General features: G+C 48.0%; 3 protein-coding genes across 9 annotated transcripts in view; all 3 read left to right on the top strand.

The window, feature by feature from the left end:
- Pik3r5 (phosphoinositide-3-kinase, regulatory subunit 5) overlaps window positions 1-26,423 on the top strand; it is a 66,176-nt gene extending 39,753 nt beyond the window's left edge. For 3 of the 5 annotated variants that reach the window (XM_005399388.2, XM_013522206.1, XM_013522207.1), the window contains 18 exons: window positions 874-989; window positions 3,700-3,800; window positions 4,837-4,905; window positions 5,756-5,894; window positions 15,907-15,976; window positions 18,795-18,969; window positions 19,494-19,647; window positions 20,330-20,413; window positions 20,637-21,369; window positions 21,498-21,660; window positions 21,982-22,107; window positions 22,594-22,722; window positions 22,888-22,981; window positions 23,138-23,214; window positions 23,442-23,535; window positions 23,615-23,697; window positions 24,299-24,411; window positions 24,548-26,423. In XM_005399388.2, the coding sequence (XP_005399445.1) occupies window positions 887-989; window positions 3,700-3,800; window positions 4,837-4,905; window positions 5,756-5,894; window positions 15,907-15,976; window positions 18,795-18,969; window positions 19,494-19,647; window positions 20,330-20,413; window positions 20,637-21,369; window positions 21,498-21,660; window positions 21,982-22,107; window positions 22,594-22,722; window positions 22,888-22,981; window positions 23,138-23,214; window positions 23,442-23,535; window positions 23,615-23,697; window positions 24,299-24,411; window positions 24,548-24,689 (2,649 nt within the window). In that variant the 5' untranslated portion in view covers window positions 874-886 and the 3' untranslated portion in view covers window positions 24,690-26,423. Of the gene's footprint in view, window positions 1-873; window positions 990-3,699; window positions 3,801-4,836; window positions 4,906-5,755; window positions 5,895-15,906; window positions 15,977-16,005; window positions 16,088-18,794; window positions 18,970-19,493; window positions 19,648-20,329; window positions 20,414-20,636; window positions 21,370-21,497; window positions 21,661-21,981; window positions 22,108-22,593; window positions 22,723-22,887; window positions 22,982-23,137; window positions 23,215-23,441; window positions 23,536-23,614; window positions 23,698-24,298; window positions 24,412-24,547 lie in introns of those variants that run through there. The other 2 variants (XM_013522208.1, XM_013522209.1) reach the window with 2 other exon arrangements.
- A 12,835-nt stretch (window positions 26,424-39,258) lies between these two features.
- Window positions 39,259-92,654, top strand: Pik3r6 (phosphoinositide-3-kinase, regulatory subunit 6). 3 transcript variants are annotated; one of them, XM_013522213.1, is made up of 21 exons: window positions 39,259-39,322; window positions 39,998-40,145; window positions 53,565-53,666; window positions 59,391-59,474; window positions 60,067-60,158; window positions 60,945-61,013; window positions 61,849-61,981; window positions 62,134-62,203; window positions 63,247-63,430; window positions 64,064-64,229; window positions 65,490-65,570; window positions 66,474-66,897; window positions 67,245-67,323; window positions 68,065-68,187; window positions 71,069-71,179; window positions 77,917-78,004; window positions 78,285-78,355; window positions 78,836-78,926; window positions 81,413-81,522; window positions 91,298-91,410; window positions 92,005-92,654. In XM_013522213.1, exons 3-21 carry the CDS (start codon window positions 53,654-53,656, stop codon window positions 92,159-92,161), a joined length of 2,259 nt encoding a protein of 752 aa, XP_013377667.1. In that variant the 5' UTR covers window positions 39,259-39,322; window positions 39,998-40,145; window positions 53,565-53,653; the 3' UTR covers window positions 92,162-92,654. The 3 variants fall into 3 exon arrangements, with proteins under 3 accessions (XP_013377667.1, XP_005399446.1, XP_005399448.1); XM_005399389.2 differs by lacking the exon at window positions 39,259-39,322 and having other exon boundaries at window positions 39,941-40,145; XM_005399391.1 differs by lacking the exons at window positions 39,259-39,322; window positions 39,998-40,145; window positions 53,565-53,666 and having other exon boundaries at window positions 60,949-61,013.
- Window positions 92,655-95,415: 2,761 nt separating this feature from the next.
- On the top strand, window positions 95,416-97,579 carry Mfsd6l (major facilitator superfamily domain containing 6-like). The gene has a single exon (XM_005399392.2). The coding sequence runs from the start codon at window positions 95,623-95,625 to the stop codon at window positions 97,375-97,377; it is 1,755 nt and encodes a 584-aa protein (XP_005399449.1). The 5' UTR covers window positions 95,416-95,622; the 3' UTR covers window positions 97,378-97,579.
- The last annotated feature ends 8,091 nt before the right edge of the window (window positions 97,580-105,670 follow it).

The following is a 105,670-nucleotide window of genomic DNA, read 5'->3' on the forward strand; positions in this document are numbered from 1 at the left end:
AAAAAAAAAAAAAAAACCTAACAATCATATGCTGTACTGTACAATAACTAGATGAAATGTATTTCTCCACAAATAATAAAGCACATACATTTTTATTTATTTATTTATTTTTTTGGTTTTTCTCCGGTACCGGGAACCGAACTCACGACCTTGCGCTTGCCAGGCAGGCGCTTTTGCCGCTGAGCTAAATCCCCAGCCCCTAAAGCCCTTTCTTAAGTCCTCCTCTTGATGGCCTCGTGGCTGAAGTAAGGATCCTCTGGAGACCGAGGAAGGGAGACCAGGCAAGGGCCTTGGATGACTGGTGCCATGAAGTTGCAGAGAAAGGAAAGAAAAAGTGGAAGAAGTTAAGGCAGAAGGGACACAGGTGCCTGAGACCTGGGTACCCGAGCAGAGGGCATGGTGGGATGGGAGTGGGGGATGTGTGGGCACAGTCCTGCCCTGCACCTCAGCGGTGGAGTGCCCAGCACACAGAGGCAGCTACTGCAGCTGTCCCTGGAGGACTTGGGGACATAAGCCTGGACATTCAAAAAAAATCCCCCAAGTCATTTCTGGGCATTCCTTGGCACTGGGTGGCACTCCCCACTTGGAACAGGCAGGCCTGTAGCCCCCCTCTGCTCCCATCTCTGGCCACTCACTTCTTCTTCTCATGGTCTGCCTCTGAGTGCTCGGTCCTGCGGCTGGGCTGTGACCTCTGGAAGCTGCCCCTGCCCTGGAGACAGCGGAGCCCCCTCTCGTGGTGCGCATGGCACCCAAGCAGTGGTGGGCTCCCTCCCCTGGGCTAAGAATTCCCACTTGTCTTTGCTGCTGCTCTTTTGGGCCCAGGGCTCCCAGAGGCAGAGAAGAGGGTGACATGGTGTCTGCCCCCCTCTGCAGGCAATGACTCACGATGCAGCCAGGGGCCACGACGTGCACGGAGGACCGCATCCAGCATGCCCTGGAGCGCTGCTTGCATGGACTCAGCCTGGGCCGCCGCTCCTCGTCCTGGTCAGGTCAGCCGGGGGATGCTGGGGAGGTGATCTGAGGGCCTGAGGCAGCCTCAGGGCCAGCATTGGGGCTGGAGGGTTCTAGCTTACACCCCATGTGTGAAGTCTCTAGGCTTCACCTGGACAGGCACCTGACATAACACCGGATGTAGAATAAGTACTTGGTGTGTGGCTGTCTCTGCTTTCTCCCAAGCAGCTTCCTCATCCTGCTCAGGGCAGTATTGTGCCTCCTTTACATGTATTAGAAGCATAGCTCCTTGGAGAGGCACCAACCCTGCTTAGAAACACCGCAGCTGTTGATTCCAAGAAACACTACAACTGCTAATTCCAAGGCAGCAGCCTGGCACTTGCAGGCAGCTCTCCACACAGTTCTCCTGTGTACCTGTTTCTAGTTTCTTTCACCTCTCTCCCCACCTCTTCCCTGTAGAACAAGAGAAAATCTCAGCGTCTCAGGGCATGGGAGCCCTCTGTGCTCCATCATCCTCAGGACTGAGAAGCAGGGTGTGTAGAGGCTGGCGCCACTGTATCTCTGAAGGCTGGTGCCTAGTTGTAGTAAGAATTCCTTATCCTGCTTAGAACTGGGTGTGGTAGTATATGCCTATACTAAGGAGGTTTAAGCAGGAGGTTGCAGTTCAAGGCCAGCCTAAATTACCTAGAGAGACCCTGTCTCAAAAAAAAAAAAAAGAAAAAGACATTTTTTAATGTCCTGTATCTCATTTTCCTCTCTAACTACTCTATTTTCTTTTTTTTGTTTTGTTTTCCGGTACCAGGAATTGAACTCATGACCTCATGCTTGCCAGGCAGGCGCTGTGCCACTGAGCTAATCCCCAACCCCTCCTCTCTAACTACTCTATGAGATAGATACTCACAGTGTTTTGAACATACCTAGTTCCTTCCTACACCAAGACCTTTGCACTTGTGCATAGCAGGTCTCAGCTCAACTGAATTAAATTTGCCTCTCTTTGGCTATACAACCTTGAACAAGCCACCTATTCTCTCAGGACCCCATTTACCTTCTCTGTAAAATGGGATAATAACAGGAACCACCTTTCTGAAGAAAGACCAGGAGACTTCCAGAAAATACACGCAAAGGCCCCACGCCACACTGGCACACAGTAGGTGCTTCTGGTCTCCTACCCAGGTTTTGATGAGCCCAAGCTTAGTGGGGCAGCATTAAGTAAAAAGAAATGAGAATATCGGACTTTTACAACTTTTACAAATACCTGTGACTACCTGAGCACACTACTGGGGGCTCCAGCACTTTGAAAGGAGCCCAGGGCTCTGAGCGGCTGGGGGCCGAGGTCCGTGAAATTCATGGTCAGTCCACCTCCACCCTCACTGCTGTCCCTCCACTTCCTGACACACAGCCTCCCCCATCCCTGTAACCACCCTTTAAATTTTTAGGGGTTTGCCCTTGCTGACTTCAGGGAAACAGATCAACCAATTTAAGAAAGTCTGGGGAAGTTACAGTGACAAAATGCTCATCATATCTTTCGAACTACAGATAAATTTAGCTTCCCCTTCCCCGGCTCCACGGCCAGGCAGTCCTGGGGAGTCCCAGCCCATCTCGGCCTTTCTCTTGGGCTTCCAGGTGGAGCTCAGCATGGCTCCTCTCCTTCTGCCTCTGATCTAACGTCCTTGCATCTCACAGGTGTCAGCCTCCTCTGCAGGCAGCCAGGCCTGTGGGGCTCCGATGCTCCCCCAGAGGTGCAGGGTTAGAGTTCAGCTGCTCCCTGGCCTCTGAGAGGACCCCAGCTTGGGCCCTCAGTCCTTGTGGCTTTTGAGCCGCCTGTACATAAAGGGATAGAAATGGGTCATTATATCCTGAGGGGGCGCAGTAGAGTGTTGGCCCGCATTTTCTCCAAGCCTCTCTCTCTCTTTTTTTGTAATTTTTTTTAGAAAGAGAAGAAGAAAAATAGAAATAAAACAGAGTTTCACATGAGGCTAATAGGAGAGTAACAATAATTAATATAGTGCATATTATTGTCTTTATAGTAGTTCCTCAGAGTACAAGATATAGGCATGAAATATTGTCCAAACAATATTAGTGCAATTCTTTCTTTCCCAAGAACTAAGAGCAACTAGCTATATAACTGTCTTAACTATCTTATGTATATATATATATATATATATATATATATATATATATATATATATATTCCCCCCTTTTCTTTTCCTCCCTTTGCCCTATGAGATTCTCTTTTCTTTTGAACAGTTTCTTCCCAATTCACAATATTTATTGTACATTTTGGATCTTATTTACTCATTCAGCTTCTCATGCTAGTGAGACAATATAGTGTTTACACATGTGGGTCTGATTTATTTCACTGAGTGTGGTCTCAAGTTATGTCCATTTACCTATAAGTCTCAAGTTTATCCTTCTTTATGGCTGAGTAGGACTCCATTTAAAAACCACATCTTTTTTATCTATTCTCCAGTTGATGGGCATTTGGTTGTTTCCAAAATTTAGCTATTACAAATGATGCTGCTATAAACATGGGTGTACCTATATTGCTGTGGTATGATGTTTTGAATTCTTCTGGGAAGGTACCCAGAGGGGGAACAAGCCTCTCTTACTTTGGAAAATGATGTTCCAGTGCAATCCGGCATGCACTAAGGCATGTTCCGCATAGATTCCCCCTTCTGTGCACCTCCTGCCCGAGAGCAGCTGGCCAACACCTGCACTGACCACTTGTCTCTTTCACTCCCTTCCCAGCCGGGCTCTGTCTGAACTGTTGGAGCCTACAGGAGCTAGTGAGCAGGGACCCGGGCCACTTCCTCATCCTCCTGGAGCAGATCCTGCAGAAAACCCGGGAGGTGAGGTTGAGCCCAGGATGGGAGGGTGGGGCTGGAGGGCCTCCTAGAGTTGAGAAATAGGTCAGTCCTGGGGACCCTGGACCAGGAGTGTTGGGGGGCGGTGCTTGGCCTATACTGACACTGGTACAGCTTTGAGGCACTGAAAACCCTACTGTCTCTTCTGTGCTTGACAGACTCCTGCAGGGTCAGATTAAGACCTTCCTCCTCTGCACCATGAGAAGACCCTGGGGTCCATGAGTTCTGTTATTTTAGCAGCGCTTGTGTGTTCTTCCTAGGGTGAACATGTAACAGGTGAACCAGGGGCAAGAGTGTAAGCTGCTTCTTAGGGAAGACATTGCTTGTAAGTGAAGGTATTGACTAGAAAGGGGAAAGGAAGATTTGCTGAATTCCTTTCCTCAAAAGGAAGACATAGCAACAAAGACACGGAAGAGAAACTGATTGGGAAGGTGAACTGAGGCCTCTTCTGACAGTTTAATACTGGGCTTTTATGACTAAGGAGTGTGTTTGATGCTGACCGGGGCTGTGGTTCCAGAATGGCTGTGAGTCCCCAAAGAGGGTTCTGGCTCTTTTATAAAGAAGACTCTTTAAGTTTTGTTTTGTTTTTAGAAGCACTAGTGATTTGGAAAACATGAGACTTTTATCTCTGAGCTAGCTATCCTTATGAGAAGGAAGTTTATCAAGGCCTCCAAAGTCACAGTTCTGGCAACGTCTTTTGGCTGATGATTTTATGTGCTGATCACAAGCAAACCAACTTGAGAGCTAACCCACCTCTGGAGAGCTTAACTTAGAAACCTAAATATAAAGGATGCACTGCTGCGTAGCAGTAGGGGAGGGTTTTGTGGAGAAGATCAGACAGCAGTTGTGGCAAACACATCCTCTATTCATGATACAGAGAAGGAAAGGTCTAAATCTGACCCTGAGGAAGTCTGTCAAGCACAGAAGAGATGGTAGGGTTTTCTCAGTGCCTCAAAGCCCTGCTAGCTTCAAAATAGGCCAAGAGTCTTATAGCATTTTGACCTCCCTGTCTTCTCTGCAGGTCCAAGAAAAGGGCACCTATGACCTCCTCACCCCGCTGGCTCTGCTCTTCTATTCCACTGTCCTTTGTGTAAGTCCTGGTGGCCCAGGACAGGAGAACAAAAGAGGGAAGAGAGGGGAGAGAGATCCCCAATGCAGGCACATCCCTCACACCTCTGGGGGTAAACAGAGAGAGCAACTTTCATGATGACACTGAGATGGGCTTCAGTCCCTGGTGTCTTCAGAGCTGCCATCTTATATTTATTTGCCTTTTGTATTTCTTCATCTGAGGAGTTCATATTCATCTCAGATGCCCATTTTTGGGTTATAAGCTGCCATCTTGAGAGGCATTTGCCCGCCATGATGCCTGCCATCTCTGGGCATTCATAGAGGAACTTCTGTCACAGCAAGTTCAGAAGTCACAGAAGAGATTCTGTGGAGAGATTTTGTGTCCACCTCATTTTTCATTCCAGTGGTCAGTTTTACTTAGTGATTGTCCCTGTGTTCACCACACTAGTGATACCAAGTGACACCATGTATGTCGGGACAATCCACTCGAGGAATAAACGTTTCGCTCTACCAAGTGTATTTAAATAAAGGTGATTTAAGCATTGAAATTCATACCCCAAAATGAATGGCAGCATTGGCACTGTTTAGAACGATCACTAAAGGGACAGCTTTTCAGAGAGGCTCGCTCAAGTGTTGACTAAAAACCATGGCCTGTTAGGTAAAAACAAGGCACTTATTGAAGAAATACCCTGCCCATTTGTAATTTATTCCCTGTGAGCCACTCTGGTTCTTCCCGACACTGTCCTGTGACACACCGTTCCCAGGAGATGCTCGTCCTTTCCAGAACATCCCAGAAAGGGAGCAGATGCTGGAATAGCAGTGAGCTCTTTCTCACACAGATCTTTCTGCTTGCTGCTCCTTCTCCATCCTAGACACCACATTTCCCACCAGACTCAGATCTCCTTCTGAAGGCAGCCAGAACCTACCACCGGTTCCTGACCTGGCCTGTTCCTTACTGTAGCATCTGCCAGGAACTGCTCACCTTCATCGATGCGGAACTCAAGGCCCCAGGTGAGTGTTGAGGAAGCTGGCACAAGGGGCAGGACTAAAGCAGTTGGGATACTTCTGTCTCCTCTGAAACTGTTCTTTGGTTAAGACCCTCCTCACCTTACAACCTTTGATTCATCTCTGCCCACACCCTGGGTCAAAACCTTCGAGTCTCCTCTTCATGGTGCATGCAGGATCACATGGCCAACTCTGTGTAAGCCAAGGGTCATAAACATAGGAAGGACCTCAAAGGAGTGTCTTTAGAACAAGCAAGCCCTACCACTTGTCTACCTCTGCTCTGGTCAGCCAAGGGGTCTCTAAGGTTGCCCAGGTCAGCTAGAGAATCCCTCAGAATATTGACAGGAGGCCTTTACTTGTTTTCCTTTCCTAGGAGCAGACAGGCATTTGCATATGTGTGTTGGCTCAGTTCTGGCCAAGGAAGGAGTGGACAAGTTCATGGCCACCATGACAAGTACGGGCAAGGACTTGGCACTGATCAAGTTTTAATGTAGAGGGTCTGGAAAGTAGGAATTCTTGAGAAATAGCAAATGAAAATGAAGTGTAAGAAAACTGTGATAGAGCAAGAAAAAACATAAATATGATTTTCTAAGAGGTCACCTCATATTAATTTATCACATTAATATTCCCAGGAAATTGAATCCAGGGAGTGCTAAGCTACACCTCCAGCCATTTTTAATTTTTAGATGTTGAGATGGGGTCTTCCTAAGAATTCCAGGATGGCGCTGAACTTGTGATCCTCCTGCCTCAGCCCTCCACCCACTAGTAGCTGGGATTACAGCTGTGCGTCACTATGCCTGGCTACAAAAAATATTTAAAATATGACAATAGCCTAATGTGAAATAACAATTTCCACTAAACTCAATTTTCTTCCTCTTTTTTGTGTATAAGACTTTTTGCCTATGCAAAAAAACATAAAGACTATTTCCTCATCTGAAGAAAGTAGTATTTACCATATTTAGCACTCAAACAATCGCTTATCTGTCAAATCTATGAGAATCACCTGAATGAATAACTTTCAGAACTGGAAAACAGAGAGTGGAAAGCCTTCCCATACATCCACTAACAAGAAAACATAGTTTGTTGGGTGGGGGAACCATGTTATGATATCAACTAAAAATATAAAGTGAGAAATACAAATAACAGAGAAAACCAAATTTACTGAAGGACAAGTAACTGAAGAGACATATTGTTCAACTGACTCAATATCACAATAGCAGTAGGTGTTACAGAAATAAATGTAACCACAATCAAAATATCAAGAAGACCTTTTTAAATTTTAGCAAAATAAACTAAAGTCTATTTGGAAGAATAAATGCTCTGAAGTAGTGTTTATTTATGCATTTATTTATATTTCTGTTGTTGTGTTTTGCTTTGTTTGAGACAGGGTCTCGCTATGTAGTCCAGGCTAGTCTCGAACTTGAGATCCTCTTGACTCAGCCTCCTGAGTGCTGGGCTTTATTTATATATTTTTGAACAAGAGTCAGAATGAGATATCTCCCTTACTAGATCTTTGAAAGTCATGTAGGACTATGGGTATTAAGATGACACATATTGGTATAAGAATAGATAGGTTATGTGAACAAAATACGTATCTAGAAACAGAATGAATTTATAAAGATTTATTGTATGACGAGGTGGCATTCTTAAACCCGTGCTGGAAAAACACAGCCAAAGGTGTTGGACTTGGAAAGGTGCTCAGGAACATTAGAAAATGTCTGCCAACCTAACACAAAAGGCAGCAGGCTGGCTTAAGGCCAGTCTCTGTTATTCTCTCCTCCCACTGACCCCAAACAAACTGATCGGTCCCTCTTTTAGCTTCTTGCTGGTGACTGGAGTTCCTTTACCAGGAGGCAAGGCTTTTCTTCCCTTCTATAATTCTGAGAGATAAAGAGTATTCAAAGTGCACAAGTCTTGGTACGGCCTTCAGTTTATGCCAAACACCTGACTGACTCCTTATTCTGAAATCAGTCAGGCAGGTCCTAGGTTGGAGAAGCGGTGTCACGTGCAGGGAGACCACTTTCCAACTTTAAATAGAGCAAACTGATTGCCTCAAATGAGTGCATCCTCTGCCTGGGGATATTTTTGTGGGGGATTGAGCAGGAGCCCCATTCTGGGCAGCCCACAAAGCAGATATGCAAAGAAGGGGCTGGTGGTGGGAAGGCCCAGACCCTACAGTGATACAGTGCTAAGCCTGAGGGACAAGAGCCAGGCAGAGGGGACAGCAGAGATGGAAATGCAGTGAGGGTCCTTCGCCCCAACCATCACTCACCACTACGAATCCTCTCCTCCACATTGCTCCTGGGACCACATGAGGCCTTAGACAGCCTGTTGGCCAGGGAGAAAGCAGGTGCCTGGACAGCAAAGCTCAAGCCGAGCTATCCATGCTAGAAACCCTTCCTTTTCAAGGGAAATCAGAACTGAAACGGGAAAGCACAAACACTTCTTCGTGTCGGAGGGTCATTTTCAGACAGTTGAAAAACTCATACAGTTATGCAGTGAGCCTGTGTGAGAGATGTGTCCCACTTCCTGCTGAGGGAATCAGCAAGATGGCGTAAAGAAAGACAGGAGAAACTAACGCAAGCTAGTTATGATCACAAAGGGGAATAATACCATAATACCATCACTTTGGGGGTTAGCTTTTCTTTATTTTTTCTTATGGTACTAGGGCTTGAACCAAGCTATAGCCACACCTTTTGTTAAAAAATTTTGAGGCAGGATCTCCCTAAATTGCCCAGGCTGGCCCTTAAACTTGTGAAGCTCCTGCTCAGCCTTCCGAGTAGCTGGGATCACAGGCATGCATCACTGTCCCTGGCTGGGGTAATCTTTTCCACCAAAGAAAAATCACTTGCAAATTAGCTCATTTCCACAAGTTAACCTCTAATTTCACAGAACCTGAGCTATAATTAGTGGTTAAAAAGTAGGTTAAATAAAAATTTCCTTCTCCTACATGACCTTGGGGTAGATTTGTTAGAAAATGCTTTAGTATGATTTTTGAAGATGCTTTTCCCTACATCACCCCCAAATCCAGTGATTCCTGCTGCCGCAGGCAATGGAAAGCAGTGGGAGAAAGCTAGAATGGAGACCAGGGAACTTGACCTTGGAGGAGAGGCCAGATAACTGAGTGGTCACTGTACTTGGTACCAGACCACTGTGGTTTCAAATCCTAGGTCTGGGTCTACTGGTCAGTAGCTGTGGAGCTTCAGCAAGACATTTGACTTTGATGAGCCTCAGTTTCTTCATCCAGAAAGTGGATGCCTCTCAGAGCAGTTTGTGAGGATGGATGCTGCCTACACTGGTTTCATGCTGCTGGGGGCAGTAAGGGTTGGGGCTATGTTAGCCTAAGACTTGGGTCCTGGCAAGGTTACAGGGAGAAAATGACAAGAGACCTGGGGAGCTAGGTCCCTTCACCCATGGAGCCTAAGGGACCTAGTTGCCATGGATACTGTGGCTAAGTGGCAAAGGAAGTGGGCTGGTTATCAAGGCTGAGGGCCTCCCCCTTCTTCCTGACTCCATCCGCAGTGGGGTTGCCTTCTGCCTGCACTCTGAGGGTGGCAGGAAACTTCGTATCAGTGTCTCTGTCCTGCCCACCACAGCCCTCTTGGGCTCAGCCCCCATGCTTTATTGAATATTTACTCTCTGCCACCATAGCAATGCATACCCTAATACTCGCCAGGGAAGAATTGATCTGTAACCCTGAGCAGCAACAGTAGGCGTCTTATGCAAAGTGCTCAACAATGTCAAAGCTTACAAACATCAAGGATCGCATCTCGGCCAGAGCACACCCCTGCAAGGTGAGAAGGAGACTTCACATTCCCACTTCATAATAAGAAAACTCAAGACTCAGAGAAGTAGGTTCAGTGTCCTTTGTGCAAGCTGCAAAGCCAAGTATAAGAGAAGTCATGTGAGCCTTGGTATGAGAGGCCTGTTCTTTGCCACTGTCTTAGGTACTTTCCTCATTGCTGGGACAAAATGCACAATGCCCAACATGAAAGGAGGAAAGGTTTGTTTTGGCTCACAGTTTTTTTGTTTGTTTGTTTGGGGTGTTTTTTTGGTCTTTTTGAGACAGGGTCTCACTATGCAGTTCAGGCTGGCCTTGAACTCACTTTGTAGCCCAGGCTGACCTCAATCTCAAAATGATCCTCCTGCCTCACCCTCCTGAGTGCTGGGATTACAGGTGTGCGCCATCACACCCAGCTTTGACTCACAGTTTGTAGAGGTTTTGGTCCACAATTGGCTGGCTCCAAACTAGAGTGGCATGGCAGAGGAAAAAGCAGACAGGAGGCAGCACAGCTGAAAACAGCAAGCAGCAGCCTGCCTCTCCCTTTTATCCCTTCCAGGCTACGGGCCTCTTGGGTGGTGCCACTCACACCCAGGGTGGGCCTTCCCATTATCCTCACCAAGAACTATGCTAAACCAACTATACTAAACTAACTTAGTAATCACACCCTTAATCCCAGCATCACACACCCTAGATGTAGCTACCTCCAAAAAACCACATCTATGACCACATGGAGGGTGGCGCACAGGACATCTAGACACAAACCATAACAGCCACTTACTAGCTGATGCCCGTAGATACTCACTCTCTGAGCCTCTCTGTTAAAGGCAAGACTTTGGTTGTTGATGACGGTGCTGGGAGTGATAATGAAGAGAACTAAGATGTGATGGTTGCATTTATTATGTGGTTATGGTGTATGAGACACTGCCACATGTCAGTGGGTCCCATGTATCCATCAGAGCATCTCTCTGGCTAGTCAATATTATGCCCATTTCTCAGAAGCTGAAGGGTAAGTGGGTTACCCACAGGCACACAGCTAACACACATCTACCACTGGAATATGTGTCTTTGATTATGAAAACCATAGCATATTCTCATGTTTGCATAAAACTTTATTTCTACCATGAAGCTCAGATAGGTGGCTAGAAATGACTGAAAGACCCTGGGCTGTCCTAGCAGTCTTTTTTTGTAAGCTTTTTGCTCACTCAGGGACTTCCTCCTGCTCTTCTCCCTTTGGGACACCACGGTGCCTGCTTGCCCTTCGACTTCCGAAGCAGGGACAAACCAGAGTAGATAGTTGAGCCTACCAACCTGTAGTGGGTGAATTCTCAGTGTTGTGCGGGTACTACTTTTCCCTTGGGCTATTACTCTCATCACGCACATTTGAATTTTATATTTTTGTCTATGGATGTGGAATGAAAAGTTTAGTGTCTTTGAAGGAATGAATATCGGCATCACTGACTAGGGGTTGGGGGAGCTTTAGGGAAAGGACTCGTGGACAGGTGCTCTAGAAATCACAGGACATGATTAGTTAGTCCTAAGCTGGCTGCCTATAACACAGAGCCCAAAATAACAGTGGCAAAAACTCATAGGGATGTATTTTTCTCTTACTCATGCACACACACATGGAATTAAACAGTCTAGTTTTGGCACAGTGACCCACAAGCGTCCTAGACTGGCCTTCTCTTATCTTCCTGCTCCCCCATCCCTAGCTGGAGGCATTGTCCTCAAGGGCACTTCATGGTCTAAAATGGCTGCTGGAGCTCTGACCATCATGACCATATTTCAGTTAATAAAAAGGAATTTGAGAAAAGTGACTTATCAACTGGAGACCTTGCCAAGTGTCCCATTAGTAAGGATACTGGGTCAATGCCTTGGAGTTTATGCCACATATGACTACAGGAAACTCACACTGGGCCTGTTAAGGTGGTTCTTGGTAGGTTGGTGAAAGGGGTCGTATGGGAGGTGTCACCTTACTCGCAGGCTCTGTGAAGCTGGAGACCTCATCCCACAGGCATTTCTGTGGGGTCACAGCTACATGTGTCTTTTGTTAGCATTGGCTCCATTTCATGAACTCAAACCCACTCTACACGCGCAGTGATCGCACGTTGGCTTCTTCCCCGTAGTATTTTCTTCTGGCCTTCCTGGCCGTGGCCCTTCCCACCTTCCATGTTTCCGCTCCGAGACTCCTGGCTGCCAGAGATTCAGGCTGCCCCAGTTGGATCACCCTCTGATTCCCATGGAGGCTTTGCTGTTCCTCCCTGCCCGGGCCCTGTCGAGGTCACATGGCCACAAGTCTCCAGCTCCTCAGAATCCAGGATCCCAAGGATGGGGAGCAGAATGTTGCTGCTCACAGAACCCTAAGTGGGAGAAAAGAATACTGGGAGTGTCTTGCCTGGGTCTGCCATAGATTGGGCTTGCAAACTATTGACCATGAGCTGACACTGATTGTAAAAACTCGAGATCCAACACAACAATCTCCTTTTGGGATTGTGATACGGTTAAACTGGGCCCTGCTGTGCATCAGCCCTGTTGGCTCCAGAGAATCCTGCCGTTTGCCTTGAAAGAAGCAACAGTGTGAAAATGCTGTTGCTGCCTGCCTCACCTGTGCCCAGTACCTCCCAGCATCCTGAGCACGAACATGTGTGCAGGTGTGTTGCCAAGGCCACTTGCTTGATGGCAGAAGTGTAGATTTTCCCGTGTCCTTAGTCTTCACGGTCAGCTGCTCTGTGCAGAGTGACCATTTATCCGCGACTGTCAGGCCAGTAATCCTAGCTCCTCAGGAAGCCAAGGCAGGAAGATAGAAAGTTCAAGGCCAGCCCAAGTAACTTAAAAGGGCTTGGGATATAGCTCAGGAGTCAAGTGCTTGCCTAGCATGTGTGAGGCCTGGGGTTTGATTTCTACAGCTATGAAATAGAAAAAGAGAGGGAAAGGAAGATGAAAGGATGAGACAAAGGAGAGAGAGAAATGAAGAAAGGAGAGGAGGGGAGGGGAAGGGAGGAGAGGAAAGGGAAGGGAAGCCTGTAAGGACACATTTGACTCAATCATTAAGGTTCTCAAATGCCTGGGAAAAGAATTTGAACTTCACCATGACTGCTTGCCACCACTCCATCCTCCCAGTCTCCATTCTGTGCCCATATGGGGTGGCTCCTCTTCATTTCCCACTTGCTAGGACCTAACACAGAAACAAGCCAGGCAAGGATTTTGTGGGGTTGTTGTTCTACTCTTGTAGCCCTGATCTAAGACACAGCCTCAGAAAGTTGATCCCAGATGTTCAGGTGGCCTAGTGTGTCAGTCTACTTTCTGTCACTGTAACAAAAGATCTGAGGCAGTTTACTTACAAAGAGAAAAGGTTTGTGTTGGCTCACAGTTTTGGAGGTTCCAGTCTGTCATCAAGTGGGCCTGTTGCTTGGGGCCTGTGGTGAAGCAGCATGTCATGGTGGTAGCCTGTGGTGGAGCAAACTGCTCACCTGAAGAGAGGAAGAAGTAGGGGTGCACCCTTCATGGGCACCTCCTCAATGACCTAAGAGTCTCCCATAATACTCCGACTCTCAAAGGTTCCACCTCTTCCCAGTAGTGTCACCTTGGCCCAAGCCACTGCAGAACATTCAGTATCCAAACTGCACTGAAAGGGATGATCTGAGACCACAGGAGAGAGGTACCTGGTGACCCAAGGTCCCTACTGAGGCCTCCCTGTGGAGGGAGTGGAGGATGGAGTTAAGGGAGGGCTTGGGATTGACACTGCTCAGCCTTCTTAAGTTGTGATCTTTCCTGTGCAAGTGATAGAATGAAAACCAAGTCCCATCTGGCTTGCAGGATGCCAGGATCCATTTTAATCTCACAACATACACCAACAGGAAGTTGGCAGTACAATTTCTCAACCCTCCTCAGAGAGTCCATTTGTACAAAAATTTATGGGACCAAAGCTCCCTTTCTCATTGCGTCTTTTCTAATTTGTTCCCAGCTCAGCCCCCAGCCCACCGATCCATTCTCCCCCAAATCCAAACCTCATGCTAAGCAGCAGGATCCATCACCACAGGAAGCCAAGAAGGGATTTGAGGGGTATCTTCAGGGAAGACTTGGGAGATTTGTCCAATGACTGTATGCTCCACTGGGGAATGCTTGTGTCTCGGATATTCAAACAACCAGCTCCCTGTGAGTCAGGATGCTCTAGAAGGCTCAGGCTTCCTCCTAAATGTCTCCATTAACTCCGGAAAATAAACAGTTACAGGGATCCACATGGCTAATAGGAAACAGCCACAGCTCTCCTTGCACTATGATCCCAAGATACTTAGGTGTGGGAATGTACGATGTTAGAATGTTCCTTGCTTGTCATGGAGACTAGGGAAGAGCGAGCTTCATGAGAAAGTGGTCAGCAGTGCCACACAGTCCAAACACAAATGTCCAAGGCGTGTGAAGACAGGACTGAGCTGGAGTTTTGGGAAAGGGAAGACACCGCGAAGCCTCAGGAGGGGAGTGGGGTTGGAAGGGACAGCCTGGGGTTCCAGAAGGAACCTGATGTGGATAGAGGGAGGGGACTTCACGGCCCACTGTTCCATCAAGTGTGACTTGGCTGCATGTCCTGGGTCAACAGAGGCAGAATTGAGGATGAAGACCAGGGTCAGCAAGATGTGAGTTACTTATTAAAAGCGTGAAACAGGCCCAAGAGTGTAGCTCAGTTATTTGTCTAGTATGTGTAAGGCCCTGGGTTTGAGCTCTGGCACTGGGCAAAAAAAGTTAAATAGTGAAGGAAAAGAGAAATAAGACCAGGAGAGAACTTTGCTTGTCTCTGTTTTGCTGAGAGGGAGACTGGGGAGAATATCTGCTTGTCTCTGCTGCAGCGTTATTTTGAGGGGCTGGAGCGGGCTTTGAGGGTGGCTTTCATCTGCAGTGTATGTGATAAGCCACCAGATGGTGTTCCAGATCCCGAGAGTAACAGCCATTGTTTCAGGACTTTGCTAGCAAAATAGATCTAACGTTAGCTTCTAACCATGGGACAATTCCGAAAGCTAAATATCACACAAAAGGCAAACAATTGAAGGAAATAGGTCCCAAGTTAGAAGAGCATGATTTGGTCATTTTCTGCCATTCACTGATCAAAAGTCATGACCACTCTGTGTACAACTGTCTCTAAACCCCTTGTCTGGGCTGGGCTTATCCAGGGGGATGTTTCTCCCCTCTCAGCCCCAAACCAGGGGGACCTGCTCCCAAGATGGGGACTCCCCTTGACTGTCTCCGAGCTCTGACAAGAGGGCGGCCTGCTTCACTGGGGCGCCAGCGCTGCCCGTGTTTACCCTGGCTGTGCATGAATGGATGATTTAATCGCCTCCCTAAGGCTGACATGGAACTGGGTAGTACTGAAGAGGGGCTGCTTATTAACCACAGAGCCGTGTTACAGAAATGTTTGGTTGCTTTCCTCTTATTGTGTTGAAGTCGCAGGAGAGAGGGACGTGAAAGAGGCTGGAGAGGAGAGGGTTGAGCTGGGAGAGGTCCTGGAGTACAGATACTTCACGGAGAACAAGGCCAGGCAAGGTCGCGGCCCCAAGGGGCACGGGAGGCCAGGCAGAGCCGCAGAGGTTGGAAGGCTGTTGCCTGGCTACAGCTGAGTCCGGGCAAAGGGACTGAGGGCTGCCTGGCCCACACCTCACTGCGGGAAGATGCCAGTCCGTAGGCAGAGCAGTGTCGGGGACTGGGAACAGCTGGGCAGGGTGAGACTGGCAGCCTCCTGTGCCCCGGTGTTCCCTCTCCTGACGCTCTGCCTCTAAGTGTCTAAAAAGGGAAACACTGCAGGGTGGTGGAGCTGGGAATCACAGACACTCAGAGGCCTTGGAGGCCACCTCTCCGTGCTGCCTCTCACAGGGAGGAACTGAGGCCCTGGAATAAAACCGCCCAGCCAGGGCCACACGGAAAAGCCAGGTCTCGGCCTGCATCCCTGCCTTCCCTGCGGGACTGCCCCAGCCCGGGGACTGGCCCCATACGGAGTGGCTGAGGGGAAGGCCTTTCGAGGGGAGAGCAGCCAGAGAGGCTGAGGAGGCCTAGGGGAGGGCAAGCGAGGCTCGGCACAGACTTGGGGGCGGGAGGCTGAGGTCACGGAGACTGGGGGCGTTACTGGTGTTGGGCACACCCAGGGCCCAGACGGCAGCTCTCTTCCCCAGGGTCATCCGGGAACCTCATCCGGGAACTTCCCACCTGATCGACCAGGCCCATGAACTCTATCTCTTTGTTGTTGGCCCACAGGAATCTCCTACCAGCGACTGGTGAGAGCTGAGCAGGGTCTGCCCCTCAGGAGTCACCGAAGTTCCACAGTGTGAGTGTCCAGAGAAGGAGTACATGGGGCCAGGACCTCCCACCCTATACCATCGTGTCACTGCGCCCACTCCCATGCCAGGCACAAAATACCAGGCTTCAAGGGGAACAGGTAGCCCGTAGAATTATGAGTGGTATTTTTATGCATAACTTCACTGTTCTGGGCTGAGCGTCTTCCTGCAGATCCTGAAAAAGGTCTGCAGCAATCATGCCAGGTGCTGGGAATACATTATACATTCATCTCTACTTTCTAGATGAGGAAACTGAAGGTCAGAGAGGCCAAGTAACTTCCCCAAGGTCACACAGCGGCTGAACAAACATTTCAATCTCTAATCTTATATAAAAGCCTATGCCCATTCCACAATGTCTTCTGTTACTATACAATAGCATTTTCCAAATGTTTCTGAAAAGAGCTTATAATTAAAAATGCATTTTATGTGATAGTCTGGGACACACACACACACACACACACAGATAAACAAGTTTCGTGGAATGAAACTTAATGCTACCACCTAGGACAAGCTCTCTGCCCTAATCTACGTCATTTCATTTAAATAATACGTTCTGGCTGGGACTTCCCAGACTGATTTTATTACCCACTCCTAGGGTACTGGCCTGCAGTCTGAAGAGTAGTAGAAAAAAAAGCACCATCCAGAGGCCCCTCTGAAGGCCTGGAAGTGGATGGGTACCATCTGTCTGCGTCACTGGCATGTTGGGAGCCCCAGGAGCCCAGCCTCCAGCAGCTCAGAGATTCTAGCAGCCCCATCCCTCCTCCTCCACAGCCTGAGGGGTTCACTGCACAACCACACCACAAATAAATGCTCCTGAGACACTTGAAACAGGCCTAGAGCAAGCACACAGGGAAGCCTTGTGGTAGGTGTCAAAAGAGACAGGAAGGACGTAAGAATGTTGTACGGCAATGTCCTCTTTTCCCCTGGGAACACATTGCCTGGAACTGTGGATAGTACCGAGCCCTACCTACAGAGGTGATCAAAAAATACAGTGAACGTTTAAACCATTTTCAACTTGTTACAGTAAGAGACACATTGCCAAGAACAACGGAATAAGTATGTTCAAAGTAAGAGGGATTAATGGTGATGTGTCTTTTACTGAAATAATTTAAAAATGTAAACATTCATTATATTTTTGATTACCCTTCAGGTTCTAAGAAATTTCACCTCTTCACATAATCTCTTCAGTGTCTCTGAAATGCCAGCATCATTCCTCTCGCACTTTGGGGCCATTATTAAGTAAAATAAGGCTTGCTTGAGCCCAAACACAGTTGATGTGATCATTGCGACTAACGAGAGGGTAGTGCACACAGTTCGGATGTGCTGGACAAGGGATGAGTCACGTCCCAGTGGGATGAAACTGCTCCGCCTGACACTTCACCACGCTGCTCAGAATGGTGCACCGTTTAACACTGATGAGTTATTTATTCCTGGGAGTTTTTATTTCATATTTTCAGAACATGGCTAACTGCAGGAAACTGAAACCTGAGATAAGGGGGACTACTGAGTTTAGCAAATTTAAAAAGACACCTTTAGGAAGCTGAGGCAGATAGGCTGGTAAGTAGCCACCAACACCTTTCATGCAATTGCCGGGCTCTGGGCACTATTCTTATCATCCGTACATATATTAATTTATTTAATCCTCAAGTTAACTCTGTGAGAAAGGTGTTTTCCAGGTAAGGGAACTGAGGCCCAGGGAGGCTAGTGGGAAGGGCTGAGAGCTTCATAATCTATAAACTGGGAATGATGACAAGGTCTTTAGCAGAGAAATCCTGCAGGTCAGCAAGGGCAGGGGCTTGTCCAGTCTGGCCTACCCATGCTCGGCACACATCCAGGAAAGGACCACCCAGTGCTCAGCAAGGGAAAGGGGCTCTGCCTCCTTTGTCTCACAACTGGAGAAATCAGCATCAGTTTCTCTCTCCTCGATGTGGGTTCTGCCCTGTCTCCATGCCCTAGGACAGATATCCACAGAGCCTGGAGGGACCTGTACCTGCACGGTGCTACTTCACCTTGGGTTTCAACACAGTGTGGAATTGTGAGAGGGGGAGCGCAGGCTGAATAGTCCCTACTAGCGCACCTACAGATATAACCCCACGCAGGCTCCAACTCGCTCTGAGGTCACACAGTGCTGCTGGAGCTGGCAGCGGGCAGTGACAAGGCTCCCTGGTAACTGTTCCCAGAACCTTGGGCTTCACAATTCTCTTAACCTTTGGGTGTGTCTGAAAGTGCCCATAATAAAGAAATTTAAACAATGACACCAAAAGGGAATCTATAGAACTAGCAGGAAGAGGGGTGGTGCAACACTCTTCTCCCAGTCTGATGCTAGCCTGCTTTGAGCTAATCAAAAAGGTGTTCTCACAAGCAGAGGAAACAGATGCCACCCGGTGCCATGAGGATTTTTAGCACATGTGCACACACACACACACACACACACACACACACGCACAGCCCACCCCTGTGAATGGTTACTTGGCTTCAGGACCTTGACTAAACTCCTCTTTTGAGTAATTTGCATCCACTCAGATGTCCAGTAGGAAAAAAATGTTTATATAAAAAGCAGGGTAAAATGCATTTTTAAAGTTAACCTCAGTTTCGAAAAGGTCTTTGAAAGCTCCGGCTAAAAAATACTCAGAAGTCAACTTCATGTGTCCCTCTTGGAAAGCGGCCCCTCCGGCCCCTCCGGCCCCTCCGCCTTTCTCCTGGCCTCTTGCTGTCACTTGCTCAGGCCTCTCTGGCATGTGAGGAAATCCAGGGCATGCTGTACCGTGGCCTACAGCCTGTCCCACAGCTGGCCTTCTCTGTCCCCAGCACGGTGCTGCTGCTGAACCCAGTGGAGGTGGAGGCCGAATTCCTTGCCGTGGCCGACAAGCTGAGTGCACCCGAGCACTCACCCCATAGTGCCTACACTACTTTGCTCCTGCATGCCTTCCAGGCCACCTTTGGGGCCCACTGTGACCTTCCAGGCCTGCATAGCAAGCTGCAGGTAGGGACCTGGGGCCCTGAAAAAGCGTATCTCAACAGGCCCAGCCCCCTCTCTGCTGCCTTCTCTGGAGTGCACTGGCCTCCCTCAACCCAAGGGTCATGGCTGGACACAGGTTAGAGGGCAGAGTCAGACAGCAACCTGGGGAGTGGGGCTGGGACCTGATGCCTCCGAAGGGACTTAGCCTGACAGTGGGAGTGAGCCTAGGATGGAGGGCCGGCTGCTAGTCCTGGCTTTGTGATCAGTAAGCTGCGTTAGCCCCTTCCCCTCTGGGGCACAGTGAGGAATCTGGAGTCTGTCCTGCTCTGCAGTGCCCCCGCCCCTGGGCCTTTCTCTCCTGACCATTTCTCAAGAGTATAGAGGAGGGAGAGGGAGGCCTAGCTCCCTGGATGGCCATCAAAGAGGTGGGCAATGAGATCGGGCACCAGACTGGTCACTGCTGCCCTTGGTGAGCCCCTGGAAGCTGACTATGGCAGGCAGCCAGGCCACAGGGCAGGAGTAAACTCTGTCTTTTCCTGGCCTTTCAGTCGAAGACCCTGGCAGAGCTCGAGGACATCTTCACAGAGACGGCAGAAGCGCAGGAGTTGGCATCCAGCATCAGGGATGCAACGGAAGCCCGCCAGTGGCTCAAGACAAAGCTGCAGGCAGTAGGAGAAAAGGCCGGCTTCCCTGGGGTCTTAGGTGAGGCTCTGGGGACACGGAACTCTCCCCAGTTTCTCCATCCCAGGGTGTGCAGTCCAGTGGGCCTGAGGACTCACTCCCCACTGCCTGCCAGGATCTGGGTTCCTCACCCTCTCCCTGCTCCCCCCGCAAGTCCCCAGGCATCTCTCCCATCTGCAGTTGTGGGCCGTGGACAGACGAATGGACAGGGCTTAGGGCTCACCAGAGGCACAGAGCTCGGGGGTTTAGGTGAAGACATTGCAGAAGCTGCACACCTGCCTTCTGCATGGGTTCCTTCGAGTCCAGCTCTGTCACATGAAGTGTTCCGGGAACATGTTCTTCCTACAACCTTCCTACCATACAATAAAGGAGCACAGGCTCTGAGGACCAGTTAGTAGTTTTTATACATGTCGTATAGAAACCTTGTAAGGTAGTTCTGTTCTCCCATGTGGACATGGTAAGAGGATGCTCAGAAGCTCTGACTTGGCCATCTCTTCAAAGCTAGTAAAGGGTGTGCCTCCCAGAAGGCCCTCCAGGCAGGAGTCGGGCATCCCTGCTGTAACTCAGCCTCGGCCCATCCAGCCCCCTGGCCTCCTGCCAGTGCTGTTCCAAGTCTGAAATTTTCTCTAAGGCAAGGGGACTGGGTAGCCATTCTCCAGGGTCCCTTCTCAGCCCCCTTCTCCTGCCCTCCCTGTGCTAACAGACACTGCAAACCCTGGGAAGCTCCACACCATCCCCATCCCTGTCGCCAGGTGCTATACCTACAGCTGGAACCAGGACAGCTTTGGTAAGGAGTGGGCTGGGCCCTGGGAGCACCCAACCCCACAGTGCCCAAGCTCTCCTTCTGGCCCTCTCACTCCCACACACTCCGCTAAGCAGAGCAGGGTGTCACTCTGAGTCCTGTGCCAGCCCTGACCCCCTCCTGCTCTTCCTCAAGCCTGCAGGCACCCGTTGCCTTTGCACAGGAATTCAAGGGCCCCCACCCAGATGGTGCCCTTGCCTCCCTGCAGACGTCCTGCAGGAAATCCTACTGAAGGAACAGGAGCTGCTACAGCCGGGGATCCTGGGGGACGATGAGGAGGAGGAAGAGGAAGAGGAAGAGGAAGAGGAGGAGGAGGAAGAGGACTTGGAAACCCATGGGCATTGTGCTGAGAGGGACTCACTGCTCTCCACCATTTCTTTTGCATCTCACGACTCCACCCTGTCCCTTGCCTCTTCCCAAGCCTCAGGGCCAGCGCTCTCCCGGCACCTGCTGACCTCCTTTGTCTCGGGCCTCTCAGATGCCATGGACAGTGGCTACATGGAGGACAGTGAAGAGAGTTCCTCTGAGTGGCCCAAAAAGCCTGGCAGCGAGGGGCACCGGGGTCACCGCAGGCCCAGGCAGAAATTCAACAGGATCTATAAACTCTTCAAGAGCACCAGCCAACTGGTGCTGCGGAGGGATGCTCGGGGCCTGGAGAACAGCCCGGACACAGCCCTGCCCCTGCGGCGAGCAGGAAGCCTCTGCAGCCCCCTGGACATTCCGGTGCAGCTCCACTCCCGGGCCCAGCGCTCACAGTCCCTGCCCCAGCCCCAGCTCAGCGCCCAGCTGCCTCGCTGGCTCCTGGCCCCCTCTTTGTGCCACCAGCGCCGCCGCCCCTTTTTGAGTGGGGATGAGGACCCCAAGGCTTCCACACTACGGGTTGTTGTCTTCGGCTCTGATCGGATTTCAGGGAAGGTGGCTCGGGCATACAGTAACCTCCGGTAAGAGCCCAATGTCACACATTGCTCGGATCTGTGTAGTAGAGTTGTTATGCTGGTAGAAACCAGGGCTGAGGCTTAAGGTCTCCAAGTGACCCAGGGTTCATGTCTCTCCATCTTTTCTTTGCCAGGAGGCTGGAGAACACTCACCCACTCCTCACTCGGTTCTTCAAGCTTCAGTTCTTCTACGTGCCTGTGAAGCGAAGCCATAGTACTGGCACTAGTGCCTGCCCAGCCTCTCCAAACAAGGCATCTCCACTCCCCACAGACTCCCTGCGACACCCTAGTCCCACAGTATGTCCCCACGGGCCAAATGGGGAGGGCGAGTGTAGTGGGCATGAGGGGATTCCGGGAACTTAAAGGGGGGCTGGGCAGGAGCTATCAAGAGCAATCACCTGTGTCTACAGAGTGCCTCTGTCTGCCTAACCTCACTCTCAGGTCCCTGCTCCGTACTTGGGCATGACATTTTGCCATATGACAATGATTGAAAGTTGTCACACTTTTTCAAGGGCGGGGAGAAGCTCAGTCTGGGGCTGCAGTTATACTCCCAGGCCCTGCAGCTGGAATGGCCAGGCCTCCTGGGTAGCTAGGAATGGCTCTCATCCTTTATCCCAGGAGCTGGGCACAGGCCCATGGGAGGACAGCACCAATGACATCTCCCACTACCTCGGCATGCTTGACCCCTGGTATGAGCGCAACGTGCTGGGCCTCATGAACCTGCCCCCTGAGGTCCTGTGCCAGGTAAATGGCCCATGGGGTTGGGTTTGAGAGCCCACTGGCTGCTGTCACTGCACCTCACTTAGAAAGCGCTGGCTTTGGGGGGACGCTGCTTGAGGCCTCCATGGAGGACCGGGACTCACTTGGGAAAAAGCAGAGGGTGAGTGAGAAGCAGGATAGAGACTAAACTCAGGGTGCTGGGGGCAAGACATGGGTCACTAGAGTGACAGGAGAGGGTCTTCAGAAGTGTTCTTGAAGCTTCGATTTTGCTTCTTTCCTCAACCACTGGCTTGTCCAGCTTGGCCAGGGCCTCCTGGGGGACTGTATGCCAGGTGAGGGGTGTAGGGAAGCGTCTCCCTACCCCACCCCTCTCCTGCTTCCATCTCACCTTCTCTCTCCCCCGCTGTCTGCCTCTGCCTGTGTGCCTTTGCCTCCCTTCTCGTGGCCCTTTCTCTCTCCTGGCTCTGTCTCCCTCTGTCTCCTCTGGCCTGTCTCCCGCACCGGCCACAGCACTCCCTGAAGGCTGAATCCAGGCCCCTGGAGGGCTCCCCTGCCCAGCTGCCCATCCTGGCCGACATGCTGCTCTACTACTGCCGCTTTGCCTCCCGCCCGGTGCTCCTGCAGGTCTATCAGACAGAGGTAAGCCCGTGAGGCTCTTCTCCCAGACCCACCAGGTGCCAGCTGTGCCCTGCTGGGCATGCAGACCCCTACTCCCATCCCCTGGCATGAGTCATGCTGGAGAAGCCAAGTGAGTCTGCCCCTCCCGAGAGATCCCACCGACTCTTGTGCTGCTTCCTTCTCCAGTTGACCTTCGTCACTGGGGAAAAAACAACCGAGATCTTCATCCACTCCCTGGAGCTGGGTCACTCCGCTGCCACGCGAGCCATCAAGGCTTCAGGTGGTTACTGCCTGCAGGGTGGAGGCGGAGCCAAGGAGGGCGGGGCTCTTGGAGCGGGCCCTGAAAGGGGCGGGGAAGGGAGCGTCCTAGGGAGGCGGGGCTACGGGGTCTGAGGAGCAGCGAAAGGGGAGTGCAGAGTGTGTCTCTTTGGCACAGGTCCTGGCAGCAAGCGGCTGGGCATCGATGGCGACCGGGAGGCCGTCCCTATAACACTACAGATTATTTACAGCAAGGTAAGACTCTTTGCCGGTCTCCTTCCCTGCGGAGTCTGCTCTGATCCTTCCTCCCCGAGAGCTTGGGCCCAAACGCAGCTCCGCTGTTCCCGCGCTTTGCAGCAGCAGGCCCTCCCCTGCGCGCTGAGAGAAGGTGGCTGGGGAACAGGCATCTCTCCCCTTTGGCTCCAGAGCTGCCCAAGGCAGCGGGTGCTGGGGCTGAGCGGCCCGGCTGTGCTGCCTTGCAGGGGGCCATCAGCGGAAGGAGCCGCTGGAGCACCGTGGAGAAAGTCTGTACCTCTGTCAACCTCAACAAGGCCTGCCGGAAGCAGGAGGAGCTGGGTGAGTGGGGCGGCAGGAGATGGGGGCAGCATGGCAGGGAGGGCTTCTGAGCCTGGCTTGAGCCCCACTTGACCTTCAGACTCCAGCATGGAGGCCCTGACGCTAACCCTGACAGAAGTGGTGAAAAGGCAGAACCCCAAGTCCAAGAAGGGCTTTAACCAGGTAAATGCTTCCCATTCCTCCCAACCACACCCTCCAGGCGTGCGTGTGTGCATGTGTGTGTGTGTGTGTGTGTGTGTGTGTGTGTGTAGGTATGCATTGTACATGTGTGTAAGAGGCAGAGCGGGCATGTCCATGGCAAGGCCTGTGAATGGGCCTGGAGAGGCATGTGAGGGATATGGGCCAGGGCAGTGCAGTGCATGCACAAGCATGAGTGTTGGGCATGTCAGCGAGGGAAGGGTGTCCTGTGAGAGGATATGTATGTGCAAAGAGGCTTGGTGGTCGCCACTAGGAGAGCCCTGAGTCCAGGAAGCGTGGGCTCCATGGTAGGGAGCCCTCTGACGGCAAGGGTGGATAGTACAGTCTCCTCTGCGGCACTTGCTCCTTCCAGGCTCTGGAAAGGGCAGAGGCCAGAGAGAAGGCAGGGCCTGATGAAGGCTTCAGGGCCTCTTCTCTGAGTTGGCCATTAGCCCTGACAGACTGCCAGCCTAACTCCCATCCCTTACTCCCCCAGAGCAGATGGGCAACTCTGAGGGAAGGAACGGCCAAGGGTGGTGGTGTTCTGTGGCTCAGGCTCAGGGTTTGACACAGGCTTCCCTTCCAGATTAGCACCTCACAAATCAAAGTGAACAAGGTACAAATCATTGGCTTCAATGGCTGCCCCTTTGCTGTGTGTCTGGACCAGGATGAGAGGAAGATTCTGCAGAGTGTGATCAGGTAGGTAAAGAGGACCCTGGTTTGGCTTTAGCAAAAGAGGGGTCCAGGAGGGTGGGTAGTTTCTGTTCTCCTGTTCCAGAGTCCTGGAGGCAGTGGGGGAAGGGCTGTCTGTATGTATCCTTGCCTTGTCCGACAGGTGTGAAGTGTCACCTTGCTACAAACCAGAGAAGAGCAGCCCACCACCCCAAAGACCTCCCGACCCCCTGGCCCAGGCTGCACCTGACCTCTGCTCCCTGCTCTGCCTGCCCATCATGACTTTCAGCGGAGCTCTGCCCTAGCTGGCCCTGGCACCAGACTGACAGGAAGCCCTGGGCAGGTTCCTCCAGATCCCTCTCTGGGACAGTCACTCTCTGTGGAGAACTGAGTGGCCCTGTGCTGGATCACGGTCTCTCTGTAGGCCTGCAGCAGACCACAAGCATGGTGGGAGATCATATCTGGAGCCTCAGACATCTGGGAACAGAGCAGACATGAGGAGAGAGTGGCATGAACACATGCCTCTCAGATTCCTCTTAGCAGAAGAAGAAAGAAGAGTTGGCCTTCACGGGGTGCTCTGGCCTGTAGTTAGGCCTCCTCTCTCAGCCCTTGGCTGGGCCCAGCCTTGCTTTGTCCAAGACGTGGCGTCTCTCTTTCTGAAATTCAGTCCTCTCTACTCTGGGACACAGGTGGGAGAAATCTGGATGAATCTTTTCTTTCCTGACCTTCAATACCATCTTTTCAGCTCCCATATCACATATCCCATCCACCCACCCGCACTTGCTGTCTCAAGTTCCCTGGGACCTCTGACAAAGCAGCACTAACATTTGTAACGTTTGACCTCTCTGTTATCAGGACCGGGTACACGTTCTGTCTTGAACCTCTTCCTGGATCTGAGATTCTGGGAACACAGAGCAGGCTTACATTCAGTAGCAGCTCAGTTGCTTTCTAGCTAAATAACCAGAGGAAGTTAGTGAAATTCTTTGAACCTGTATTTCCTCGGCACTAAAATGGGAGGGAAGTAAGACTTCCTTATAGTGCTGAAACTATAAACAAAGCCCCTTGCCCAGTGCCTCCCTCCTGGCAAATGCTCAGCAAAGGTTGGCATATTGCCCCTCCTAATGCTGAGTCCCTGTCCCCAGTCACAGGGATATGCGCTGCCTCGTGGATGCTTGTCACCCACTCCTTCCCAACCCCACTGTGAGGCAGAACTCAGACTGAGAGCGTAAGGAGTGATCAGCTCTACCTTCCAAAGAAGGAAGTGTGCTTGACAGGGCAAGAAGGGTCACCAGATGTTCTGCCTTCCATCTCTTCTCTGTCAGACTGGTCCCACTGCTCCCGCTCCCACTTCACCTGGTGCACACTGTGTGCACAATTTCAACCCACACTAGTTCACTGGCACCGTCCTGGCACCTGGGCAAGACCTCACATGGCTAGAGGGTGGAGGGACTGAATCACGAGCTTGCTCAGCGGCACGTGCACAGGAAATGATCAGCACATGACAGAACACAAGAGTCTAATATTTGAAGCTACCAGGTTGGCTTGGTTTGAGGAGTTGACACAAAGGTGGCTAGGGTGCCCGGGGAGGGCCGGACCAGCATTTGGGCCGGCACATGCGGGGAAAGTGATCATGGAAACAACCCTGGCTTCTGCGCTGGCCCCCTCCTTCCTGTCTTCTGATTCATTCTGTTCAAAATGTCCCAGGCTTGGGCTGGGGATTTAGCTCAGTGGCACAGCACCTGCCTGGCAAGCTCAAGGTTGTGAGTTCGATTCCCGGTACTGGGGGGGGGGGGAAAAGTCCCAGGCTTATCAGAGCCCATAAAATCCTAGCTCATGATTTCAGAGTGGACAGATCCACTCTGTCACCATCCCCCATCCCAGCCTTCTGTATTTTCAACCATCCAGAAGAGTTGTCAGCTGTGTAACTTTATCCCTTTCTATTGTGCAGACAAGTTGATCTACTACATGATCAATAAATGTACAGGAATTGATGTATGAAATTTAATATTATTGTCAAATAAAACTTAATTTTTCTGGTATTCAAGGACCTATCCATTATTTTGCTGCTCGACACTTAACTACTAGCTGGGCAGTTTACATAAATCACTTCCTACCTGACAGAACTAAGATTCTTGGGGGATTGTTCTATTTTTGTAATTTTCTACTTTATAGAAAATATATTTGTATAGTGTTTTATTTAAGCCTCGTGATACACACTAGCAAAATATCCTATACCTAAGGACTCAATAGTTGGGCTTTCCTGTGTAACTTCACTTGAGAAATGGAAGCCTGTGGATACAGGTCCTTGCACACCAGTCCCAGAGAGAGGGTAGGTTTGAGGTACACTGTTGCTGATGGATGTACAGACGACTCTGCACCTACCATGCAACTGAGGGGAAGGGAGATCTCAACAGTGGTCCTCCCTATCTGAGACTTCTTTCACACTTGGGTCAAGGGAAGGAGAGATGCACAGGTGTTAGGATAGTGGAGGACACCCTTGACTTGGGAGAGGCAGGTAAGGACTAGGTCCCAGAGAACCTGCTTGGGATAGAGAAGGAACTGTGAGATGCTCCAGTTCTGTGTCAGCTAGCTATTGCCAGCAATGAGACACACCTAAAACCCAGTGGATTAAAGCTCTGAACATTTATTCTTGCCATGGAGCTATTGATATCTAGGAATCACCTGATCTAGGTTGGGCTTAGAGTGGGTCTGAGCTACAGGTTAGGTCCAGATATGCTCTGTGGGTCTCCCAGGTGCGTTGGGCCAGCACACTAGAACACACTAGAACAAGATGGGTGAACAGACATGTAATGCCTCTAAGGGCTGGAGCTGGAGTTGGAGCAATACCTCTGCTGCCAAAATCCAGCTGGCCAAAATTGACAGAATGCATCGACCCATAGAGTGGATAAGCTTGTTGCATCTCACACAGGACAAAGCAAATCACATGAGAAGAGGACTTCAACTCATTATTTCCAAGGCCTCTTAACTTCAGTTGATTCATGAGAAAAACCTCAGGTAAACCTTGACCGTAGGGTATTCTACAGCATGACCTGGCCATACTACTCTAGGCTGGCAGTGTCATGAAATGTAAAAAAAGACTATGAAACTCACATGTCTAGCAGATTGGGAAAACCTGAAGCCTAAACGCAGAGTGCAACCCTGGACTGAATCTTGAAGCAGGACAAACTGACAAAATCCAAATTAGGTTTGGAGTTAAGTTTTTAACGCATACAACCTTCATTGTCAAATTCCTGAAGGAAAAAAAAGTAAGGGGAAAAATCTTAAAAACAGCCAGAGAGAAATGAAGTTCCAAAAGTTCATCTAAGAGTTCCTTTCTCGACAGAAACAGTCGGGGCCAGAAGACAATGAAATGATGTCTTTAAAGGGCCAGAGAAATAATTGCCCACCTAGAATTTTATTTTAATTTCATTTTAAACTATGTACTACTCATAAGAGCTACTCTTCAAATATAAGATTACTCAGAGGCTGAGAGCAAAATAATGGAAAGGATAGCACCAGGCAAACCTGATCAAAAAGCCGATGTCAGACAAGGACTTAAGCCAAGAAGCATTATAAAAATAAGGAAGGACATTTCATAAAGATCAAGGAGTCAGTCGAACAAAAAGATAGTAGAATTAGAAATCTGTGTGCACCCAATAACATAGAATTAAACTATGTGAAGCAAACATTGACTATAGTAAAAGTCTGCACAACACTAGTGAAAGACTTTAACATACCTCCCTCCATAGCTGATAGAGTAGAGGTAAAGAAGACCTGAGCATAGTAATTGGTAAATTTGATTTCACTGAAATAGAGCACTATGCCCAACGACAACAGAATTCACACTATTTTCAGATACAAGTAGAATATGAGATATCAAATGACAGAAATCAAATGGGTTTTTTCTCTGACTACAGTGAAATTAAACTACTAGTGACAAAAATATTACAAGAAAATCCCAACTAACATTTCTAAATAATCCATGAGTCAAAAAAAAAAAAAGAAAAAAGAAAAATCAGAACTAGAAAATACTTTAAATTGGTTGATAAGACATGATATTGAGCTGGGGGTGATGACACATGCCTGTAATCCCAGCCCTTGGGAGGTTGAGGCAAGAGGATTGCTGCAAGTACGAGGCCAGCCTGGGCTACAAAGTAAGCCGGAGGCCAGGCTGACCTGCATAGCAAGACCCTGCCCCAAAAAGACCAAAAAAAAGTAAAAAAAAAACCATGATATTGAAACTAAAAGAATGCTAATGTAATGCTTAGAAGGAAATTTATCCTGGATATGGTGGCACTCACCTGTAATCCCAGCACTCAGGAGACTGAGGCAGGAGGATTGCTGTGAGTTCAAGACCAACCTGGACTACATGGTGAGACCTTGTCTAAAAAAAAAGAAATTTATTACCATAAAAAGCATTATTTTATAACAGAATAAAGGCTAAAACCAATCATTCCTATCTCAAAAAAAAGCACAAGAGCAATATATCAATGTTAAAGAAAGTAGAAGTAAAGAATTAAATGTTACAGCCGAGGGTGGTAGAGCATGCCTGTAATCCCAGCACTCGGGAGGCTGAGGCAGGAGGGATGTTGTGAGTTGGAGGCCAGCCTGGGCTACAAAGTGAGCTCAAGGTCAGCCTTAACTGTATAGCGAGACCCTGTCTCAAAAAGACAAAAAAAAAAGAATTAAGTGTTACAGCAGAAATGATTGACCTAGAAACCAACATACAAATTAATAAAAAGCCCTAGCAAGGCTCATGAGAGGAGAGAGAATGACGAATGAAAAAGAGGACATCTCTGTAGATCTTAAAGATATTAAAAAGATAAGAGAATTTTATAACTAAACAAATAAATTTGACAATCTGGATAAAGTGGAGAAAGCGATCAAAATATAATTTTCCTATTTGAGAGAAGAAATGGAAGTTCTGAGTAATTCTTACCCTTGCTTCTCTACAAACACGCTATTATTTCCCTCTTCCTTCTTTCAGGTTTTTGTCTTTCATTTTCTGTACTTATAATATGTCTAGGTATCAAACTTTTTTGAGATGGTATCTAACTATGTTGCTCAATTTGCCCTAAAACTTTTGGGCTCAAGAAATCCTCCTATCTCTGCCTCTTGAGGAGCCGGGATTATAGGCCACACCACCCCAGCTGGCTATAGATTTTTTTGCTCTTTTTCATCTTTCTTGGTGTTCTCAGAGCTTCCTGGCTCTGTGGTTTGGTGTTTGTCATTAATCTGGGGGAATTCTTAGCCATTACTGTTTCAAGTATTTCTTCTGCTTTTCTCTCTCTTTTCCTACTTTTCCAGTTATGTGAATAAAAATACCCTTTGTAGTTATCCCACAGTTCTGGAATATTCTGTTCAGTTTTTTTTCTTTCTCTCTTTCTTTTTTCTTATTGCAGATCAGTTTTAGAAGTTTCTATTACATTTCTTCAAGGTCATTGATTCTTCACTTGGTGACACACAGTTGGTTGATTAGCCTTCAAAGGCATTCTTCATTTCTGCTACAAGCCTTTGGTTTTCCAGTAGCTCTGATGGGTTCTTTCTCGGAGTTTCCATTTGTCTGCTTACACTACTGCAGGTGCTCTTTACTGATTGCCCACTTTTTCTATCACAGCTCTTCTCATGTTAATTTAGTTGCCTGTCCCCCCTAGGCTGTGGCCTGTGGCTTCTGTTTTCCCCTCTTAGGTGACACAGGATGGCTAGAGAAGGCTACTGTTAGGTCCTGCCCTTCTCCCACAGAAGCCAAGAGTGGGCTGGATTCAAAATTTCCCTCCCTCCAGGTCAGTTGGTCTGCTAAAATCCCAGTTAGGCTTTGGTCCAATAGTTTTTCTTCAGGGGAGGCCTTGTTAAGGGCATAATGCAGAATGGCTATTTTCCCTTTCCCAGTGCTGGAATCATGAGGGAATTTTTCTCTAATCTTCACTGTAAGAACCTTGTAGAGTTCCTAAAGGTAAAACTCCTAATGGTGTGGGACCCTGGCTGGGTCTCCCTGCAGTTTGTAATTCTGAAGCTTGTCCACACTGAGTTTCCAGTGTTTTACCAAGTACAGTTTAAACTTTCTTAATTGTGGTATTGGTTTGTGTGAAGGTTTCTGCTCTTGGCCTTCAGCTCCAGTAAGTTGTGACTGTGTGTGTCCATCTTTCTAATATTTGGAGTATATTTGTCCTACGACTTCAGTTTTTTGTTGAATCCAACAGGAACTGTTGATTTTCAGTTTGTTTCCCTTTTTACATGATATTAAGATGAGAACAACTCCTTAAGGAAGGACTGGAAATCAGAAGTCAAGGCATCATTTTAACAAGGAGGAAGAAGAGGAGGAAGACATAGAGCAGGAGCAGGAGGAGGGAAAGGAGGAGGAAAATTACAGGCTCTAATAGATTTAACCACGAAATTTTCCAGCTATATTTTCATGCCAGCATAAGCTTTCATATTAAAACATTGTAAAAAAAAGTTACTAGAAGAGAAGATTATTGATTGACCTCCTTCATAACTTAGTTTCAAAAATTCTTAATGAAAAGTTAGCATATTGAGCAATTATTATATGTGAACAGGATAAGATTTATTCCAAATAAATAAGGATGGCTTAACAATAAATAAATCATCTTTATAGCATCATGAAGTGAGGATGTTGACATATCTTCTTAACAGAAACAAGACAAGATCTTTTATATAAGACTTAAAACCCAACAGAGGAATTAAAGTGAAATACTAAAAGTTTATTGGTCAAAGAGAAGAATAAAGAAATAGAGAAACAATAAAAGATATGAGACAACAAAAAAACCAATCTACTCAAGTCTTTCTTTGACCCTTGAGCCATGCATACATGCTTTGGTTTAGACTCAGAGAATCTTGAAGATAAAATAAAATGAACTAAATTGAGATTTCAACTGCTTCCTATGGAAGATGTAAAGTAGACCCTTGACTTACAAACTCAATTCATTCCCGCAGGCTGGTTGTACCTCAGGTTGTAAATTGAAGGCTCAGGCTCCTCTACACAGCCTTCAAAGTCTCTCTCCTGTATATGGGAAGATTTCAGTGTCCTTAGAGAGACACTGGGCCAGGATTTCTCAACTAACCCCGTACAGGAAAGAATGTTGTAATGCTCCTTCCAGAACTCTTTAAGGGTTAAAGATCTCTGTATTTGAGATCATCTGGAAGCACAGCAGCCAGCATTTGGGTCATAACTCAAGACTTTGGTCATAAGTTAAAACTAAAATTCTGTTCATAACCCAAGTTGTTTGTATGTCAGGCCAGTCATAACTCAAGGGTCCACTGTAACAGAATTTGTAACTTGAATCTAACCCAAAGTAATGGCCTACAAAAATAAAAAAATAAACACTCTTCACAGGAATATAACAGAATCTTGAATCATGATGTTCAGAATACAATTCAAAATTGTTCAACACACAAATAAAATGTGACATGTTCTTTTTTTTTCTGGTACTGTGGTTTGAACCCAGGGTCTTCACACTGAACTGTATCCCTTGCCTTTTTATTCATTTATTTTTAAAATTTTAAGACACTAAGTTGACCAAGCTGGGCTAAAACTTATGATCCTCTTGCCTCAGCCTCCCAGAGTGCTGAGATTACAAGTGTGAGCCACCATGTCCAATTAAAATGGGACATATTCCTAAGGGACAAGATAGTCAACAAAAGCCTAAACTGATATAACCTAGATACTGGGATTAATAGACAAGGATTTAAATCAACAATTATACTTAATATGGTTAAAATTGTGTTTTTATCCAGAATGATTGATTTGATTCAGTGGATCTCAACCATAACCACATATTAGAATTACTAAACAATCATTTGTGAAAGACCCATATCTGGAACCCTGTTCAAATTAACTGAATCAGATTCTCTGGGAAATGAAGCCTTGGATGCTTGCATATTTTAAAAGTTCTCCAGGTCATTCTGATGGATGAGGGTACAGAACAGACACCTTGACTATTATGATGCCACTGGGAAGATTCCTTAGGCCAGATCTCAACATAAATCACTGGTGACCAGCCATGTGCAGCCTGCCACCTGTCTTCCCCTGCCCCTTTTATGTTATAATAAAAATATTTTAAAAGAAAGGAAGTTTCATTACCCCTACATATTAACTGTATTATACATTTTATATGCAACCCAAGACAGTTCTTCACTCAATATGGCCCAGCCAAGCCACACTCTTGGGACACTCATGGATGGGTACTTTTAGGTCAGATGCACATCCTGGATACAGTCACCATAGTCTGTGGGTCAGTCTATGGGTCCATGAACTAAGATGTCACAGGCTAAAAGGGCTCTGAGCTGAAATATCTCATCCAGTCCTTACACTCTTGTAATGAGTCTCTGAAAAAGGGCCGGGTTTCTGGGGACGGGAAGTAGAACCCTGTTGAGTTCCCCATTTCCCCCCAAGTTTGTGAATCTCTTTTTCTGTGACTCTACCAGCAAGATCAAGGTAAAGAAAGCTGCTACCATGGGAAAAGGTGTCCACTGCCTCCCTCAGGGGCAAAACAAGCAAAGGCAGAGTCTGTCACCAGTTGTGCCAACTTTCCTGTCTTGGTTCCACATGCAAGCACAACTGTGTCCCAGCTCTGACCAGGATCCCAAGGCTGAGTGTAGGCCCCTGTGTGAGGTAGCTGTGCCCACACCAGCTGTGGATGTGCACCTCTCTGAGGGAGCTGGAAAGTTTAGAGGCGGAAGGCTCAGCCTTTTGGTCACTGTAACCTGAACAGGGACTCATCACTGAATGTCCAGCCAGAGTATGCCGAGCCATCAGGAAATAACTCCCACACTTACTCTGCCTCATCAGGCACCATCCTGTGCTTTCCTGTGTTATAATAAAAACATTTTAAAAGAAAGGAAGTTTTGTTACTCCTGTGCATTAACTCTATTATACATTTTATTTTTTTTTAATTTTTTTTGGTTTTTCTCCAGTACCGGGAACCGAACTCACGACCTTGCACTTGCCAGGCAGGCACTTTGCCGCTGAGCTAAATCCCCAGCCCCTCTATTATACATTTTAAATGTTGACTTGCCTGTGTCTCCCAACAACCCCATGAGGAAGGTACTGCTGCCAATCAGTTGAAGGTTTTTTGCTCGATTCAGATGGAAATCGTGAACAGGAAAGCGCAGCTCTGTTAGTGATCCTGATGCCACTGAGTGACACCAGATAATACTGGGTGCCGTCAGTTGACACAGCTGGCTCCTGGTCACTGCCACTGCACCACTGCTGTCTGTTTCTGTCTGCTGCTGGCTTATGCCATTGGTCAGCCCTTCTGGGTGGTGGTTTCTGGTGCAGATCTTCATTGGCTGCTGGTCTCTGGATTTCTTCCAGATTAAGAGCCTGTAGCGCTCATTGCTCTTCCTTTTGAAATGACCACTCTGCCACACTACTCAGCATAAAAATCCCGAGTAAATTTATAGGACCTTCTCAGCCCACACTACCAGAAAAATAAATGATGAGCAGACTTACAGAACCACTGGAGCAAGTCTTTAACAGGTTCGGTATCCCACTAAGTCAGGATCCCACTTAGGGAATAGGGGGAGATGGGTATGTATAACAGAGGAAACCATGTTAGACTAATTCTAGAAATGTGAGAGGAGGCTGCTTATACAGACCTGTGATTGGTCCAATGGTAGGCCTGTGATTTGTTCAAATTTGGGTCTGCTGATTGATCTAAATGCAGACCTGTGATTGGTTCAAGTAAATGGGGCTCCAGGACAGTTCCAGCTGTCAGGGCTGTGATTCAATGAGGGGACAAGGCAATAAACGAGGGTTATTTGACCGACAGCTGTCGCATCTCTGTGTGGAATTCCAGGGTTGAAGCAGAGGAATCTTTAGAGGGCTAGCTGTGTTTATTATAGCCTACTAGGGTGTGGGGAGTTTGGGGAAGTTAATAATGGGCCCAAATTCCCTCTTCCTGATCTTAGCCACATTATTGTGCCACCTTCCTTCTTCAAAGAGGCAGCAGCAGTGTCTGAAGTAGTGGGGCTGGGCGAGGGGCAGAGGCTCACAGTGGAGCTTTACACCTGTATGAGTAGCCTGGAGGAGAGGGTCGGCTAAACAACCAGGGACGACACGGGCAAGTTGTCCCTCCATTGGAGGGATGGGGAAAGAAGAGTGAGCGGGAGGGGTGCAACAGCCTTTGGCCAAACCTCTCTCTGCCTTGGACAACACAAGAAAAGGGGAGCACCATGTGCCTCTGTATTTTAGTACCATACCCCATTTTATAGATGGGGTACGGAGAAGTTGAGTAACTTGCCCAAGGCCATAGATACAGTCAAAAGGGGAAGTCATTGCCAGGCAGGAGGCAGGAGGATCACAAGTTGGAGCCCAGCCTGGGCAACCTAGACCCTGACTCAAAATTGAAAATTTTTAAAAAGGGCTAGGGATGTAGCTCAGGGCAAAGGCCTTGGGTTCAATCCTGAAGGTTACCCAAAAAAAAAAGGAAGTGGGGAAGTTAGGATTCAAACCCAGACTGTGGATTCCAGAGTCCCTCTTCTTAACCATGAAACTATACAATGCCCTCAGTCCCTTATCTGAGTGGTGAGTGACCTGAGGTCGGATCTCTGGAAGGGGACTGGAGTATGGGGTAGCATAGCTGACTTGCGGTTAGGATGGGGAGGGGGGCTGGTGGAAAAAGGAGGGTCACTGCGCGTGTGACCTGGAAGGGTGCGTCCCCCTCCCTGTTCCTCCCTCTGTGCTGTTTCCATGGCAAGCAGCTCTTCTTCTGCCCTGCTGTTTCTTTTCTGGAGCCAGCAGACCAGGGGCTAGAACGTGAGCCAAAATAAACTTCTCCTCCCTAAAGTTTCGGGTGGTGGGTATTTTGTTCGAGAAACAAGGAAAGTGACTAAGACACCAGGTGTGTCTCATGTGTACACGTGCACGTGTGGGTGTGTGCGTGAGCAAACCCATGCACAGAGGGCCATGTACACAGGTAAAGGGGATGGGACTCTTTTCTCCTTGGCCCACCCCAGTTTACTTAGCCTGCCCCTCTTTACCAGAAAGAAATAGCCAGTGTATTTGTACATATCAAGAGACCTCTGGCACCTCCTCACATCCAGAGAGTTCAAAGCCTGCTCCCCATCTCAGCTCCTGTAGCCAGAGCTGCCAGGGAGAGACCTCAGTTAAAGACCACAGGGCTGGGGTCAGGAAAGGAGGCTGGGCCTGGTCTCTTACAAGGCTGCCGTTGGAATGAGGGAGTAAGAGGAGGACCAGGTCCTACCCTTCAGGGCAGTGCTGAGGCTTCTCTGTCCCCTCACTCTATCCCAAAGACAATGAGAACACAAGGAGTTCAGGAGAGGGATAATGGTACCTGGGAAAGCCTTGGGAGAGGAGTCTCAAGGTTTTCCCACCAGCCTGAAAGGCTGCTTTTGCAGAAGTAGACATAGATGTTTTACTAACCCAAAACATATGTACATTTAAATGTAAGAATGTGATTGATCCTTATGTACTGATCTAAAATGATCTCCCAGTAAACAAAGGAAATGGAAGAACAGCTTATACAATACAAGTTCAGGTATAAATCACCCCAAGCTACTAATGGGGGCTAACTGGGTGGGGAGGGTAAAGAAACTGGCACAAGGGAGAAAGGGGGCTCTCTTTTTTTGGGCTAAATAAGCTATAATGTTTGGGTGTCTTTACAAAAACATATATTTATAAATTGCTTGAGTAACTTTTTAAGCATTAAAACTTGAAAAAATATATTGATGGTGTTTGAACCTCTCCCTCAAAAACTAAGAATGGCTGAAAGAGTAAGAGGTTGAATGGTAAGCATAAAACTGCTTCCTATAATTGTCACCCTAATTTGTCCTAATTCTGCAGCACACACTGTGCAGAACTACATTGCTGAAATTGGGGGATGCATCTGCGGCCATATTACCCTGAACGCACCCGATCTCGTCTAAAGCTACGGGATGGAAAATTTCCCAGTGTACTCACACACCCTCCCTTTCCACAGCCAGAGCAGACAGTAATAGTTGCTAACAGATTCCCAAGTGATGCTGTTGCTTTCTACTCCAGGGACCATGTTCTGGGAATCACTGGCATTGAGTATAGCATTGTCCTGCTTCCCTGGACTGTGGGCTTTAAGGCTGGAGAGGACACCAGAAGCAAAGGTGCCCACCAGGTGGCTTCCGACCACGCTACTGCCTTGGCCTTCCTGGAGTGAGGCTGAGCAATTTGGAATTCAGGTTGGTTCAGCTGCAGGTCTTCCTGTGAGGCAGGTGGACAGGAAGGAGGGTTCTAATACGCCTTCCACCAAAGATATGAGCCTTTAAACTCAGTCTTACCCAGTCCCATAATTGTACCTATTAAAGGAAGTAAAATGTTCTTACTTAACAGCCATTTTCTAAGAATGGGCCTTACCAACCAGAGGGCTGCCTGGGTTTAGGGTGTTGCTAATGAGGTCAGGAATCAAAGCTGGAAGGTGAGGATAGAATAAAACTGAAGTGCTTTGAATGCATTTTAAAGAGAACTTGCATGTGTCTGTGAAAATCTAGGAGGGAGGAATCAGGGGCTAGTGAGTTGGGATTACTTGGGGAGAAGAAATAAAGGAAAAAAACCCAAACCCTGCCCTATCCCAGGCTACCCAATGGCCTGCTATCAAGGAGGGGTGTCTAGACTACCGAAATATGCACAGAGGAGTTTTGAACAGTTTGCTGAGAGATATATATGCAGTGTACATTCCTCTCATCACCCTGATGTAATGTTCAGTAAAATTTACATTTCTTCTTAGTATTTGATGTGTGAGTGGACTCCTTAGAAAACTCAGAGGCAACAAATTCTACATCTGATGCTGAATGATCCCAGAGACAGCTCCTACAGAAGGTAGAGTCAAGAGCTGGAGTCAAGGACACAAATGACCCTAGGTTTCCCTTGTTCAGAGCAAATAATTCTTGCCTAACTCCAATGCCCCGGCCCTCCAGGGCTCACAGATGCTAGTACCTGTCCTTCCGTCCCGGCCTTATTCATAGTTGGAAGAAGACTGAATTTTGGTATGTGTAGGAAAATGACTAAGATGTATTTTTCTGCCTAGAAGGGACTAGAGGTTGCCTCTCCTGGAAAGAAAGAGAAGAATATAACAGAAGCAATCCACCCTCTGGAGAAAAAGTAAGTAACGTCATAGCCCCAAGGTGAGTTATAAGAACAGACTGCCAGATGCCCAGGCTGGGAGAGCAGACCTGAGAAGAAGACACAGTAGCTATGCCCAGTGGGTCCAGGAAGGAGTAGGGGCCCTCTATTGGCAGAGGGGGTGCCAGGGTAGGCAGAGAAGTGGTGATGGATAGGTGATGAGCCTCTGCTTCTGTATCTGACTCTGGGTAATCCGGGAGCTAGAGCAACAAATGCAAGAAACCCTACTGTCTCTGTGCTACTGCTGAAGGACAATTTGGTCTCGTTGGTGGGAAAGAGGTTCCTGGGGAAAGACAGATGAGAAGGCTGGTAACAGTGCAGCCTGGAGGACCCAGGGAAAAAAGCCCCAAGGACAGAACTGGAAAGGAAAGGAGTGCAGTGGTCACAGGGTCAGTTTCTTGGTGGTGGTCTGAACAGGACACTGGGGCAGATGGGGGCTGATCTTTCCTTTCTCCGCTTCTTCCTCATTCTGTCCTTTGTTCCTGGCTGGCTACCAGGTGTGTGGCCTCAAAAACGTAGGACCCTTAGGTCCTCTTTGCAAGAGACAGCTCGAAGGCTCTCCTTAGCCACCCAGCTGTTCCCTCCCAGGTCATCCCACCCAAAGCAGCAGCAGAGACAGCAGCTGCTGATAAGAACTCTGTAGCTGCAAGACACCAACATGGGCTTGTGATTTCCGATTCAGTTAGGCCCAAGCTGATAAGCAGAGGGGACTGTCCGTGAGGGCCATGCTGCCCGGCCACCGCTGACGTCTGAGCTTGCAGGGGCTGAGGTGTTGGTCCTTTATTGTGTCCTTTGCTTATTCATTTATTCATTCATTCATTTGCTTTATTTAATGAGCTGAGCATTCTCATAATGTTCTCTTATATCATGAGGGGGAGAATAATGAGTAAACCCTGGCCACTGCCCTCCCAGAACTTATTAAGGGGACAGAGGCAATACCAGGGAGGCATGTGATATAAGTAACTCCAATTAACATGCAAGAGAGAGTGTGAGTCCAGTCACAGGAAGGGGACAGAAAAGGGAGAGAGCTGGGGGAGGGAGGCGGAGCAGTGCAGTAAATGACTTGCATTTCTGGACTTGCTTGGTTTTTTTTTTTTTTTTTGGTACCAGCAATTGAACTCACAATCTTGTGCTTGCCAGGCAGGCACTGTGCTGCTGAGCTATATCCCTGGCCTCTGGACTTGTTTTCTCAAGTGGCTTCCTCTGCAAAGTGAGAGGTCGGAATGAATCTAGTCAAGGCCCTACAGGCAAGATCAGTGACGTCAAAGCTCAGAGCACTTTCATTGCAAGTGACAGGACCCCAGTTCAAACAGGCTTAATCCAAAAAAGATGGGGAATTTATTGGATCATATAGTTCATGTAGTTGATTGATTCAAAAATAGATTAGGCGACAGGGTTTTGGGTACAGCTGAATCCAGGCATTCAAATCATGCTGTCAGCAGTCGTCTCTCTCTCCAGACCCATTGGCATATTAGGCCCTAACAGGATGAACATGTGGAGTGTAACTTTTTCAAATTTCTAGAAATGTTTTGGCAACAGCCTCGTCTTCCAGAATCTTCACTGTCCTTGCCAAATTGTTGATATCCTGGATCATCAACTCCCTTTGACACTTTCCTCCCCCAGCTTTTCTTCCTGCTTCTTTGACTAGTTTTGTTGCTCTTCCTCACTGGGTGAAGGATGACAAAGGGTGAGCTAGAAGAAGGTTTCAGCAGAGAATCCCCCAGCCTGGACTGTTAAACTACACTACTTCCTGGAGGAGCTGAAACACGAGATTGGAGGTTAAGGAGAGACTGGATCATGAAGGACCTTGTAAGTTTCACTAAGGAGTTAGTCACACCCTTGAAAGGAAGAGGGAGCCATTGCAGGTTGTAGCAGGTGTGTAGATTTGCCTTCCACTAGCAGAAAGAGACCCTTAGCTGTGGCAGAGAGCAGGATTAGAGGGAGACCTTGGGCTCTTGCCATGTTTCAGGAGAAAGAGCACAGTGGCCTTATGAGGCAATGACAGCCACAGGGGTGGGAAGAAGTGGACCATTCATGAAATAGCGACAGGACTTGGCGCAGTTTAGATGCAGCAGGTGAGGAAGGGGGAGGTTTCTGTTTTGAAGTGAGAAACAGTGGTCTATGTGGGGGGAAATGGTGAGCTTGGCTAGTGTTTCTTGGGTCAGAGGTGCTTGGGGGACATTTGGCAGTTGATGTCTGGGGTAGGGGGTGGTTGGCAAGTCTGGAGCTCGGGAGTGAGGAGAGAGGTCAGGGCTCCTTTACCACCGCCATGTCAGCACCGAGGAGCTGCCCCATCCTGCCTGATGGGGTCTGTTGCACCAGATCAGAATACAGAACCTCCAGTGACTGCGGGTGACCACAGAGTCTTCTTTAGAAAGCAGCCTCACAGCAGGATGTGTCTGGGAGGAGTTCTGAGGGCCGCTGGAAGGGGAAGGAAGGGGAGGGACAGCACTGGCCTGTGAAACACTGGGCTCTTCTCTGCAGATCTGGAGCCAACAGTCAGGCCTAAAGACCCTTGCTGGGGCTCCTCTCAGACATCTGGCTTCCTGGGTTGCTGGTCTTTCAGGGCAGGACTGAGGGGAGCTCATCTGCCAGAAGATTTGGGGAGCTGGGGATCTGTAGCCAAGCCAAGGTAGGTGCTGGCCGGGTGCTGGTCTCTAGGGAGGGATCCAGGAGAAACTGAGCAGAGGCAAGAGCCAACAGAGTGGGTGGGGAGGAGGGACACCAGAGGGAGAGCCTCTAAGGAGCTGGAGCCGGGACATCCCCGGCTCTTAGGAATGCAAGTCTGGGGTTGCTGAAACCAGTCTTTCTGAGCAGGGTTACCCAAAGGCAGCAGCTCCTAGGACCATTTGGCATGGTTATGATTGCTCAATCCACCTTTGTACAATAAAAGGATGCGGGGCCCTGTAAGGGAACCTCCCTTTGTTCTCCTTGAATGCTATACATGCCAGCGCTAAGAAGGCTAACGATCTAGGCCCCTGATGTAGCATACCTTCCTTATCCTATTTGATTCTCACTAACAATTGGAAGTTGGCTGGATATGTGTTTTCATGCCTATTGTATAGGTCAGGAGACTTGAGGCTTAGAGAGGCAAAGCAACTTGGCAGAGATTGCAGGGTGAGTAGGATAGCAGGACTCAAAGTGCATCACCTGGACCCTTGTCTATGACCCTTCTGGGACACTGTCTGTCCATCCCTCCCCTGGGTCACACTGGTCTGGCTGATTCTGTCTATGCCTAGGGCCCCAGCAGCTTCCCTGTGTACAGAGAGTGGCAGAGGGTCATAGACAAGGGTCCAGGTGATGCACTTTGAGTCCTGCTATTCTACTCACCCTGCAATCACAGACGGTCTTGGGAGCACAGGCACGGCCGTGAGTGTCTGACAGAGAAAGTAAAGTGCCCTGGGGTGCCCAGGGAGATAGGCTGTGTGGCTGGAGTGGGAGAGAGACATCTTGGTGCGGGATCAGGGAGAGCTCTGGGGACAGTGGCTCCTGAGCTGAGGCTTCAGGGAGCGGAGGGCCTGGCATGCCAAAAGGAGGCAGCAGGCATCCCAGTGGAGGGGAGCAGGGCACCCAAACCCAGAGGCAGGAAAGGAGGTGCACAAGGCAGGACCAGGGATGGACAGCGCGAGGCTCCTTTTGTCTGCTAAAGTGTAGAGTTTGGGGAGCACTTTCAGGCATGAGCCTGCCTATCCCTTCATTAGCCCTGGATGGTTTTCAAATAGTACCTCCTTTAGTCCTCCTGACAGCGCTATGAGATAGACGCTGCTCTCAGGTTTGCTTTACAGATAGGGAAACAAGGCACAAAGGTGTCAAGCAACTGGCCCAAGAGACTCTAGCAACAAAGCAGACCGGAACCCAGGCAGGGTGGCAGGGGACCCTGTGCCACGCTGTCTCTCAGGCGGGCTTGCTCTGTTGCCCTCCCGTGCTGTCTCCTGAGAGCACCCTGGCTGGCGTGAGGGACGGGAATTCTAGGATGTCCCCCTGCCATCCCGTGGGGCTCCTGCCCCAGGGAACAATGCTTCCCATCTCCATGGTTCCTTCCCTCCAGGTGTTTCCTTCCCTGCCAGGGGCAGGCTTAGCTGAGAAAACCAAGGCCGCCAGGAAAGCAGGGCTCCGGCTCCCCATCCCCAGCAACCTGTGAATCCTCCTAGGCCTCCTGGGGTGAGCCTGAAACTGAGAGCTCTGCCTCCCACTGCCTCTCACTGGGGCTTCATGAATCCCACACTCTCTACCCTGGGTCTGGCCAGGCTGGTCTGCCCTGGAGCCCTGGAGTGAGGCCATTCTGTGGCGGGGAAAGAAAGGAGAGAACCTATGCGGAGGTGAAAGAGGCAGATGAAAGCGATGCAGACCATGCAGAGCTGACCAGAGCAGACGTCTCTGCTGAGTGGTGGGCAGGACAGGAGGGAGGCCGGGGAGCAGGCCCGGAAGCTCCCTGACTTTTCTTCTCTGGATTGCTCCTGCAGGTGTGGCCACAAGGAAACAGGGTGTTGGGGGTGTCCTTCTGTCTGAACAGCTGCCCTGAGAGCAGGAATGGGGTTCTAGGGAGGGCAGGGAATTGTCAGGCCTGGATTCTTCAGACCTGAAACAGGGATCCTGAGCCAGGCCTCTTCAGATCTGCCTCCAAGTCCTCTTTCTTCAGTCTCCATGGAGCCAGGAAGTGGTCCCCACGTGTCACGTGACAAGTACAGGTGTGAACTCCTTGGGACCATTTTACCCACAAGGGAGTGACCCACTCTGTGTGCATCTGCCCTGAGTACGAGTCGTGGCTAAGGTTCTGAATTTCAGGAAGGATGTTCTCTGAATCCCTGTCCATTCTTTCATTTCTTCATTCTTTGTCTCTAATATCATCCCTCTGTCAAAAATTATGAAGGATCTTCTTGTCCTACGTAAAACTAGCAAGTTAACCTGCCCCAGTCTGTAGATTCAGGCAGAGGACACAAGACTGTAGAGATGAAGGACTTTATTACTCCCTGCACAATGAGCACCACGAGTGTCATGTTTGTAGGTTTCTCTGGTCACCCAAATCCCACGTGGCAGCATGGAGCCAGCCCACATGGGAGATGGGCACCACAGCAGAGGATCTCTAAGCTTAGGAAACCCTGGGCTCTCACCTGTCGACATCCCTGTTATGATGGACAGCAAATAAATCTGCCCTCTGCACTGGAGGGAGACACTCTCTGTCTTCCAAGGCTGTCTGCTACACAAATATTCCTAAAGAGATGGTTTCAAAGAAAGCCCCCTAGACGAGCACAACTTCCGCTTCTCTCACTTCATTCACCCTGAGACACACTCCCACATCAAGACTACGTCTCTGCTATTTTCTTTGCGGGGGATATTTCTCCTGCAGGTGTGGTGCGGCTCTCCCTCGCCTCTTTCATGTTTGTACACAGAGTCACATTCCCCCACCCCCGGCAGACATCACCTTTTAAAATCATGCACACTGGTGAGGGGAGAGATGTTGGTTGAAGGGTACAAAATTTCATTTAGGAAGAATAAGAAGTTATTTGAGATATTTTGCACAGCATGGCGACCATAGTAATAGCTATGTCAGACGAGATCGGGCGTGTTCAGGGTGGTATGGCCATAGACAATAACTATGTCTTGTATACATATGGTCCCTGATTTATGATGACTCAACTTAGGCTATTTTAGCTTTACAACAATGCCAAAGCATACCCACACAAGTGCTCTGGTTATCACTTTTGGGACAATGTTGAGTTCCCTGAGATATTCAACACCTTACTATAGAATTGGCTTTGTGTTGCAGGATTCTGCCCAAATTCAGGCTAATTCAAGAGTTCTAGGCTAAGGCACAATGCTTGGTAGGTTAAATGTATTAAATGCATTGGCAACTTACGATACATTCACACTTAAGGATTTATCAGGATGTAACCTCTCTGTAAACTGATAAGCATCTGCATTTAAAAATTGCAGTGAGAATACATTTCAAATGTTCTCACCACAAAAAATTTTAAGCAATGATGCATGCCCATCTGTAATCCCAGTACTTTGTAGGCTGAGGAAGGAGAATCATGAGTTTAAGGCCAGGTGGATCAAAGAGTGAGACCCTGTCTCAAAAAAAAAAAAAAAAAAAAAAAAAAGAGTTAAGTAAAGTGATGAATATGTTAATTAGCTTGATTTAATAATTCCACACTGTATACATATATTATAATGTTACTTTGTACCCCATAAATATACACAAAAAATTTTAAAATATAAAATAAACCCCAAACATCCCCCCCAACTCTAGAACTTCTCATTCCCCTTCCCAACTTATTTTAATAGCATTTGTCATCATCTAATATACAATTTAAATATTTGGTTTACTCTCTATTCCCTCCCTTCCCACTACATACCCACTACCATGTGTGCGACCTTTGAGAACAGGCATTCGTGTCTGTCTTTATATCCCCAAGTCTAGAGCCATGTCTAGCATATAGAAAGGGCTCACTCAATATTTGTTGAATGAATAGGTGAATTCATCTACTTGTTTAGTCTTCAGGTGGAAACCTGCCTTTGCTACCATTCTCTGCTGTACAGCTTCTGGCATACGGCTGAGAGCTATCGTGTAAGTGAGCTGGTGAATGAATGGTGCAGGTAGTATAAGGTGAGAGGACAGAGTGCTGGCCACAGTCCCTGGTAGCTGGCGTTCACCCCCATGCCTGCTTCGGGGCTTCTTCCTGGCCATGGACGGAGGCCAATGCTTGCTTTCCTGTGATGCTGCCGTCCTGTGGTTCCTGGGGCACCTGGGAGAGGTAGGATATGTGGATAGGCTGCAACAGGCCGTGTGATTGGTCAGTGCCTTGCACATCCTCAGGCAGCACAAAAGACATTGTAGCCTGAGTTATCCAGGATGGGGCCTGAGACAGATCAGCCGCCACAGGTGACAGAACGGCCACCAGCTGAGTATGGCAACACACAGCGTCCTTCTCACCATGGTTCTGACTCCCTCCTTCCTATGGGACTGCTGTCTCCTTAGCCAGGATGCTGAGCACCAACATGCTTGCAAGCTGTTTTGCACTGGCTGTACTAACTGTGCCAAGCAGCCTTGGGTCCATCCTCTAACTGGGGAGTGGCTTGGGGACAGAGACCCTGTCTTGCCTTCTTATGTGCACCCAGCATTCGTTCATTCAATAATGTTTATTGAGAGTTTCTTGTGTGGCACAGACAGTGTCAGGGAATGGAGTTACAACAGTGCACAAAGCAGAATCCTTGTCTGCATTGCCTTTATGGAGTTGCATTCAAGTGGGGGCAACCAGTCAGTCAACAAACATAATATAATGCTTCAGATGCACTGGAAAAGTAGAAAGATGGACTATAAATGTTTGTTGAATGACTTATAGGGCTCCATGGACACCCCTAAATGCCCGGCTCCTATCAGGTATTCTATAATTAACTCTTCACTTTGAGAAGTAGGACTTGAACCATAATATAACTTTCAATTGGCCAGTGTGTCTGCCTTCAAAAGCCCAGCAGGTAGCATAAATTGAGACACAGACAAGACCACAGTGTTCATGGGCACCAACACAGCTCTGTGTTGTGGATACAGAGGATGAGACCTGGGGTTCCTATAGCTTCTCAACAGGGGCCCCTGTTCTTCAGTGATTATTACCATGTGGAACTGTGGGCCCAGGGTTGCCCAGCCTTCCAGTTATTTTAAATAAAGTCTCAAATTTTGATTTGTAAGTGAAATCTGACTTTTAAATTTTTGGCCACAGATTTGGGTGTCCACAATCTGCAGGGTTCTCCTAGGGAAACAGAGGGACCAGAGGACAGGAGGAAGGATGCTTGTGTTTGCCTATACAGCCACGGGGATTTTTAGGGTTTTACCATACACATGGCTTTTAAAGTGCATTTTAACTTTGTGCTCAGCAGAGTGCAGTCTCCAGGGCTCCCCCATGCAAATCTGTGAACTAGGAAGTCTTATGATTGTATTAGTCAGGGTGTTCCAGGGCAACAGCTCCAGGAGAAGATATAGAGATTACAGAGGCTGAGAAGGCCCCAGACAGCTCATCATGTAGTTCTAGCGCAAGTCCAAAGGCCTAAGAACCAGAAGAGCCAGTGCTGTGAGATTCCCTCTGTGGCTGAAGGCCTAGGAGCCAGAGCACTGATGCCCCAGAGCAGGGAAAGAGAAAAGCTAACAGAGAGAACAAGTTCACCCTACCTCTGCCTTTTCATCTGCTCAGACTCTCAAAGGGTTGGATGGTGCCCACCCATGGTAGCGAGGCAGAGCCTCTTTAGTCAGTCCCTAACACCAATGCTAATTTCTCCTAAAGACTCTGCTAGGATTTGGATGCTGAATGTACCCCAAAGGCCCAAGGGATAAAGGCCTGGTCCCTGGGGTGGCACTGCTGAGAGGTGGTAGGGCTCAGTAGGAGTTCTTGTGGTCACTGTGGGTGTACCCTTGAAAGGGACTGTGGAACCCTGGCCCCTTCCTCTTTCTCTTTTGTTCCCTGGCCTGTGAAGTAAGTGGGTTTGCTCCACTCTGTGTTCCTGCCATGATGTGCTGCCTCACCATAGGCTCTAACCAAAGGGTCATGGAGGAGTGAAGCTTCCAAAATGGTGAGATAGAATAAACTTATCCTTTTATAAGTTAATTATCTCAGGTATTTCACTATAGTAATGGAATGCAGACTAACACACAACTGCCCAGACATGCCCAGAAAGAGTGTATTATCAGGTATCTGGGCATTTCCTCGGCCCAATCAAGTTGACACATGAAGTTACCCATCACAGCCAGGTGTGATGCTGCACACTTATAATTCCAGCTTCTTGGGAGGCTTAGTCAGGAGGATGGCAAGTTTGAGATCAACCAGGGCAACTTAGCAACTTAGGGAGGCCATATCTCAAAATAAAAAAAAGAAATGACTGGGGATGTAGGTTAGTAGTAGAGTACCCTTGTGTTAAATCCCTAGTATCTCACACACAGACACACACACAAACCATCACCAGCATGCTGTAGATATCAGGTCTGTGAAGCATTTTCAGTATCTTAATGGTGGGCCAAAAGTGTGCAAGGCCTGTACCAAAACTCTTGGGCAAGTACAGCCACACTGTGTGTAATAAACAGTTACAGGCTGGTAGACCAATATCCCCTAAGGCCGTGACTCATTGACTTACCTATAGAGTCTCAGGTCTTCCACCTGGATAGTGTTCCATCTTTGATCTACTCAGCAACCTCACGTAGCCAAAACACTGCCAGGAACTAAGAATAGAGCCCAAGGGCCCTAAACCCCACCCTACCTCAACCTGCCAATAGATGCTCTGAGTCCAGGCATGGAAGTTATATGCTGTTTTTGAGGTTGGTTTCTCAGGCTTCAGTTCTGTATTTCACATTCAAGATGATCGTGTATGTTTATCTGGCTTCCCAGCCTTTGGCCGGTTGGCAGCTAGGATGAAGAGCAGAGATGTTTGAGGCAGGGCTGCAGGCAGTTCAGACTGTACTTTGTCCAAATCAGAAAGGGTCACCCTCTGCACAGACAGACTGCAGCAAGTGTCTCTTTGGATGGGTGAATTACAAAACCTCACCCCCCTCCCCTCCGCTGGCTGGGTCAATTACAAAAGGGCCAGTGGAGCGCTGGGCTGGGCAGGAGCTCCCACACGATCCCTATGTGCAGGGTGCAGTCAGCACTGCTGAAGTGAGGATTCAAATACTAGAGGTGAAAGAGTGGGAGTCATTCCATGGCAGATGGCACCTGTCCTCCCCTACGAACGGTTCTGCAGTCTTCACTGTATATGGATGCACCATCCACCAGCTCCCATGAAGATCCTGTGGGGAAACATTCAGAGGCATGGTTTGGTGTTGGAGAGGATGAGCTTTATTCCGCTTCTCATTCTGGAAGTGAAGACAAATGAGAAACCGATGTGTTTTGAGAACAAACTGGGTTCTGCTTGTTTCCATTTCCTGTCTCCATGCAAGCTGGCCCCTTGTGGTCAACAGCCCCAAAGGACAGGAAATAAGACTGCAGAGGTCCACCGTGGGAGGGGCAAGCAAGCAGCACACAGCTTCCCAGCACCTGCACAAACATATACAAGTGCTGAGGAAATGTTTGATGAGTAAGGGAGTGAATGAATGGCCAAATGAATGCACCAATCAGGAGGCTTTCTGAAAAATCAGAAGCCCTTATAACAGTGATTGTTGAGGCTTTTTACAATTTTAAGTGCAACTGAAAATTAGCTCAGAAACATCTTCACCAGTCCCCAGTAGCTGCTTAGCTATACACCTCTTTTTGTCTTTATCTGTCTGATCCCACCTGTTTAGAAATTTACTTGTGTATTCATTAGGCAGAGGGGGCTTTGTGAGGTTTGGAGGGGAGGGAGGACGGGAGATTGCAGAAGGCAATCTCAGGTTGAGACTTGAGCTCTAGCCCTGCTCCATTATTCAGGGGCCGTGTGACTTTTGGCAAGATTTCCCCCACCCCACCCCCGTCTTCATTCATCAAATGTGTGAAAAGTGTGCTCGCTGTCTCCCAGGAGCCAGTGCTGCCCTTGGTCCTGGGCACGCTGTGCAAACAAGACACAGCAGGACTCAGTGTTGACAGAGAGCAAATTCTAATCATTAGTCAAGAAAACTTATCAGGACCCAGAACAATTCCCAGTACTGACCAAGGCTGAGAATGAAATCAAAGCAAAGCAAGAGCATGCATGACTGCAAAGGCTATTTTTGGATGGGGCGGTCAGGAAAGGCCATTCTGAGGAAGGGACAGTTAAAATGAGACCTGAATGTTGTGAAGGAGACAGCGGTGGGGAAAGTTGGGGGACAGTGCTCCAGGCAGAGGCATGCTGAGCTTGACAAGCTGCTGCGCCCCAGTGAGGACAGCCTGGGGAATGAGAGGGTGAGCAAGATGCAATGAGGCTGGACAGAGGCATCAGGGCCACATCAGGCCAGCTTGCAGGTAGGATGAGAGGCATGCTCTTTACTAGAAGACCAAGAGAACCTATTGGAGGGCTTTAATCAGAGAATGGGTTTCAGGAGAAAAAAAACAAGGTGCACAACCTACTGGGGGCCCTGCCGCCATCTAAGCAAGAGATGATGGTGTCCCGACACAGTGAGTTGGAGTAAGGTTGCATCATTCCTCACATCCCCAGAGGTAACAGAGGAGGACCTGGGAACCCTGGCTTCCTAGGTCCTATGGGAAAAGCTCCTCTTGGCCTCCCTCCCCAGTACTGTATGTGGGGTTATGACCTAACTCTGCCCTGTGCCCAGCTGCCTGTGGGGACTCTGATCGTACTACGTGGCCATTTTCAGCTCCTTTACTGAGACTGGGAATGCCCCAAGTTAACCACAGTCTCTCACTCATGGTCAGATTTTCACAGTTCATTGCTTTTCTCTCTTTTTTTTCTTTTTTTGCAATAGAGTCTCACTATGTTGCCCAGGCTGGTCTTTAAGTCCTGGGATCAAGTGATCAGCCTTTGAGTAGATGGGACTACGAGTGTACACGACCACACCTGGTCCAGGAAGCATGTTAGAAGAGAACAGCATGAGTGGTTGACACTTTGCTCTCTTCAGTAGACTTTTGGTCATTCAGTGTTTCACTTTCTACGTGGTGCTTTGAGAAAGAGGGGAGGTTAAAGCTCAGAGAGGTGTGTGATGACCTCCCAGGCCAATGCTGGGAGAACTGGACTTGAGCTCAATTCTTGGGCTTTCAGCCCCACAGCATGGCAAAGCCCAGCCTTCCAGCTCAGCAGTCTCTGCAGCCCAGAAAGGAAGAAAGTAATGATTACTTTAAAAGATTTGATTTTTGTTCAGATTTTAAATTACATAGCACAATGCAGTGTCATTGTTCTTAAATTGGGTAGGTGGGCTCACGGGAGCTCATTTTCATTATACCTCATAGCCTGCATAGATGTTAGCTCTCTTGTGTGTGCCATCCACTGCGTGGTAAAAAGAGAGTCAAATGTACTTACTATTAAGTAATCAAAAATGTAGAAATGTATTAAAATAAAAATTATCTGTAACCCTACAGTGTATAAGCAAGCAATGTCACTTTTGTTGTTGCTGTTTTTGTTGTGGTTTAGTGTGTACCCTTAAAAGACAAGACACACACAAATAAGTAAAACTGGGGAAATACAATCTGATCTGTGAATCTCTCTTTTCAGTAAGGCGTGTGAGCCCTTCAATAGCCCTTTTTGTAATTGTCGGGCTACTCCAGTTCCTTTGCCTTTTCCTATAAATTTTAGAATCAGCTCAGGGTTGATAGCTTACAAGTCCAATCTACTTAAATGTATCTATGAAAGTACAATTGAAAATTAACTCAGAAGCATCCTCACCTGTCCCCAGTAACTCCTTAATTGTACATTTCTCTTGTAGTTTTGCTATTTTAATAGATATTTTAATTGGAATCTAATATTTCCATTGGAATCATGTTAATTGCTAAGTCAGTTTGGAGAGAATTGACATCTTTACCATATTGATCTTTCACTATTTTTTTTTCTTTTTTTTGGTACCAGGAATCGAACTCATGACCTTAGGCTTGCCAGGCAAGCACTTATGCCACTGAGCTATATCCCCGGCCCCCTCTATTGGTCTTTCAAACCGTAAACATAGTATGTGTCGCCATTTCTGTAGGTCTTCTTTGATTTATTTCGTCAACATTTTATAATTTACATCACACAGATCCTACACAGGTTTTGTTAGATTTATACCTTTAGTGTTTCTTTTTATTTTTCCGTTTGGAGTTATTGTAAATGGTATTGTGTTTTAAATTTCGTTTCCAATTGTTTGCTGTTAGTGTGGAGAAACCCGACTGATGCTGTATGTCATCTTCGTTTCTTGTTGTCTTGCTGCACTCTCTCACTAGTTCTAGATTTTTGTAGGGTCATTTTGTCTGTATTTATTATTCCTCTTGTTCATTCTAGGATTTTCTGTGTAGACATGTCACTTGCAAATAGGGTCATACGATTTGCAAATAGCTTTATTCCTTCCTTTTCAATATTCTTCTTCTTCTTTTTTCTCTTTCTTGTTCCTCTCCCTCTCCTCCTCCTTCTGCTTTTCCCCTACACACACGCCTTCCTCTTTCTTTCCTTGTCACACTGTGTAGGACTTCAAATCTTATGCTGAATAGCAGTGGTGAGAGTGGACATCCTTGCCTGGTCCTAAGTTTTGGGGAGAAACAGTCTTTCACTATTAACTATGTTAGTTATGGTTTTACTTTTACTTCATCAGATTAATACAGTTACCTCATATTCCTAATTTTCTGTGAATGTTTATCGTTAATAAGTGTTGAAATTGCCAAAAGTTTATACTACATCAACTGATATCGTCATTTTTTTAGATCTACAAGATTTTCAAATATTAGACCAGTATTGACTCCCTAGAATAAACCTATCCAGTTATTGTGTGTTAGTCTTTTTATATATTGCTGGACTTGTTTGTTAATATTTTGTTGAGGATTTTTCTCATATATACTGGAATTGGTCCTTTTTCTTTTCTTGTACTATCTTTGGTTTATGTTGGGAAAGGTTTATTTATGGGCTCATGTATAATTTAGAAATATGTTGTTTAATGTTGAAGAATTTGGGGATTTTCTAGTCATTTTTATGTTATTGATTTCAAGTACAATTTCAAGTACAATTTCATTATGGTCAGTGAATGTATTTTGTATGTAATTATTTTAAATTTGTTAAGGTTTGTTTTATGACCCATGACATAATCTATCTTGGTGAAAATCTATTGTATATTTGTAAAGAATTTGTATGCTGCTATTGTTGTGTATGGTGTTGCTTTCAGCTTATTTATATCATATTTGAAGTGAGCTTATTATAGACAGCATAAAGTCAGTCCTTTAGTTAGTGTTGAGACCATTTACATTTAATGTAATTATTGAGTACATTTGGAAATCTGCCATTTTAATATTCATTTTGTTTGCTTTACCTGTTTTTGTTCCTCTAATAAAGGGGAGAGGCAATAAGGATTGTTCCCCTGCCCTTGGGACCACAGTTCCTCTGGTTATAAGAGAAGAGTTTCTCTGCCTCAGAATTTTAGTCACCCGCAGAGCTAACATTCCCATCACTGTTGCAGGATTGCCTGGGCCCATAGCAGGAGTGACTAAAAAGTAAAAGAAAGTTCCTCCTTTGTCTCTGTCCAGACAGGGTGTAACAGTGAGGCAAAACCCACAAAATTCATTGGCAGATTGTTCTTAATTTGAGTTCTGGTTTCCTTCCACATTCTGCCTGCTACCCTCTACTTTTCAGAATCCTCATGAAGCTGCTCCAGATCCACTATCTGGACTTTTCAGCTGTGTCTAGTGGGAGAGTTCTAGATGGGGAAAACTTTGTCTTTTCCAGAACCAGAACCAAAACCTCCTGTGTCATGTTTTGCTTTGTTTTCCCTGAAGTTTTTCAATGCATGTATGCAAACTTAGAAATATGCTCTTAAAAACGGGTATGAGAAATGTGATATCTTGTTATCTATTGCGTACAAATAAATAATTTGGAAAGTTTTGAATTCAGTAAATATAGACACACATCACCATTTTCAAATAACTTAACATAAATATTAACTCATATTTTGCTTAACGTTTCCATGTATGCATATAGCGTGCTTTAATTACATTCATCTACACTACCTTCTATCTTGCCTTCTCCCTTCTCCCCCTCTCCCCTTTCCTGCCCTTTCCCTAAGAGTCCCTCTTCTACTTTCAGGTCCTTCTTGTTTTTTGTTTACACATAAACATCATCATTTTATGGCTTCATGGAATGCTAAAGCACAGATGACTATAAAATATTTAATTGATACTTTATAACTGGGCTTTTAAGTTTATTCTGGTTTTTCTCCATTATAAATAATGTGAGCTTTTTTTGGGGGGGTGGTTTTTTGTTTGCTTGGTTTGGTGTGGGTTATAAGCCATTCCAATGATTGTGAAGTGCTCAATCTATTTTTTTTTTTTTTTTTTGGTAGTACCTGGGATCAAACTCACAACCTTGCACTTGCCAGGCAGGTACTTATGCCACTAAGCTATATCCCCAGCCCCAACTCAATCTATTTTTAGAAACTACTTTTATTAGCTACTGAGATCGAGATTAAGCTGACATTTTTGCAAAAAACCAAGAATCTTACCTTTTTCTCTATGTTTTGGAGCAGTTTGAATAACAGAATTTTTTTTATTCTGTGGTTTGACGTATGAGAGTCATCATTCCTAAACTTGTCACTTTGTTCTCTTTCCATCAGCTTTCCCAAGCCTGTGCATGGTTGTTTGTTTTCTCTTGAAAGACGAAGCCTATGTGTTTGTTCAGCAATCCTCTTTCCCATTATCAGGCTCACTGTCGGGGTAGCAGACTCTGGGGGTGCCTCCAGTGGGGTCACAATGGGCAGCCTGTGGACAAGCTAAAGGGTTTAGGTTCTAGAACCAAATGGTCTGAGTTCAAGCCCACATTCCTCTTCTTCCTGGCTATTCCACCATGAATCGTTATCTAACTTCTCTGTGCTTCAGTTTCACTTATAGAACAGGCAAAAGACAGTACCCACTTCATTAGTATAGTATTTGTATTAAAGAGTTGATGTTATTAAGTGCTTACAAGAGTGCCGGTCGTATAGTAAGCACCAGTTAAGCATTATTTAAGTATTGTTGTCCCTTGATATCTTCAAGGGATTGGTGCAGGTCCTCCCACAGGGCATCACCCATGATGCTCAAGTCTCCTATATAAAATGTGTAGTATTTGCGTATAACCTATGCACATCTTCCCTTACATTTTAAATCATTCTAGGTTTCTTACAATGCCTAGAAAAATGTGATATGTAAGTAGCTGTTACGCTGTATTGTTCAGGAAAAGATGACAAGAAAAAACTACGTATGTGCTCAGTTCAGATGCAAATTTTCCCAACCATTTTCCATTGGTGGTTGGTCGAATCTACATGTGGAACCCATAGATACCTACAGCCATCTGTACTTCTTAGATAAATCGAGGCTTCCTGCCATTTCAGTGTTACTTAAATATTGCTCACGTCCAGATTTCCCTCCACTGTGCTAGAAACTGAGGTTCCCGAGATACACGTCCCAGATACACTTTCTGCACCTTCCACCACTCACACTAACTGCCTCTTATTTTGCAGAACCGCCTCTGTGCACAAAGACAACCGCTCTGCTTTCCATTCTGCTGCCCAAGACAACCACATCCTCCTCACACACCCCACAGGCTCCCATGGAGAGCTCAGGTCAGTGTGGTGCGGGGACAGGGTCTGGGAGCCTGGCTGCTGAGTGAGGAGCCCCCTGCTGTGGGTGAGCGCACCTCCAGGGCTGGCAGGACCACCTGCGCCCAGCCAGGTTGTGAGAGCCCAACTCACCTGCTCAAGTGTGAAAACATCTTGAATGATTGCATCCACGCCTGTGTGTGAGGCTGCAGCTGCTTGCAGGTCACTAAGCTGGACAATGAACGTAATGACAAGAACAGCTAAGGTTAATTACCAAGCACTTGCAGTTTAATAAGAAGAGATATACCAAGGAGTAATAAAAACACCCAAAAAACATTAACTCATGTAGTTTTCATAACAATCCCATAGATAGGTATTATGATTATTCTCATTTTACCAAGGGGAAACTGAGGCATGATGCAGTAAAGTTTTTTCCCTAGGTCACACAGGTATTGTATGATCAAAGTAGGATTTGAACCTATCAGTCTAGCTCTAGTATCTCTACTCTTAATGACTTCACTATGGATTGCATCAAGTGTCAGAAGGGTTCTGTGACATAAGGATTTTGCTGTGTCAATCTTGTTTTCATGGGAGAAAAACCAAGGCTCAGACAGGTTACATAATTTGCTCGATGGCTCACAGCTAGTATGTGGAATATCTGGGACTGGAGCCCCAGGGAGCTGATTCCAAAGTCTTGACTCTTTACTCTGGGTCACCCTGGGACAAGGACAGATGATTCTCCGCCCAAATGTGTATCATCTAATGATCACACAGCAAGTCAAAGATCACTCCTCAGGGGGCACAGAGTGTAATGCCAAGTCCTGAGGCTGATTTGAAAGGTCTGAAATTGAGGCACAGACCCTAAATTATCAGGATCCTACGTGCTTGGGATATTGCCGGCTTCTTGTCTCTCTGTTTTTGTCTCTTGAGCTGTAACAACAACACGGCGTGAGAGCTGGGACTCTTGTGCTCATTTCTCCACTTGGTACTCCAGCTGCACACACAGTTTCATTGGATGTACCCTCTTAGGTCTTTTCCCAGTAAGCAGGGAAATGGTCCCAGGTAAAACAGCAGCTTTCAAGGAGGAGTGCTTGACCTAGAAGCTCTGCTTCCTACAGTTCGGTGGCCTTAAGTAGATCCCATATCCTCTCCAAGCCTCAGTTCCCCATCTGTAAAATGGGAATAGAAGCTCCTGGCTCCCTCCAGGTATGATTTTCAACAATTGGATAGGCAATACAGGACAAGGGTAAGGGCTGCAGAACTGGTATCTGTAAAATGGGGAGAACAGTATTTGTCCTGCCAATCTCACAGGGCTCTTTTCAGAATCAAATGGGCTACACACTGTGAAAAAAAATCACCAGTCAGCTAGAGAATGCTAGCTACTGTAACAAATGACCCTAAATAGCAGTGGAATAACATAATAAATACTCATTTTGTACTCACATCACAGACTAATCTGGGTTTCAAACAATCAATCAGGATCTAAGCTTTTTTTTCCTTCCTGTGGCACCATCATCTTCAACATGTGTCCCCCAAAGTCATGGTGGAATGGGACAGTATGGAGAGTAGTGCAGAGAATTTTATGACCAGATCTTTACCATATTCCGTTGGCCAGAACTAGTCACATGGCTCCTCTATAAGTGCATGAGAGTCTGGGAAATGTAGTCCTTCTGTTGCCCCACAATGTAGTGAAACTGATTTGATGAACATATAGCATTTTCTTGCCACATCTATGAGATAATCTCTGTTGAGTTCTATTTAAATGTTACTAGAAATACATAATAGTAATACCTTGTATTACTGGGTGAAGGAGAGGATGATAATAATGGATATCATTTGTTTTTGACCCTTCTAAGTCAATGATGATGTTAACCATCCATATCGTATATGAACTACCCTGAGATAAAATAATTGAGGCTCAAGAAACGCCTCATTAAAAAAAAAAAAAAAAAAGAAAAGAAACGCCTCATTTTTTTTCTTTTGCTTAATCAAATCAAATCTACTTTAAGCTTCATTTTCTAAGATTAGTGTGAATGCTAGTGTCATCCACTTGGGTGTCTCCCCCTACTGGGTGGCTGTGAGAAGCCCTGTGGATTCTGGGTAGCGAGAACAATCTGTGGTCTTCTGCCCTCTTGGCTGTAGCCTGCACTGATTGACCAGGTATGCGGGCTCTGGAGAGAAAAGAGAGCTTCCCTAGTAGATGTCCCTGTGCTTTGGCAACAGTGGCTCAGTAGACCTTTGCCATGACACTGAGAGACACAAGGTTGAGTAATTAGTTACCCTCATCCAATCTTTGCCATCACCCGTAAGCTACATGCCAGCTGGCCCTGGTCTTCCCCATCCCCTGGAACCTGGAACCTGCAACCCTGTGCCCTCACAGTCTTAAAGAATCTAACCTCCCACTCTTTAACTAAAAGCGTCAGCCTCGTTCTCACCCTTTTTGGACAACCCAGCAGAATGATTTAATTAGCCAGCTGGGGAACTTGAACTCACATGCCTCCAAGAGCCAGCTAGAGGGTGTGAGTGAGTGAACCCAAGAGAACAAGCACTGGGAAGAACTGGAGAAACTGCTTGTCTCAGAGGGGCAGCTTCTCCCCAGGCCCTGCTGATTATCCCAGGTCAGACACTCCCATGCTTCCCTAGTGTCAACAGATTCTCAGATTTTCAAGAGATGCCAGACACCCAAACTTTAGTGCCAAATCTCCTGATTCACAAGTATTGGCAGCTAAGCCATTTTTAAAGATACTACCCAGCCCAAACAAAACATGTTCGCAAGCCAGATGTGCACCAAAAATGGAGAGTTTGTTCCAGCTGCCCAGACTTTCAAAAACAAACTTGGTTTACATTGTCTCCCAGGGCTAATGGCAACCTCTCCATTTTTCTCTGAAACACAAGAACCTAATTCCCCTTGCAAAGCAGGGGAACAAGGGACTCAGAAGACAAAGGCTTGGCTGCCCTTTTAATGAAGAAGAAGAGAGGAAATCAGTTGTTGCAGTTTTACATCTTTCGGTGTAGTCCACAGTGACAGAAGGAAAGGGAGAAGAAAAATGGGAGGAAGGAAGGAAAGGAGGGAGGGAAGGAGGGGAAGGGAAGGAAAACAGGAAGAGAGAAAGAAGGGAGCAAGAGAGAAGAAAAAGATATGACACCAATTAATTTCTAAATAATTCAGCCTGCATTAGCTCTTTAAATCTTTATGCAAGATGGAAATGGATAAATGGGAAGACAGGTTGTCATCAGCCTCCATGCCAGGCTGAATGATATCTTCGCCAATTTGAGGAGATACTGCCTCCCCCAGTAGAGTGGCCAGCTGGGCAGATGTGGCTGTAGCACCCTGCCCAGTCTCAGCCTAGAGAAGACTCAGGATCATGCCCTGGCCGTGACAAGTGCCTCAGAGAGGGCGAATGAGAGCCGGGAGGAAAGTGGGGCTTTAGAGATTGGGCCCAAGAGACTTTGCACCAGCTCACCCCAGAGCCATGACAGGACTACTTGGTGAGCCCATGGGCTCAGGGAGCCTGGGCCTAAACAAAGTTTATCTCTTGGACTGTAACCTGATGATTTTGAAATCTGTAGCTTCTATCCTACTTCCTTCCAAAAGAATCTTAGGCATTTAAGTGATATAGTAAATTGAACACAAAGCTGGAGCCAAGAGTTTTCTATCCTTTGAAATGAGCTGATTTTTGAGGTTAGGGTTCAGTCTGGCTGTAAGTTTCCTGGCAGCCAAGTCAAAAAGGGAAGCCCAGGCATGTGGATTGTCTGGTGACAGGAGACTGTACACTTGCCTGTAGAGACAAGCTCTTGGTTGGAGCTCATTGCAAAAAGGAATGTACCGTGTGCGGAGTGTTTCCAGTATTTCATGTCTTACTCTACATTCTCCAAGAAGCAGCCACCAGGACAAGATCAGATGTACAAGGATTTACTCTAGGAAACACCTGTAGTACAGACATCAGGGAGAGAGATGGGAGGGAGAGCTGCCTGGCAGGGATGCAAACTGGACCCCAGCGCAGGAGAAAGGGAAGCAGGGCTGGAGGGGAATGTCTTCGCCTGATGGGAAGCCCAGAAATGCAGCAGTGTGGCCAGGGAACCTCTGACCTAAGTTAGCCGTCAGAACAGACGTCTCTTGGGGACACCTCGGAGTCCACAGTGCTGTGCTGCTGGTAAGGCTGGCCTCACACAGACACGGATGTCACAGCGCAGGAGCAGAGTTCAGTGTCTACTAAACTCCCGGAGGCGAGAGATCTTCGCCGTGGTTCATTTTCCAAACATCAGTTGCTCATTCTTGCACCGCCTTTGTGTTTTGCCCTATGACCACATCACTGTTAAGGAAAAGATCATCCCATCCCTGTCAAAATGGCAAGAAGGACTTTATTTAAGGCTACCCCAGCAGGGGGAAGAAAGCCAGTGTAACTCCATGAGTGAGAAAAAGACAGCTGAGGACATAAAGCCCTGAGCAGAGTGAGGCATCAGTGGCTGGGAACTTCCTAAGAGGTAACAACAGGGGGAGGGGTTCTTGTTAAACTGACCCAAGAAGGTTCTCACTGGAAGCAGGTCAGACTGTTTCATTAAATAGGCTCAATTTTAGTTTCATGTATAGATTGAGGAACTAGTTGTCTTAGTTAGGTATTCTTGTCGCTGAGACAAAATACCCAACACCCACAAGTTCAGGGAGGAAAGGCTTACTTAGCTCACAGTTTGTAAAGGTTTCAGTCCATCATCGGCTGGCTCCAAGGCAGATCACAGAGGACACACAGTTCATGTTGAGCAGAAGGTAGCAAAACAACAGGAACTCACACCCTTAATCTTAGTGTCCTTGATCCTGGCATTGTATCATGAATCAGTTCCAGCATCACACACTCTAGATCCAGCCACCTCAAAAAAAGTCCCACCTACAACCGCATGAGACTGTGGGGGGAGGGACATCTAAACACAAACCATAACATAGTTATACATATTTTCCCAAATATATATTAAAATGAACACATAACTATTCAAATTTTAGGATAGTTTGTGTGTCACCTAACATTGTCTTGTGTATCACTTTATATACAGCAGTCTCCCATCATCCATGGGGAGTAGATGGATTCTTAAAGCCACAGAGAGTGGTGAACACTTACAGACATACTATATTTGTTTGTACATATCCTACAGCTTTTCCTATATGCACTGTAGTTTTGCCACATAGAACCAGGGTTAATCTGTCCATCTTTATGCCCTGGTAGATCTAGTGCTTTGGGGCCACTATTATATAAAATAAGGATTACTTAAACACAAGCACTGCTATACTGTAATAGTTGATGTGACAACTGAGACTGTTACTAAGTGACTAACAGGTAGGTAATATATACAGTATGGATACGCTGGACAAAGGGATGATTCATGTTCCAGGCAGGACAGAGCAGGACAGTGTGGGGTTTTATTATGCTACTTAGAACGACAAGAAATTTAAAACCTATGAATTATTTACTCCTGGAATTTTCTATTTAACATTTTGGGACCTTGCAGGAGGGTGACACTTCCATACACCCTCCACTTTAGGAAATGCTAGTTTTACAAAGAATACATGAAAATGTTCTATGAAAATACTGTCTTCAGTCCTGGTTAGTGTGCTGGCTGCCAGCTCTAGGTTGGTTACCTTGGGACGTACCTTGAGGTTCATAGAAGCACTAAAAGCATTCTCGGGGGAATGGTGGTTGGTAGGAGTGAGGCCAGGTGAGCTAGATGAGCCTCCAATCCCTCTTGTTCTCCCTCCAGATGCAGAAATGGACCTCCAGAGGAGCGTGCAAGCTGTGCTCCGGGAGCTTAGTGCTCAGGCCCCAGCCCTGCAGAGCAACCAGGGTAAGTGTTGGCAGGCAGGTGGCAACTACTCCCTCTGGCCCTCTACCTCACCCTTCCAGTCCTGTCCACTCACATAGGAAAGGGCCCAGCCTGGTGTGCATGGGTGAGAGCCTTCCAGGCCAGCCCTCTTCCTGGAGGAAATCCCTAAGCCTGGGAAGCCAGGAAGTACTTTTGGCTCCCTGGTTTAATCTTCCCAGCAGCCGTGGCAGAGACACTGGGGACTTGGCACCTTTCTCAATCACCCTCCCCAGCTCCACGTGCCAAACAGAAGTCCTCTGCGGCCTGCAGAACTGCCAGAGGGAGGCCGGCTAACATCTGCAACCATCGCTGCTCTGTGGTCCTCAGGCACACACCTGTCCCCACTAGCGTCTCCCTCCCCTTCTTTCTGCCTTGGGGACCCACTGTAAACAAAGGGCCGAGGATCAGAATGCTTTCCCTGGAGAAGAGCCCACTGGAGCCCAGTGCTGACCACGGCGTCAGACATGGCTGGACAGTCATGGTCTTGGGCCCAGGCTTGGGGTCCTACCCAATGGCCTCTCCTCTAAGACCCCCCCATGCCTGGTCCCACGGGGCTGCCCTTTCTCCTGGTCAGGCATGTGGAGATGGTCCCTGCACAAGAAGGTAGAGCGAGATCCCGGGAGGAACCCAGCGCTGGTCCGAATTCTGCTCCGAGAGCTGGAGAAGGTGGGTGTTCCAGCTCTGGGGAGGGTGGCGATGAGCAGATAAGGCGCTCACTGGGCTGAGGGCTCTGTCCCGGAAACTCTGTCATCGGTGGGTCATCTGCATGATTTCTGTCATACGCATCTCCCTCCCAGACCTTTACCTAGGTGATATTTTCTTTGCATCAACTCCCACCTCTTGAGTTAATATATTTCAAAAAGAAATGAGGCCAGCCTGGGCTACAAAGTGAGCTCAAGGCCAGCCTGAACTACATAGTGAGGCCTTGTCTCTAAAAGACCAAAAAAAAGAAAGAAAGAAAAGAAAAGAAGGAAAGAAAAGAAACTCCATAACATGGTCATTAATGGAAAACCCATGTTACTCATCAGAAATAGAAAGCACCTCTAAACATGTCTATAGCCATTTCAGTTTTTCAAAGCTATCCTTGTAGCACCGAAAGTTACCCTCCAGACCACTTTACCTTCTGTGACTGGGAATCACTGCGCTTAAGGAAAGCTCCAAGTTGGGGACTCGCTTGTCACTTTTCTTTTAGCTCCTGCCCTGAGTCAAGGTCACCCTTCCCCCACTGTTTCCTGCAACCCCCTACACACTCAGAGGGGCTCCTACACTTCTACTCCCCACATTCCTGCTCTGTCCAGGGCAGACTGGAGCCCTTGGCAGAATGGAGTGCTGCCCACAGCCCCCTCTCCGCCCAGCCCCGACCCTAACCATCTCCTTTTAGGATGACTGGGGACCCCCTCACCCCCGCCCTGGCCCAACTACATCAGTGTCAGGGATCGCCCTGTTTTCCAGGCAGAGAGCGAGGACCTCTGGCACGTGATCATTCCCCTGCTGCACACCCTGATGTACACGCTCACTAAGGTGAGCCGGAGCCTGGGGGTCAGGGTGATTGTTGTAACCTGCCGATCTCTTCCCTTAGCGGACACCTCTTCTCCACCAGGGCAGCCTAGAAAAAGTCTGGGGCCGCCTGCTGCACAGTGATGTATAAACACCAGCTCGCCTCTTCCCCTCCTACTCAGAGATAACGTTGGAGGGGCGGTGGGGAGGAGAGGCAGTTGGAGCAGGCGTGGGGAGCCCGAAGGCCTGACGAGGTCTGTGGGCTTTCATGTGAGAACAGCAGTGAGCACTGCATGGGGAGGAGACACGATGAAAAGCATCTGTTAATGTCTGGGCGGAAGTAATGGGGAGCCATGGGCAGTCTCAGGAGAGGGGGGTGAGCAGTGAGGAAGCTGGGGAGCAGGAAGCCAAGCTAGGGGCTGCTGCAGCATCCACAATGCGCACAGGTCTTGGCTCCAGTGAAGGCCAAGGGCACAGTGATGAAGAGGAAGAAGGGGAGCAAGGGCGCCTCTGTGCTGCTGTGGAGTATTTTCTGCCAGTGAGGCGCAGTGACACCAGCAGCAGCCCCACAGCTCTCATCCCGGAGAACCACAGGGATGCGCTGCAGACTGAGCCAGAAGTGCTGGGAGGGGAGTTGACTGGGTGGCGGGATTCGATGTGACAAGTTTCTATCTTGATGAGCTGGAGTAGGGTGTCCAAGGGCACAGGGGAAGGAGCTGGAAGGTGCAAATGTGGAAGAGAACCACGAGCCAAGTGCGTCTGTCAGGCCCAGTCTTCCTCCTCTCTTACCCACCTCCAACCCACCCAGGACCCTTCCTAACTAGGGCTCTGTGTGCCCCAACTTCTGCCTCTCACCCAGGCCACAGGCATCACGGAAGAGCTCTACCGTAAAACCTATGCCTTCTGCACCAGGTTACTGACCCTGCCCACCCCCTACTGCACCGTCGCTTTGGACTGCGCCATAAGGCTGAAAACGGAGATAGCGGTGCCAGGTGAGAGCTGCAGGGCTTCCTGGTCTCTCAGCACCACCCAAGGTCTGACTCTCTTCTCTGGATGCCAGCGAGCTCCTTGGCACCTTCCATGGGCAGGTGGAGAAAGGGAGGCAGAGAGCGAGGCTTGTTGGCTGACATGGACTGCTTTGCAGGAACGCTGTACCAGAGGACGGTCCTTGCAGAACAGAACTTGATGAGCGAACTGTATCCCTACCAGGAGAGGTGAGTAGCCCTGGGACGCTTGCTGCCTTCACCCCCAGAGGTGTTGGAGGCTGTGTGACTACTCACTGGCAGGAGGACAAAAGAGGAGGCTGGACTGAGAAGAGCTGGAGTAGAGCTTCCCAGCCACAGTACCTGACCAGCAATGGAGTGAACGTGCAGTTCTAGGGGGATCAGGCCACACCTTTATCCAGAGGCCACTGGAAGGACAGGCTGCTCTCAGAGCACAGCTCCAGTGCAGCTCCGCAGTTCTTTGTTTTTGTTTTTTTGGGACAAGTTCTCACTATGTAGTAGTCCAGGCTGCCCTTGAACTAACAGCAACCCTCCATAACACTGGGACTTAGGACTACTATTCTTATACCTCCATCCTGCCCTTGAGATGGATACATCATACCAGGTGGTCATAGGTGGCTCAGAATATCCACAGTATGGGGGTCTGAGGCCACAGCCACACAACGAAGTCTCAGGGCTTTCATCTGTGTATGTCGGCCGTCTGGATAAGTTAGAAGCAGCGGGGAATAGAAGAAGGCCCGTTGCTGGTGTTGGAGAGATGGGTGATGGAGCTGCCGTCCTTTCTCAGTCATCTCCTCTGACTTGTGCCCGAGAGACACAGCCTGAGTTGAGACTCGGGGAGCTGTATTTCGGAAGGGTGCAGGGAGGTTTGAAGGGGATCCTGAGGAACTAGTGCTGGAGAGGTGGGGGTGACACAGCTGACTGAGGAGCGGGGGTGGGTGAGGTTGGTTTCTGGTGTGGCAGGGGTGCTGAAAGAAGGTGGGTTTCACTCATCACTGGGAGCTCAGTTTCTGGCAGGATAGATTTAGGGTCCCCCTGGGGGTGACAGGGCCACTGGACAAGGATGCTGAGGGAGGGAGAAGGATGTAGGTTGGAACTCCCCTAGACACGGGACCGGGCCGGCTTTGCTGTGTGAAGACAGTGGACTTTAGCAGAAGGGACTAGCACCGCCCTCTAGAACGACTGCGCATGCTCCTATCTGCCGCAGTCCCCCCTGCTCCCTATCGCCCACCTCCCCCTTCTCCCACCCACAGAGTGTTCCTCTTCGTGGATCCCGAGCTGGTGTCTGCCTCGGTGTGCAGTGCCCTGCTGCTGGAGATCGAGGCTGCCCAGGAGCAGCAGACACCTGAGGCCTGCATGCGCCACGTGGTCTCCCACGCCCTGCAGGCAGCTCTGGGGGAGGCCTGCCAGCCCGGAGCTCTGCACAGGAAGCTGCAGGTAGCTCAGCCCCGGGCCCTGCAACCCCCGCCAGGCACTCACGGTGCTCTTCCTGCTTCTGTCTCGTGTCACCTCCCCGCTCCCCGTAAACAAACACTACAAGTGAACTATCAGCGTACTATAAGGACGGCTGGGTTGGATGCTGGCCGAGGTCGGGAGCTGCGACCTCAGCAGCGGGGCTGCGGCTACAGCAAGGGCGGGGCACTCAGTAAGCAGGTGCAGTTCCGGGAGTGTTCTGCAAGTCGGGACCCTGTTAGCCCCCCGGCTGAGCCCCTGACTCAGACCCTGCTTTGCCCACTAAGATGCATTGGATGATTGTTCTTCTTGCTGTGTTCCATCTGAAATTCTCCAGTCTGAATCTTACATCTTGGATCATTGCTTTGGCCGGTCCTCCCTTTTACTGCTAGGTCCCTCCTTAAACCATTGCAGGCCACCCCTTCCTAGCAGCGGGTGAGGGGCCCAGGGACCCCCAGTTGCAGGCTGCATGGGACGATAGCTGTGGCAGGGCAGGTGCAGGCTTGGCAAGTGGGGTTCGAAGCCTTGGGCCTGCTGGGGCAGAGAGGAGGCGTGGCTCGGGGGCAGGGTGGGCGGGGCGCTGGGCCGGGACTCAGGCTGTGCCGTCCCGCCCCGCAGGCCAGCTCCCGCCGCGTCCTGGAGCACTACTTCCACTCCGTGGTGACTGCGGTGGAGCAGATGGCAGGCGAGGCCAGCCCGAGCCGCGCCGAACACCTGGAGAGGCTGGAGGAGATTTACTGCTCGCTGCTGGGGCCGGCGGCGGCCGCGCGGGGGCGCTGCGGCAGTAAGCGGCGGGTGGCCGGGCCGAGGTGGGCGGGGCAGCGGGCCGCAGGAGGCCCCAGACGCCCCAGACAGCAGCGTTGTATCCGCCTGGAGCCTGCGACTCAGCCAGAGGCTGAGAAGGTGGCTAACGTCAGGATAGCCTACACCTGTGGAGCACCTGCTCCTCCCCAGTAACGACCCTCAGCACTTTCCACATATTTTAAATTACACATATTAAATGAGATCATCTTCAGAGTAAAATTACAAGATTAAAACTATTACCACTCCGTTTCACGGAGGAAGAAACTGAGGTAGAAAGAAGTTACAAACCTTGCCTACAATCACTCCGCTAGTGAGGAGCGGAGCCAAGCTCAAATCCAGGTAGAAGGGCTTCACCACTCTGCCACAGTAGCCAAGGGATCAATGACCAGAAGACCCGCTGGAGGGGATCAAAGGTAGTAAATGAGCCATCATTTATATGCGGTGTCACGGGCTTCTGTTCCGCATCTCCCTTCCTATTTGCACATTTACAGAAGAAGCCATACTCTGCTGGCAGGAAGCCCTGTGTGGGCAAGGAAATCCAAAAGAGCCCAGACAGGTATCCCCAGACACACGTTTCCTAGTCATAGGATGATTCTGATGTATAGGAGCGAGACAGAATCTGAGAGCCGCACCCTGAGGACACAGGTTAGGTGTGTCCAATGTACAGACTTGCAAGTTCCGGCTGGAGAGAGTGACCACCATGGGCCACTGGCGCGCTTAGGAAACTTCTAAAAGGAGGCGCAGCGGGAGGGCTTGGCGCTGGTGTCTCCCTGGGTCACCCAGGCTTCCTGCTGCCATCTGCACTTAGCCAATGCGGCCAGGGCTCTGCAGCGTGCAGCAGAAGCATACAATGACCACAAGGGGCCTGAGACAAGCAGGTCTTTTCTGTTTCATCTGGCTGTGGGTGGGGTGTTTACAGAACACCTGGAAAATCAGCGCGGTGGGATACAGCGCCGGCAACAGGGCAGGGTCACAGGAGGTGAAGGGCTGGAAAAGACTGAGCTGATTTGCAAAGGACCCCGGGGCTGAGCTGGGAGGTGTGCAGGAAATAAGGAACCCCGCGCCTCCTCGGGCTGGGAGGTGGCAGCAGCAAAAGCAGACTCTCCAAGTCCAGAGCGGCGGGACAGTGTTCCAGCCATGCTCTGAACCCCTACACAGGAGCTACATGGGGAAGGGAGAGGGCAGAGGAATTGCCCTCAATGCCCCTCTCTCGGTCCCCATAGCCTGCTCCTTTCTTCAGGTGACCAGGACCGGCCACCAAGCATCCCCCTGCCCAGTCCCTACATCACCTTCCACCTGTGGACGGACCAGGAGCAGCTCTGTACGTGCCCTTGCCTCTGACCTCCCAGGCCAGCAGGCTGGAAACCTCAGTGTATGTCTGTGTGTGTGTTCATGTGTGTGTGTTCATGTGTGTGTGTCCTTGTGTGTGTTTGTCCCTGTGTGTGTGCGTATGTGTGTGTGTCCCTGTGTGTGTGTGTGTGTGTCCCTGTGTGCATGTGTATGTGTGTGTGTACCCATGTGTCTGTGGGGCTGTCAGTGTTTGCTATCTTCCCTGTGTTAAAGTGCATGTGTTTGTTCCTTCTGTTGGAATAGCTCAGACCACTGGTCTCGTGCGGCCAGATCATGCCGCAGGCCCAGATGATACCAACATCGTCCCCAAGAGGGAGGAAAGCACCAAACATCAGGGGTCCCAGAGCGGGGAGAGACCTTCCAGAGAGACCCAGTAGTCTGACACATCCCCTCCACTTTGGGGTCCTGCCCCTGTCCCCGTCCTTTCTCTCCTGTGGCTTCTTCTAAAGGAAGAAGCAGGGGGGGAACAGAGGCCACGGTGGGAAGTGCTGGGTCACGGAACTGGGCTCAAGTCCTAGCCCTACCTTTTGTACATGGTCACAGTAGATGGACTCAGTTCTCCCTCTGGACCTCAGTTTCCATGTGTGAAAAAACGCAGGTGATTAGAAAAGCCTGGGGTCTTGCACAGAGTGTAACATCTGGTGTCTGTGCTCCGGAGGGAGATGCAGAGTGAGAGGGTGGGAGGCTCCGGGGTCAGTCAAAGGCAGAGGTGCTGATTAAGTGGGTTTCTTTAGTGCTGGGTCCTTGTGGCCACTAATATACTTCCTAACAAGAGGAGGCAAGCATGTGCAGGCTTCCGTTCAGGTGAAAGGTGTCTGACACTCATGGAGCCCAGGCCCTTCCACCCTGATGGCTCCCTATTCTTCTGTCCCAGGGAAGGAGCTGGTGCTCTTCCTGTGCCCGCAGTCCCAGCTACGTCTCAGTGCTGACTTGGAGGCCTTGGATCTGCAGGGCCTCGGGCCAGACCGGGACTTGGTCCGTGTGTCCATGCTGTCCACAGACAGTGGTATCGAGCGGGACCTTCCTTTGGGGGCCGACGAACTCCTTAACCCCAGCAGCCCTGAGATGGAGCGGGCTGGGCTGCAGCGCAAAGGGGGAATCAAGAAGCGTGTGTGGCCCCCAGATTTCTCCATGCCTGGCAGCTGGGATGGGCCCCCGGGGCTCCACCGGAGGACGGGCAGGCCCAGCGGGGATGGAGAGCTGCTGCCTGGCGTGTCCCGGGTGCACACGGCCCGGGTGCTGGTGCTCGGGGATGACAGAATGCTAGGCCGCCTGGCCCAGGCCTACCACAGACTCAGGTAGGGCCCTGAGCAGGCTGGTGGGGACTGGGGTTGGTCAGGGGGGCTGGTGGGGGCTGGTGAAGGATCAGAAAGGGGCAACAGAGGTTCAGGAGGGGAGGCCAGAGTAGGCCTAGGAAAGAACACCGCGCAGTGTGCCCACCAGGCGAGTGGCCACCACAGAGCGCTGTGCCCAGTGACTCCTCATCACCACTCCGACAGAGTCACGATGTACCTATCTCATAGTCAAGCAAACAGAAGTTCTGAGAGATGACGCAGGTTGTCAAATGTCAAGGGCTGACAAGTACTAGAGCCTGTTTGACATCCAACACCTGCTCTTACCCAGTGTGCTTTGCTGCCTTTGCCAGGAAACGGGAGACCCAGAAGTTCTGCCTCACCCCCAGACTCAGCCTGCAACTCTACTACATCCCAGTGCTGGCACCCCAGGTGACTGGACAGGGAAGGGACAGGGGACCGTGGGGAAGGGGGTGCAGGAGAGGGGTCCTAGCAGACAAGGGGCATGCCAGGCAGGGACACACCTGCAGCCTGGTACCCCTTGGCTCAGGGAGCAGAAGCGCCATCCTTACAATACGGTACTAGGAGAGACCTCAAGAGTCTCCTGATTTAGAAGCCACCAGTGATGCTCAGGAGTCTATATGTGACAGTCAGTTTCTCTCACAGGGGCTGCCTTCCCATTGCTGGCCTCTGCTTTGTTTTTGTAATGAAATTAGTTGCAAATTTCTTCTCTACATGGTCGCTAGTGCTTTCTGGCACTCCCCCCCCACACACACACACATATACCCGCCTCCCCATACCTGAGATCCCAGAAAAGGAGGTTTCAGGCAGCAGAAGCTCATTAATTAGGTGGGGAGATGGAGCCACACTTCAGGTTCCACTCTCTGCTGCACACTTTCGTTCCTGCTAGCAGCAGTGAAATCAAAGGATACTTGTCTCCCCTACAGAGGCTGCCGATCATATTTCAGCGTCCCTAGAGGGCAGCCCTGGGCAAAGCCTCCTCCAGCTTCACCTACATTTATGAAACAGAACTCATTTGTCTTCACATGGTGCAGAAACCGAGGCCCCGAGAAATGAGATGATCTGATCACGCTCACGAAGCACAGGCCATGGTACCTGGGGGTGCCTGACCGGGAAGGGCCTCACATGTCTGCCCCGTCTCTTTATCCCCAGGAGCCCACAGGGTCCAGGACACCTGAGCTGGGAGAGCTGGCCACGTTCCTGGGCCGCGCAGATCCTTGGTACGAGAGTACCGTCAACACCCTGTGTTCCGCCATCCACAAACTGGCTGAAATGGTAGGGGCGGCCAGGCTGCGAGGGAAGGAGGGGAGAGCGGCTAGAAGGTGGCAGAGGAAGGATCCAAGTGGGGCAGGGGCAGGAGGAGGTTCTTGTTAGAAACTGCTTAGAAACTGGACCCCAAGAGTCAGCTCCAAGAGGGCTTCGAGGTAAGATGAGGCAGGAAGGGAGTAAGGCAGAAGAGGAGCCTGTGGTTTGGGTTCACTGGGAACCCTCACCCGGCTCCTCCTTGGAAAAGGCAAAGTAAAACACTTTTGTCAGTGTCTAGGCGCATTGCAGTCCTTCTTCTGTGGGCTTCCTAGGGCCCTTTCTCTGTGTTTCCTGAGCACTTACTATGTGCCAGGAACTGGACCGAGTGCTCACACTGAGAGAATTGCTCATTTAATGCTCACAGCAGCCCAACCAGGTAGGTTATCTCACTGCTGGGTGCTGCTCCTGCCATCACCCCATTCTACAGATTAGAACTGATGACTTGCTCTAAGTAACTGACTTGGAAAGGTCTTAATATATTCAGAATTATACCCTTTTTACTGTCATAGATGTTCCAGACCTTTATTTTCCCCCCACTTTGTAATTTACCTAACAGTTTTTTTACTTAAAGACTTTAGTGTTTTTGTATAGTCAGGCAAAGCACTTTTATTCTTTATGGAGTCAGGTTTGAAAAGCTTGCACCATGCCAGGAGTAAATATTCATTGGTAATTTATGCAAACACTTTCAGTGCCTCAATTTTAATATTTACATAATTAGCTCATCTGTAATTAATTTTATTGTGTCATGTGAAGTGTGGAGTTTTGTTTTTTCCAAAGGTTTACCAGTTGTCCTCAAGCTATTTATTGCATAAACCACCTTACCTCATCCACTTGATATGCCACTGTTATCGTTTATTAAATCTTTACACATTCTTGAGTTTATTTCTGGGTACTTATTGTCTTTCATTCATCTATGAAGTTTTGTATAAATTGGTATTTTTTATGTTTTAATATCTGGCAGGATAAACCTACACCATGACTCTTTTTTAAAATAATTTTTTAGATTATGCTTATTTGTCTTTCCTGATAAACTTTAGAATTGCATTTTCAGTTTTGCTTTTATATTATTTTTTAGTTGTATTGGGATTCTGACTGATTTCAGAAAAGAATTAGCATCTTTAGCATGTTAACTTTCCCTCTCTGGAAATATAAAACAGCTCTTCATTTATGAAAGTCTCCTTGTGTAATTGTACTGTTTCATCACATATTTTGCCCCTTTCTTGCTAAATTATTTCTCATATTTAATAGTGCTTCTTGGTGTTGTGAATGGTCTCTCTCTGGGTATAGATCTAAGGGTAGAACTTACTGCCAATGAAAAAGGAAGCTATTGGTTTGTACATATTTATTTATTTTGGTGTTTTAAAACTGTGATTTAGGGCTGGGGATGTAGCTCAGCAGCATAAGCACATGCCTGGCTAAGCCTGAGCTCATGAGTTTGATTCCTGGTACCAAAAAAAAAAAACGCCAAAATCAATTTATAAGGCCAGGGATATAGCTCAGCAGCACAAGCACCTGCCTGACAAGGGCAAGGTCCTGAGTTCAATTCCTGGTACCAAAAAAAAATAAATAAAACTATGATTTAAAAACTCCATATAACATAAAATTTACCATCTTTTGCTCATTTTTTTCAAAAACTTGTCACTGTACTGGAATCCCCACTTGATATACAATCTGAGCTTCTGTCTGGGCCTAATACTACAGATAGAGTGTCTTTAGTCTGAAAATCTAAAATCTAAAATGCTCTGTAATCTAAAGCTTTTGAGTCCCTACATGATGTCACAAGTAGAAAGTCCCACCCCTGACATCATATGATGGGTCACAGTCAAAACACAGGTGCACTTAAAATATTGTATAAAATTTCCTGTAGGCTATGTGTACGGGTGAATATAAAAGAAATGAATTTCATGTTTACACTTGGGCCCAATAAACTTTGTTATCAATGAACATATTTTTCAAACTTTTTAAAAAATCAGAGCTGGGTATGGTGGCACACACCTGTAATCCCAACACTGCAAGTTCAAGGCCAGCCTGGGCTACAACATGACTTCAAGACCAGCTGAACTGCATAGTGAGACCCTGTCTCAAAAAGACCAAAAAAAAAAAAAAAAAATCAGAATCAGAAACACTTCCAGTCCAAGGCATTTCAGAGAAGACAGGAACCTGTATCACATCTACGTAGATGTTCTGTTCTATTTGCCTGAAAATACCAATTGTTATGCCTTATGATCATGTCGGACTGAGAACAGCAAGGAGGACAAGGCACTAAGTCCACTCCCAATAACATGCAAACACTAATTAGTTTGTTTATTTATTTGTTTACTTATTTATTCATTTTGAGACCAGATCTCATCATGTTGACCAGACTGGTCTGAAGCTCGAGATCCTCCTGCTTCAAACTCCCAGCTAGCTGGGACACCACATATTCAGCATACTAATTGGTTCACTGATAGAGCCAGAGACTACCAAAGCTGAGAAAGATGTCCGATTTTATGGTTCCCCCTCTTATTTTTCTTCTACAGGAGACTCAGGCCTCAAAGCATTGGGTACTTTGCCTCAGGTTTCCTGGTTAGCAAGTGGCCAATCCAAACCCAGCATGCTGTGCCTTAGACATACAGATGCTCAATACGTCTTTGTGGAATTGAAATGCATCAGATTCTCTGGGGGGATGGAGCTCTGGAGCAGTGTACTTTAATTAGGAGTAGAAATCGAGTGGTCAGGAAGGTTTGGAGTGTGAAGGACCAGCTGGGTTCATGCGTCAGAGAGTGTGTAGGGACTTGGGAGTTTATTAAGAAAATGGTGCCTCTCACAATAGCCTGGAGGTGACTGAAGATATCCCTGTTCTCCTGCACAGCCACTCTGTCTGGACACGGCCCGGACTGTGGACCCCTTCATCCTCGATGTCATCACCTACTATGTCCGCATGGGCACCCAGCCCATCTATTTCCAGATCTACGTGGTCAAGGTAAGCCTCCCCGCTGGGCCCGACCATACCATGCCAGCCTGCTGGACCCCAGGACCCCACAACCTGAACACTTTTGTCTAGGAAAACGCCGGCCACCAAGTTGCTAGTCATAAACACACCCAGATGTTACTGCTTGTGAAGTTTATATTCTTTGTCTCTGAATGAATCACATAATTATTAACTTCTAAGACCTCGTATCCAAACAAAAGATTGGGACTTGGGGATGGTCTGTTCCATACTGCGTTTTGAAGTCTCTCGTCACAAATCACTCTGAGACTCTTATTTTCTCTCCCACCACACGGAGACCTCCAGGTCCCCACATTTGCCCACACACACCACCCCCCACTGCCTCCCTCCATTTCTTACTGCACAGCTCTCTTCTGAGCTACTCCCTTACCCTGTCCTCCCCGCCCCTTCACGTTCCTCCCTGCTGCCTCCCCTCCCAGCAGAAGCAAGCTCGGATCAGCACTACCCCAGCCCTACACTTTATTCAGCTTGGGCTTCCAAGCACCGCCTGGGAACATGAGTCCAAGGCCCCATGGCTTGACGCCTTCCTGGTGTCCATCCTCAGCAGGGCCCAGGGCTGAGCTCCCTGGGGAGCTCCCTCCTCCTCTGAGACCATGGCTGTTCCGGTCTATGCCATTTCCCGCAAGGCCTTCCCTTTAGCAAAGGCCTTTTCTGCCCACTCCACTGGAAAAAGACACCTGGAAGCCACTAGGTCCCCTCCCCAAACTTCTGTTCACACCCAAAATGCATCTATGCTCACTGCCATGGTCACAGGTCCTCCCGCAGACGTGGGCTTCATCCGGTTCAGGACAAACTCTTTTGTCCATGCCCTTGTCTCACTACTGCCTCCTCCTGGACCTTCTTCCTCAGCCATGGGCTTTCACCCATCCCTCCCTGTCATTCACTGATTCTTGGTAACCCAACACTAACAAAACCTTTGGAGTCCATGAAATTTTCATTTATTCTCCCATCAAGGACATGCATAGCAACAGGGCTTGACAGGACCAGACTTTTTCCAGGCCTCCATCTCATCACCTGCTTTGTTTCCAAGCTTCATACCTTTGCTAGCATGAAATGGCAGCAGAAGATTTTGCATTTAGCTCCATTAGTTCCCAATACGACCCACTTCCTGTCTGCTGACATAGGTAAAAAGGACCTGTTTAGGAAGCCCGTGGCTTCTTCCTTCTCTGCTCTAAGATTGACTGGTCTCCCCTGAGCACTATTGCTTTCTTAGTGGCCCTTACTGCAGACCACAGGCAGTGGTCAGCAAACACTTCCATCCTGGCATTGTTCTGCTCAGACCCTTAAGGCGCCTGCCTCAGGAGGCCCTGGTCTGGGTCCTGGGGCACAGCACGCAGTGTGACTGCGGGACAGGATTCAGGGATGGAAGGAGTCTGGCTGCCCTCCATCGCACTTGCTCAACAAATTCCTCATTTTCACCTCTTCATTTGCAAAATTCCATTCCCTGGTTTGTTTGCAGAATATTTTAAGGTGTTAATTCAAAACATTCAAATATATTTCTGGCCCATAACCAGACAGGCTTATCAGGTGGCCTAAAACAAAGGATGCTTATTAATTCAAAAACATGTACTAATAAAGGAGTTTCTAAAAGAAATAAAACATTTGAGCTACCTTAAGATGCATCATCTTAAGGGATAAATTTGGTCATAAAATGAGAAGTATTAGGTGTGTGATATACAGCAGTGTGTGATACACAGCAACAGGAAAGAGGCACTATAAAATACTTTGCTTTACATTTTGTTTCTTCACTTATGAACAAATATGGTTTAGCTTAAAGAAAACTGTCACTTTGTACGTAAAAATTAAGTTTTGTATTTGTGGCATATAATATTTTTTGCAATATGTATACACTATGGAATGGATAAGTCCAACTTACTAACATACGCATTACCTCAGACATTTATTCGTTATGGTGAAAACACTGAAAATCAGCTTTCTTGTGGTATTTTTAGGAATAGCATAAACTGTTATTAGGTGTAGTCACCATGTTATAGGATAGATCTCTTGAACTTCCTGTTGAGTTGAAATTTTGGGCCCTTTGACCAACTTCTCCCCACATCACTTCTTCCCCTCCAGTTTTGTTTTGGGGAGGACTCCTTCAGTTACAAATGACAGAAATCTTAAAAACTGATTTGAGAGGAAAAGAAAAATTATTGGCTGACATTGCTGAAAAGCTCAAGGCTGATATGACCTCTGAAAGTTGGACTCGGGGGCTGAGGATTTAGCTCAGTGGCACAGCACCTGCCTGGCAAGTGCGAGGTCATGAGTTCGATTCCTGGTACCGGAAACAACAACAACAACAACAAAAGTCTCTTTGAAAGTTGGACTTGGGAACTTAGTTTCTCTCTCCTCTTCCCTCTCCCCAACCTATTTCCCTCTCTCTCTCTCTCTCTCTCTCTCTCTCTTTCTCTCTTTCTCTCTTTCTCTCTCTCTCTCCCTCTTTCCCTCCCTCCCTCTCCTTCTCACTCACTTGGTGACAAGGTAACCACCAGCAGTTCCAGATCTACATTTATCTAGCTTAGCAGCTCAGTGGAAAGAGGGCTTGCCATTCCCAATTTTCAGGAAAAGACTGGGACAAGTTGCTCCTAAACTGGAGGTATGGGGTTGTCACCGAGAAGCCAGGTCCTGACACAGCGAGGAACTGGCCCTTCTCTTCCTTGGTCCTTGGTTCTTTGTGCCCTTGATGAAAGAATTCAGTCAAGGCAGACTGGGCAGAAGTGTATGTGGGATTTTTTGTAAAACAGACATGGAGAGAATGACACCTTCAGCATCTGTAGGAAGCACTACACACACAAAAGATACTGGGGTTCGAGGAACAAGGGTAATTACGACGCCTATCAACATTTTACTTGGAAGTTACTTTGGAATCGCGTGTCTTTCTGTCCTTGTTAGGTGGTCAGCATTTCCTCGGGGGGCTTTAAACATGTAAGAAACTTAACAAAGAAATTGATGAAAGATAAATTCTTCGTTTAAGCCGGGTCCCAGCCCAAGGCAGGCGGGACTTTAAAGAACATTTCCTTTCCTGGTATCGGTGAGCTAAAGGCTATAGCAGCCAGGAATGCGGTTCGCCTTGTTCTGAACATGGACAGCCAGCTGGCCAGGTATCAGAAGGAACGTGCACAAAGTTGAAACTTAAAATGTCACTGGGTTCTGTGAGGTCACTTCGGGTCTGAGACCTAACCAATGATTAAAAATGGTTTCGACCTGGCCGTGTTTGTTTCTTTAGTTAACTGGCAATGCATACTATTTTGGACACTTCCCTTTGTCCCTCAGGCTCACTAATGTCTAGCTACCTGCCTAAAATATTAACTTGGCTTACTGATTGTTAGACTGGCTCACTGTCTCCAATCTTTTTTTAAATTATCAATGGAATTTGTTTTCTTTCTCCTTTATTTATTTACTTATTTATTTGGTCTTTTTGAGACAGGGTCTCGCTATGCAGTTCAGGCTGGTCTTGAACTCACTTTGTAGCCCAGGCTGGTCTCAGACTCGCAGTGATCCTCCTGCCTCATCTTCCCGAGTGCTGGGATTACAGGCGTGTGCCACCACACCCAGCTCTGTCTCCAGTTTTTATGTCACCCTCAAACTATGGCAGGATGGTTCTTCTAAACCTGTTATCAATGACCTCCAAGTCACCAACCCCAAGAATATCTCCAGTCCCATCTTGCTGGGCCTCTCCCACTACACCTGTTTCTTTTGTCCATACAATTAAATTTATAATAAGCTATGGCTGTGTCACAGTGACCAAAGGAAAAAAACACCTATGTCCACCTGCTTGAGGCTGCCCTCCCTGGACATTCGTGCCACTCTGTCCTGGTCCTCCTTGGTCTTTCTGACAGTCCTTCTCTGTTGCCTTCAGAACTGTTTCTAGGCCCAGCCAGCCCCTTCCTTCTGTCCTGGTTTTCTTCACTTGGCCTGGTGCTCACCACTGGGCCTTTGCTTGTGCTGTGCCCTAACCCTAGGATGCTGTCTCTCCCCTGCCTCACATCTTTCCTTCACCTACATCCTACATAAAACTGCCCTGAGCTCCATTCCTCTCACCCCAGCTAAACGAGGAGTTTCTCCTCTGCTTGCTTCTCCCCTGTGCTCCCATAATGTTCTGGTCCTGGCTGTAGCATGTCACGTGATGTATCCATCTGTAGTACACCTGTGCATGTGTGCTGTTCCCCATCCAAGCTGGGCATCCCTTGGAATAAGGAACTATGTTCTGCTTGTCTTGAATCTCCTACTCTTAACACAGTAAAGTGTGTGTTTGTGTGTCTGTGTGTGAGAGAGAATGTGTCACTGTGGTCCTGGGCAGTTGAGTGGTGGGATGAACACACAGTTACAAGCAAGACACATGGCAGTAAAACACAGACAGTTATACATCTCGGTCCCTTTGCTTGCTGACTGAGAATCATGGATACCTCTACCTTTCTAAAAGTAGCTTTCCTCATAATTAAAGTGGGAATAATAATCTTCAACAGCCATACAGCTCTGGTGACAATTTAAGTGAGTAGAAAAATATAGTCAAGACACGGGGGAAGCCGAGGGCAAAGAGGCAGACACAGAAGATACTGATACAGTAGTGAAGAACTTGGATTAGAACCCAGCTTTGCTACTTGTGCCCCCGGCTACATCGCTTAATACCTCAGAGCCTGAGTTTCCAGGCCCCTTTGACAATACCCACCTGCAGGTCTGTGTGATTTCTTGAAATTATATATATCGAGTGCCTACCAGAGGGGCCCATGTAGAAGAAAATCTTGACTAAAAGAACTCCTGAGCCCTCCCAAGTCCCAGTCCCTTGTGTTCCTTTAAAGGTCCAAACCGTTCATCATCCCACAGCAAACCACTGCCATATAGACTCAGAGAGACATGATATCCCAGAACTCATGTGGGATCACCCTATTGCTGAAAATCTGATTCATATTTGCCTGAACCCCGATGCACATTCTTGGGAATGCTAGGTACCCTTCCCCCTACGTCAAGATTTCTGTATGCACCTGGGAATTGATTCCTCAAGCCATCTCCACCTCTGTTGGGTTCCTTGTCTTACTGAATTCTTGTTGTTCACTCTGCATCCTGGGCTGGATCTCTTCTTCATCACCTTCCTGATTTTGCCCCCAGGGAGTCCTTTCCTTGAGTTCCAAAATGCAAAATAAAAAAACACAAAACAAACTAAAAGACTCTCCCAATGGCAAAGGGAGTGAACGTCTCACCAACACAAATCACTTGAGATTAGAGAGCTGGTACCTGTGAATGCCCTTGAGCCCACAGCCCCCCAGAGCTCACCCATAGGTGCAAACAGCTGGGCTTGCAGGCCTGCTGCAATGACGGAGGATGCCCACCAGGGGGAGCGATGTGGCGGTACTTGGGGGCGTTCCGCAGGAGCTGCGGAGAGGACTCAGGTTGGGGGTTTAGTGGAGGGCTACGGAAACCAGGATTCTGCTCCGGATTACACGCTGGCAGGAAATGCAAGTAACTGCTCACGGTCCCTTTTGTGTCTGCTTTTGCATGTGATTGTGTAGCTGTCTTGGTCTGTCACGGTCACACAGCAATGCATCGGCATCTGTGATATTGCTCCTGATCCACAGGACGCAGCGTGGCCTCACCGTCACGCCAGGCTCTCGGTCTCCAGCGCCTTCTTGTGTCTTTCCACATCCCTGCTCCCAAACACCTCGGCCGCGCTTCCGGGCATCCGGGCTCCCCTGGTCTACCTCCAGCCACGCCGATGCTTCTCCCCTCTGCCCTCTGCCTGGGGTCTCCCCACTGTCTAGTCAGCTCGGCAGCCCGACCCCCGGGGCGTCTCTGTGACGCTGAAGAGCCAGGCTGTCCTCTCCGGTCCTCTCTGTCCTTCCAGGGTCTCTGACGATGTCTCCACCCCTCCCTGATGGGAACCTCGTCTCCTGCTCTTGCCTTCCCCCGCGCAGTAGTGGTTTTTAGGTAGAGTGGGCTTTCAGTAGTAGTTTTCTCCCGCTGTTTAGAGTTCTGCGTTGCTTAACGCCAGGGACACTTCCGAGAAGGTCACCGTTAGCTGGTTTTGTCATCGGGGAAGCATGGCACAGTGTGTAGTCACACAGCTCCAGATGGGGCAGGTCAGCCACTTGGCCTGGCCTTTTGATGCAATCAAGACACTCAGAGACCATGACCTGGCCGAGGCTGCTGCCGGCTTTACAGAGCACACTTCTTTCCAGCAAACTGGGTTCTTTGAAAAACATGTCTAGAGTACTCTAAAATAACGATGAAAATATAGCACAGTAAGTGCATAAACAGGCAACATTGTCAGGCATTATCATATATTATATACCCAGCTGCTGGCACTCTGCTTTTATACAGCTGGGCCACCGCAGGGGTTTGTGTCCCCCAGTGTCACCACAAGCGTGGGTAATGTGCTTCTTACAGCCTTACAGGGACTGTAACATCACTAGGTGGGAGGAATATTTTCGGCCCCGTTATAATCTTAGGAGACCCCTGTCACACGCGCTTTCTGCTGTGGACCGAGCTATGGTTATACGGCACAGCGCTGTATATCCTGTTGCTACTGCTGTGAAGATTCCGACTGTAGGGGTCAATTCACGCAGCTCGGAGTTCAGCACTGGCAGGAGGGGTGGGGACACCGTCCCACTCCCAGATGCCCTGGGGCTGTGGAGAGCAAAGGCCGAAGGTGCCTCTGGCCCCGCCAGGGAGCCTCAGCCAAACCTCCTCCCTTTCTTCGTCTCTGCTCTCTCCAGATCTTCAGCGACCTGAGCCGGGACTCTACAGAGGACATTTTCCTTACTGAGCTGAAAGTGAAGATCCAAGACTCCAAATCCCCCAAAGGCGAGTGTCTGCTGTCCTTTTCCCAAAGCTCACCTGGAATTTCTCCCCAACCTTTCACCTGGTGATGCCCCCATTGTCCGTGCCTGCTGCGCCACACCTCCGCCACCCTCAGCCCGTTGGAGCCCCCCCAGACTGAAAGGCACCTGGTCCCCAAGGGGTGCTGCCTCTCCCTCAGGCTGACCTGCCAGGACAGGCCATGGGCTCCGCTCCAGCCTGAGTGAGGCAGGTCGGCGGGAGTGCTGGGGACCCCCACCTCAAGCCCCTTCTCCTCTTCCCTCAGAGGGCACTTCACCAAGAAGGCGGGGGGCCACAGAGGGCCCAGGTGCTGAGCTCTCCATCTGCTACCAGAAGGTCAGTGAGCATGGGCACAGCCAGGAGGTGGCCAAAGGTGCAGCTGATAGAGCTGGCCTCGGGGACATGTGTGGGGCGGGGAATGGGACCACTGGAGCGAGCCAAACACAGCTGCTTCCCCTTTCGTGAAGCTGCCCCTGGGTCCTCAGCCTTTGGAAGGTTTTGCAGGGCTGGGCATGGGGAGTCAAGGCTGACTTTATGCACAGGCAAGGCGAAGGAACAAGAGGACTGGCTGGCCACTCGCTGAAATCTGTCTTCCCCACTAGCTGGCCAGATGCCTGAACTGATCTCACTGGAGTCTTGCTCCTTGGGACCAGAGGGTGGCCATGCCCTCTGGGGCTAGAATGTTCTTAAGCCTCCTCCACAGACCCCTCAGTGGAAGCAGTGACACGGGCAAGAGTCTCAGGGCAGGGGCAGAAAGCGAGACGGTGGGCAGAGCGCATCCCGAGGACCTCACCTGTGCCTCCATCCCCTCCCTAGGCTCTGCTCAGCCACCGGCCCCGAGAGGTCACTGTTTCCCTGAGGGCCACTGGGCTGGTCCTGAAGGCCATTCCCGACAGGGACACTGAAGGTGAGGAGCTGCGGATTGGAGCAGAGAGCAGGGAAGGGATGAAAAGGGGGACACCGGGGAGAGGACAGGGAGGGCTGAATGGTAGGCCATGCGGGAGCCACAGCAGGGAGGCCACCTCATCCCAGCCGTCAGAGGACTCAGGCTTGCATGAGCCCACCCCACGCTGGCCTGGCTGATGTGTGGTCCCCAGCCTCAGGGGCTGCCAAGCAACCCAGGCTCTAGCTCAGGACCTGGGACTCGGCCTCTGCAGCTGCAAGGTAGAGGGATGTTGTGCGGGGGAGTGCTACTCAGCCTTGGGCCTGAGGGGCTGGGTGCGCTCTGTGCGGAAATTTTGGATTTTCAATGCCTTTCCAAAACATATCAGTTTGGGCCAGGGATATAGCTCAGTGGCACAAGTGCCTGCCTGGCAAGCGAAAGATCCTGAGTTCGATTCCTGGTCCCCCCCAAAAATATCCATTTATATGCAGGTAGTAGTTTATAAATATTAGCTGTCACTGTGAGATCACTGGTCTCCTGGATGAAAGAGGATTGATTAGACCCAGTGGCCCACTCCTGTAACCCCAACACTTGGGAGGCTGAGGCAGGAGGATTGAAGTGAGTCTGAGGCCAGCCTGGGCTCCACAGTGGCTCAAGGTCCCGACCATATAGTGAGACTATGTTGCAGAACAAAACAAAAGAGGATGGCATTGTGCGTTACTAACCATTGCTTGCATGTGGTAGGGGCTGGGTAGCGCTCTGTGTTAAACCTATGAACTCCTTGGATCATGTGAACCCCATGGACTTGCTATTATTAGTAGTAATAGTTTACTGGAGAGGAAACTGAGGCAAGGAAAAAACTTCCCCGAGGTCACTTCCATGAGGGAGGGAGAGCTGGGAGTAGGCGTTTCACACTACGTTCCTCACCACTGCCCTGCACTGCCTACCTAGAACTGCCAGCTCTCAACAGACTGGACCTCATGGATCGCCCCACAGAAGCTTGTAGATCATTTCTGAGCAGATAAGAAAGATATATATATATATATATATATATATTTCACTATTCTGTCCCCAGTGCCTAGCACATAGTAGATATTCAATAAACATTTGTTGAATATCTACTTTACACCAAAGAATTATTTTTAAGAATGGGTGAATGAACTTGGAATATTCCAGAAGAAACCAAGTAGAAATATGCATTATAGGCTAGAATGCTGATGAGGACACTGACTCTCTCCCTCCTCTCCTACTCAATGCCCAGTAATGCCTCTGTCTCTACAATTCTCTGTGGTTTGGCTAGCATTCCATAGGACCCCTGTCTGTTGGTAATCCATTTGTGTTCTTTGGTGTTTGTGTTTTCTGTTTTTGTCTTTTCTGAGCTAGGGTCTCTCTAAGTTGTCTGAGCTTGCCTCAGACTGGCTGAGCCACTCCAACAGCTGGGGTTACCAGAATGCATCACGGTGCCCAGCTGCATTTGTGTTCTAAGGGCGTCAAAGCTCCTCAATTATCTTGACATCTGGCACAAAGAAGAAACTCAAATAAAGTCACTTCCTTATAAAATTACTTACAGATGAGTTGAATTTTTGGATGACATATGAAACTCTCTCACAGCAAGACATTCTAACTTGTAGTTCTTTGACACTGTGAAGGAGACAGTGGCTCCTGACCTACAGATGATGTAATTTTGTCAATGGATCGTGACCTACAGATGGTCAGAAAGCAGTGGGTCAAGAGGACAGGTTGCGGGGCCAAAAGGGCAGAGTTTAAACTTCAGCTTTGTCACTTGTCCTCTGTGTGACCTTGGCCAAGTTACTTGTGACCACTCTACTTATTTTTAATTTCTAAAATAGAGGTAATTAATTTATGTGCATGTAGTAAACTATAAATGTTAGCTCTTATGGTCAAAACTATCTTCCTTCTATATCCTTCACAAACCCCATCAGGACTGGTCTGGGGATTCCAGAACCCTCCTTAGAGGCACAAACACCTACCAACCTTCTTTAGTTGTCGGGGAGGCCGGGGAGGGAGGGATTCACAGCCATCACACACGCATGGCTTTGACACATTGTGCTCTATTCAAAAAGTCAAAACACTCTCCACCTTGGTACTAATGCCCTCCTAATCACCGACACATCTACCTACATGTCACCTGAGCTAGGTGGTCCTTACATTCCTAGCACAGAAATAATAGCAGAGAAATTCAACAGAACTTTCTTCTTTTGAGGGGGGGCTGTAGGGGATAAAAAAAGCCATGGCACAGGGCTTTGGGGTGGTGACAGCTGCTGGGTCTGAGGATACTGAATCTTCATTTGCCCTCCAGGGAAGGCAGATGGATGATGGGGGAGGGCCTGAACCGTGGCTGGACCAAGGCAGCATCAGGAAGTAGGTTAAGCAGAGGGCAGAGGGGCTAAACTGGAGGGGTGGCGGACAAGACAGGTTCATGGTAGTCCTCTTAGACTCCCCTACTCCCCCAGAAACCCCTTCATAGCCCCCATCTCATTTGGTTGCAGGGTCCCCCGACTGCCCCCCCGCTGCTGCTCCTGTTATGGCTCACACGTGTCTGAACGTCAGCGTGACAGAGGTGGTGAAGTCCTCCAACCTGGCGGGAAGGACCTTCTCTGTAAGTCCTGGGTGGAGCAGGAGAGGACAGTCAGACAGGAACCGGGGAGGCAGCTGGGAGCCCCGGGGGAGGGAACTCAAAGGGGCCCTGCCCTCTGAGCTTTCTGCTGAAGTGTCAGCTGTCCCCAGGCACCACACGCTGGCAGACTGCTCCACAGCACAGCCCAGCTGCAGATCAGCTCGTTCAGGTTCACTGGCCCCATGGCTGCCCCTTGCGCTTGGCTTTGCCTCGGTTGGTACTTACTGAGCAGGACATGAGACCCGCCCGTTCGCTCCCCACCTGACTCTTGGCCTTCACTCCCCTCCGCTTGCCTTCAGAGGCTCTGATTATTTCTGAACTGCCATACTGACATCTCTGCCTCCCTAGGCAGACACTCGCTCTAGATCAAGCTGCCCGGGCAGGCCATACGTCCCGGTGGCAGGAGCTTCTGGAATAAATCCCGCATCCACCTTAACCCAGCCCCAGCCAACTCATGGCCTCTCTGCTCACACAGCGCCCCGCTGTCCTTCATCCCGTCTCATGGTTTCTCAGGCTCTTCTTGGCTGTTTGCAATTCTCTCTTCTCTGGCTTTGACCTCACCCTCTCTACTGCTGCTTGCTCTTAGCCTACCGACATGCTCCGGTCTCCTCCATCCTAAAAAAAATAGATGGTCTCATGTGTTGATCAAGAAGTATCAAAAACCAAAGCTACTCTACCGTGACCCTTTCACCTCTCTCCCTGCCCAGTGCATCTCCTTTCTTCCCTTCTCAGTCCACCTTCACAAAGTTGCCCCCAGAAGTTCCCAGTCCCACACCAGTGACTCTCCTGCCCGCAGTCTGCTTTCAATGTCCCCCGCTGTGGCAGAGTCGCCTCCATGCTGCCAAGACCAATGGTCACTTTTTAGTCCTTCTATTTCTTTGGCCCTTTTTCAAGATAATAGTTGAACCTATAAACAAAAGTTCCATCATTTATTTGGGGAAATACAAAGAAGTAAGTTCACTGGTAATTCCAGTATTTGGTCAGAGTGAATACAGACATCTTCAGGTATTAAACCCTGCCTTTTTTCCTATATATTCTTACATAACTGAGAATGACAGTTGTGTAAATGTTTGTAGTGATGTTTTTACTGATAAATATATTAGTCTTGTCCACATGTACTAGTGGGACTTTATTTATGTCATATGTGTTTTGTGTCATTAAACGTAGTTCATTAAATGTTTATTGTATAAGGCTGGGTGTGGTGGTACATGCCTGTAATCCCAGCACTTGGCAGGCTGAGGCAGGAGGATCGCTGTAAGTTCAAGGGCATTTTAGGCTACAAAGAGAGTTCAAGGCCAGCCGGAACTGCATAGTGAAACCCTGACTCAAAAAGACAAAAATAAATGTATTGTATGGTGGTTACATGTGCCTTATAATTATTTGAATGATTGTAAGCACATTGAGAAGGGTTAAATATGTGCTAGAAATCATGGTTTTGCTTTCCTTTAAATGCCTAGAATTTTAACACTCAGATGGCATCCATATAGTGTCAAGACTTTTCATCTATTTTGCCAGATTGCCCTTCCGAGTTCTGCTGTCACTGTAGTATCTTAGTGCCAGTTCTGCAGCATAATCAATATATTAATTGATTTTTTGTAAATTAAATTGTCCAACTTTTTCATTATTTTAATTTGCATTTCTGCCATTACTGATTAGTGAAGTTGAATGATTTCTTCATTTATGCATTTCCTATTTTATTTTCTCATTCCACACTACTACTCTGGTGTCCATGTTTTTTTGTTTTTTGTTTTTTTTTTTTTTTGGTTTTTCTCTTTTGGTTTTTCTCCAGTACCAGGAACCGAACTCACGACCTTGCGCTTGCCAGGCAGGCGCTTTTTGCCGCTCAGCTAAATCCCCAGCCCCCCATGTTTTGTAATATGAGGACATTAACCCTTCATTGGTCATATATTCTGGAAATGCTTTTCTTTTGAATTTTAACCTAAAGTAGCTTTATATTTTGATGTAGCAAAATTTGCCAATCATTTTAAGGATTTCTGCTTTTATAGGATTATACATTACCTATGGCTGAATACTGTATCTCACCAAACTTAAGACACACCATAAGTTTGTGTTACGAATGAAACAATGCTTCCTGAACCATAAGTAATACTTTCTTATCACATTGGTTGCAAGATACTGCCTAATTTTACAAATATTACAGTATTGGTAGGGACATTTTAAAATTGATAAAAATAGCATGATTGTTTAACAACTTCCTAGTGGTTTTATTCATTCTTTTATGTCTTTATACATTCCTAACATTTTTATTTTATAATATGATTTCTGATTACATTATCTGTAATTATTAGGAGTCTAATCCTTCTGTGTTTGGGGTTTTCTGACCTCCACAGTAATGTGATTCTTCGTATGTTTCCTCCATTATGAGACCTAGTTTTGGGTCTTTGCATTGTTTGTGGGAAACCTTGGGGCTAAAATCATCCTTCTAAAGAATACGATATTTGCTTTTTCCAAGTGCCCCAGGGATGTCATCATCATATTTACTTTCAGAATATAGAGATGGAGTAACTGTGCACCCCAAATCCACATCTGGCCAGGCTTGAGCTGGTGATTTTCAGGAAAGACTTTTCTTCTTCTTTCAAGGCATAAGCCAAAGCAGACAGCTGTCCTGTGGGTCCTCTTTCTGCTGGGAGTCTTTTTTCTAGCCTAGTCTTTCACTCAGGTTACTATCAAGAGACCTTGAGGGGAATCTCAGTTTCAAATCACTGCTTCATGCGGGCACAAGGCCTTGTCTCCCACCCCCATGGCTGCCCCGCCTGGAGCCCCTGATTCCTGAGGTTAGCAGATGCCTCTGGGACAGCCAAAGCATCTGACTTACACAGCTCCGACTTCTAAGGAATTTATTAACATTTTCTACATTGCTTGGTACACAGTGAACTTTTTAATATCCTGTGCCAACAAGAAACTTGTTTTCTATGCATAGAAGGCAAAGCATGAAGTTTATTAAGTCAAACACATTGTATTATTATAATCTACGCATTTGTAAAATCTTTTGTCCATTTCATCTTTCTGAAATGAAGTGGTTTGTCAGCATTCTCACCATGGTTTTGATTTTGTCAATTGCATTTCAATTCTTTGGAATCTGGATTTTCTTCTAGCTTTCATTAGTGCTATTGCAAAATATGATGGCTTCTTATGTCCAGACTTTGAACAGAAAGGCACCTTTTATTTAGTTCATTATTTTGAACCTTTGGTGGACATTCTCGGTCTGCAGACTTGTCCCTTTCAGTTCTAAGATATATATTCTAGTATAATTTTTTAAATAGCTTCTTTTTCTTTATTTCTTTGCTGTCTCTTTTCTGGAACCACAAATAGGCAGATGTCAAGTCCTTCTAGCTGAGTGCTCTAATTTTCTCATCTTTTCTCTCCCATTGTTCTTTGGCTTGTTGTTTCTTTGACTTTTGGGGAGTTTACATTCAGTTCATTTATTAAACCCTCAAACTTTAAGAAATAGTTCTTGTCTGGTTATTCATTTTCAGTAGGACACTGCTTGCTTCATATTATCTTACCATCCTGAAAATATAATGGTTTATTGCAAAATTTCTTCTGTTCTCTGAATTGTGTGTGCTTCCTCTGAATTCCTATTTGCAGGTTGTGTGCATTTTCTCTGTCTCTGTCTCTATGTCTTTCTCTCTCTCTGTATGTCTGTCTGTCTGTCTGTCTGTCTGTCTCTCTCTCTCTCTCTCTCTTTCTCTCTCTCTGTATGTCTGTCTGTCTGTCTGTCTGTCTGTCTCTCTCTCTCTCTCTCTCTCCCTGTCTCCAAATAGCTGGTGATCCTTAGCTGTCTGTTCAAATTCAAGAGTGAGGCACAAAAAGCTGAGTCAATGGTGGGCTCCCCTGTGGGTAGTCAAGTGGCCATGGTCCTTCCCACAGAGGAAACCCAGTGTCAGTATCTGCAAGTCTCTTTCCCAGGACAGCTTTGTTTTTTCAGAAGAGTCCTTGAGGTTCCTGCCCTGGGGAGTGAGAGGCCAGGATGAAAGGCTGCTGGTGTGTGTCACCGTGGAGCAGAGGTGGACAAAGGCACAGAGACCTCCCTGTTCTGTGAGCAAACTTTCACACATCCCACCACCGCACTCCTCTCCATCTTCCTCCATCAGCAGCATCCCCAGGGTGACACTGGTTCTGTTTCTCTGGTGTCTGTGGCAGGGAGAAAGGCTGCCGATTGGCTGCCCAAGCTGAGTGGGAACTGTAAATCTCAGCTTTCCATCAGGCGACAAAGCACCTGAGATAATCAGCTTACAAGGAGGAAAGATTTACTTTGGCTCATCATTTCAGAGGGTTCAGCCCATGGTCGCTCGGCCCAGTTGCTTTTAGGCCTGTGGTGAAGCAGTATGTTATGGCAGAAGCACATGGTGGTGGAGCTTCCCACCCCATGGTGGCTAGAAAACAAAAAGAAAGCTCACTTTTGTAACAAAACCCTTCCCCAAGCCCACTAAGCTACAAATGCATAAGCAGATCAATGTGCTTCTGAGATCAGAGCCCTCATGATCCTACCACCTCTCTAAGGCCCTGACTCTGGACCTGACTACAGTGGCAATGAAGCCTTCAACACACGAGCTTCTAGACTGCATTGAAGAGCAAACCATAATGGAATCTAACTGCTCCTCATTCCAACTTTCAGCCAATCCCCCTTTGTCAGGCTTCTTCTGGCCTCTACCATCTGGGGAACCCACTGCCTCCAGCTTATAAACCTTACTCCCAGGATTTCTATTCTTATCCTTGACCTTCCTCTTCTATCATTAGTTATTCACTGCCATTTTCCACCCTTTCTTTGTACCACAATATTGTACCAGAGACCCAAGAGCACCCCAGATGTCTCTCCTTCCTCATTTCCCTGTCCTGTTGGTTTTTGCTCTCAAACGCTTCCCAGATCTCTCCTTTCTTCACTGTCCTCCTTCTCATGGTCCAGCTAGGCTGACCAACTGTCTTAGTTTGCACGAGACTGAAGAAATTTGAGATTTTCAGTGTTAAGTGTGGAAAGTCCCATGCAAATTAGGTCCAGACCTTTATCCATCCCCTTTTGCTGTACAAACACTGTAGCCTCCAAAATGGTCTCCCTGACACACTCTGCTGCTCCTAAAGACCACCTCTATACCTCTGCCCAAGTGATCTTTCTAAAATGGAACTCTGATCTGTCACTCCATAGTCAAACCTTTCTGTCATCTCCCATTCTCCAAAGGCAGGAAGAACTCTCCAGGGTTACATAGCTTGGTTCTTCTTCCTATCACCACTCCCTGCAGGCTCTTTCTACTGCTGAGTGTGGAAGTGTTCTGGCATTTACCCCTCTGTACCTTTGCTTGTCCTGTTTGCTTCCAGTGAGATCCATTTTTTCCCTTCTTCTTCCCCACCTTCCTTTTTGTTTAATTCCTACCAATTCTGCAGAAAGAGTCTCAGGGTGTTGTGTTAGTTTTCTCACTGCTGAGACACAATAGCCAACCCACAATTTAAAGAAGAGGTTTCAGTCCATGACTGGCTAGCTCCAGGGCTGAGATATCACAGCAGAAGGGTGTGACGGAGCAAATCTGCTTAGACCATGGCAGCCCGGAAGCAGAGCAGGAAAGAGTGTCAGAGAGAAAGAGGTCAGGGCCCAAAGACCTCAAGGCCATGCTTCCCTGACCACCCAGACATGCCTAGAAGTGTGCTCCACCAATCCTGGGGCAGATCCAAAGGCAATCAGACTGAAATTCCACCTTCTACACGTGTCCTGTCCCTGGAAGGCCTTTTCTCCTGTTCTTCCCCTTCCCTCCACACGCTCTCCCCTCCTCCCACTCCCTGGTGAGCCATGTGCCCACCTCTGTGCTCCCCTAAAATCATAGGGACACATCCACGGAAGCATCTGCAACTCTGTAAAGTGCATGGCAGCTTCTTAGGCTCAGGGCCATGATCTCAGTCCTCCTGTTTCCCCTAGCACTCAGCGGGTCTGACTCACATCAGGGCTCACTGAAAGTTAGCAAGTCAAGTCCTTCCTCTCCCTCTGAGACAGCCTACCCACTGTAGGAGCACTGTGATTGGCTGAGAGACAGTTTGAGTTTCCATCCACTTTCCCATGGGATGGCAAGCTGTTTAAGCTTTAAACTCCAAAGTGGACCCACTTACCCTTATGTTGTATTTCCTTTTCAAAGTCAGTTCCTTATACTGGTTTCTGTTTTTACTGACCTCTTTAAACAACCTGCTCAGTGGCTTTTTGAACTTATATATTTATTGCTCCAGGGACTTCCCTTTATCCCTGCACCGATCTGTTGGGGGGTGGGTAGGGATCCAGCAGCTGTGCTTTCTTCTTGGAACCTAGCAGGTCCATGTTCATATTCTCTCCAGATGGGTCAGAGAATAAACAGTGCGCAGCTAGGGGAAGATCATGGTGAGCTGGGACAAGGGTGTTTCCAGTTTGCAGAATAGTTGGGTAAGGGCCTTGTGACTGGTCTGGTGAGTTTAGGGCTCAGCAAAGATATAACTGGGTGGATTGGAAGTTTGGGATAGAACAGCAATGGTAAATAAGGCAAGAACAGAGGAACTGGGACTCTAGGATGTGGAAGGCAGGAAGCTGCCGAGAGAGAACAGGAGGCAACTGGAGGCACTTGCCCATCCCCTCATCTTGCGGAGAACCACACCCTTTGCAAATTCTGCAGCTGGCCCTCTCTGCTGGCCTCCACAATGGTGTTTGTTGACTGTAGTTAGGACATATGCCAGTTCAAAGCCCAGGAGGTCGGCTGTGTCTAAACCTACAGACTACAATGGGGAAACAAAAGGCATCTGCCAACGCCGCAGGCAGGTTGGAGGAGGCCCCAAGAGTGTGGCTGATTGTCTAGAGAGCAGGGTCAGGTCCTGCCAGACACACCCCCAGCTGCCTGATGGAAACGGAACAGTGTTGGGAGTCGGCAAGCTAGGCCCCACGCCCTCCCCTGTGCAACCTTCAGTAGGTCACATCCAATCCCTCCTGGCCTGTCTCCTTACCTGCGGGAACCCTGATTCCCTCACCAGGTGAGGCTAGGCATCACAAACTGAATGCACCTGGCTTCCCCCACGCCTCGGCTCATGCAGGACCACACCCCTTGCAGTCTTTCCAGTTATTTCTGGAAGGTTACTGATGATATCCTAGTGTTATCAGATGGAGGATTTCAAGGAAGTTGTTTCTGGGTTCTTGCACAAACAACTGAGCAGGACACATACTCAAAGTGAGTAACAAGACTAAGATTTATTAAAATCAAAAGAAGCAAATGGGGCTGGGGATTTAGCTCAGCGGCAAAAGCGCCTGCCTGGCAAGTGCAAGGTCGTGAGTTCGGTTCCCGGTACCGGAGAAAAAAACCAAAAAAAAAAAAAAAAAAAAAAAGAAGCAAAAGTACATTTCTCAGGGTGGGAGTGGGGCCAGTGAGATCTCATGGCCCTGATAAGGGAAAGTACCCGGTCTGTAAAGCTCCTGGGATTATGGGAAGATCTATAGCTGGGGATTTACAGAAATCATGGCCCAATGGAGGATTTGCCTCAACCCATCCATCAAGAGGGAGTTTTTGATCATACAAGGTTTTTAGAAGAAGTGAGGAAGTGTCATGGTGTCCAAAGCCAGGGTCCTATACTTTTGGTTTTGCTTCTGCCTGGGAGTCTTGAGGGGCAGGTACACAGGATGGTCTTTATCTGTTAGTTTCCTGATGTCCTGATATAATCGCCCTTGCTCTGTCTGGTTTCTCAATTCTTTGCCCCATCACTTTTCACTCTTTACTTGTCCTTGCTCTATCTCCTACCTCCCGGTGTTGAAAAACCTCTGGAGAGTTGGCCAGTTAGTGCCCACTAGGCTCCACTGTCTGCCCTCTACCCAATCCACCCCCGGATAAGAGCTCCAGGGCACCACAACGGTTGACCACCACTTCAAATGCACAACCAGAGTTCCCCCATCCCCTTGTCACCCTCTGCCATGGAGTCCCCATGCCTTATGAAGAATTTGATACATCTTTGTATTTTTATTCACAATCCATCTGTTCAGATTGACATGTGTATGGGGATGAAGAGGCTTAGCCTAGGAGACAAACCAAAGACAGAAACAATCCACAGTGGCTCTCCTCCCTCTTTGGCAACTGAGGCCACTATTTATGCTTGGCTCCTTCTTGGAAATTACAGTTAATAGCAATAAACAATCAATATTAGTACATCTCTTACCATGTCCCAGGTGCTGTTTCAAGCACTTAAAATATACTATCTCATTTCATCTTCACAGCAGCCCTACAAGGTAGTTGTTGCTATCACTATGGTTTTTTTTTCTAAATAGTACAAAGTAAGAAAGATGCTCCATGAAATGAAAGGAAAATGCTCAAAAGTAAAGAGCAATTGGGACAAGGGAAAAGAGAAAAGAAAGAAGGGGAAATTATATATGCATGTATATACAGGATAGCTAACATAATTGTACTACTGACTTCTATCACTTTACTGAAAGGAACAGTTAATAATCACTTATTTGATCAATCTTGCATGTCTCTATTTGTTTTCCTGAGAAACCACTTTGAAGATATCAATACGTAATACAACAACCATTGTTAATTTCCTATCACTTTGTCTGTAATTCAGTATTGCTTGTATTGTTCTATGCTATTTTGTAAATGGATGTCTGTTTGTTAATATGTTTTCCTTCTTTTATTTTAAAAATAAATTTTAAGAAAAGAAATATGCTCCAAAGCACATAGCTAAAAAGTGGCAGAGCCAGGATTTAAACCTGGACAGTCTGGCCCACAGACTGCTTTTGACCCTTCTCTTGGGACATTCTTGCACACTCTGCTCACAGGCTTCTTTCCACCCTACTCCACCCCAACAAGAGTCCAACTGAAAGTCCAGACATACTTGACACCTTCCTCAACCAAGGCTGAAGCTGCTGCTGTTATCTGTGATGACACAATGGACTGACTCAGTGGTTCTCAGCCCTGCCTGTTGTCAGCTCCAGGCTACTTAAATCAGAATGTCTAATTTTATGTGTGATTCTTATAAGCAGCCAAGGTTGAGAACACTTGAGTGAAACAGACTTCAAGGTCTCCTGCAGCTCCAGAGTTCTGTAGCTGTGCATTTCCCAAAGTTGCTGCCTGTTTGTAGAGTGAGCCAGAGATGCAGAAAGGTCCTTTGCAAGCCTTGCATAGTACCCATCATGCCCTCAGTCCTCTGCCCCATGGGAGGGGCCTCTCCAGAGCAGCCTCTGCTGACTGGAGGTTAGAAGGACAGCTGTGGGAGCCTTTCCTCTGGCCTGGTCTAAGGTTTGGGGACTGACTCAGTGGTTCTCAGCCCTGCCTATTGTCAGCTGCTTTCTACACCCTCTATGTCCCAGGTACATAATTCTATATGTAATTTAATGCTCAGAACTGGGGTCAGGACTTATAAACTCTGGAAGTATTTCCAAGTCCCACCCCTAGAAATGTGACTGTCATATAGGATGTGCTCAGGAAATACTTCTTGAATAAATCAACATCAAGACCAGACACCTGGCATGCATTAGCATAGCATTCTGGTCTGTTTAAATCTGAGGACAACAGGTTGAGAAAGCACTCTAGAAACAATGTGAGATCTAAAGACAACTGGGAGGCAGTTGATGCAGTGTGGTCACTGCCCAGAATCAGGAAAAGAGCCAGGGACCCAGTGGGCTGGATGGAAAATCCACACCAGACTCCAGGACAGAAGGTCATGCTGGCAGAGCCATCTGATTAACAACGGTGACACTTATATATTCATTCATTCTCCCTCTTCCTCCCTCCCTCATTTTCTGTTATAGACAGTGACAAACACCTTTCGGACCTCCAGCATCCAGATCCAGAGCCAAGACCAGAGGCTGCTGATGCTATTGCTGGACAAAGATAATCGGCGCACTTTCAGAGATGTGGTCAGGTAAGCTGAGTCTGCCAGCACTAGTGCTCCAAGCCCCATGGGGCAAACCTAAGCTGGAGCCAGCTCCTTCTGTCTGCTAGCCCAGGGCACCTTGTCAGAGGTAGAGCTGGTAGCCAGGCAGGCATCCCTGGTGCACATGGGCTCAGGCCACTGCCCTATCACTTGAATTCAAGAAGAAGAGGCAAATGAATGGCTGACACCAGGCAAAGACTGATATTAAATGTTCCCAAGATTCCTACAGGCACATGCAGCCTGAAGCCCTCCTGACCCCACCCTCTTTGCTGGCACTGGCCATCCCACACAGGATACCCCATGGCATCTGTGCCTCAGTTGATATGACCCTTTTGTGTTTCCATAGGGATGTGTGTTTAGATAAGGAGGCAAACACAGAGAACAGACAACTCAGTGCAGCCATCTTCCTCCTTGCCCAACTAGACAGGTTCATGACGGACGTTCTTTCCCCTCCTGACTCATCCTCTTCTTTCTGTGTGGCCCGCTCCTATACACCCTATGATAATGGGTCTATCTTTCAAATGCCCTGGGCAGATCTGATCTCTGAGGTGACTCCCCTGAGCTTGTCCCTTCCCACCACAGATTTGAAGTGGGCCCCTGCCCAGAGCCATGTTCCAGGACCCAGAAGCCCAAGATGTCATGGACCACTTCACATGGACAGAAGGAGATGGAAACAACCCAAGCCACGTCCAAACCCCTTCTAATGCCCATCAACACATTCTCCGGCATTATCCAGTGAGCCCACTGGGTAGGCGGGCCCATGGGCAGCAGGCCCAAGAGGACGGAAATACTACCCTCATCAAAGCCCTGACACTCACACTGACAGCCAGAATAAGCCCAGGTCCACTGGGCGGCTCTGGTTTGGACTATGAGTCAGTGAGTACCTGGGAGCTGTGAGGGAAAAGGACCCACACTACGGCCAGAAGATCACTCGGGCAAAGTGGTGACCCCATGTGGGCAGGCACACAGCCCCGCTCCTCCCAAGAATGCCCACTCCTACATTTATTCTCAACTCCCACTTCTTCTGCCATCTTGGCCCACTCAAACTCCCCACCCAGCCCTTAAAACCAAGTTCAGAGGTGCTGTGCAGCCTGAGCCCTGTGGCTGAGGGGAAAGTCAGAAGTAAAGACCATTGCACCTGCTCCCTCCCACCCCAGCCAGGGACTCCCCCAGTGGAAGGGAGAATGTCAGAGTCAATAAATGCACACTAATGTGTCTCTGTTCTCATCTAACACTGGATAACATTTGTATTTTAACACAAAACAGGTAATAGTTCTTAATATAACCCAGTGAATCTTCATGGGCCAGATAATGATTTTGTGAAGGTATTAGCTGCTGTGTTGTCTCTCCCTGCACTTTTTCTCCTCATTCTCCTTAACTCAAGGATTCTCCTGACCAGCACTGTCCCCAAATAGGTTGGGGATGCATAGTAGTTTCAAGGAGCCAAAAATTAAAGACATCAAGTTTAAGAACATCTGCATTTAAGATATCTGAACATCAAGCGTAAGATATCTGCGTTTAAGAACATGCATCCAAGTGTGAAATAGGGGAGATTAATAACCCAGCTCCAGTATTTGCCCACTTTTAAGTCCAGCTCTAGGACTAGGTGGTGGGGGGAGTAACAGAAAAAGACTTGGGCCTGAGTCTATCCCATTACCTGGACAGAGTCCCCTGGGATGATGGCTATGGGGCAGAGGTGGTAGAATAATTCCTTTAAAGTTTGGGGATTCAAGAGTAAAGAGGCAGACACTTCACTCTTGGCCTCATTGCCCCTAGAGTAGGGGCAAGTCTCACATTCTCGATGCCATGGAAAAGAGAGTAAGTACCTTGTTTATTGTGTTTCCATCAAAATCAAAGCTCCAGGAAGGCAAGCATTTTAGTTCCCAGGACCTAGAAGTGTTTCACCACATGCAAAAGTAAGAAGCATTGCCCAGGGCATTTGGATAGATGGATTCCAGGGTAGCCCTAGAGAAAGTCAAGCAGCAAAGGTTTTCCAAGATAGCCAGAAGCAGGTAAGTCCAACAGGTCTCAAATGATAAAGGGTGCAGCTGTAAGCACCAGTGTAGAACATGGCACCAGATGTGGACCTGAGCACCTGATAAATAGCAGCACAGTGAAGTGCCTGCTTCCTAGTACAGACGAACCCAGGGCAGGTTAAGAGAAAGATGTGGATGGATGTCATAACCTCCACTGAAGCTTTCTGATGCAGGGACTGGGGAGGAGGGGAACTAGAGACAGTCCTCACTGTCTGAGGTGTGTCCAAACTTGAAAGGACTGTAGTATGTACAATATACTGCATTTGTGTGAACTTACCTGGAAGTGGCTAGCTTTTATTTCTTCTGCATTGAGGTGACGTAAACTGATTCATATCAATTTGAGCATTCAGGGGCTGGGGATTTAGCTCAGTGGCACAGCGCTTGCCTGGCAAGCGCAACGTCATGAGTTCAATTCCCAGTACCAGAAAAAAGAAAAAAAAATCAAAAAAAAAAAGAAAAAAAAAATTGAGCATTCATAATCATTACATTTTAAAGTAAATATTTGCAGAGTTTTCCAGCTTTTCAAGTTAGGTGAAGGCTCTAGAGCTCCTCTACAACTATCTCTCTACCAGTTACAATGAAAGTAAGTTTTAGACCAAATTCCAATACACACACAGATGGACAGGTGTTAGCAAGCTTCCCCTCTTTGCCCCACCCAAATTAGGTGCTCTAAGCAAACCCTGCATGAGTTTACTGAATCAGTGTCTGGACACTGAGCCACCCTGGAGCAAAGTCTAAAAGTTCAAAGGGTTTTGGGTGCTGGAATCTCTACATTCTTTTTTTTAAATACTTCTTTTTATTTTATGAAAAAAATTTAATTTCATAACAAAATTACAGGAGAATAACAACAGTTAATACACTGTGTATCATTATCTTTAAAGTAGTTACTCAGCATAGATTCTTGTATCCTGTTCAAGTGAGAGGGGAAATGCCTCTGAAAAAATGTGTGCACATGACTTGGATGTCAGTAATTTCACCAATGAAAACCATTATGCTAGTTAACAAAGCCACTTCTGTTGTTGAGGTGCTAGTATTAGCTGCCTCTGAAGTGTCTTTTTTCTTACTTGTTTATTTAGTCAGCGTCTTGCTATTTATCCCAGGCTGGCCTTGAACTCTTGAGCCACCTGCCTCAGTTTCCCGAGTAGTGGGATTAAGGAAGTAGGCCACTGTACTGGGCTCCGGCTAACCACATACGCAGGTGCAACTTATATCCTGTAAGTGTAGCTTAGAACTACCCAGTACACAGTGCTGTCCTGAGGCTGTGACGTGCTGGGGGACTGGATGTGACTGCCCTCAGCTGTCAGTCCTCTTTAGAGATTGTCCTGGCTGCAGATAATTGTGTCACCCAAGGTCATGCCTCTTCCATGGAAACTTTGAATGTGGTGAAACACTTCTCGGTCCTGGGAACTAAAATGCTTGCCTTCCTGGAGCTTTGATTTTGACGGAAACACAATAAACAAGGTAAATACATGAATTCTAAACCGCAGCACACTCAATAACGAAGTACTATGGAGAAAAAGCTGGGAAGGGGAAGGTACGTCTTGGGGATGGGATTGGCAGTTCACTTAGGGTGGACAGGGATGATCTCTAGGAGGTGGTCACTGATCAGGGCATTGGAGTAAAGACCTGAAGAAGATGAGGGACGGTGCCTCATGAACATCTTTCACTCTAGTCTTGCTCCCCCAACCCCGACTCTGACCCTTACAGTTTTACTTGCCTGAGTGCCAGGCTCACAGATTAGAGATTTAGCCCGGATTTAGGGTGACAAGGCGTAGCCATGGGTGGAGCGAAGCCTGTGGTGACCCAGCTCCGAAAGCTTCCTGCCGGCCACGGAGACGCCCCTCGCGCACATGCGCACATCCTGGCAGGTGGGGCAACAGGCCTCAGGACGTGGCAGGTGCGGCAGCAGGTGTGCGGGTCCCGCCTCCGCAGCACCGCCCCCTCGGGGCGGGGTCACTTCCGGGCCAGTGGCCGGACATGGGCGGCGGTTTACCGGGTGACCGCGGCGCTGCCCGAGGCCAGAGACGGAATCCGGCTGTCTGTGAGCCCTGCTCTCTCGAGCCTCTCCCGGGACATGGGGCCGCGCCCTCCCCGGCCTCCGCCGCGTTCGCCCTGTGCTCAGCTCTGCCCTCCTCCGGCCCGAGTGTGACGGAGCGGCGCAGCCATGAGCGCCAACCCCCAGTGGGACATCCGCAGGGCGCTGAGGGTGGCCAGGCTCTTCCATCTGGTGTGTGGGGTCCGGGAAGCCTGCGTGACCCCGTTCCTGACGCTCTACCTGAGGCATCTGGGCTTGGCCGCGCCCTGGGTGGGCATCCTAATGGGGAGCAAGCTCCTGGTCGCAGCCTGCTGGGGTCCCTTCTGTGCCTTCCTGGCCAAAAGCTGCCAGAAAAGAAGAGTATTTCTGGTAGGCTCGCTGCTCGGCTCGGCGGGAGCCAGCCTCTTGATGGTCCTGGTCCCACCGCTGAACACAGATGTGCTGCATCGCCCCTGCAATGGAAGCAGTAGCATGACCACCACAGTCCGGCCACCAGGCGTCACACTCACTGTGACCGTGACCGCTGCGCGAGATCCTGCCTCTATCCACCCTGCAGGGCTGCCCAGCCTCCCAGCCAGGAGGAGGCCCGAAGGTTTGGAGGCCTCTGACTTCACAGCTGGACCTGGGGAAAGTGATCAAGAAACTCTGGAGGGGCTGCACTTAGAGAGCTCTCTGGAAGGGGCTCGGACCACACCCCTCCTTCTCCAACCCTTCACTTCCTGGGAAAGTGCTTCTCAGGTGGTGGATACTGCCCTCCTGCTTCCCAGAGAGGCAGTGCTGGGCGGTCCAGCCAATGTCTCAGAGGCCAAGGGGGAAGCTGGGTCCCTCGAGCTCTCCTCAGAAGGGTTGCAGTGGACTTTCCTTCTCGCCTTGGGCTTCATAGTGTTCTGGGAGTTGCTGGCAGCCCCTCTGGAGCAGGTGGCCAGCGACAGCCTTTATGAATACCTGGATTTTGTTGACGCCACTGACCGATACAGAAGTCTGGGGCTCTGGAGACTGCTGGGTATGGCAGCAGGTGTGTGTGGCATCGCAGCCTTTGTGGGGCGACTGGACTGCTTCCTGATGACAAATGGCACTCGGGGTGTGGTGTGCTTCTACGGCTACTCACTGGTCAGCACGCTGTCCTTACTGGTGAGCGTTACCTTTCCTGTCCCCACCTACCAGCAGCAGGAGCCCGGCTACAAAACCACCAAAGCACTGTCTCTGCTAGGGGGCGACCCCCGCCTCCTCCTCCTGGCCCTCACTGTTCTTTTGATAGGAATCGTCACCAGTACAGTGCAGAACTTTCTCTTCTGGCACATGGAGGATCATGGCAGCAGTGAGCTGGTCATGGGCTTCTCAGTGGCCCTCAGCTTGCTGGGGGAAATTCTGCTCTACCCGTTTAAAACTGTGTTGCTTCGGAAATTGTCCAGGGTGGGTGCAGTGGGACTGGGGTTGGGGTGCCTCGCCGGGCAGCTGCTGTACTACTCTTTCCTCTGGAGCTGGTGGTCCGTCTTCCCTGTTCAGATTCTGAGTGCCATCAGCAGTGGGGTTTTGTGGTGGGCCGTGGAGGCCTCCGTGGAGGACCTGGCCACCCCCGGCACAGAGAGGCCCCTGAGCGCCATGTTCCGAGGCCACTTCCACTGGGGGGGCTGCAGCCTGGGCAGTTTTGTGGGGGGTTTCCTGGTGATACGCTTCAGCCTGGCCGTGCTCTACCGCACCTGCTGTGTGGTCCTGTTGCTCTGGCTGGCTGTGTTCCTGTCCATCCAGCCCAGGCTGCCCCAAGAGCGGAAAATCAACTACTCCAAGCTGCTGGCCGTGGAGGGGAGTGATACCAGCGACTCTGAGCCAGGGTCAGAACGGGACTGGCTTGTGAAGGCCATGAGGGAGGAGCCCTCAAACTAGAGAGGCGAGCGGAGGTCATAGTGCACGGATCTGGGAAGCAGCTAATGGGTGGGACAAAGTTCACTCCGCTGAGGACAGAATCCCACCCTGGGTTGCAAGGAGCTTGGAGAGAGAAGGCATTTCTATGCTGGAGGCCTGATTTTCTTTACTTTTCTAGTGAAAGATGATCTGACTTTTTTGTCATTAAATCATTTTAAAATAATGGAGGAAGAATGCATTTGCTTTAAAAAAAAGTACTTTGTAGTCATTATATTTTGACATTGGTTTGTGTTGGATCCTGCAAGGTCTGGGGTCAAGAAGGTGATGAGGACTTGCAGAATGCATTGGACAGAGAGGGTGGTTGTCTCGGATGAGTCAAGAGCATTTTCAAGGGTTGTAGAGGCAGTAGCCTGCCCCTGGAAAAGCCAAGCAGAGGCAGGTTGAGAATAGAAGGGAACACCTTGACCCCTCTCCCTCCCGACTCATGAGAAGGAGCCGTATTCACACTCAAGGACTCAAGTTTGCAGTGAGAGAAAATGATGGCTCCTGTACTGTGTGCTGGGAAGTTAGTCGCTTTCATTCTTACATTCAAGGGCCAGGGATATAGCTCAGTGGCACAAGCATCTACCTGGCAAGCACAAGGTCCTGAGTTCTATTCCTTGTACCAAAAAAAAAAAAAAAAAAAAAAAAAGCATTCTTACACTCAAGTGTTTGTCACCAGGGAAAAGATCCTTAGAATCATCATCCACGCACATCAGAGCTACTGCAATTTCATGTCCTTTGGACCCACATTTTGCATGCTCCTCCTCCCAAGAGCACATGGAGATTTTAGCCATCTGCTTGGGTTAGTATCGAGTTAATAAAATCCCTTAGTTATTGCAGGCTGATCAGGCCTGCAATCTTCCAAATGAGTGGACTGCAAAGGCTTAAATAAATGAGACAATTGAAATTATTTTAGGGCTCCAGGAGGGTCCAACCCTATTACAGAAATGGAGATTCTGAGGTTTTAGACCAAGACTTCTCTAGGCAGCCCGTATTTATTAGGTTTTCAAACAAAGAAGGGGAATACTGAAGAAAGTGCAGGAATCTGGGCAGGACTTAGGGATCCCTTTAAGGACCTCTTCAAGCAATACTTTATGTTAATTTGGAACTATATTATCTCCAGGAAGGCTTTCACCACTAGAGTGAGATGCCTTCAGCTGCAGTCTCCTCTTAGTTAATTGGGGTTGGAGCCAAATGTCCTCAGCTGTGGCCTTATCTTGTCCTTTGAGGCATCCCAACTTCACAGGCCAATGCAGGTCTCATCTAGGACCAATGACTCAGAGGTTCACTTACTATGAGTCTGCTGCCCATCTCCAGACAAGGGCCTAAGCCTCTGGCACACTAACAGGTAAACATGAAAAGCCAATTGGTTAATGTTAAATCCTGCTCAGAGTTGCTTCATAGTGGTCTCCATCAGGTTAGCACGTGGCAGTCCCCTTGGGTAGGGGTTACAGGTACTGTTTTTGTGCCCAGCCACTTCTGGAGAACACTCCTTGTCCCTCAGAGAAAGGCCCTTTATTTCCGAGGCCAGTTCCCAAAGTCCAGCTCTTCTCCCTGATAATCAAGTAAGCAGGACGTTGGATTTAGAAGGAGCCTCACTGTGCAAATGCATAAACTATCTCATAGCTGGAGAAAGGGAAGAGTTACATGACTGTCCACCTGGTCAGGCATTTTCTAGGACTTTTCTCTTTCAATTCTCACTAATAAGCTTTAGCATACAAATAACCAACCCAAAAGTACCTCTGCCACAAATCACCAGAGATACATTTCTCTCATTTAAGAGGCCTAGGGATAGGCAGTCCAGAGCTGGTTGAACTGCTCAGTGATGCCACTGGGGACCTAGGACCCTTTTGTCTCTTGGTTCCATCACTGAGCTTGTAGGTGTCCCTACCATATTTGTACTCATAATAACAAGATGGCTGCTAAACCTCCAGACCTCTTGTCTATGTTCCAGGCAGGAAAAGACAAAAGGACAAAGAGGGAAGCAGGAGCAGGAAAGCAAAAGCCTTCCCAGAACTTCTCAGCTGACTTCTGTGTGAACTGTGTTACATCCTCCCACACCCATCCCAGAGGAGTCTGGGAAGCACAGCATTTTCAGCTGGGTGCGGTGATACCTCAGGCAAAATTGGGGTTGTGTTAGGAAGAAGAGCTGGATATAGGCTTGTCTGCTAGGAACATCCGCAGAAGCAGCAGCAGCAAAATTCACGTGCACATCCATCTCCTTCCAAAGCCTGTGTTCCTGTTGCCCCAGTGAGCCAGCTTCCCCACGGAAATAATTCCAGCGATTTGACCCCTACAGTGACTGTGAATAAATCAAAATTTTAATCTGCATTTTACAAAAGAGAAAATGGAATTTCAGAAAAGTCTCACACTGGGGAATGGGCAGACACAAGACTGGAGCCTGCTTTCCTTATCCCAAAATGAGGGTATTTACTTACACACCAGCACTTCCTCGGTCTGGTTGGCTGTGCAATTCTGAGAAGCATGTAGGAAAGGACAGGTTGTTTGGTGTCATCAGGATTCCCAGGTGAGGCACAGAAATTTGTATTTTTCCTGAAGTTTCCAAGTGATTCTGATGTGGTTAATCTAGCACCCATCTGCTTGGTTCCCTTTCCAAAAGGGGCTAAGCACTTCTTTAGCAAATGCTTCTAATTTGCAGTGAAAAGAAGAATACAGACACCTGTAATCCCAGGCTGAAGCAAGAGGGTCACAAGTTTAAGGTCAGTTTGGACAGTTTAAGGAGACCCTGTCTTAAAATTAAAACAAGTAAAAAGAGTTGAGGATGTAGCAAAAGAAGAAGACACAAAATGATGGCTACTGAGCAGCTCCCATAGGTCAGATACTGTCCAAAACACTTAAGATAGCATATCTAGTCCTCAAAACAATCCCAAGATGTCATTATTAGCAGTTTCAATTTACAGCTGTTTGTGCACATCTCCACTCAACAGATGCCAAGCTGATGGCTGAGGTAACTTGCTAGAGGTCACACAGCCGGTCAGGATTCAGATCTGGTGGCTCCGGGACCTGAGATCCTAATCAGTAAACCTGGCCTGTGGGCAAGAATCGGGGAGAGGGGATAAAAGAGGGAAATTCAGGCCACTGTCACTTGAAGTTTACTGGATAGTAGACCGTATTTACAATTGTAGCCAGAGCACACAAGAATAGCAAAATGCAAGCACAGATAGGGCCCCTTGGTATAAACAAAAGGATGAAGAATGAGAATTGGAAAAAGCGTTATGGTAGTGAGCGTGGGTTGGTCTGAAGAAGGAATCGAGAAGGGGAGGAGAGCGTGCTGCCATTCTTAGCTGCCCACAGCACAGCTGGTGTAGGATCAGGTTGATGCCCCCACACGGGAGCACCCTGGTGTGCAGATTTTAACGTCTGCTTCGATCAGGATGGGTTGGAGGAGGGTTAAGGTAGTAAAGGAGGTAGAGGCTGAGTGAAGTCATGATTTAAGGACCCAAATATTTTGTGTGCATGTGTGTGATACTGAGGATTCAACCCAGGGACTTCCCACTGAGCTACACCCCCAGCCACCCTGCCTTTTTAATTTTACTTTTAATTTGAGACAGGGTCTCATGAGTTTGCCAGGCTGGGCTCAAACCTGTGAGCCTCCTGCCTCAGCTTCCTATAGTGTTGGGATTACAGCTGTGTGCCACCACATCCTGCAAGGATCCAAAGAAATTTGTGCTTTGATTATTTAGTCTATTTGTAAAGAACTATGTTACTTGCTATAGGAAATTCAAGGACGAACAAAATGCATAGTCCTAGCCCCAGTAGTCTGTCCAGGAGATTTGCACCATGGACACAGACACATAAAGAAGCACAGGACAGCACGAAAAATGCCGCTGTTGTAGTTTAAGAAAGGGAAAGATTGTTTCTAACGAAAGAACTTGAAGGGTTTTTTCTTTTTAAGGAAAATTACATTGAAAATTACATTAAGCCTTCTAAGACAGGTAAACTTTGAATAGGCAGAAGGTGGTAGCTCAGGGAAGGATATTCTGATAGTGCGGGCAAAGCCACAGAAGTGGGAAAAGCATAAAGAATTCCCAGAGAATAGGCAAGAAATACAGTTTGGCTGGAGCCGAGGATTTGCATAAGACAGTGCTGATGGGCAAGGCTGGAGAGGTCAGTTAGGGCCTGGTGATGGAAAGCCCTGATTCTGCAGACATCGGGGAAACCATGGAAGATTCTAGACAGGGTCATGGCAAGTGATGTTTAATCTGAGCCTTTTTAAAAATAGCTTTATTGAGTAATAGTTGTGATAAGCTTCACGGATTTAAATTATACGATTTGATGGGTTTTGAAGCTAAAGCTATGTATAATTGCAGTGACTTCTAACCTCAACTCCCCAGAGTCAGGCACAAGGTTAGGGCACAAGACTACCCTCACCTCAGATACCAGCTACAAGCCCAGGGGTTCCCAGTCCCTGCTCAGTTTCGATAATGCACTAGAACCGCTCCCAAAACTCAGGGAAGAACTATGCTTGCGATTACAGTTTTATTATGTCAAAAGACACAACTCAGAGCCAGCATAGGGTGATGTCTGAGCGGGTCCCACATGTGGGACTTCTCCGGATTCTCCCTGGAGAGGTTGGGTACATCGCTGCCTCAGCACACTAATGTGTAACAGTACACAGAGGGTCACCAACCAGGAAGGCTCAACAGATGCGTTTTGTCTGATTTGTCACGGGGGCTTCAGGACCCAGGCATGTTTCACTGTCTCACTGGCTTGTGACTCAGTCATTACAACCTCTTCTCTCCCAGAAGTCACACTGATAGCAAATGGCTCGAAGTCCTGACATTCTCAGCCCATGGTTGGTCCTCCTGGTATGATCAGCCCCCACCCCTCATCATTCATTAGCGTGAATCATCTAACAGATCCTCGCAAATCACTTCAGTAGCATAAACTCAAGTGTGGTGTGAGGGGCCCACCACAAGTATCAAAGACACCTTTATAATTTGGAAAATTCCTAGGATTTACAGGTTACCCCCTAGAAACCAAGGCCAAAGGCCAAATTAATTATTACACAAGTAAATTGTGTTAACTGTTATACAAGATAAGGTTGTGACATATATCAGTAATTTATCCTACTCTATTTCTGAGTAGCATTCTACTGTGCATCTACACCATAATCTGATTATTCATTCGTTTGTTAATGCACACTGGATTATTTCCAGTTTTGGCTAGTACAGATAAAACTTTTATGAATTTCCATGTTCAAGTATTTGTATAGACATATGATTTCATTTCTTATAGGTAAATAGCTGGAAGTAAACTATCTGGGACATAAGGTAGTTATGTGTTTAACTTTTAAAGAAACTGATAAATAGTTGCTGCAGTATTTGCCAAGTTTTGCACTCCCACCAGCAGGGCTCAAGAGTTCTAGTTCTCCTGCATCCTCAGAAACACTCAACAGAGTAAATCTTTTAAATTTTAGTCAGCCTAACAGGTATGTAGTAATATCTCATTGTGGTTTTAATTCACATTCCCTGATAACAAATCAATGTCTTTTCATTGTACTGTAATTTTGAAAATTAATCAGCAGAATAGAATTAACCAGCTGGGGAGGTGTACACCTGTAATCCTAGTACTTGGGAGGCTGAGGCAGGATGTTCACCATGAGTTCCAGGCCAGCCTGGACTAGGTAGTAAGTTCAAGAGCAGCCTTTTCTCAGTGAGGCCCTATCTCAATGAGAGAGAGACAGAGACAGAGACACACAGAGACAGAGAGACAGAGAAGAAATAAAATGCCAGGTGCCATAACAGCATGTTACCTATCAGAACAGTTAATGCTTCAGAACATCGGTCTCTGTTCCCAGGGTGCTTTAAAGAAAAAAAGAGACAAGGCTCTGGAGGAGATTCTTCAGGACACACAGAAACACTGAGGTCCAAGCTTGCCACTGAACACATCTCCAAGGCCACCACCATTGGTTGGGGTCAAGTGTGTGAATCAAGTATATGTCCAGTCAGAGTAACACCCAATGAAAACTCTTCCTTGGACTATGGCACCAATGCTGCCCACTCCACTTGTGCAGATGTGAAACCTTGAATGACACTTTGCTACTATGATGAAGCTTGCCGGGGACCAAACACAGGGACACAAACAGAATGAGACAGAACAAATGAAATGTCAGGTGGAAAGTTCAAACAATGAGTATTTTAGGAAGTGTGAGGCAGGCATGGTGTGTGTTTGCAGAGATGCTCAGAAAAATCATCACAGAGATAAAGAATCAACCTCAGATGGAGGAAGGAAGGATGGGGTTGTAAAGATTTAGATTTCAGGTTGTGACTTTTACTCTAGCAGCCACTCTACCTAGTAGGTCAGGGCAAGTTACACAAAATCAAAGTAAATAAAATTCTTAGCTCCCAACGCTGTGGCTCTCAGAGATACTGAGTGTGACATTTGATTCTGGCTAAGAGGGAAGGAAATATTGAATGAGCCATTGATTGCTATGATCAGCTTTACTTAGAACATTATTTTCCAAGTAAATTTTGTAGAATACTTAATCCTAGTGGGGTAGAAGGTTGGAGAGAACAGCAAAAGAGGATTCTATGGCCAAACAACTTTGTGAAACGACGCAAATTATTGTCACTTATAGAAACTTACAATGGATATTTAGCAATTAAAGATTCAAAAGCCCTGGAATCAACAAACTTGTTCAGCTCTGTTTGATCTACAAATCCCCTCATGAACTATAGTTGGTATGGCAACCTTCTTCCCATGTAACACCAATCACAATCTTGTGGGACCAGTCAAGGTTCCCTCAAAGATGTTTTGGGAAATACCCACAGTTAGCAGTTTTCTGGGTGACCTTTTCAACTCAGCAAAGTTGATGCTCAGGGACCAATCTGATCTCTCAGACTGGCAAGAATTCCAGGCATCATGCTAAAAACTCCAGAAAGGTCACCTTATTTAGTCAGAGCATCAGGTTTGTCAAGTGAGGGCTGACCTAATTTCACAGGGGAAGTGACTAAAGTTCAAAACCATTATCTGTCTGACTTTGGATTCTGCCCTCTCAACTGCTGTCTTAGTTAATTTTCTCATTGCTGAGACAAAATATTCAGTACCCTCAAGTTAAGGGAGGAAAGGTTTATTTAGCTCCAGTTTGTAGAGGTTTCAGTTCATCATTGACTGTCTCCAAGGCAGGGTGGTATTACAGAGGAGAAAGAGTTCGTGGTGGGCAGAAGACAGCAAAGCAACAAGGTACAACCATGGCTCTTTCAATCCCTTATATTCAGGCTACTTAGAGTGAGTAGCACTCACACCCTTAATCCTAGTGCCCTTAATCCTAGTACTGAAACATGAATCAATTCCAGCATCACACACTCTAGATGCAGCTACCTCTGAAAAAGCCCCACCCATGGTTGCATGAGGCTTTGGGGAAACAGCTAGACACAAGCCATAAGAGCTGCTATGTTAAAACAATTCAGAGAAGTAGAGAAGCTACTCCTAGCAGGGAGCAATGATAGAAGCAGATGCATAGTAGGGATAGGACATCAAGTTTGTATGTGGATTTCATATGGGGTGTCTTGGTTACTTTTCTCTTGTTGCTGAGACAAAATACCCAACACCCAAAGTTAAAGGGGAAAAGGTTTATTTAGCTCACAGTTTGTAGACATTTCAGTCCACAATCTGCCGGCAGAGTGGCACATGGCAGGGGGCAACAGTTCATGGTGGCAGAAGACAGTAAAAGCAACAAGAGAGACAGCCACACAAGCCTCTTTCTGTCCCTTATATTGCATACCCTAGGGTGGGTGTAGCACTCCCGTCCTTAATCTCAGCCTTGAACTGTGAATCAATCACAACCTCTAGATTCAGCCACCTTTGAAAATCCCACCCCTCATGATTGCATGAGGCTTTAGGGGGACATCTAGACACAAATCATAACAGGGGGATTTGTGGAAAATAATAAGGTTGGAAAGTGGGCTGTACAGGGTTCAGCTGTTGAACACAGGGACCTCTGGCTGTGTTGGAAAAGAGCATATGCACCGTGCTCTGAACTCAAGATAACACCACAGCTGAGTCAGCCAAGGACATGGGCTGCTGACACTCCCTGTTCTAGAGTAACAAACTGCCAACTTTAGTGATCAAATAGTTCTATTAATTGGCAAAATTTACTGCTTGGAGAAGTCTTTAAACTGATTTCCCAGGGTCCTGCTCAGTTCCAGCACTTGCCTCAGTATCCCCTTGTTTTGTTTGAAAACCAAATAAATATGGACTGTCAAGTGGAGCTCTTTTTTTTTTTTTTTTTTTTGGTTTTTCTCCGGTA

The sequence above is a fragment of the Chinchilla lanigera genome, unplaced genomic scaffold (assembly GCF_000276665.1).
Source record: "Chinchilla lanigera isolate Chin_1 unplaced genomic scaffold, ChiLan1.0 scaffold00066, whole genome shotgun sequence".
Lineage (NCBI taxonomy): Eukaryota > Metazoa > Chordata > Mammalia > Rodentia > Chinchillidae > Chinchilla > Chinchilla lanigera.

What these genes read in the sequence shown, in the direction of transcription:
- Pik3r6 (XM_013522213.1), top strand. An exon ending in CGCGCGGGGGCGCTGCGGCA is followed by an intron (nt 64,230 to 65,489) that starts GTAAGCGGCGGG and finishes TCCTTTCTTCAG; the next exon opens with GTGACCAGGACCGGCCACCA. An exon ending in TGGCGGGAAGGACCTTCTCT is followed by an intron (nt 81,523 to 91,297) that starts GTAAGTCCTGGG and finishes TTTCTGTTATAG; the next exon opens with ACAGTGACAAACACCTTTCG.
- Mfsd6l (XM_005399392.2), top strand. Translation starts at nt 95,623, where the DNA reads ATGAGCGCCAACCCCCAGTGGGACATCCGCAGGGCGCTGAGGGTGGCC.